This window comes from Haemaphysalis longicornis, unplaced genomic scaffold (assembly GCF_048455015.1).
Source record: "Haemaphysalis longicornis isolate Haplotype H1 unplaced genomic scaffold, Haemaphysalis longicornis Haplotype H1 scaffold_7, whole genome shotgun sequence".
Taxonomy (NCBI): Eukaryota; Metazoa; Arthropoda; class Arachnida; order Ixodida; family Ixodidae; genus Haemaphysalis; species Haemaphysalis longicornis.
This window is the reverse complement of record NW_027526422.1, coordinates 100,543,833-100,688,011: the sequence shown is the minus strand read 5'-3', so window position 1 is coordinate 100,688,011 and position 144,179 is coordinate 100,543,833. Positions and strand designations below refer to the sequence as shown.

At 48.0% G+C, this 144,179-nt stretch overlaps 1 protein-coding gene and 1 long non-coding RNA gene across 2 annotated transcripts; both read left to right on the top strand.

Moving 5' to 3' along the window:
• Window positions 1–32,430: 32,430 nt before the first annotated feature.
• On the top strand, window positions 32,431–90,570 carry LOC144146179 (uncharacterized). Its single transcript, XR_013317674.1, has 2 exons — window positions 32,431–32,617; window positions 89,503–90,570. It is a non-coding gene; the product is annotated as an uncharacterized LOC144146179 (long non-coding RNA).
• LOC144144763 (uncharacterized) lies at window positions 35,012–53,295 on the top strand. The gene is made up of 3 exons (XM_077676275.1): window positions 35,012–35,024; window positions 37,546–37,672; window positions 52,384–53,295. The coding sequence occupies exons 1-3, from the start codon at window positions 35,012–35,014 to the stop codon at window positions 53,192–53,194; spliced, it is 951 nt and encodes a 316-aa protein (XP_077532401.1). The 3' UTR covers window positions 53,195–53,295.
• Window positions 90,571–144,179: the final 53,609 nt, after the last annotated feature.

Sequence of the window (144,179 nt, the reverse complement as noted above, 5' to 3'; positions counted from 1 at the left end):
AAACCACTCAAGCACCGGCCAAGGATCTTGTTGCTCCAAGATGTGTGCAACCATTGAGTCTACTCAGCAATACATTGCACGTTTTTTTTTAAACAGCCGACGTGCATGACCCACCTACTCCTGCTTGGACGTGTTATTCTTTCTTGCGTGCCCCACACTGGACTCGTAATGATAATGTGGAAATGGAGAAATCCAGCATTTGCGGGCAAGATAGGAGAGCTTGAAAACAACCCACTGCACGCTATGAGTTTTGGAAGATCTCCACCAGCTGAAGGTACTGAAGTGAACTGTAAGCATTGCCTAGAAACCATACACATGAAGTTATATATAAAGCATAGTTTACGTTATGAGTTTTTCTGTCCCATTTACCTCTTTTTTAACGAAAAACGTGCCATGTAAATGTGACCTCTGCTTTCCTCCCGCTTTCTCATGCCTGATTGTTAAAGGGGCACTGACACAAAAATTTTGCATCTTGTTTTTTTTGTTGCGATAAGTAGCTAGTGACCTACTTATAACCTGTAGAAACCTCATTTGCTTCAGCGTGCGACGGTTGTTTAATTAGAGGCATTTTCAATGCGGCCAGTCGCAGTTTCGGTTTCAGCGAGTGCCGCGAAACGATGGATTTTGTGGATTTTGTGTGAACAAAGCTGACCACGTGACCGTCGGAGGGATATCACAGTTACAGAGCAGAGCCGCCGTAGCACTGTCGAATCCGCATCGACGGCAGTTTCTGCGAATGCCCCCCCGTACTGATCTCGTGAGGCGCCTAATTAAAAAGCGACCGTGGATGTGACGCAGGCGCTGCGAGTGCAAATGCTACCGCGGCTAACGAACGACGCGCGCCGCTCGAGACGGTGGGTGGCAAGACGCGCGCTGGGAGCAGCCGGCCGGTCTGCCTACAGGTCCGCCTACAGATGTGTTCGGCTTAGCACTGCGGCGGATATTCGAGTGCCGCTCTCGTAAGCGGTGCAGATGACAATTTTTAATGCAACCCGCCATGGCATCATTAACTCCTTTCTCATGTAAGCCACCATGGTCGGGGCTTGGGGACAATTTCGTGCAGCGGTAACAAGCTATCACTCGAGCTACCTGCGCCGGCGTGGGCCACTTCGCGGCCGTGGCCGCCGCCTGCACAGCGACCGTGCGGCTTGCTCAGTGGGCTTTTCGTGCCTCCGGCGCGTTTCCGCATCCAATGGTAATAAACAGTAATAGAAACAGAGTGCCTGGAATCGCTGTAGAACTTTGGTCGCAGCCAGCTGCCCGATGAGCTGACGAAATCACGGCGCCTCCGCCGCCAACGATCGGGTCGTTCGTTCTCGAGAGCAGAAGCTCCGCCCTCCGGCCCTCCGATTGGAGCGGCGAGCCGGCAGTGCGGAAGCGGCAAACACAAACTCGTGACGTGTTTGGATGTTGTTTATTTACACTTGCGCGTGGTCCTCTGCTGGCCGCTCGGTTGCGTTTCGCACACTTCAAAATTGATTTTAAATATGTTCTAGGCTGTATTCACCGCTGATATTTTGCAGATGATGTATATGTGTTCCCACCAATCTATCTCCGAAGTTATCTCGCCTTCAAAATTTTGTGTCAGTGCCCCTTTAAGTTTGTGGGAATAAACATAGCAGATTGCTCACGTATCTAACGTGTATGTGTGCTTTAGAAGTCAAGAGCTGGTGTTACAAATGAAGTGGGTGAAAATAGTTTGAACGTAGTTGTGGGTAGGTTACCTACAATCATTCTTTTCATTCCTAGAAAAGTAAAATTGCGGTAACCCTGCCAATTTTTCTGCATTGATACATTTTTTATGTTCGTAGGAATAGTGGAACCTGCAGGAGTTCAGCTGCTTGTTAAAAGTGAAATAAACAGTGGTAAAAAAAGAAGAAGAGCATCTTCTAAAAAAATATCTTCAAAATCGCAGGAAGCTAACGGTCCACCTACCAACGTGCGTCCTGCATTGTTTCTACTGGCTGAAGCATCGCGTGGAGTGTTTTCCTACTTCTCAAAGTTTCTGATCAAGCGCTACTGCAAGTCAAGGATGCCGCAGAGGAATCTTCAGTTTTAATGTCACAATTTGATGTGCTCAGCAGTCAATTTGCTCGAAAGGTGTTCTAAATATTCATCACCCTAGAGGGCATGTTACCTTCCTTTTAGGTGGAATGTGGCTGCAATCATGTTATTTAGAACGGGCACAAGTGGGCCACGTAATGAGAGTCATTAAGGTTTTGTTAAATGTTCCTCCTTCTGAAATGGCGTTTTTGTTCGGCTGAACATTTCCCACATAATACAACTTGTGAACAAAATATATAAAAGTGATGATTAGTCTTGGTACAGCGTGGGAACGAAATGCCAAGATACGTGTTAAGAGCCCCTGATATTACAGATCTTTGGCTGGTGAGCAGTAAACCAAAACTGAAAATTGCTTAAAGTAAAATCAAATACCTGTTGTCACCAGTGCATCACCTTAGTAAAATCTGTCTGGTCTCCTTATTTAGAACCACAAGAAATACCGAGAAGAAATAAGGAAATAAACAACTTGACAGCTTGCTACAATAAGCCTACTCAAAGAGTTCCTGAATAACTATAAAGTGATGATTAAGGCGGGTTAGGCGTCAGTGGGCTTACAAACCCAACTTGCGGGGAAGCACATGAGCTCTTAACAAATGAATTAGTGGAGATACGCAGTGTCTAAGCACTAGCCGTGGTTTTTATTAATTTACTTTGATGAATAGCATCTTCTATGGCAGCGTATTAGGTAGCTCACTCGGACTTGATTCCTTTACTTTTTTGGACTCTGTGGATTGTCTAATGATTTCTTCTATTTATGATTATCATCGCAACTGTAAATATCTGAGGAGTCCCGTAATGAATTGTTGACTGTAATAGTACGCTACTTTGTTCATCAAGGCAGCCTAAATAAGAAAATTGACTACCTTGATTAATGCAGTCTTTTCTTTGCTTAATGCACAACAACTTTGTTGTATTTTTCTGTTCCTTTTGTGATGTCACCATGAAGGAACAGGTGGTAACTCCCTGGCAATGGATAAAGCTGATGTCACCGCTTTCCATGCATTTTTCTTAGTCGTCGAAGAAAACAAGTATAATACTTTAACCAAGGGCTTCATCCTAAGCATTCGCAATGTTTCACAACCTACTTGGCTTGTTAATTAGGAGAGCCTTTGTTTGACCGAGAGCAGTAATGCTAAGAGCAAGTTTTTTTTTGTTCTGTAGTGGTTCGGTGGCCAGGGCACAATAGGGAGAAGGGCACCTAGGTATCTGTTAATGTTTCCCCTGCTTGCTTGGGTGTGCACGGAATCAAGGAGGACGCTTGATTAATTTGTTTCTCTTTGTCTATCACCTGTATGTTTCCGAAGTCAGTATGGCGATCTGATTTCTTGCAGTGTTAATCTTATGCACTTGTATGTCTGATTTCATACGTTGCTTTAGTACTGCCTATGCTTTTTTCGATAAGTTTCTGGTTTCACCAATTTAAATGATGAGGTAATAAACACAAGCAATTTTATAAATGATTTTTTGTGCTTTTTCTTATTATATGGACTCATTTTGGTCATAGCATCAGTCATCTTAGAGTTGACGTAGGTTTCTGGGTGTCCATAATACCTTTCGTTTTGAAAATACGTGGTATTGTCTGGCTTGTACCTTTACCGTACAGTAGACTGGTGCGAGTTGGTGGTTGGGTAAAGGAGGTTGGAGGGGAGGTGAAAGAGATTGGTGGAAATTTTTTTGTCCAGCAGCGTTGAAGGAATCAAATATTCTGGTTGTCACTACATCGGTGAAGACAGCTTCTGGCGCATTGAATCAACTTGGTTGTGTAGCCGTTTGTCTTGAGGTCAGCGGCATGTTTCCCTTTCTTCCTTACTCAAACGTTTTCGCCTGGGCATACACTTCTTGCCCTACGTGGAAGAACCCAAGCTACAGATTCCTAGTAGGAACTGGGTGGTACCAATTACTTGAAGGTAGAGTCCAGTCTTCGTTTGCTTCCTACACACAATAGGCTCAGTTAACTTTCTGGAGAACCTCAAGTAGGCTGAGCCAGCAATTCAGTTCATCATGATATGAAAGACAGGCAACGCCTTGCTGTTCCTAGTTTTATAAGTTCACGATGTTGTACAGAACAATAACCGACACCGGATTCTCCTTCAAGTTTAAATCGTACCACTCAATTTCGCACAAGGCTTCTGTAGTCCTGATCTTCTATACGCGGCAAGTACCCTATCCTCGACAAAATATGACAGGATGAAGACTTCTATCAGACCTAGAGGAGCATGGCTACACGAGCAGCTTTAAAAACTACATCAAATGCCGTATTGACTGATTGGGGGACAGCCAAGAAATTTTCGCTTCTTGAATGCTGCCAGTCAAGAACCCTGCTTCTGCCTTTATTGTTTCTCGTTTCACCTAATGACCCGCCTGCATCTGCCTATTTGTACTTGAGGGGCGAGCGAAATGATACCACGAATTCTCGTATACGAAAGCCTTCCTATTCCCCATATATTTGTTTGGTTGTGGCAAGACCCTTAATGTCTGTTGTTATGACCAAAAGAGCAACCTCCAAGAAAAAAGCACAAGTCATCTACAAATTTTCTTCTGCACAATGCGAGGTACGGAATACCTGATAGCTCTGAAAGGCGTGATCTTCAAGTTAGAGCAAACAATTACCTGCCTTTAGTGTCCATTTAAGTTATTATTAGGCTTTCTCTTTTTCTGTGCAGCTTTTCTGCGAATTTAATGGGCTGTGCAGTAGTGCCAACCTATTATTGCTTTGGAAGATGGGCCAAAGTTTGGATATACGTAGCTTTAGCATCTTATCGTACATAGGCCTTCTGTTTCGTGCAACATCACCATATTATTTATCCATGTTTCTGGATAGAACATTGTGCCAGGGTACACTGCTGTTCAGATGCTACTAACCAAGCACAAGTCAAGGGTTGTAATAGAGGCAAGTCTCATTCCTTCCGTGGTGAAGCGTAACTTCCAGCCATTACGTTCACGCTTGAAAAACAAAATAGATTTTGGTTGTTGTGCATTCTAAGAGTAAAATTTCAATAGTCATCGCTTCTGCTTGAGAAAAGAATGATGGGGTTAGTCTTACCACAATCCTTAGTGCATAGTTAACCATTACCGTCTTTAATTGCACCAAACCAGCAATTATTTCTGCAAATTTGAATAAATTTGAAGATGCTAGTTACACACAAAAACAAAATTTACATCTACCGTTCTAACCAGAGACTACATTTCCGCTGAATATTTTCTTAATACAATAATAATGTATTTTAAGGGAAGACCATCTTCCTTCACTGGCGGCTTTCACATTGCTACCGGTGTTAAAATTTAGTCCTCAAGTTTTTTTATGACCAGTCTTTGCACAGGAACCATACATGTGTATATGATGTCGCTATGTATTTCTGCAACTGTATCTAGACAGCAATACCTACTTGTTTTGGTCAGATTTTCTCATATAAATTATAGCTTTTTAAGACCATGGTATATTTTTGTGTGCCTAAAGGCTTCCCTTGTCGCGTGTTTGGCCTATGTAGCGTTGAAATCGGTTATTTTGCTTCAAAGTAGAATGTTGGGCTAGTATCATTGTCCTTCGGTATCTGCTCACTTTCATTCATGCCATTATTTCTTATATTATCTATTAAAATTATAAGCCAAACAATTTGCTGTCGTTTCAATTTTGTCACCTGCAATATACTTTATTTTTTCAACTTTCAGTATGGATTGACTATACATATTTTTATGAGTTTGTTGCACCATGTAATGCATTTGTTCAACAGTGATTAGTTTTAAGTGCTCAAGCAATATTTCGCTGCGAAGATTCTATGTAGCCTTTATACAGGGGCTTTCTGTTCTTTTTGAGCCAAGTAAGACTCCATTACCAACTTTTATGAGGTAGTCTTTTGAAACATCAAGTTTGAAGAAATATTTGTTTGCATTGCTTCACATCTCTTGAAAGAATTGCTTCCTTATTTTTAACCCTGTTTGAGAATCCTGCTTACGGCATTTTTCCCTGTTTTTATTTCTTTGTTCTTCCTAAAACAGCAGTATCCGTACTTCAAACGTGAACTCTGAACACACAGTAATTATCGCATGAAACATACTAACGGTATAAGCTGCTTTGTAGCGGTCATTGGACATGTCAAAGCTCTCGAAAGTGTAGCACAGTGATTGGTGTGGTGCACAATGTTTCTACAACAATACCCGGTGGGTGCTGTTTTAGAGAATAATTTTGTCGCTGTGCTGTTTTAGGGTATTTTAAAACGCACATCAAATACTATTACGAATATCTGTCTAAATTAGTGGGAATTTTTCTGGTGGAGGCAAAAAGTAAAAATAAGCATATGTAGCGATGTCAGTGCACATAACGTCCCTAAGTTGCCAAAGCTAATCCAGAGCCCTCCTCTGCAGTGCACTTCATATCCCATGTTTAGCTTCGAGTAAAAACGGCTAAAAATTTATGATCAATTTGAACCGTTTAATGTTTCCAAATGCAAATATTCTCAGTTTAAGGTGCGGTATTTATAGTAAATTATTTTCTGCCAATTCCATGGCTACCTTCCTAGAAAAAAATGGCATTAAGAAAACCAGAAGAAACCCAGATATGGAAAGTAGCAAACACGAAAGCTGCTGATAAAAAATGCTGAATGTTTTATAGAGAATCTTTTACTGATTTCAGTTCTAGTCTGCTCTAAAAAAAGCTATAGATGTAAAATGCTTGCCATGAAGCACCTCCTAATACTAGCCGAAGCTAATAGACACTGGCTGTTGGCTTTTCCTTTGCAGCATCGACAAATGACCCCACGTCCACTGCCATGGACATAATGCAAGGCATTATGTGCAGGCTAGCCTCATGATAAAATGATGCGTTAGAAACAATGCATCACATTAGAACCGTGGGCTTCAGCAGGGAACTCACATCTGTGATGTTTACAGTTCTTCGCATTCCTAAGTGTGGTCATTTGGTCTAAATGTTTATTTATTAAACTCGATAAACCAACAAACATCGCTAGTGCTGTACCTTATGAATATCTTTTCTTGAGGCAAAAATAATAATGCAAAAGACAGTGGGGAGCCAACTTTTATGAGTATATTAAAGCGGCAGCATGGAGGTAACTATATATCTTCCTTCTTATTGAGCTCTCCTACTAAGCTCAAGAATGACGCACTAAATATTGCGGGTAACCACCGCGACTGGAAGTTTTATGCCACAGTGAGAAGCCGATGTTTTAAGGCTCAACGAATTTTTGTGCGGCCTATGTGTTGCACACCTACTTGCTTTCACTGAATAACACGTTTATGCTGTGCAGTGAAGCTCGAACGATGCATACTGGAGTTCGGCAAAATGAACATATAATTGATTTTTACAAGGTTTTGAATAATCAACCACCTCTAATGTTATGACTTCTGTACTGAGATGTGGCTCTAGCGGACCGAGTGCTGTGTGTGTGCGCGAGTGCCCGCGGACCCGGTCCACATTATGTGGGGCTGCAACGAACATGGCGCCCGCGACGGAGGCGACCGCCTCCCGCCGGACATTCGCGAGTTGATCGGCTCCCCGGAGCACGGCAACCAGCTTAGGGCCGTCAAGCGGCTCGAGGCAGCTCTGGCGCTGCAACGGCGAAAGGAAAGCCAGCGCCCCTCGCCTCCCGGCCCCCGCGGGGGTCGAGCGGACGGCGACGGCGCGGGCGATCCGAGTAACCCGCGCGGCGGGCTGGGCACGACGCCTCGGGCTCCGCCCACTACCTAGCGCAGGTAGTTAGACGAGGTGCGGCGAAGGCCTGCGTGGCCTGACCCGCACCTTTCTCGCAGGACGAATTTATAAAGGTCATTTCTCTCTCTCTCTCTAATATTTGACTTTATAAATGGTCGTTTTAAAAATCAGTAACAAAAAAGTTCAAGACACTCATCAGCTGACGTTGAGGTTCAATGGAATGTCTCATGGAACCGAGCTTGGAAAGCACAAATGTTTCATAACATATTCGTGAGTCATATTGTGCAATCTGTCGCTGCACACCCGCTGCGCCATTTGCGAGCAGAGGATGGCGCACCCTTTTTGTGCCCATTTATTCGAGTGGTTTTCTAAACAAGTTCCCACATATTAAGTAGCACCCTAGGACACTTTTAGGCCGAAAAAGGTGCTATTAGGCACCCGTCTTCTGGGGTGCTTCAGAATCCAAGCACCCTAAAGAATGTAAAATGTTCAATTTTATGGCTGCTCCTGCGGCGACAAGCTGAACGCACCCTTTTGGACGTAAAAAAGGAGCGTTCGGGGCTCGAGGCATCACCATTTTCATCTTTGTTACAACAGCGCTCACCATTAGAAGGTCACTAATATACCGACCTCCTCCAACCCGCGTCTGCTTTATGGTTTTCAATAATGCTGTGCGGTGACCACGATAACCAGACTACACAGTTTAAGGAAAGCCACTGATTTAGTAGGACACACTAGCGGCGAGCAGTCATCGCATCAAACCCAGCCAGAGAGGCATCTCCGAGTATCATGCGCTTTATGTACCGCCTAAAATTGGTTTCACCCTTCGCGACCATACTGCACAGTTCTGTTGTTGTGGCTTAGGTTCCGTGTAGACCATGATTCGGAGTATATGGTTCCACAAACGTTTTTTCTATGTCGCTCATATTACTTAATTTACGCATCGTCAATTCAGGTTTCCCGTATACGGCTCTGGCCTCGCGACCTTCTTCTGTACTAAAACACAGCTGTAATAATTTACAGTTCACTGCAATAAAAGTTGAATTTAGGTTAAATGTGAACAAGTAAAAGCAAATAGGTTCGGGGTTAATTTTCGTCACCGTAATAGCGAATTAGCATGTTCTCGAAACAGCAACTTTCTAGCTGCGCTGCACAGGCTTTCGGACAACGATAACATTCGCATGCAGGTGACGACGTGACGCCGCCGTAGAATAACTCCAACAGGTTGACGTGGCGATTGCAAATTTTCATAGGATCGCAACGACTATAAAAGCATGTTGCGATATTTTTAACAACACTGGCCGAAAAAGAGGCGTAGTCCTCAAAGGAAACGCCACAAAAATAACCGCTTTCTATATGGCTGAAGGTGCAAAGTACTTATAAGTTCCTGTGGTTTTAGTGCTTTTAGGATCGCTATTTTGGCCTAATGACGTGCATGTTCTGGGCTACTTCATATTTCCTCTCCTGCGAAAAGTCATTTTAAGTTTTAAAGCACCTTTAGCACTTCCTAAAATACAACTTTGGTCTAAATGTAGACTGTTGCCATTCAGAGAACGTTTCCAGAGAGGGCCACAGTGACCTCTCATGTGCATAAAATTTTTAAAGAACGCCTAAAAAGCAACCAGTTTAGGACGCGCACTGGCAAACAAGAAATAATAGACCTAACATATGTTACCACATCTGGTGACATTTTCTTGAAATTCGTCAAGACGAAAGAAAACGTTTCGCCACGAGTTTCGATTGCTTATTTATAAATTACCTCAAGGCAAATGTTTACGGCTAATGCAATATCAAAAAATACTTCCCGATAGTTGCCTGCATGAGGCCCAACATCGCACGCACCGATGACTGGTTAGCGAGATGGCTCTCAATTTCAGAGCTCCCGAAACACTGTCCTTGATAAGCAACCTGTGCTCGAGCTGCGGCGTCTCATAATGCGCTTTTCGCCGGTGGTTGTTGAAAGGTACCTTGGTTGTCGCAAGCAGCTGGATCTAACATCTTTACCTTCCTTATTCATACTTTCAAGCACCGAATATTCTGCAGCATGACCAGTTCAATTAACTCGCACATATCTTCAAAACATCGATAATATTCATGTATTATATCTCGTATATAAATATAAAATGGCTGTGCCTTGGTTCAGACATCCCTGTATCTGCAAACCGATAGCTTGGTTTAGCCTAGTTAAGTGTTGGTTTCACTTGGTGAACCTTTCATTTACGTGTAATTATTATACTTAGGTATACACTCATCGTTAACCCAGGAATGACGGTTGTGCCCAGGTTATCGCCTAGACATGACTGTGATTACTTTTGGGTAGACACGCATCGTTAAGCAACGCCGGGTGGTCAGACGCCGCTTGCCGAGCGTGGCCCCAAGCCGTTCGGTCCAGTGCAACGCTCACAGAAGAAGGCCCCACATCGCATTCAATAATGGCGAACGCGGCGCTCCTCTTCGCAGAGCGCAAGACGAGACCCGAAACTCAAAAGGACCCAGCGCCGCATGCGTGTGCCACAAGCTACGGGGGTACTGGGCTGCCTATCAGCTGAGCGGCCGCTCCCGTCACAGCCGCCGCCGCTAAGTTGAGCAGAACTGACTGAAGATGCCACCTTGTGCGCAGCGCTGAAAGTGGGCCCGGCGAGCCACGTGATGCGCTGCAAGGGGTGTGTCGCAGCTTCAGTTCAATGAAGGTGAACTTGCACATACGCGGCGAAACCGCTGGGCAAGAGTAATAACGCTTTGCTTTAAAAATTTATAAGCCCTTCAACTCTATGACTAGCAGCGAAGCTGGTGTGTGTTTAATTCAGTACAGGCGTTTATGCAGAAAATGAAACAAGTTTATTTGCAGTTTTAATCCAGCAGTGTTTCTAGTAATTAGCTGAGTGGGCGTTGGAAAGACTACAGTATTTTTCTAGAGAACCAGCAAGGGGATGTCCGTCTCCCTCCCGAAGAAGTACATGAATTGACAGCAGACGGCAATCCAACGATATTCCCAACCTTACTGTGAACTAAGGGATTGGGACAAGTACATCAAACTCGGATTGATTGATGGATTCATTGATTGATTGATTGATTGGTTGATTTATTGATCGATTGATTGATTCGTTCAATAATTGTTTTATTGAGTGATTGTAGGGTTTAATGCGCCGAAGCTACACGTGGGCTGAGGCACGCCGTGGTGGAGGACTATGGATTTATTTTGACCACCTGGAGAATCTGACACGTGCCGAGAACAGGCGCTATCGTTTTTTGCCTCCGTCAGACAAGCAGGCACCGCGGCCGGCATTGAACTCACGTTCTGAGCACAGCAGCACAGGCCGCAACCCGTCCAAACGCCACCAGACGTTCGGGGCGCTGCTTCATAAGGCAGAAGAGACCGCCGGGTTTCAGCCTCTGATCGCGGGGGCGACTTTACCGCGGCAGAGGCAGCATAGGGTTACGGTTACAGAACGGCCAAGAGGAGAAAGCTTGCTCAAAAGGCGCAGAAGCTAGACTTCACACTCATCACACACCCCGCGCACCCGACGAGACTGGGCAACTCAGCCACAAGGGACGGGACCCCGTATCTGGAGTTCGTCAGAAATGCGAGGACGGCAAGCATCGCCTGGAGCAACACGACGGTCGACCTGGGAAGCGACCACGCAATCGCCAAGATACACGCCCGAACACAGGACAGAATGCAAGGACACCTTTACGTGGACGAATTCGGAGGGTTCAGAAAGCAACGCGACCGACAACTACACAAATCAGAAGAAATCACGGACATCGAAGCGTGGTCCCGCGCCTTGGTAGAGGACGCAAAAGCGTTGCCCAAGACAATCGAGACCGACGTCGACACCGACAAGATAGACAGCCGCCCGGCGCACCTCATAAAGTCGAAGAATCTGACCCTGGTCAGATGGAAGACACATATTCAACCGGAGACTCAGAAAGACGGTTGCGGAGCTGAACCGCAACATCGAGGAGCACTTCCGCTCGCTCAACCGCCATCATTAGATGAGTTGTGCAACGCGGCGGACGGCAAAACTAAATTGTACAACGGCAGAACGTGGAGCCTACTGAAGCATCTGCTTGACGAAACAAACACCAAGTTTCACCAGAGGGACCGCCTCGCACGCCTGCTATACAAGGAGCTCAGAGAATGTGGGAAACATGTGGTGGACGTCCGCCTGCGAGAACAGTACCGGACACAGACTCCAACTGTGCTGCATGGCCCGTACACGGTAGAGCCCAACAAAGAACTGGACAGACACTTCAGCGCGGAAGAGATCAGAACAGCACTGCATGAACTCAAAAGCAGGTCGGCGCCGTGCTCCGACCGGGTGTCGAATCGCGTCCCGAAGAATCTCGATTATCGCTCGGCGAAACAAATGACAGACTACATCAACGCCTGCTTGCGGCGAGGCAACCTCCCGCTCCAGTGGAATACCACGAATACGATCCTAATCCCGAATCTCGGCAAACCTTGTCGCTGACATGGTGCGTCGGCAATGTCATGGAACACGCACTGCTCAACCGATAGCAAGTGGGCTTGGAGCAGAGCGGGATCTAGCCGCCGTCCACCATAAACTTCGGCCAACATCTCGGGACGAAAGACGCCATGCTTCCGTTGAAACACCAAGTGCTGGAAAAGACCAAGAGAACAAGGGCGATCATCGGAATCGACCTAGAAAGGGCTTTCGACAGGGTCACGCACTCGGCGATCCTGCGACAAATTTCGTAACGAAACCTCAGCCTGTGCATTTACAACTACGAGAAAGACTTCCCAATGGACAGACGCGCCGTGCTTGTGGCAGGTAATCTCCAGCTGGAATAAAAAACGCTGGGCAGTGCCGGCACCTCACAGGGCTCACTCATCTCGCCCCCACTTTTCAACCTGGTCAAGATGGGGGGGCACAGAAGCTGCAAGACGTCGAAGACGTCCGGCACATCATACACGCTGACGACGTTACTCTGTGCCTGTACAGAGGCAGCAGCAGTAACATGGAGTCGACGCTTCAGTCTGCAGTCAACGCAATACAATTCTGTCTGCAAGGCGCGGGCCTGCGCGGCTCTCCCAAGGAATCAGTACTCCTTCTTACCGCACCACACGACGGGGCACACAACGGGGCAAGCCTGAAGGGGATGTGAGGATATCAGTCTATGTACGAGCGATGGCACAATCATCCCCATAGTCCCGAACATCGGAGTCCCCGGATTGATAATCGACGCCACGGGCCACAACGGAGGAGCCATCCCCAGACTAATGCATAAGACGTCCAACGCCGTGAGACTCCTCAAAAAATACCCTTTTACCTTAGGGGAAGCCTGAGTAGTATGCGAAGCAGCCATGGCGTCCATTGAAGTGCCCATTAGTGTTCAGTTCGTCGTTTCCGTTAGGTTGAGGTAAGTACCCAGCGTTATATTTACCGTTAGGTTTCCATGGTAGCTACACCATGTTTTACTTACCGGAACTACGAAATGGGAAATTGCGTTGACCCCATGGCTGCTCCGCATACTACTCAGGGTTCCCCTACGGGAAGATGGTGTGATTTTATTGGAGGGGGGATGTTAGAGTGGAGAGGCATTAAAGAGAGAGAGAGAGAGAGACGTTGTACGTGGTATGAGTTTCTCTTTATTTAGGCATTATCATCATCATGTTCAACGTAGGTGACACCGAGCTGTGGTCGGCGCTTCGCTTTGATTATGGCCGCCTTATGCCCTGTGAAATGTAAAGCCAAGGGCTGTTGTAGTGAATGAACCCTGAAGTTGCTGAATATGAGGTCGATGCACGTTCTCCGGATGGTTGTGGGCGGCTTGTAATAACGGCCCGTCGAGACTCGCCGACGCACGCCGCTGCCGACGACGATGAGATGTCGAAGGCGCGTGAAGCGTGCTTGTCTCGTGCCCGCCCAGGAAGACATCGGCAACACTGTCGCTCCAGGAGCCCTTAAAGCGGAAGCGTGCTCGTCTCGTACCGGCCCAGGAAGACACCGGCAACACGTCGCTCCAGGAGCCATTAAAGGGTAAGACACCACCGGGCATTCACCAAGCTGAGAATGCGCAGTGGGGCGTGGACGTCGCACCAACAACAACAAGGGAGGGACATATCCCCAACCATGAGATGCTTCGCATCTAAAAATCCCCAACAGAAGGAGCGGAATGAGGGAGGAGAAGTTCACGCGACTTATTCACTCGTTCGTCGTCTGCCACATCGCGTATGTCGCGGACTTTCAGAAATGGTACAGGCAAGAAGATGAGGCGATCAACATCCTTACACGCAGGGTTTACAAGATCGCCTGGGGCCTGCCGGATCCCACCAGCGCGGACCGCCTGCTCCAGCTGGGCATCCACAGCACTGGAGGAAATCGCACAGGCACGGCGCACCTCGCAACTGGAGAGGTTGTCCGGCACGAACTCTGAGCGCCACATCCTCAAGAACCTTGGCGTTGGATACCACACACAACACGGCCATAACGTCACCATCCCAGACACTGTCCGGCGCACACTTAGAGTCGATCCCACCCTCAGAAAAGTTCGTCAGTAGTACAACGGACACAGAAGAAAGGCCCGAGACAAGGCTCACCTCAACGACCATGGCAACCACCTGGGCACGCGATTTGTGGGCGCCGCCGAGAATGGGAGAGGCTCCCGATTTGCCGTGACGGTTGTCGGTTCAGACATGGCAACAAAGATATCAGCAACCGTGCCACACGAGCACGCAGAAGAAGCAGGGGCAGCAGTGGCCCTCGCCCTCTCGGACCCTGCGTGCAAAACAATCATCTGCGACTCCAGACAAGCGATCAGAAACTTCGCCAAAGGACGATTATCGCCACGAGCGGCCAAAATCTTAAGCCGACGCCACGTCCACAGAAAACTAGAACCACAAACCCGACTCCAGTGGTTCCCGCACACACGGGAGGAGTCCCCCAGAACAATCGTAACGTAACGAGGCCGCAGACGCTAGTGCGCGCGAGCAAACGAACCGCGCCGGCGACGACCGTTGTTGGTACAGCAACAAAGACCGAATGACGAACTTGGCTCGACGGACGTCCCCTTTGGCCAGCGACAAGCTGGACAGGTCAGAGGTGGTCACACTCAGACAATTGCAGACGCGCACGTACCCTACCACATCACAGTATCAGAGAATGTATCCCGATGCATACCCGACGAACACGTGTAAGGTCCACCGCAAAGATGTAGCAACCCTGACCCACATGCTCTGCGATTGTACCATGGATTATGGTAAATATTCCCGGCTGTGGCGGCCGCTTTTCTTATGGAGGCGAAAAGCAAAAACTCCCGTGTGTACGAGATTTTGGCGCACGTGAAAGATTACCAGGTGGTCAAAATTAATCCGGAGCTCTCCAATACCGCGCGCGTCATCGTCTGCGTAGCGTCGGTGCGTTAAACCCTACAATCAATCAAAGATCCGAACGGTGCTGACTACGGAACCCTCCCACCGCGGTTGTCCTTTGCCCAGTTCTGCCCCAGCCTCGACGATCAACTCTGGGCCGTCCAGCAGGCCTGTGAGGCGGTCAAGCGGCAGAACCTCAACTCCCCAAAACAGGAGAAGAGGGCCAGTGGCAACGCCCCCAGGCGGCTGATTTAGGCCTGGTCAGCGAAAGCTCTGCAGCCATCCAATAAATTTTTTACCAACCAACCAACCACAAGGCCTTATCCACTGAGCCATTGCTGCGGTTATAGTCGTCTAGCAGCTAATTGTATAGTTTTTGGGACTTGTAACAAACAAGAAATACAACCGTTGTTTTTTTTTGCAACCGCACTCGCTCCATAAACGGCCATAAATTGACAGCACACTGCAGTTCTGTAATGTTTACAACTTTACTGCGAACTCTTTGACATGTAAATGAAACTGCGCAATGTACGAATCGGTTTAGCCCCCAATGTCACCAAGACATTTTTTCATGGTACATATGCTATATTAGCTATACAGAGCATTACCGAGAATCTATAAACAAAAATTGGTTCGTACCGACGCGTTGCGTAAGCGAACGAACATCGAACGCCACGGGGAAGTATAGCTAAACATAACTTTGCTGCAAATCATTCCCATTTACTTGCTCGCAATTTCCCCTCTATACGCTGGTTCCTTACAGATTAAAAGTCATGAAACATGCTATTGGAAACCATCTCCGTCGCGCCTGGTCTCTGGACTGCCCGGGAACACGAGGAAACAATATTTCATTTCTCGTAAGAAAGCCCAAATAATGGAAATCAACACGGGGGTAAAAACGTTACAAAGTGCTAGTGGTACCTTCTAAACTCCAAGACGGCGTTATGTGTGCCACGAAACGTGGTAGAAGACGGGCCTACGTTTGTAACTACTCACATTGCTGCGGGCACGTTGAGAGTTAACACAGTAGTTGCCGGTAGGGTTGCCCATTTCACCAACACCTACAAGTGTCAAGCTTGTACTTGCAAAGATTTATTTAACATTTTGTACATATGCTTACAATGAAGTTTGAATTATCCTGTGCCCGTCTATTTCTTCACTAGAAACCTCCTTAAGAGGATACCAAGTAATCGTTTACATTTTCTCTTCTATGCTGTTAGCGGTCAGCGCGACTTGAACTTTATTGACTACGCGTTTTGTTCAACTTCAGAGCTATCATGCAGGCACGCCGTCAAGTGATCTCTGTCATAATTATTGCCGGTGCTTGGCATGTGTTTTCTCTTTATCTAACGTTTTTGTTTTCTTTGTTTAGTCGTCTTTTTGAAGTCATGACAAAAATTCTTGTAAGTAAAGTGAACTTTACTATGTAGCTGTGAGCATAAATACTTCCTGATTCAAAATTTAAAAAAAGTGATTTAGAGTAAAAAACCAGCTTTCAAGTTTATACAAATTTATATTTTAACAATTATCAGCTTTTGAGTTGAAATGGCACTCGCACTGCTGCCATCACTACGCGATAAAAGCACACTATACAACGAGCAAATTACCAAGTGCCCCAAAGTGGTCAAATTATATATGTCACGTGACGAAACGGACTCCAGATCGGCGTTTTGAATTAGCTGCCGTGGAGGTTGCTGTATAAAACCTACGGAAAAGCTACTTAGAAAAAATGTGGGTGATCCCTCTTTTATAGGAATCGGTAAAACACGAAAGTGAGATGTGCTTTCCCAGGATCATCATCTTGAACCGCACTGTATTTATCCAACATAGCTATGCCACCTGCGCGACAACGCTGGAACAGGAAGCATCCCGGTTTATATCAAGGTACTTCACCGACCTGGCGGAATCACTCGGGGATGAGCTTTGGAGCAAGGCCTTCGCGACGTTGCCGAGAAGAAGGCTTGTTCATGGGATCAGTTGAATGTTTATTCTGCATCGATATGAGCTTGCACATCACTATTTACATTTCGTCGGTATGCCACCGTCAGACATATTAGACACGGGATTGCAACCGCCGGAGCACTGCATAAACCCGAATGAAACCACACGCGCTCGCAAACCATGCGAACGAAACCGAACGGGTTGCTAGCGAATCGCTTGGTGCATTGACGGTCCGCTGCAGCGAAATAGCGTATTTTTCGGAGCTGTCTTCTGGCTGTGCGCGACAACCTGCTGTCGCGTCGCTTTCCGAAATGTGCGGCCACTCCGTCTTTACTCCGTCGAGTGTAGGGCAGACGCCTGCGTCGCGACGACTTCAGCTGGTACCAAATGTAGGCGCTGATTAGCATCGGGATGCACTACTTCGCTTCACCTCTCCTATATGGCAGCAAAATCGAAATAGAGGTGCTTATAAGAACGATATATGGCGCGTTCATGCGGCTTTCTACGCTTCAGCTCGTAGCGGAGTCAGTAAAGCGCCTGGCACCTCCCGTTGCGGCGACGGAGCACACGGCTGGACTTCTGGCGCAGCCGCGTCTTTCTGGCCATGTCATTTCCGTGACGGATATAACGTCAGTCAGATCTTGGTGGATCCCAGCATAAAACACTCTTGTGTTGAAAAATTGGGGCATCTCCCAGTTATGCGAGAATCTACATAAAGCGCCATTGGTATCAGTGTTCGGCAACAGCACAATAAATTTGAACTATCACCGTTTACAGCGGTTGTATCGGCGTCGTGCCGAAATTTGGTTGCGACGAAATCCAAGCCGCTTGCCGCATTTTAAGTACGGAGCACTCCAGGAGCTCGGCTTGTCGTCGTAGCTCGTCCACTAATATAGAGTTACACGGTATCATCATCATCATCATCATCATCATCATCATCATCATCACCAGCCTATCTACGCCCACTGCAGGGCAAAGGCCTTTCCCATTATTCTCAAATTACCCCGGCCCTGTGCTAACTGCGACCAATTTATTCCCGTAAACTTCTTCATCTCATTTGCCCATATTCATGGGAGGTGGTGGCCGTTACTACACCAGGGAAGCCAATCCTGCTCTGGTGAGGGATTGAAACCACCCAAACGGAGGCTTCTAGAAGGTATTCGCTTGCCCCTGGATACAGCTTTCCGGCCAAAAGTTATGTGGCCACTTAACAAAACGTTTTTATAGGCAGAACCAATCGACACTCTTGGAACCGCTGGGACCGGTCATACATGTTCCCATTATTTTTATAGTTATTATTATATATTAATAATAATTATTATTATATATTAACAATAATAATAATAATGTTATTTATTAATATTATTATTATTATTATTATTATTATTATTATTATTATTATTATTATTCAAGATGGCGCCTAGTGCGGATTTCTGTATTTTGTGCTCCCAGGCTTTCTTCGGTAAGCAAAAGTTTTTCCGGTGTGCCGCCTGTAAAAAACGTGTGCACGCGAAGTGTGTTGCGTGGCCGGACGCGGAGCTGCAACTTCTGAAGTCTGGTGCCCGGCCGTTCAAATGCAATCTGTGTGAGACGGCCGAGGCCGCGGCTAGGCCTAGCGTAGCCAACGACGACATCGGCCCGGCCGCAAGCAGGGCTCCTTCCCCCTCCCTTCGACGAGACTCACCGGCAGTCGTCAAGAAAGCCCCGCCGCCGCCGTCCCAACCGGTTGACCTTGGAGGGGAAGCGGCCGGTCTTCGCGCACTCCTCATCGACGCGCTGGACGGCATTTCTTTCCTCAGCGACCAAGTGGCCCGGCTGCGGGAGGACAACGACCTCCTACGCCGGGAAAACGCGCAGGCTTTCGACTGTCTCCGTCAGGGGAGGGAGGGTGACCGCGCCCATTATGCGCAGGTGGTTGCCTCCTTGCGAGCGGAGGTGTCCTCCTTGCGTGCCCAACTACTTCACCACCCCGCCGTGTTGCCGGAAGGAGTGCGTCACAGATCAGGGCAGCCTTCTTTTGCCCAAGCTGTAAACAAGGAAGTGTTGCCTTCGGCTACGTCTGCTCCGCTGCAGTCGATGTCTTCGGCTTCTCCTGCACTTCCTCCTACTCCGTCCCAACTTTCCCCGGTGCATTCTGCGCCTGTGCTTGACTGTCTCCCTCCTACTGTTGAGAAGAAGCGTCGAAGCCGGGCATGTGTAGGTGCATCGGACACATGTGGACTGGTAGTCGTTCCGCAGCCGAAGCGCCCCAAAGCAATGTTCGTTTCAAAGCTTTCCCCATCCACCACCTCTGCTAGCCTTAAAACCCATCTGTTAACCTTAGGTGTCTCGCCCTTGAACTGCCGACGACTGAAAACTAAATTTGAAACGTACGCATCCTTTTATATTTCCGTCAGTTAAGAGTTTTTCGAGCGCTTGATTGACCCCGCTGTTTGGCCGAAAGACTGCCTCTTTAAGGAGTTTCGAGGCATGTTTCGCGAAGGCATGCTTCACAGCTCTGAGCGCAACACATCAGAAAAAGAATAATGACTAGTTTAGATGTTTTTTATCAGAACGCGCGAGGTCTTCGAACTAAGGCGACTGAATTTTTTGGTAATGTTCTGGCTTCTTGCTTTCCGTTAATAGCTATATCTGAAACTTGGTTGTGCCCTGATATTCTATCCAATGACTATTTTCCTCAAAATTACCATGTATATCGTAATGATCGTGCCTTAACTGGATGCAAACAAAAGGGGGGCGGGGTACTTCTCGCAGTTAACAAATCTCTCCCGTGTGTGCTACGTAGCGATATTGAAAACGCAGGTGAGTCTTTATGGGTCGAAATTCATATCTCTAAAACTGAAAAACTTCTGGTTGGTGTTTTTTACGTTCCTCCTGATGTAGTTCCTGACGCGTTCAATAAGTTAGTCTCCTCCATTGAACAGGTGCTCACTACTCATTGCGACCTCAAGGTCCTCCTCCTTGGAGATTTTAATGCTCCTGGCGTTCAGTGGAGCCACCTCACCTGTTCCCACTACAACCACCACTTTCAACAGAAGGGTAATAGGTTACTAGATTTTTCGTCTTTCACTTCCATGGCACAGCGTAATCACATAAAAAACTGCAGTGGAAACATTCTGGACCTGTGCTTTTCAAACTTCGATGGCGTTAATGTGTCGCGCTCTGATTGTGCTTTAGTAATACCCGACAAATATCATCCTCCTCTTTCTATTTCCTGTTGCCTTCCTACAATGCTCCACCGTTCTGTAATTTCAAGCAATGCGCAACCTCGCTACGCTTTCGCCCGGGGAGATTACGTTGGGCTGTATGGCTACTTTTCTGCTGCCCCTTGGTCAACAGTCATTGACCACTCTGATGTCAATGAACAAGTTGACCGTTTTACTGAGATTGTGCTTTTGGGTATGAAGAAATACATCCCGCAATATTTACCAAAGAAGTTCAAGTTCCCACACTGGTTTTCTTCTGAATTGCGGGATGCCCTGAAACTCAAAGAACGCGCGCACAGAAAGATGAAGCGCTCTGATGCGAATCAGTTCGTTCAGGAGTTCCGGCGCCTACGTGCCCTATGCAAAATATTGCACAAACGTGATCATGCTTTGTACCTGGCGTCAGTTGAAGCTAAAGCAACTCATCAGCCGGGAGCCTTCTGGAAGTACATTCATTCTAGATCTAGTACAACGAAAGAATCTATTCGTCTACTGGATTCCAACGGCGATGAGGTTGCAGATGCGGCCGCCTGCTTTGCTCGACAGTTTTCTTCTTTGTTTGGGCTTAGCGGTGGTAGTGATGACGGCAGCGTTTCTTGTCACCAGGACGGTTACTCCGCTTGTTTCCAATTGGATGAGAACATCGTGCGGGCCAGGATCAAGCGGCTAAAGCCCTCGTTTTCTTCTGGGCCAGATGGTATTCCTGCTGCAATTCTAAAAACGTATGCAAATATATTTGTTCCTGTGTTCACCTCAATATTTAATAACTGTCTCCGGTCTGGCACGTACCCTCGATCATGGAAAATCTGTCGTGTATTCCCTGTTTTCAAGTCAGGCCCAAAAACCGACCCCATGAACTATAGGCCAGTGTCGCTTCTTTGTTCTGCCTCTAAAATATTCGAGTTATCTCTTCATAAGGTCTTGTCTTTCTCACTTAAACACGTCCTCATTCCTAATCAACATGGCTTCATGCGTGGTCGCTCAACTTCCACAAACCTCGCATGCTTCATGGAGCAGGCTGTCCCAGCAGTCATTGGTAGAAGCCAGCTTGATGCGGTCTACTGTGACATGAGCAAGGCCTTTGATGTAGTCAACCACTCGTTATTGCTTGCCAAGCTCATTCTGTTAGATGTTCACGCTTCCTTAGTGGGTCTTATACGTTGCTATCTCCAGGAGCGATATTGCTATGTAAGTGTTAATGATCAAACATCATTTAGGTACAAAGCAACCAGTGGTGTACCCCAGGGCTCCGTTCTGGGCCCCCTTCTTTTTTCCATTTTCATTAACGATGTTGCTTCTGCCATTAAAAATTCTTCTTTTTTGTTGTATGCTGATGATGTGAAAATCTTCAGAGAAGTGCGTAATGTTCAGGACTGTAATTCTCTTCAGGCTGATATCGTGTCATTCCATTGTTGGTGCACCAAAAACGACTTAATTTTGAACCCCTCAAAAACGAAAGTTGTTTCCTATAGTAGGAAAACTCAACAGCTGCAATACTCCTATAAAATAGCAAGCACTGCACTGCCGAGGGTGACCGAAATTCGGGACTTGGGAGTACTATTTGATTCTTCACTGACTTTCTCTTCCCACGTTACACAAATTACCGGACGCTCTCTTCGATGTCTGGGTGCTGTCTGCAGGTATTCTAGAGAGTTTAAAAGTCCTCTTCCTTTCTTAAAGTTGTATTCGGCTCTGTGCTTACCTCTTCTCGAATACGGTTCTGTTGTTTGGAATGGAACTTGCAAGTCCAATAGTGACCGCATCGAAAGGGTTCAAAATAAGCTCCTTTCTATCTTTAGGCACCGTTTCCGTCATGTACAAGAAGACGCAAACGGCAGCACGTCTTGTCTCAAAAGTATTCCTTCCCTTTGGTGTCGACGAATGAGAGCTGACATTATCTTTCTTTATAAACTTCTTCATGGTGATATTTTGTGTGATGACTTGGTTGCACTTATCAATGTCAACTTGCCGAACAAACTTTTCTGAAGATTTCGAACTTTCAGAACAGATGCTTTAAGTAAACGATGCTCGTCCCTCTGCAGAATACAATGTGCATATAATGAATATTCCGATCGTCTTGATATATTCCAGAGCTCTTTGTCTTTGTTCTCTAATGAATTGAAAACTGTTGTAACTTAAGTGCCTTTATGTCATTTATGTGCCGTATTTCTGTTCCGTATTTATTTTATGCAAATCATCATCTTGCTTGTTTGTTTTTCACTTTTCCTGATTTTGTGTTGCTTGAATTTCTGTCGGTTTAAGTGTCAGTGCTTGTAACGCTGAACTTCGTTTTTCCATTTTGAAACTTCCTGACATTTTGTTACAAAACCTTTGTTTTATGTGTATAATCTATCTCCGTCATGTGCATTGAGTATTTGCTTGTGTATTTTCAATTTTTCACGTGCCTTCAACGTTTTGCTGGCCGGGTGTCATGGCTTCTAACACTAGGCTTCCTTTTTTTTTTTGCTGTTTTGCTGTTTTGCTTTCTGGGATCTCTGTAACTATTTTTATCTTATTGTTTCTTTCATATATACGGTTTTCTGTGTTGTGTTGTCTTGATTTTAGTTTGTTTTTATGAATGCTTGTATATGGTGTACCAGTACCAAGACCCTAGGGTTGTTCCTGGGCACCAAAAATAAACGTTGATTGATTGATTGATTGATTGATTGATTATTATTATTATTATTATTATTATTATTATTTCTCATACATGTCCCCATTATTTGCGCACAGAAAGCTGCAGGTATATTTCAGGCTGGGGAAATATATGTATTTAACCGGTGGTCCCGTGTGCATTTTGTGTGTAATGGTCATGGGGTTGGTTTTTAATATAGTAAGCGAAAAAAGTCCGCGGAAGAAAAAAAAGCGACGCCTTCAAAATGGCTCCGAAAGGTTCCGAATGGTTCCGAAAGGGGCACGTGCGAGATTAAAGCAAGCACAAAAATGAACGAAGCTCACACTAACGCGCAGAACTTGAAGGTTGCGAAGCTGGACGCAACCTTCACGATCATCATACAGGTTTAAGTCCCCGATTGCAGCGGTTGTGATCATTCACTACCCCAGAAACCTTTACTCCACAATTTTTGCTATAAGTGTGAGCTTCTTCATTTTTTTGAAAGCGGTAATCATTGGACATAACCTTGAGGGGCGTGCGCTAGGACGCTTCTTTCTGGTTCTAAACAAGTGTTGCTAGGATTACGGTGAACGCTGGAGATTTTTTTGCCAATCTTAGACAATCTCCTCAAGTAGGTATGCTTGGCTTGAAACGTGCGCTGGAGACGCTGGGCAATCGCCGCAAAGCACGCACGCACGAACGCTCGGCATTTTATGGATTTTTTCAACTGCCGGGTGGTCGCCGCAATCTTCGTCAATTTCCCTAAGTGGTCATGCTTGGCTTGACAAAAGTGAGCAGGGGACGCTGGGCGGTCGTTTCGAGGCACGCACACACGTGTTAAGCATTTTCTTGGTCTTTTTAACTGCCGGGCGGTCGCGGCGAGGCCCTCACTCACGTGCGTGCGCTCGGCAATTACTTCGTATTCTTAACTGCGGACACGAAAAATTACGATTTGCTAAAGAGCTTCGCTCTTAAAAGAACAGAACTCCCTCTCAGTCTGTTACAAGCAGAACAAGAAACAAAAGATAAAGAAAAGGTTGATAGCTATCCCACAAGAAGGCGCGCGAGCACTGAGATTGCGGACAAATTCAACTGCATTGAACAGTTCAACGACAGAGGACTGAGACAGTGAGGGGAAGAGTGTAAGAAATGGTTAAAAAAGCGGAGAAGGGCGCCACAGCCCCTCTGTCGAAACACTGCTGCACACTTGACAGCTTTTACGTTGATGGGAACTGCTTTACGTTTTTTGTTCGCTCCTCGCTTGTGGGTGTGGGTGCTCACGACGATCACGTCTCTTATTGCCGCCACGTGCCGTGGCCTTGACTCGCGTAATCGATCGAGCCTACGATTCCTAGCGTACAATCGAAATCGGCGCCAGGTTTCGCCGTTATCCAAAACGTTTCTCTTCGGTGTAACACTACTTTCTTGCCTGAATGTTATGAACACTGAGGGAACGGTCTTGATTACGTTTCCTGATGCAGCTTAACGCGCTCTTCGGCCGCATCGGTGGCGGCGGCATTCCGGGATACCAGCGCGCAATCTGGCGTTTTTGTGAGTAACCCAGAATGCACCTTCTTGTCAATGGAGTGACCCTTGGAGGAAAGAAAAGCTCCATGGAGTAACCGCAGAGCAGTAGCAGCCGGGCACGGCCACGGAAGCAGCTGCCAGCAGCAGCCACTCGCAAGCCGCGAAAAAGGCTAATAAACCTTCGATTCAGAATCGAACTGCAAGAACTAAGTAGTAAACCACTGACTCCTTTTAGATGCAGAGCATCTCTTAGTCGACCCTCCGTCGTCCGGCGTCCGCACCTCTCCTCCTCTCAACAACAGCTGTGATAACGCGGCTCTCTTCCCGCTTCCTCTGCACATCACATGTGAGCTAGCGCGCGCTGCTCCTCCTCTCGCCTCTGCACAGCAGCTGTCCAATCATGCGCATGCGCGCTGCTCCTCCTCTCCACTCCCTCTGCTCTGCAAATAAACCCGTCCGCGCTCCGCTCAGTTGCTTCTTCGGTACTGCGCCGTCCGATGACTGCAAATGGACGCCAACGATTCCGTCAGCGAACTGGCTGGCACACCTTGAACTAGCGCCAGCCAGCACACTGTCAGAACCGCGAGCACCTCCGAAGACAAGGGTGCACAGAGGAGAGTTCGTGACGCCGAACGTAAACGGCAGCGTCGAGCAGCGGATTCCCCTCTTCGAGAACGAGAAGCCGTTTTGAAACGCCAGCGGCGAGTAGCTGATCCAGATGGCGTTCGTCAACGTGACAACGCTTCGAAACGCCAGCGTTCAACAGCGGATTCCTCGCTTCGAGAACGAGAAGCCGCAAAAACGTTCCCCACTACTCGATAAATAAAGAAGACATTTAATACGCTACTCCCCGCGTCTTTACTCTAACAACCAATTAACAGGCTACTACTCCACGGCTTTCCATCCCCTCAAGGTTCCCACGTGAGAAGATGATGTACTTTTTTTGTCCCTTTATTGTTCGCAAGTGACGTGAATGGGCGTATCGACACGGGAATGCATACTGCCTTATCTGCGGGAGTTATCTGCCTTCCATCTCCAATCATAATTTTCGTGGATTTATATCTGCTGAAATCACGCTGAAACAACCTTTGTGTCCCTACTCGGCACCTAAAGGGGTCCTAAATAGGCGTCTGAAGGTCGCCCTTTCAATCACGAAATCACTACAGTACCCCTTCACGACAATGTATACCAAATATTACACCTCTGTGCAAAACAGGGGCCGCAACAAACACGCAACAAAGATCCTTTCTTTCTTTCCTTGCCCACCTACCGCTTCCTTGCCGCCACATTGCCGCGCTCTGACGTGCGACACACTGCTTGTGACGCACGAAGCTCTGAACAGTACGGCTGCGCTATTGATGGGCCCCGTTAAATTCTGTAGCCAATCAGCGTTCCCGGCTCTGGAGGAAACGCGGTTGTGCGCGGCGGTCATGAACCGGCGGCACGGCGTCCGCACTCGTTTACAAGGTACGAATAACGCTGATATACACGGAGCATATTTGCGGGCACACGCTTCGACCGCGGCAAGCATCTGCCAGCAAGGTCGACAAGCAGCCCACTGTGCGGTGTATGCACGATACGGCATACACCGCAGCAGCTGAAACTTGTCCCCGCCCGCCAGAGCGGAACTATTGCTGAAAATCAGTTTGCAAATACTTGAAAGGGGGTGATAGTACAGTGAAAGATTGAGCGGAGGATCGTCGTCATCGCAGCCTCTCAAAGCAGTGTCTGGATAACTGCGGCGATGCTAAGCCTTTTACCCGAACCTCGGTGGGACCAGTTCACCGCGACAGCGCTCCATGCCGAAACGTTAGCGAGCCAGTGCAGTTGTCGGTGGCAACCTTCAATTATTGTCGTTAGCGAGCATGTTGGGTTTGGAAGCCCCCTACCTGGCCTTCAAACGCTAGTTTCCACTATTACAAAACTGACGTGCCGACGCGAGCACGGCCGACGCGAGGAGCCGTTCGATGCGGGCCAGACGACCGACCCCGCTGAGCGGTAGCGGAAGTAGTAGGCGCAGCTTGGCCGTTGTCTGGTAAAAAAAGAAACGTGACGTACCACCGAGCGGAGCCAATAGCTGCGCTCACCTCGAACCAAACTTGCTTCTCTGGGGCGTTTCGCGCCTGGTCGGTGACGTCACCGCTTCCACAGTGCTTTGGAGGTGCGGCGAATGAGGAAATGCGCCAGGCCTTGTTGCGGGCCCTTCTTATTGAACGATAACTCGGCTAATACTGAACGCTTTTAAACCATTTCTGCGGCAGGACGTTTTTTTTATTAGTACTCCAACGACTGCGCACGCAAACTCACAACCTGGGGAACCATGTTTAGGGCCCCTTTAACGTGTAGTATTGCGCGGGCAACAGGTGGATCCGAAGGGGGGGGGGGGGGCAAAATTTCTCCCATTGATCAGCCGACGCAGAGCGCCAGAAGAACAGAGAACAACAGGGCTCAGAAACGTAACAGCACGGGGACCTAGCTGTATTGATGCAGCACACAGCCGAGTTCCTCGGGAAGTGGCGGCAGCGGTGACTACTCGCCGAATTACTGGCCCTTCGGCATGTGTCTCAGCCCATAATGAATTGTGATGCGAGTGCGGACCGAGAATGCACAAATGGGGATGCAACTGGAGTAACAGCTAGGAAATGCCGATAAGCCTGAAGAACAAAAAGTGAGTGGCAGACTATTCCTGGAGCGGCAAAATGTGAAAACTGACAAATTTACAAACCAAAGCATGGCTGTCATGGGTCCGAGGGAGGTATGCGAGAAGCGCCGTGTGTTGGGCTTCTAAAGCCGCAGTGAACGTGCAATTCGGTCTGTGCCTGCAGTTTGCGCTGGAGCGGGACGAGATGTTCATGCTTGCTTAAAGATGCACCGCAGGCCTTGCAATATTTTAATACCAGAGCTGCTGTATAAGCAGCAAATTCGCCGTTGCAGGAATACAAAGAAAATACGAAGCGCTCGTCACAGCACGCCTCGCAGCCACCGCCAAACGTTCCCAGCTCGCGCGAGGGCTTTAAAAAACTGGAACAAAAATTGGGCCCATCTCCCCGCGAGGGGGACTCGAGTAAATGCGTCGCATAGGGGGTGGATGTATTGCGTTAACGTTTAGTGTTTGGGGAGTTGGTGGTAGTGAATGCGTTGTATCAGCAGCTTCTTGACGTAGTTTGAATGAGTCAAGGATATAAGGCGCGTTCGTAGCCTCTCATTCTGTGTCGGCTTTGTGGCGCAGTGGGTAGAGCACCATGTACATTGCGTTCCGCCCGCAGGGTCGAGGGATCGAAACCAGGTGCCGGATAGTATTTTTTTATATCGTGTAGGGGGAGGGGTGCGGACTACGACTACGGACGTCAACGCGGGTGACATCGTGAGTTACTTAAATGCTCTGCATTTAAAACAGGACGAGCGAGAATAGGCCGAGAGCTCCTAGCGCGTTCCTCACGGCGACCCCCGAGCCCCCGGATCGCGCAGTGGCTCTAGACAAAAAAAAACACACTCCAGCGCTGTCTTCAAGCGCTACCGCGCATGTAATGTTTGGCAGTGGGACACAACGATATCGATGCATATGACGATGACTACTACTAGCACACTGCAAACTAACCACGGAACATGTAACTAAACAATTTCAAAATTGTAGAAGTGCGTGCTGATACATTCTTCAGTGCTCACGTATAAAGAATTCCTGCAGCTTCGCTATGGTTGAACCCTTGGGCGACTTCGTGCATGCTTCGCCAGATTAGCTGGTGGAAGTCTACAATGCTGAAAATGACTTTGCGTCCACAACCTCCGCGACGAAGCCGACGACCTCTTCGATGCATATGACATGGATTACTAGCACCGCAACTGTGCAAATATACAATGATACTGAAATATAACTATGTGTCCGGCAATACTCACCCGCAACAGCTTCACCAGTCAAGTCTCGCGCGTGAGTGCAACCTTCCCTAAATTTTCATACTCGACATTGTCTTTTTTGACCTATTTAAACCAGAAATATTTTGCCTATTTGTCTGTCTGTCCCTCGAAGAAGGTCGCTGAGCTCAACAACCAGATAGAGACCCACTGCAGAGTGTTCTGCGCGCAGCAGCGGCACGCGGTCTGCAGCGAGGCCGACGGACAGATGCACAAGGGTAGGACTTGGAGCAAGCTATGGCATTTGCTGGACGAGACCAAGACGAAGGGCTCCTATCACAACAACCTCGCCAAGACTCTTCACAGGGCCATCCGAGACCTATGGGAGGAAGAGGTGTGCAGGCGTCTCGATGCCAAGTACTTGCCGACTACCCCTACGCAACCGCATCCGGAGTACGCAGGCGCTGACAGTGAGATACTGGACAGAGACAACGAGGTGTGGGAGGTCCGGGCAGCCTTGAAGACCCTCAACGGCTCATCAGCGGCAGGCCCTGACAAGGTGACCAACAAGGCTCTCAAGAATCTGAACGACGCGGCGTAAAAGCGCTGACGCGTTACTTCAACAGATGCTGGTGCGCGGGACAGCTCCCTCGGGAATGGAAGATGGCCAACACGATTTTCTCATTTCGAAGCCGGGCAAGCCGCCCAGCATAGAGCATCTCAGGCCAATTTCGCTTGCGTCATGCATGGGGAAGGTGCTCGAGCCCGTCCTCAGGAACAGATGGCAGCGACACTTGGAAGACTCTGGGCTTTACCCAAACTCCATCTTAAAATTCCGGGAGAAGCTCGGGAGGCAGGACGCCATGCTCTTGCTGAAACACGTGATTGTTGACGACGCAGTGGGTACTCGAGACAACAGAGCCGGGCTGGGTCTCAATCTCCAGAACGCCTTTGACAAAGTCCGTCACTCCGCCATCCTTGAACAAGTCTCTCGACTCAACATGGGCCGGTGGACGTACGCGTACATAAGGGACTTCCTCACGGGCCGGATCACAAAGATTTGCCTCGGCGACCTGCAGCTACCGAAGAAACAGCTCGGCAGCGTCGGCATCCGCCAAGGGTCGGTGATATCCCCGCTGCTATTCAAGTTGGTGATGCTTGGTGTGGCCAACCGTATCGAGGAAGTGTAGAATGTCCAGCACAGGATATACGCCGCCGACGTGACCCTGTGGGTAACAGAATGGTGGGAATATAGAGAGAACGCTCCAGGAGGCCGTGGATGCCATCGAGGACCAGCTACGAGGGACGGGGTTCATCTGCTCCTCGTCCAAGTCGGAGCTGCTCGTAATCCCGCCCAAGGGAAGAGGAAAGACGTACACGGAGACGGCGCGGATAACGGTCTGCACGGAAGGAGGCCAATTGATACCCGAAGGGGACAAGATTAGAATCCTGGGCCTGCTACTTGAACGCAACCGAGTCAACTGAGCGAAAGTCACCAAGTTGGCAACGAAAGCAGCGGCGGCAGTGCGCCTCAAATGTCGGATATCCAGGAGAATAGCAGGGATCAAGTAGGAGCGCCTCACCCGCTTCGTTCACTCCTTAGCAACCAGCCATATTGCGTACGTGGCCGCCTTCCCCAACTGGCGACACGGCCAGCGAGAAAAGATTGATGCGACTATCGGCAAGACGTACAAGACGGCGCTGGGGCTCCTCGGAAGCACGAGCACCGAAACGTTCATTGAGCTGGGTGTCCACAATACCCTGGACGAAATTGAAGAAGCACAATAGACGGCCCAGCTTGGAACGCCTCTCCAGAACGACGACGGGACGGCACATCTTGCAGCACCTAGGTGTAGTCCCCACGGCAAACCGATAAGAGTGCAATCTCGTTGCCGGATGCTGTCAGCCGCCGTCTTAACATATGTCCGGTGCCCAGAAACATGAACCTTGTGCACAATCAGGAACGCGACTAGCCAGAGCCAAGGCCATCATTGACCTCCACGCGAGTGTAGACTGTGCCGTGTAGGTGGACGCGGCAGAATGTGAAGGCAACCCTGGAGCCAACGTAGCTGCGGTGGTTGCGGCATCAACTGGGGAGACCAAGGCAGTGGAGAGCATTTATACTAAGAAGGTACATCAAGCAGAGGAGGTGGCCATCGCCCTGGCTATTACGGACCAGGCCTGTACGACGGTGCTGTGTGACTCCCGCACAGCAGTGGTGAACTATGCCAAGAACCGGATATGCAGGGCAGCAACGGACATCTTGCGCAAGATGGGAGACGACACGACAGCGCTATCAATCAAATTGTTACCGGCCTACATGGTCCGTCATGTCTCGAGCAGGGAGAACGATAACCACAACGAGACGGCCAATGCAGTCGTCCGAGGTCGCGCCAACCACGCGGCACCCAGCCAGGCCGACCCGGAGTGGAGAACGTTGGACATCAGCAAGAATACAATGACCAACTTCAACGATATCGTGAAGTGGTATCGACTGAATACGAGAACTATGCCACCCCCACACCCGGGACTCACACGCGTGGAGGCAGCGCTTTCCCGACAGCTGCAGACTGGATCCCTGATCACCCCGCTGCTTGCCAAGTACATTAGGCCCAGTGTGTATTAGAGTGTCGTGTGTAAATTGTGCGCGAAGGAGCCAGCTACGGCATCTCACATCCTGTGGAACTGTGACGGGAACCCCCGTGAGGCAAGGGAGGAGACAACGATCCCACCACAGCTGGAGGCTGTAACAAGGAGCTATGACTGCCGACTACAACTCAAGGCCGTCGCGGCGGCCCTCGAGAGGCAGCGACCGGGAGAAGCCGCGGGGGAGGGGGCCACAAGCCTCGCTGGACCCATGGGCGGAACCCGGGAGCGGCCCTCAGGACACAGTCGCGACGACGTCCTGGCCACGTCAGGGTGACGGACCCCCATGAAGGGGTACCCTAACCGCTCTGCAGGCGTTTCAATAAAGTTGTTCTCTCTCTCTCTCTCTCTTTTTCAAGGCCCTTCTAGAAAAGTCTAGCCTGCCGTCAACAGACCAGCGTTTTATTTTGCCACCCACATGATTCATTTGATATAATTTGCAAAACCAGCGTACAAAAGAAAGACATCTTAAAGCAGTTACAAGAAACTGGCGCATAGCTTAATCTCAGTTTTACGCTTTAGAAACTAAAAATTTAAGACTAGAAATTAAAGGCACTCCTGTATACAAGGCGTTGTTTGTTTTGCTAGCCCTACTGGCTGTTGTAATCCTATAATGTTTGTGTGAGTAACAACGATTTGTATTGTTTGCTTTCCAAACCAAACACAGAGCAACCTTGAGCGCCTTATTAAAGCGAAGTTTTGTATTGCTAGGGGAGAGCGAAACCCTGCGTCCGGTGTACGTCAAAATCTCCTCAGGCGCACCCTGATACACATGGGCGAAAAAGCGGGTAGGCGAGCACATAGAAGTCAGGGGTGATAGCGTGGCTGCGTAATCTTTCTCGCAGCCGAGACTGAGCGCGGCAAGCAACTGCGTGAAGCTCGGTACAAGGGAGAACGGCGGGAAGGGTCGGGAGCCGTACCAGTGGGGCGACCTCAACGTAGCAGTGCGAAACACCGCATGTTACTTCGAAATGGATACGCCACACTTAAATGTACTTTGGAGGACTGCGCAGCTTACAATCAGCGACGCCGAGCGCAAAAACGCGAAGGAAGAAAATACTAGCAACCAGCAAGATATGATGAAACAGACTTCGTTGAACCATAACGGGTAGCACACAGGTAATCACCGGCTGCCCGTTACAGCTTCGCTAATTAACCATCTGTACGGAGTGCATAGCCATATTTTTTTTATATTCGGCAGACGCCAAGGGCTGCTGCTACGTTCACAATAAGAAGCACTGACCATCATCGCAGCCTAAATACACGAAAATTTTGCGCATATTGACAGTGCTAATTCTTTAGTATTTCTAAAGCAAAGCAGCTTTTTTTCCTAGCGTTAAGCTTCCCTTTGGAAGCTACTGTACTTCGCTATGATGATCTTCAGTGGAAAAGTCATTTTACCTTACATCTATCCTTAAGTTTCGCATTTACAAACAAAACTGCCCGGCCACTTTTCATAGGGCACCATGTATGGGTCAAGCCGAAAAATACCAATCCTGGGGAGAAAAAGGCACTGACCATGTTCGTGACCAACTATGGGCAGGCGTCAAAAGGTTGCCATTTGTGCGCAGTGCTTCAGTCTTTGTACATCACCTTTGTTCAGCAGTTAATGCTGAAAACCACGAACGTCGCTCAACAGTGGCTAGCCATACACCACAAAGTCAGTCACCATCGCCGACTACAAGACAGCACTAAGACTGAAGAAAATCAAACACGATGTCCGGCTTCCACCTCGTTCTTGGGTTGCTCGCAGTAGCGGTCTGTATAAGGTGCTACTTTCATTCTATTTTGTCTTTTAGCATTTAAAAATATGCAATAAGTAGGTTGTCTCTGCACCAATAATTGATACATTTAAAAGATTATTGCGTTTATCTTGTTTCCGTAAGTGGCAGAAAGCATGTGAACTGCTTACAACTAATTTTTGTTCTAAGGAACACTATCAAGCGCTCTGGCTTACGTAATTATTGATAAGCGCGAATTAAAAGCGAACCTATCTGTAGTGGTCTGGTACTGTTGTCACAGCAACGATTTAAGCTTGTGAGCCAATCCCCTTTCTCTAAATGTTTCCAAGATCGTCACATCTGCTCTGGCTAGTGTACTTTCCGCATTTGATATATAAGTTTTGTTCCTAATAAGTACAGAACATGTTAGTTTAAACTAATTCGCAGACCTGTACATCATGGGAGCGACAACTAAGGCTACGCGCTCAAATATTGGAAAAATTAGCGCTCGTATTTCCGCCTTACCAGGGTTCCTAAATTGAAATTTCTCAAACCTGGAATAGCCATAGACAACCACTCATTCACACTCACTGCGCCACGAATTGCTTGAAGCAAACATTCTAGCGACACATTCGAGGCACAACAAGCGGTTCCATGAATAGTACGACGCCGCTTTTGGTGTCTAAAGGAAAATAAAATTTGATATTATACGCCGAATATTTGCATCTGCCTTTGATGGCATCCGTGTATTCGAGGCCTGAGAATTAACCCACAATCTCTCTTGAATGTCTTGAACATCTGACCGAAACAAGCTACATAGGAGTTTCGTTTGTTCCCATCCTTACCGGAAACAGTGTCTCTACGGCCTGAAATTTGTTCTGCACGCATTTTTGCCACGCTCGCCGGGAAAAACAGACTCATTTGAGTAAACACGTCTGCCCTCTTGAATACGGGACAAAAGAATTCTGACGCCATGCTGGGTGCCACCACGAATGCCTTTCTGAAAGTACTCAGAAATACACACTTCCATCAATAAATAAGTGAAACTAAGATTATTCATAAAATATATGCAAGTCAGTAACGGATTACTTTTAATTATTCGCAGTAAACTGTCATAAAAACTAAAAGATACACCCGTGCACTCCTACCGATCGTTAACCACCGAAGCTGTAACGGCGGCCGATGTTTACCCGTGGCCTTTCCTTTCGAAGTAACGTGCGGATGGTGTTGCCACTGGCACGTTGACGCTGCTTTGCTCGTCATTGTCGCTTGAGCTGTGTTTCATGCAGCAGATCGCTGTGCGTGCGCTCTTTAGCGGGAGACTCTCTTTCGTTGCTTCCGTTACACCATTCCCACATGCCAGTGCCAGTAGATGCGAGAATGTAGCTATGTCATCTGCAAGCGCAGCCAGTCTCTCCCCTTCTAACTCCTCTTCAACCTGGTTTTTCACGCATGCACATGGGATTGAACCGGAGGTGTTTCATACGTACACGGGACCACCGGATTTCCTTTTCGCCCAGCCATCTGAAGCTTCGACTTAAACGTCCCTATTTTTTATAACTTGGGCTTCAATAAGGCTTCAGAGCAAAGTACGGCGGTCGCATTCAGAGCGTGCCGCGTGATCACGGGCTCGCGTAAAATAGTCACCGCAATTGCATTGCTGCAAATCCTGCGCTAGTTCGAAATTTCAGTGAAATCATAACGTTGTGTATAGCACTCTATAAAAAGCAAACAACAAATGGTAGGTGCTTGATGGATTAGATCAATTCATCAATCATTTTCACAGCGTGTAATATCGAAAATTGAGCCAAAGAGCAGGTTATTTATTCATAATGTTTTTTTGCGAACTATCCACAAAAAGTATCACCTACTAATACCAGTATGAGCTATTATGCATGTATACAAAACAAACACTGAACCAGAAATCACAATCCGCGTACAACAGGATTTTTCACAGCGCGTTAATGGTCCAGAAAACGTTCCAACAACTCTTTTCGGGCACTATTTTCAAACCTCACACAGCTGCGTTTATGCCTATGAAGCAAAACAGGCATTGTGTATGCTGGCAGTTGCGTTAAATATTCAATGCGCCGAAGTGGCACGAACCAGGTATCACTAAATCAAGTTTTGGATGAGTAATAATTTAGGATAATTCAAACATCGAGTAAAGACAAGAGTTGAAGCTCTAATTTCAAAAAAGAATAAAGCAGACAAAACCCGCATGTTCCCGGAAGGGGTACTATCATCAGTATGAAACATATGAACACTGTAGAAATAGCGGTTTCGTTATGTGCACAATTTTTACACTATCAGTAGCACGCAGTGCTTTCTTTTTCAAACGGTGAATTAAGTTCATATTTACCTGTGAAGAATTGTGAACCAATTGGCATGCGAAGAGCATAAGGCACAGTAAATTTGCAGCTTAGCTTTTGTTGGGAAAACATGGCGACATCTGGTTAGCGGTGACAGGGCAGATGATAAATATTTCACGATAGGCCGCCCATGACTTCTCCACTTCATATTTGCACATGAAGTAACACCGACAATCTTACGCCTGCTAACAATTTCGATAAGAGTAGAGGCAAGTGTAGGCTGTTTATTTAGGTTTTTCGGCTTGTTCCGGGCTCTTAGCATTAGTGCTTTTGTCTTCTCCGTACTTATTTGTAAACCATTCGACTTAAACCATATGGTAGTGATAGCCTTGTTTTCCTGCTCCAGTAGCAGCTTCTTATCTGTGCTCATAGTGTCCCGCCATCAAATGCAAAGGAAAGCAGGAGCCTAATCAGAGGCAGGTCATCTGCGTCAAGTGTATGTCAGCATACTGTGAGCGCTTACTATGATCGCCTTTACACCACCGTTCGTGAAATAATAAGTAAACCATGTCGCAATAGGGGGCACCTAGACCGAAAGTACAGTTTCAAGCTGTAGTGTGTATGGTTTCCACACACTGAAAGACGTCGACGCGTTTAGGACATCATGTGTGTGCGTGTGTTTGTAAATAGGTGTGCGTGGGCTTGAGTCCGCGCCCGCGAGTGCGAACGCGCGTGAACGTGCGTGCATGCAGTGCTGTGTGTGCGCGTGTGCGAAAAAAACATGAACACGGAGGGCTTAACTAAGGTTGTTTGTTTGAAGGCGAAAAGATTGAAATGTTTTAATATTGAGGAACTCTACAAGAGAAAACATGCGCGAAAACTTTGGATTAGGTGCCCAATACCTTCAATATCAGTCACCGATGCGGCTGTATTGCCATTTCCTTTCAAGGTAATTCTTGCGCATTTAGGTGTATTTTACAGATAGCAGTTGTTCCAAGATCCATTAAGGAAGTTACGGGGAGGTGGCTTTTCTCCTGATTTCCCGCATCCATAACACCATGGCCCACAATGTGTGAAGAAAAGTGAACTTATGTTTCACCCTTGCTATGCTAAATGGGGGACTAAAATACCGCCAACATTGAGACCCTTTTTGTGCGAGTAGCTACTTATGGTTGGGAATGAAAAACTTAATGAATGAGTAGAGAAAGGAATTTCCGCAATATACAACGCCAGGGCGGGCACAGAAGTTGTGCTTCATTTTTGAATCAAGAGGGAAATTTTGAAATAAAGCTAAAAAAATACGTCCGAAAAAAAAGCGAAGGCAGTGTCAATTCCCATTTCCAAACACACATCGCTTTGATTCACAAATACGCCGACTTCAACGACAACAATTTTCGCTACCGTCGTCTTCAAAACAGTGCCCTTCACCACTATTATATATCAGGTAAGTGACATTAAAATATAACAACCGTTTAACACGCTTGCATGAAGTGCTTCTGGTGCGTGTTTATAAGGCGCCAATCATGCAGTAAAATTTATTTCATACAAATCGAACACTTCTTCAAGATACATGTAATGCCGGAACATTGATGTCCGTAGGTTTGTTTAGAACATCGTGTATTTACGTAGCACATTTTATGGAAGCGGACACTTATCCAAAAAGCAGGTAATGAGGTAGCAGAGATGTCCATGGGTTACAAATGCCATCGTTAGCTTAAACGTTGCAAGAAGTTGTAACCCAGAACATTTCATACTTCAAAACGTTTTCTTAACTAGCTATAAGTAGCTCGATTATCTGATTCCCATGGACTTGCGTTTTCCGTTATGCATTGCAGCAATCGCCGTGTTCAAAAAGCAGGTGGGCGAATGAGCAAAACAAAAATTGGTGGAGCTATTCACTCGCCAGGGGGACGAACTCATTTCTGGGTATCCTGGCATGCTTCCAAAAAGAAACATTTAGTGCAGACTTTTTCCACTAAAAATCGTCCTTCTCTGCCGAGGTTCAACAGTCAGTTCGCTATGCAAGAATCGCTACTTGCGTTGCAGCCGAAAAAGAGCACAAGCATGCATTTTAAAACACAAAGATACGCAAATATCCTGAAGACCTTCAATAAGCCAGAACGAAAGACGGAGTGGTCTATGTTTGCGTGCTAAATAACGTTTTTAAACTCAGTAGGTCATCGGTGCAGTGGTCACCCTGTGTTCCGCCATGGCCGAAATGCCTTCGCAGATGCCAGGCCGCAGCCTTTACATCGCTGCCTCGCAAAACGGTTGCCGGAATAAATTTGCCCTCCGTATCTTTAGTAGAGGTCAAACAAAATATCGCGCAAAACATCATTCGTAAGAAAGAATATTAAGCCTGTAACCTCTCTCCTCTTGAACAGTGTCGTATGCCCACAAACATTGAAAACCCCGGTCTTCACCGCCAAGTTAGCAAAAGCGTCAGCCTTACGTAAAGGTTTCTTAGAAAGCCACTTCAGAATTCGACATTTTTGGGATACACCAAAACGCTCTTTATTTGATATGCGTGCAAAAACCTTATCGTACAATTGAACGGTCTGCGAATGACGTTGCCCAGAACGTAAATGCCGTCGTTATTCGAACGCTGCCCACTTCCTCCGGCCCTATACGAGCAAACGTGGCCTCAACGCCAGCACTGATGAGGCGGTAAGCCGCATAGACCAAGCCGGCTCACTGGTTGCTGCTTCGACTCTGTGGAAGCTCGGAATACACTCTTGTCCTCTCCCCGCTACACCACCCGCAGTTCAGCTGGCTCCTTAGCAACGACACGGTAAGGGATATGGTGCCACATGAAGTGTGCTGGTGATAAAAACTTTTTTCCATTCATTCGATCCTATAAAAGAAGCTGTTTTAAGAGAGGTCCACAGCCCAGGGCTCCATTGGCACACGCTACCCGATGGGCCCACTCTACCAGCCATTAATGGTCTTGCGGGAGAGAGAGAAAGAGCATAAACTTTATAGTTCTCAAAAGGGTTTCAATTGGAGCTATTTTCGCTCAATAGGAGTGGTTCCTTGATCACAGGTTTTCAAATGATTCCCGAGCCTCGTGGCCCCTGTGGATCAGCCGTAGTTGGTCTTCTCTCGGCGGGGCTGGTCAGCAAGATCTCCCATCGCTCATCCTCTGTCCTGAAGGAGTCAACAATGATTAGAGGGACTTGACGTTTGTGCATTCTCCGATAATGTGTATCAGGGTGCCTGGTTTTTAACATAGGCGTCATTCTTTTGCGTATCTAATAGGGAACATGCGGTTGAAGACTAGCGGGTGTGGGAAAGAGGCTGCCTGTGTCAGTCGATAAATTTGTTGTTCTTCCCTGGATAGTTTAGGATGAAGGCGCGAAAGGCTTCATCAGTTCTCTACGTAATGTTTGATGATTTCCGTATATTTCATTATTGAGTGCATCTCTTGATTCGTTTCCTCTGTGGCCGGGAGGTTTACGTCTCGCAATTGTCGGTGGCCGAACTCGTTGCCCTCGATCGAAGGACGTGCAGGGATCCATGTGAGTTCAAATTCTTGTTTCGAAGGGTTTCCCGCTTGTCAGAATTTCGGCGGCACTTTCTGTGACCCATCCTGTTCTGTATTTGCTGTATGCTTTTGTCGAGCACGTGAGCATTGTGGCGGTACCAGGTTGCGTTAGCGGTGGTGCTATGGCAGCCTTTTCAGCTTCCTCTGGCTCTGTGGTGTACAATGATGCACAGCTTACTATTGCGTTCCTTGTGGTCGTTACTATCGCTGCTTTGTAGGAGAATTTTGGTAGGGCAGCCTCCGTGCAGGCAGAGCAGCCCCGCACGGGGAACGTGGGGAAGTGAGCCCATCGCAAGTATAAAAGGCAGCCAGTCTGGTAGTCGTGGGCGCTCCTAAACTAAATGGTATAGCGTGAGAGTTCAGCTACCAGAAGCCGGTGAGAAAGTAAGGTATTGGGGGAGAAAAAAGTGCCTGTCATGTAAGATTAGAAATTTGTGTGTTCGGAGCTGCCAGGACGGGGGCACAGGAAGTGTTTTTTTATTGGTTATGAGGTTTAACGCGCCGACGCTACACAGGCGATGAGGCGCGCCGCAGTGGAGCTCTCGAGATTACGTTTGACCGGCAGTGATTTCTTGAGTGACGTAGTAGGCTGGGGTTGGTTTATAATTAAGCGGTCCATCAAATACCGCAATAGAAGGTGACGACTCCTAGTCAACTTGGATAGATCCTTCCGCACCTCGCAGACGGAGCGGAGATTTTATACCCGCCATCGCATTAATTTCGCCTAAGTGCCTTTTGTGTACAATTTAGACTGGGACACCAAACGTTTCTGGTGATGTTGGGAATGCGAAAGCATTTTCTTGTTTTTATTGCTTCTGCCCGTTTTTCTGGGAAATAAATTTGCTCTTACACGACCAGTCACGATTCATTTCTTACAACCTTTCTCTGTGGTGAGTGCTGCGCCGCTAGGCGAAACGGCTCGAAGCAATGCGAGAGTGAATCTGCGTACCAGTAATTTATGTTTTATTTTTTTGAGACGCGCTATGGAACGTGTTATGACCAATTATAATTTATGTGTTGCATATATCGGACGGCGACTTTTTCTTCCAAGAAGCCCCTCATTACCGATACTTTCTAATGCTTCGCAGATTTTAGAAATTAATCATTTTAGCTATAGTACAGAAATTCGTAAAAGCAATCAATACTCAAGCAAACATCTCTCTCAAAGTTTGTAAATATTTTCTCTTGTACAACTATAATAAGTGTTTTTACATACACAATTTTCTGTTCGAGATACGTTCAACTGAACAGTATGAACCACCGTTGTCTAGCTCACATCAAAAATATGCAGCTCACTGATTTTAATTAGCACTGTCGAAACATACTTGCAATTAGAGTGAGAAATATTGCAAAAATGCGATTACGAAACAAATTTGGTATTGCTTAGACATAATAAATCCATACTAGCATATGTGCAAGTCCTTCTTCCTCTTTCGTTCGTGCATTTTTATTGACAGCTACTGTGTTTCTTTATGCTGAATTCCTCCAACGTGGCGTACATTTTGTAAATGTTGTCCTATTGTTATTTTTCCTTGTCTGATTCGCACTTGAGGAGCATAACAATATGGCAGAATTTGAATTATAGGCATAGAATGTCTTTACCAACAACCTGCTCATCTTGAAACATCTGTATGTGTGTGTGTGCCTGCGTGTGGGTGACTTTTTAGCAAACACGTGAGCTTCTAAATTCATCCGGCAGCTTGTATACGGTGTCGTAGCCCTCACTAGCCGCCAACACACGACACATATCCACGCAATGATCTTCAGTAATACAAGAGAGCTCCAGGCCCGCTGCTATCGAATCCAGCGGGCTTGTAAGCACCCACGCTGGCTTTGTTGCTTCAGAGGGTTACTCTTTTGAATGACAAATCTAGCATTCTTAAGCGAGACGTTGATTTTGTTGTACCCAGTTGAACTTGAAATGTTTGTGCACTTGTGTTTGTTGCGGCGCCTGCACACTTCAAAAAGGATGTGAAAAACGCCCTGGGCAGTCACTAAGTGTCATGCTGAAACCCAACGAGCTCTACATTAAAAAGCAGATATCAAAGGTCCAGTAAAACTCACCAGCCATATTTCTTCGCGGTGGTTTTGATGGGCGACAGCCAGTCACACGAACAAGAGCCTGTGACGTCATCACAAAATTTCTAGAAAGTGGATGGGGTGTGCCACACTGCTTTAAATCCTTTCACTAATATCTCCATTATTTTTTAAGTTTTCTATAAAATTAGAATCGTTGTTCTCGACACAAAGCAGATCAGTAAAACAAAATTTATATTTTGCCTTCATGGCCTGTTTCATCTCAAGATTTGTGTTCATATTCATGCACTAAACAAATTTATCGCCTACAAGTCTGTTGCAATCTGTTTACTTAAATTTATGTCCTTTAAGTAGCATCTAATGAACTACTTATTTGTAGCGACACACCCACCTCCCCTAGTGAGGTAGAGAGGGGCACTATGCCCAACGTAACTTGAAAGGCGGTGCTATAAGTGCTTTCAGAATTTTTTAGTCGCATCTGTTAAGACACCAACAGAAAGATCTAGAGGAGTGTAAAATCTTGCATCGAAGCAGGACTACTCAAATCTGTCACGTGCTGTAACAGTGCGATCCGTGCAGTCGCTTCAATTGCGCAGCGGACGATTCGCGTCATAGCAGCGGAGGCCGATTATTCCTGCGCCTGGACTCGTACGCCTTCATAGGACGATGTAGGTCACCTGTGTTCGGAAGGCAAGTGAAATTGTGAGCTATCCTCCAGCATTGGCCTTCTTAAAGTGCCGGCATTCAATTTCGTTTTCCAGTTTTTGAGAACAAGTGGGTTAAAAGCATCGCGAGTGATTTCTTTCGAGATATACGCCACTTTGCGTCTTGTTCCGTCAATAGACCGTGAGGCAAAGAGCCCACACGTCTTCAACCTACGTAACGTACAATTCAGTGTATGACTTTGCAAGGGACACGAGCTCCGCTTTGTCGGCTAGCGTTAGCACAACGGGCTTCTCGAACAAATCCTTCAACTTTTGCTTACATGTATATCAGCTCTAAACCTCCTTATCATGGGTTTGGAACCAAACCCATGCTGTTCTTTTCGGGTAAAAGATTATATTTGCCAGCATCAGCGTTGGATCCTACCTGTTGTGATTGCTGTCGCACTCCTCCATATTTAGCGAATCATGTACGCCCACGTCGTCCGTCCCACAAAAGACGCCAGGATGACTAAAACACGACAGGAAGAGAAGTAACATGGAGTTAGCCGAGTTCACCCCTCCCCGTCGGTAGTCATTGCTGCGGTTTGAGTGAAGCGACCGCTGCCAAGTTTCTTGTTGTCAGGGGTACGCTGCACCTTCATCAAAGATATGACGAAGGGACAGAGGAAACCCAGTTATAAGATGCGAAAAAAACACGGGAAGCTATCGGTATTTACACTGCGTACACAAAACTGAGAGCGAAGTGTACACCAGCGTTGGAGCAATTAAAACAAGGAGATCACGATTTCTTATGCAGCCGCACTACAACCTCTTTTTTCTCGTCACCAGGCATCCAGCAGCATTGTGAGAATATTCATTTTTGCGATGACCTGGCAAGTTTCCGTGCGGTCGTATTTTTGGGTTTTCAATCAATAGTATATTTGGATCATAACGTGAACAATTTCGCATTCATAGTCCACGCTGGTGGCGAATTCCTCGTCAAAGTGGTCGATGTCGATGAACTGTTCCATTTCGTCGTTTAACAATTTCAATTTAACTTCGATTTTTCGCAGCTCCCGGAGACAAATCTTCAACGTGTTGCACACATCAGATTACGGGCAGCTTTATTGCTGCTTTTGCGTCTATTCACAGTGGTCGAATGATGACCCTCTCTTGTTATCTTTTGCTCTTCAGTTCATGAGGGTGCATCATAGACAGAATGGTACTGTGTTAGTGCCGAAAAGGTACCACGTCTTTCGTTGCGCGATGTTCTGCGACATTCCACTCAACCTTTATGGAATCTCTTCCTGGACCAATTGGGCAATAGTCAGAGCTGAGGGTGCGTCGTCGTCTGTCGTCCCATCCTGTCGTTCGGCTTTGGTTAGCACCGCCGTCGTTCTGTACACCACAACGGTACGTCGTTGGCATCAAGGGGTCCTCCTTCTAATAGGCCAAATTTCGGATGACTCCGAATGACACAGGGCCTTCTTCTCGGGTTTATCGGCACCATATAAAATAAGAAGAAAGACCGCGACGTTCCGGTGATGCGATGGTGCTTCTGTTTACAAAGATGGCGATTAGACGAAGCAGCTAGTGCTACAGCTGCTCACGCGAACACGGGCACCGATGATGATGATCTCATCGATGCAGCGATGACACTATAAAGTTTCTAAACTCTTAATTATCGTTTTTTTTTCATAATTTTGCCCATGCAGTTTAGTAAGGCGATGGGCCAGAATGAGTAATCTTTTTGGTTTCTTCCCAGGTTATAGGATTGGAGTAATTTTAATGATTTTCCATTCTGTAGGAACCCTACCAGAGATCAAGGTTGAGTTTTATTCTAGAAGGCGTTGGCGGGAATGGCGAGACAGATGGGTATGTCATTATGACCTGGACAAGAACGTTTCTTGACATCTGGAATGGCGGTGTCGAGCTCTTGAATAGAAAGCGGAAGGCCCATTGCGGCTGGTGGCGCTACGTCGGGGACACATTGACGGGATATTTGAGGCATAGATACTGTAGATATAAGCCGACAATTCTCCTTGATATGCCTACGTGTAGCGACAGCGCCCTGAAAGGATACAGTTGCTGGTTATCGTTGCGCATACCTTTTATAATGCGCCATATCATTGATAGTAGTTTATGGACATCTAATCACGTGCAGAAATCACGCCACCGTTACCGGTTTTACCGGTTTAACTTTTCTATATAACGCCTCACGTGTCTTTGCGCTTTGCGAGCCTACCGCAAGTTTTTAGTACGTCGTGCCTTACGCTCAGCGCCTCTACGGATGGCGCACAACCTTTCATCGGTATTAATATCTAGAGCGATTCTTCACGACGATCGATGAAACCTGTCAGACAATTAACCATAGTTGATATTATGTCATTGTCAGGGGTTTCTGAAGTTATTCCCACTTCAGTGCAGTTTTGGAAGGCTTCCCAATCTGTGGGCTTAAAATTTCTATGCCGTCGACACAGCTGCATCTGCGTAATATATTAAAATCGGAAAGTGATCGCTGCCTCTCGTTTCCAAGTCGGTACGCCAAGTAAATTTTTGGATGAAGCTGTTTGACGCGAAGGAAAAATCAATACGGCTGCTGATTGTTGCATTTTTGATGCTGCCGTGGTTGAGAGGTTCGACCGCGATTAATAAATATATCAGCAAGCCTTGTTCCACGGGAATTGGTATGTGCGCTTCCCCATATTTCATTGTGTCCGTTGAAATCACCGCATATGATGTGAGGTGGGCGTGGGCCTACAATTATATTTTCAAGTCTACGGGCATCAAATGCAGTTTCTGGTGCCAAGTAGGCAGCAATAATTATAAATCGCTGAGTCCCGATCATAGTGGTAGCACACACGTATTCCTGAGTGTCCTGATGTTGGACGGGTACGCCTGCAGCTTGTAGACCTTTCCGAAAACCAATGAACAACCGACTAACTCCCTTAAGCTGGTATGAGTGAAGGAAATAATAATTTCTTAGCCGAAAGTAATCTTCAATGCGGGATTCCGAGATTATGAGCAATGGAAACTGGGAAGTCTGCAGAAGTTGACGACACTCTGCTATTTTTCAGCGCAGACCGCGGGAATTCCATTGAAAAATTGTGCAGTCCTTTAGGTTTGCGTTTAATGACTTTTTCGGGGAGGCGATTAGAAACTTGGTTGTCATTTCTGTACTCCGAAACCCCGCTGCAGCACCTTGAAGGCAGACGTCACTAGGGGCTCCAAGGCCAAGACACCCTCGACTTCAGGGAGACATTTAGAGGCGGGTTTAGAGTGCAGTAAAGCCTTGAGAGCTGGAAAAAGCATGAAGATGAGGAAACTCACAACTTCTGGCTGTCTGAATTGATGTGCCGTCTCGTCGTGGTTCTTATGATGCCGTCGCTGTGAAGACCAGGTTGTGTCCTTAGTAGCACCTGACAGTTCAGCAGACTTGGGCGGTGTTCGCTCTTGGAGTTCTCCGGCATATGACTTCTTCTCTGGTGGGCCTTGAAGCGGTGCGCCGTTCAATGTGAAAAAATCCCGCCATCTCCACGAAGTGAATGATGATGAGAAAGGCGAAGCTAAAATGCTTATCGCTAAACCCGTAAAACGTTCGCCCCCACATCATATAAAAATTCGACACGTCAAGCTTACCACCCGTTGACGACGTCGATGTTTGTGGTGATTATGTGGGGCTTCTTTGGGACGATGAGAATCTTCATGGCTAAGTTGGCGAATTCGGTGTGTGACATTTTAGCCACCTTGGCCGTCACCTTCTGCAGACCGTCTTGTGGCGCGTACCCCAGGTGCGTGTCTTGAGCTCGCAGGCGACGAACGACAACCTCTTCTTCTTCCTCTCCTCCTTGTTGGGTAGCAACGGACGCGTTGAACGTTTTGACCTCTTCGGCCAATCTTTGGTTGGCCAATGCCTAGGGGGATCCTGCCACAATCATCATAAATGTGCCGGATACAGCAGCAATGAGGGACAGGACAGGGCCAGAGCAAGAAGAGCTTCGCCCCTAAAACAACCTCTGAATCAGTGGAGGTTCATGTCGATTGATGGTTTTGCCCTGGATTTGCTCGACACTGCGAGCAAGAGTAGCAGCCTTTTTCTTTGGGCAAGCTCCATACGACGCGTGACGTGGTCCCCGGTAAATCGCACATTGTGTTGAGTCCGGGAAGTGCAGTTCTTGGGTGAGTGAGCACCGGAGCATATTTTACAATGCACTGGTCCTCTGCAGTTTTTGCGGATAGGACCATGTCTATGGCATTTAAAACATAGCTTCGCTGCCCCCATATATTCTGTCACCGGAAAACTGCAGAAAACAAGGAACATACGTTACGGCAGGGGTGAACCTCATTTGAACTCCATAATCACATATTTTCGACGAGCTTGAGTAACGACACCGTCATCATTAGGCCAGTAGGAAACACAGAAGCCGAGCGGCAAGCAGCATGAATAGATATGACATTTATACGAGATGAAAAAACATGGTTCTTGGCTGAAACACATACGTTTCCAGCTGTTAACCTACAAAATTTTGCAGATTAAGTTACGAATTATTATTTCCTTTATAATTTCCTTTACACATTTCTAATAGGTTGCCTCAGCAATACCCAGCTGATGAGGTTGTTACACAACTTTTTTTCTTTTAATAACCTTGGCCACGTTGGCAGTGTGGCCATTATCGTCAAGCTATTGCAGGCAAAATACTTCATCCAAATAAACATTTCGCGAGGGACTTAGGTCGTAACTCTCTGTGGCAGGATGTCTCGTGCGTGGCATAAGTTGTTTTCTCGCGTAAGTTGTTTCTCGCAAGGGGGCGCTGTGAAGGCATGTTCGGTCGTCGTGAATGTGTAATGCCTGGCAGTAACCTTACTTATGGTAAGCAATCTGGAAAGCCTGTTGGCGGCCACTCCCAGAGATTTTTTAGTCGATCAGAAGAGAGTTTTCCCGCTGCCTGTGACACAATGTAGCAACAACAAATCTACCCCTTCATAAGTTGTTTCTCGCAACGGCCGGCTTGCTTTCTTGCGCTCCTATGTTGCACCAATGTAGCATTTTGTATACTTTTTTCTGCACAATTTAGGCCCCAGCGGCCTTATGCTTTTTTTCATCGTATAAAATTCGGTTCTTCCTCATCGGTACAGACGGCTTTGGTGCAGGTTGGCGTCGCTTGTGTGACATATAAAAATAACAACTAAATTGATATCACGAACAATTTCAGAGCGGAGCAACCAACCTGTTGAACCAACTATCTCCATTTACGCTATTATAACGACTATAAGTGGAACATTCGCGAAATCTGCATTATTGCGGAAATGCAGTGCGGTATACGGTTTGCCATTTAAATTACTTCATACTTTTCCTTATTTGTTAGTTTTTCAAAGTTTTTTCGACCAATTATCTCCATTTAGGCTGTTGTAACGATTACATTCGCGGAATCTGTATTATTGCGAAAATTTCAGGCGTTACACAGTTCACCATTTTCGTAATTATTTTATATTGTTATTACTTTTTCGTTTTTCAAACTTCAGTTGGACTTCCGTCTTCAAACTTCAAACTTCCGTCTCCATTTACGTTCTTATAACGATTACAGGTGAAACTTTCGCGAAATCTGCAATGTTGTAGAAATGCCATGCATTATACTTTTTGCCATTTTTCGTTATTTCTTAATATTTTCCTTTTTTTCTAGTTTTTCAAAATTTTGTCGGACAGATTATTTCCATTTACATCATTATAATGACTAGATTAAGTACTTTCCCCAAAACCTGCGTTAATGTGGAAATCAACGGCGTTACACGGTTCGCCCGTTTTCGCAATTATTTTATATTTCTCCTGTTCATTTATTTTTCCAAAATATCGTTGGAACAATTATCTTTATTTACGCTATTATTGCGATTACAGGTGAAACTTCCGTGAAATCTGCCTTAGTGTGATGATGCCATGCGTTATACCTTTGCTGTTTTCCGTAATTTTTTTTTAATTTTTCTTCTTTTTTAGTTTTTCAGAATTTCGTCCGACCAATTATCAACATGTACGTTATTATAATGATTGCATTTGGAACTTTCCCGAAAGCCGCATTATAGTGTGAATGCAGGGCGTTACACGGTTCGCCAATTTCCGTAATTATTTGATGTTTTTCTTATTTTTTAGTTTTTCGAAATTTCCTTCGACCAATCACCCCCATTTGCGGTATTATAAAGATTACAGGTGAAACTTTCGCGAAATATACATTATTGTGGAAATGCCATGCGTTATACGTTTTGCCGTTTTCCGTGCGTTTTTTGTTATCCCACTTATTTTTTAGTTTTCCTAATTTACCCCAACCAATTATCTCCATTTGCGTTATTATGGCGATTACGTTTGGAGCTTTCCCAAAACCTTCATTATTGTTGGAATGCAGGGCGTTACGCGGTTCACCATTTTCAGTAGTTATTTTGTATTTTTCTTATTTTATTAGTTTTTCAAAATTTTGTTCGACGATTATCTCCATTTACGCTATTATAACGTTTACAGGAGAACTTTCGCGAAATCTGCATTATTGTGGAAATTCAGGGCGTTACACGTTTGACCATTTTCCGTATTTTTAATGTGTTTCTTATTTTTTCGTCGTTGAAAATTTCGTGCGACCAGTTATCTTCATTTACGCTGTTATAGCGATTATTGGAGGAATTGCCGCGATATCTGCATTTTTGGGGAAATGCATGGTGTTACACCGTCCTGGCTCTGGGGGTACTCGGCAAAGAATGCTACGGATTAAAACAGACAGCAACAGAGCAGGTCTAGGAAGGCGGGACATAGGGCGAAGCCTTGAGCGGACGCTGCATTGGCTGCACTAGCGTTATGCTGTCTGTCACGTGAAGGGATGGTAAGGTTGCCTTGACCAGCTCAGAGAGATGGACGCAAGAAAGCCCTTGATATGTTTGACAAAACGCACATTTAATGCGCATCCGGAAAACCCTAAAGGAAATCACTCAATAAGTACTACCTTCAAACGTAACCACTCACACCTCTAACAATCCCAAAATACAATTCAAATTTAAACTCAAAAGTATGTACAAAACGTTCTACACGATTAGTTCAAATCGACTCATTCTATTACCCTCTAGGTGATCTCTCTAAACCACAACTCCCTAGTTGTGTCCTACTACTGTGTCCCTAATGGACTGGCCTACCCCGCTGGCGTCGGCGTTGACGTGTCGCACCCGCTGCGTGACCGCGACTCGGCGGTAGCCGTCCTCGTCTCGCTTCGGTGCCGACGTTCGAAGCGCGCGGTCACTCCTTGGACAGCGTGGGCTCCGCGCGTCCCGAGTGGTTCCCTTGATGGCTACCCCCTGGTAGCCGCTGACGCTGGAGGTCCTTGATGCCAGCGCTCGACGCGCGCGGTCGTTCCTTGGGCGGTGTGCTTCCTCGGTGGCTACCCCTGGTAGCCGCTCCCGCTGAAGGTGCCATGTAGGTCTTGGCACGACCGTAGCCTTTCGGGGCCGTGGAGACGCAGGTCAATGGAGCGTGGACGTTGGCCGCAGGTGCCCGACCGACGCCGCTGGGACCACGAAGACACAGTTTCGTGGTGCGCCTAGGATGCCGCAGCCGATGCGAAGTCGGCCCGCTCCTGCCCAGGCTTGGTAGGCATAGTCGGTGGCCTGACCGCGTCCCCCTGGCTCGTTCCTTGAATCTCACGTGTTCCAACCGCCTCCTGGTTTCTGGCCTCTCGGTTTCTTGCCTCCCGTTTCTCTTTGTGCGCCCCGCTTTTAACCCCGCTGGGCTCTCCCGTGGCGCACTCTCATTGGCTCCTTGCCTTTGCCGTGTCCATATATGGTCATCAAGCCACTGGTCTCCTGCGCGGCGTTCTCTGATTGGCCGACCAGCGCGCTGCCATATTTGACCATGATGCCTCGGGGTTTAGGCGTTGGCGTTCCCTCATTGGTGCGCTCCTGGCGCGCCGTTAAAATTGTTGTTTATTTGTTCTTTTTTCTCTTTTTCTTGGTTTTGATGCATCCCGTCAAATGGGGTGCCCTTGACACATGACACTGTCATCCCTGCATCTGCCACAGCTCCTGTCCTGTCCTGTCCTGTCCTGTCACCGCTGTCAAGTGTTCTAAAATAAATTGTGATGGGTGCAGGACTGAGTAGGCAGCCAAATAGGATGGAAGGAGATTGGCTACAACTCAATGCCGATATTTATGCACCACAAAACGACCGACAAGCAGCCACAATGGCTGCTAGCGGGAGCAAACGGGACCTCTCGGCTGCAACGTTAGGCATGGTTGCATAGGTTTTCAGGGGCGTGAAAGAAACTCCGTGATGCTAGTTTCGAGAGCCGGTGCACAGCGTGCACATCGGGCCTACCCCCGTGTTAGCGAGGGGAAAGAATTAGGTGATCGAGTATCCTGCATGGACCACCAATGGATCTTTCAGTATATTTTTCTGTGTCCAGCCTTCTCTACACGCGATGTACCTGCGATGTACCTGCAACTTCGCGATTTACCTGCCTTGTAAAACCTTCGTCATTTTTCTTAGCAAGTGTATCACAACGGTGTTACGATGGTACTTAAGCCTCAGAAAATTGTGTGAATAATCAGTGCACTCTTGGTACTTTGCTTTTAGTCGCCGTCGTATTTTAAGAGAATGCAAAAAATGTTTGCAACGATGTGAAGGCTACTTTTAATATGCCACCTACTTCACTGCGTAATGCACACCTACAACATGACACCAAACAGTCATTTATTCCATTTCTGCACAAAATAACAAAACTGTGCTGCCTGCACCCTTTTCCCTGCAGTATGCTACGCAACATTGCTGAGGTTTTATATTTTATCCTTCTCTTACCTCTACCAAAACAAAGCCCTTACCAGTCATTCAAAACAATCCTGACATTGTCATACACCACACAAACCAAGTCATCGAGCCCTGGTACAGACTCCAAAATATCATCGCCACCAGAAATGCAACTCCTAGAGGAAGACGGAGTGGTCACATGAATCAAGGCAAAAAAGCAGAAAGGAAATATTCCAACAATACCACTCGGAACTTATTACACCGGCCAGCGACTTCCACAACGCAAGTTAAAAGAAGGCAGATAGAAAATCTTTTTGTATTAACACAGGCAGGGAACACACCGAGAGCCCTAAACTGCCCAAGGAGAGCTTGAGAGGCATCTCATTTTTCCCCAATGTAAACCAGAACTTCAAAATACATGGGGCACATTCGGATTAAAAGGAATCAGGAACCATTACAAAACGGCACTGTGACAAAACAATACCTGCGGCAGCTCCTAATTGGGTAAAGATAGTTAAAGGGACACATTTTGTGTGTGCAATTCGTCAGCTACTGATCCAGAAACTAGTGAAGGAAATGAGAACGCTCCGACTGACAGCGCAATGTTACAAGCTTCCCCGACGGAGAATGATTCGTACACAAGTAGAAATCAATCCACAAGGCATTCATGAGGATAAAGTAGCTACAACTGCGTCGACAAGAAATCCCGGCAAGAATGTCGCAAGCTCAAGATCCCTGATAATAAATAGTGGTGGCGTAGACATAAATTTTGTGATGATAAGATGGGTGGAAGCACCGAAATAAATTAGTCGGGAAAACAAACATTTTGTTGACTTGCCACGTTCAGTGTTATCAGCACCGAGACGGTTTTTTCTTGCAAAAATCTTCAACAAGATTTCTATGGGTTTGTTACGTGTGGTTTTCACCTTGAGTAACCCTCAGCTGCAGATAACCATTACAAGACCTCGTCGATTACTGATCCTACATTCCGAACGCTAACTCTGTCCCTGAAACGCGGGTGATTCTTTTCTGTATATCCTTCTTTTGTTCACAAGAACACCATTCTACATTCTTCTGCATCCCAACAGTTTGAAGATTTCAATCCAGGCAAGAAAAGAACTAAACATCATTAATGGTAACTCACTCACTCCTTGGAGGAAGACGTTGTGTGGAACGAATTCCAACTGCAGTTGCGTAATAAGGCACACTGCCTCGAGTGGACGGAATGATTCAACTAACCTGAAACCTGAAGAACTGCCTAAGTCTAGTGCCGAAAATTTCTGTTACTACTGTCACAAGTTCCACATTCATTCACCAAAAACAGCCTGCATCGTTATCTCACTACTGCGGGTTTGAAATGCACACTGGAGATGCTGAGAATTCACCCTTTCTTGCCAAAGAAAAAATTTTCTGAGGATGTCTTTTCTTGATTTTGAAAAACCAGTTAAAATTACCAAAGACTTTGGAGTGCCCCACCTTCGTGCCTATTTTATATAAACCATTACAATGGAGTCACCACTGAAGCTCTACAGGGCGTAATGTGTAGACTGATGTTTTGATTACACTCGGTCTGTAATAAAAATGTTGTGCTGGGAAAAAGCAATAAATAACTAGCATCTCTTCGCGTTATTATTCCGTGCCGAGGCCTTCAGACTTATAACACGAAGTTCGGCCTTTAATAAAAACGGTGCGCCAGATTTGTTATGGGCATGAATAATTCATAGCACAACTGAAAGCTCGGCGGGTGTAGAAAGCAATTAATAGCACGCCTCTGAGCATACAGCCTGAATAGAAACAACGCCCAACTAACACCTATGCGTCAAAGCTACGTATCACTTAGGAACTCGTTAATAACTGCAGCAGTGGGAAAGTACAACTGGAGCATCTACGCCCACTCCACTTTCACAACGACAACGCCACCAATGTTTCAATCATCCTGTAAAAATGTTATACAAGTGCGTAAAAATATTCAAGAATAAGCATGAGTACAATAAATGTCGGCACTAGCTTGGCAATTTGGCGTTAAATGTTTCGCATAAAGATAGAAAAACAACACAGCAAAAACATTTACCTGCTTAATAAGCATACGCTTCTGATCTTTGCTTGTTCAAAAACATGCGACTCCTTTGTTTAAATAACGGCACGCCTTCTAATATTTATCATTCAGATTGGCAAATATTTTGTGATGCACGGACGAAAACAATTGCTTCTGGATGCGGTGCAGTTACTAAATAACGAACTATGAAAATTGTAAATGTAAAGCGATTTTATTGCCTTTACTTTAGAGCAGCATGGCTCGTTGAGAACATATATACGCTTGTGCCACCGCAAAGAAATCGTAATATTCCCCACATTTTCTTCCAAATTCTCACAGCGCCAGCAACAAACACAGTACGCGACTATGCTGTAAAATGAATTGTCAGCAACGAGTCAAACAGATATTGCTGTTTACGTGTCTCTGTCTACCTGATGACGTATGCTATGCTGATATTTTTGTATAATTTTTGCAGCTGGGCAGAAGGAGCACCATTTTCAGCTGTTCTAAGAGATGACGTAACCGTGCACAGACTGCTTAACCCACATCCCCACCTATCTGCATTAACTCAAAAAGATGCCGGCCCGCTGCCAAGTGGATTGCGGAACAAGGACAATAAGATTGCGAACCGAGACGACAGCGATTACAAACAAGTCATTCCCAAGAGAAATTACGAACTGAACAGCGAAATTTCTAGCTTCGCAAATATAAATGATTTGAGAAGCGAAGCTAGGGATGCGGATCTTACGAATGCAAAGGCAAGAAAAAGTATCAGCGGAAGCGTTGGTGAAGATGCTGCGGGTGACGCTAGAGTTTTGAGCAAGAACGATTCGTTCGATGTTTTCCAAAGAAGTTCAGGCAGTTTTGCAGAAAGCGACAACGTAAATTTGAAATCAGCTATCAGTAGCCTTCTTCCACGTTCCCAGACGGAAGAGGACTGTGAGGAGGAGGAAGAAAACGATGGCGAACACACAGTCGCAACCAGCCCTACACCAAGTGACGACATTGGTTCCACAGACCCAGATGAAGATTGTGATACTGAAGAACCCACTGAGGGCTACACCTTGAAGCCGGAGCCTACTGATTCGCCCTCAGAAAGTGACTCAAACCAAACTGAGGACGAAGTGTACAGGCCCTCCACAAGAACCACCCAGCGTCCCAGAAAACCGCGTGATCCCAACCGAAGTTCGGGTTCATTTCACGACATCAGTGTCAGCGAGGGCGTGGACTTTAGTGACAGTGTTAGTAAGGAAAGCTATGGCCGAAGCACGGAATTCACCTTTTAATTCACCAACTAAGTGATGGGGGATAATTCCACAACCCCATGTGAGGAGAATGGTGCAGATGTTGGCAATAAGTGAAAAGTGCAACTATTAAATAATAAAATCACGCTTGTACCTTCGCAGCGTTTTTTATTCATGATGAATATTTTCTTTCCAACACCTGCTATAACAACGCTCATGTCGCGTAGACATTGTGTGACTAACCCTACGAAGGACTATAACCATATAATATACGCCGGTACTTCCACCCATCACCAATCGTGAAAAAATCGCGAGTTTTTATAGTTTGAAGTATATTATTCTACCATTAAAACACACATCACAAACTTCAGAACCCCCAAGCTCTCCCTTTGTAATCCCTGTAAAGAACATAATGCGATTATACAAAACAGTGAGGAAAGACTAAACATTAATGTATTATTTAGGGGTGTGCGAATATCAAATTTTTTGAATACGAATCGAATACGAATATCTAGCATCGAATATCGAATCAAATATCAAAAAATTAGGGGAAGATGTGGCTTTCGAAATCAACTTTTTGGTTTTTTGTGAATTTTGAGGAAAACTAGCACACCAACTGGAAATACTTCTGTGATAACACGTTAAAAAATTCAATGTAATATTTTAGGAACTTTTTATCTATAAATTTTCTTCCTGTCGAGCCTATACCGAGTTTAGCGGTCCATAAAAAAGCATTATAGAAAACTTGTTCAAACTGATCTGCATTCTCAAATGAATGGGCGAGGTCGTGACCTTCTTAGAATTTTTTATTAGAACACAATTTCTTTAGTTTTCAGTTTTTTAAAGGTGAATGTACAACAGGCATGTAGACAATGAATGACTATTTGAGTAAAATAATTCAGAGAAAGTAAACCTGAAAAACTAAGACTGTCACAACCTGAACTGTTCATCAAGGAATGTAACGCAAAAAACGAAATCAAAAGTAGACCTTCAGGTAGCGAAGAAATCACTGGAACAAGGGACGTAGGTGGCAAAAAATTGTTTTGAGAAAACGGCTTCCGAATTTGCAAAATAGATTTCATTAATGAAAAGTCACTGGGGTTGTAGCCTTTCGTGTTCTTTTGAATGCGGGGCTTCTGGAATGCCTTGCCTTGAAATTGGAGTGCCTTTTGCAGCCTTTTTTTTACATAAAACATAATTTTCATCTCCTCTGTGAAAAGTACATAGCCCAGTTTACGGAACAAACTGGGGGAAGATGGGTTTCAATGGAACGTTGGTTAGCTGGTTGCTTGTATTGTACTGGACAACTTCCCTCTTCAGTGTTGCGACCATGGCAACAAGTGACGCACTCTTTTTATTTACTTAAATTTGAAAACTGAGTTTTGACTCTTTTATGCTTTATAACCTTGCCAGGAGCCGAAGCTTACGTGCAGGCATTCATTTCCAAAAGGCAAGGATACCAATGAGTTACTTTGAAGCTTGGTGTAATATTCTGCATAACTCCATCTTCAATACATGCACATTTTTTGGTACTCTTAAAATTCAGGGCATTCAATATTCCTCGCAGCACCGCCAATATGCACTAAACTATAGATATATGCATTGGCATTATTAATTTTCCTAAAAAATCAATTTGTTAAATTCAACGACAGTAAGGTACATTTTTAACGCTGTCAAAATGTTTTACTCCGAACTCAGACCTGTTTGCTTGATTACCCGAAGTGCACGGGAGTCGTTGCGCAAGAAAGCGATATGGCTCGCCGGCATCGCTGCGCTCGTATGCCACAACATGTCATACTTTGTTTATCCCTGACATGGCCCGTCAGGTCGCTCCTAAGATTAAATCAAAAGTCACGGGCATTAATTACAACTACTGGCGTTCAATTGTACCAGGTTGCGCAGTTCGGCGATGCTCCAACACGCAGCGGCTATGCAATGCGCGCCGAAGCTCTTGACGCGCCGGCCGTTTCTTTCCTAAGGCTAGCGAGCCTACTGTAAAGCTTACCAATAACTAAGCGCGTAAAGATCGCGAATAAGACTAAAAGTTCACTGCGCCGACTGCTATCACAAGCGTGCACACCGCCTTTTACCCTCAGGGTAAGGTCACGCGCACCAAGAAGCGTTGAAGACCTCCGGCTTTCGAGTCACGCAACTTCGCGTTATATGGCTTGTGAGCTCAGGAATTCCCCGCGATAATGTACGTGTTGAATACCACTGCAGATAAAAAGATTGAACAGAAACCTCGCTGAGCGAAGCAGTGCAAATGACCTCAGAAACGCGCACTACGCAGTTCAGGCGGACGCCATCTTGCATTGCCAAAGCGACACCCAATCAAGAGGGCCGTTTCAACGCGCGCCGACAGGAAGGCCAACCGCGCTTCAGTATGTTTCTGGCTTCGTTTGTGCACCTTTTTTTGTGCCATTCGTGCATTTGTGAATGAACGAAGACAAAAGAGACGGTAAGGGCCGGAAAGAGGATCGCTCGGCCGATCAAATGGTACCAAAATGGCCGCGCCCGGTGGCACCGTTGCGGATGTGCAGCTCTCCAAAAATTGCCGTCTTTTCGCCAATTTGCGCTGACATATTGCCATCACGGCTGGCAAAGTATTCTTTATACCACTTGCGACAGTTTCCGGCGGAAAAACTTCGCAAACGCACAGGACAGAAAACATAGAAGCCGAATATGTGGCTTTCAAAAAAACGATGTTATGGTCATTTTTCGAAGTTGGAAGACGCGTCCCCCCTTGAACTAATCAATCCAAATATTCGATAATTGCCGATTATTCGAACCCGCTCGAATATACGAAATGTTTCGAACACATATTTTTTGAAGCGAATACAAATATAACATATGTGATATTCGAGCAACATTCGTAATTTTCGAATATTCGCACACCCCTAGTATTATTTTGTGATTACTACCGCAATTTGGAAGCCTTTTTAGTGACACAACCGTTGAAATCGCCGCCTCAGCCATGAGACCGTAAAAAGGTGACTGCGTGTATTCAGCTTCATATTCAGAGTATTTTAACAAATATTTCTACAGCAACTGCGCCTAACACATGTGGCATTTTAGGTACGCGTGTAAACAAATGCAAATAAAAGGCGCTAGGCTGAAATCTGTTGCCGCTTTGCGGAACATGCTTCTGTGGCTGACGCCAATCTATGCCGCATCCATGGACAGTTCCAACAGGATGGTACTACCGTCAGTGACCGCCCCGTGAGTCGACCATATCGCCATCCAAAATTCCATCGGTGGGCCCTGGCTGTGTCCACAGCCTTATTAGATCATTTTACGTAAGTTTGCGATACAGCCCGCCTGGAACATACGGACTGCTTTTCTATCAATAACTACCAGCCTCAAGTTCCAGTACTTGGGCACCACCAGATTCATTAAGTGGGGCACGTTGCCAAACTCCTATATTGATCTTCGAGAGCCAAGCTTACTCGCGCGCGTGTATTAAGTAGATGTTCGCTGCGTCGATGGACCACTCCGATAATCGCCGTTTTCACACAGCCAAGACAGCCTAGATGCGGGGACGGTATATGCGAAAACCTGTGCCTCTGAATGCGTACATTATGGCGAGCCTACCATTGGTTCTGTGTTGTCTGAAGCATGCTGCCACTTCTCTACCGTCGCAGAAGTATCAAAACAAAATTTGGGATTCTTCTTTAGAGTAACCTGGCAACAACGCAGAAATATTTCACGAATATCTTGATAGCTTCATCAACCAGGGGTATATTCGGGGTGCGGCTTCGGAAGGGGGCGGGGGACGTTTTTGCAGTAATCATTAGTGTACTACGCTAGATGATATTAATGACATACGTCCGAACAACAAAAATACTAAATGTTGTTTTAACGCATTTACTCACTAACTGATATTAGATTATTAATATTTCTATTATAACTGTAACGGGAAAAATATGAAACAAACATTGGTGGATCTGTTTAGGAAAACTACGTGAAAATTGCTCCATGCCCACTGCTTTTGTCGGTCACACGTGGAGCAGAAGGGCAAAAGTTATACAAACTATGGATCAATTCACGCTCGCGTGCATACAAGCACAACCGGAACAATGATAGTCAAATGGCACACATTCAAAACTCGCATAGCTAGATATTTGGTAAATAAAATTTTCACGCACTATATCATGCCATGTCCTGTACAAGAACTACACCCAACAAAACATAATCAGAAGCATTGAACACTTGCCACTGCAAACACAACGAAACCGAAGCGCAAACGAAACGTGTCGTCTGCTGGCAAAAGACAGAAAAGATGTTTACCGTCTGAGTTCCATACTCTATAGATGCCGGCAGTGGTGTGAAAAATAAATAGAAGCGTCCTTTCTGTTTGCTTTTAGAGCAAATTTTTAAAGCAAACGTTTTCTTAGTGGCACCAATAACGCCATGTCTAAAAACGTCCATTTCTCCATAGACCGGTTGGTCGACTGAAAAGCTCTGATAAGATCTCTGAACACACGGCGCGTGCTTGCAACCGAGCTTATTGTGTCAAAACGGCGTCTTGAAAATCGCGATAAAGGAACGGTTCTAGGTAAGACAACACACGAATCTGTCCTTGAGAAGGAGCACTATAGTATACCGTTATCTCATAAACAACGTATGGTGTATATTTAGATCATCCGTAGATGCGTTTACTTGGTGCGCGAAAAATCGTCCAATGGGTTCGTTATTGGTTTGCCATTTGGGTCCTTTAAGGTTTGCCAGTCGATTTGGCGCACTTTCAGAGAAGGTTGGACGCAGTTTTACCCTTCGGGTTTCCCTCAACTGTATTTAGAAAGGAAAGGTAACATTTTTGAGACCTACGCGCTTTCAATGAAAGTGCAAAATTGATTGGACTCGTGCGTATTGTTTCGGTTATGCCCTTTGAAGGATGAACAAACGCAGCACCGTTCGCATTTATTTCTCTGGCTTGCGGGTAGCCATGACCCACCTGACTACACTGTAGAGGCGCCGGGATCAGGTCGCACTTCTTGACACGCAACGCAGGTTTTACTACGGCGTGCGAGCCGCCGTAGTGGGTAGGGTTCCTAGGTGCCCAGTGGATGGCGGTGCGCTCTTCCCACCTTTCAGTGCGTCGATGCACCATCGAAAGCTGCACCTACCACTGTTACACGATTGGTATCGCATGATTATTTGTTTATTTTCGTGGTTTCGTAAGCGATCTCGAAAATACAGGGCATTTTCGCACTTAAGTGAGCAAAAATGCACACATGAACCGCAATTCACACCTATTTTAGGTATAAGAAGGAGGAGGAAGGGCGGCTTCGACAACTTCTTTAAAATCCGCCGCTGTGATCAATATGCAACCTTATGCAAATGCACTCGCCACAATTCTGCCCTCAGTTACGCGGGACTTTCACTTCTGAAAAGAAATATCATCATACCGCTACGTATTGGGCTGAACATATGACTTTCTTTTTCGGACAGGTTCTGGCACAGGCCGAAAAACCAACACGGCCTCATTTTACTATGCCATACTCTCATCCATCCCCGTTTTTGATTATGATCGGGATTGCGCTACCTGTTCTTGCGTTTTCCCCTCGATACTACGTAGCCAAATTACTGTCATGGCCTTATCTATCCGCAGAGGTATATTTATGCTAATTTGGAGGCATAGTGAATTAAAGGAGCACAGATAAAAATTAGATTAGTTGGCGTATCCTCAGTTATATGACCACTCCGCAGACGTAATGATAAGGACCATGTCTTAGAATTGTGATGACCACAAGTGGAGAGCGAAGTACGCTCGTTGCCAGGTTGGCATACATCCCATATAAAACAACATCCCTGCCCTCATGAACGCCATACAAAAAGCATACGTTAAATTCGCCTCACATTCGCACAAAAACCAAACTCCTAAACACTTCTGAGATCAAAGGGTTGAGTCATGAACAAAGGAAATGCGAACACAAAAATAGGATCCAGAACACGCAAAATTGAACAAGACTGTTCGTGGAGATCCGCTAAGGGTGCGCTGTTGGTGTATTTGCCAAGCCACATTTCGAAACTTTGTTGCTTTGATTAAGCCCCGCAGTAGTTTGACATGCACTGAAAGTAAACGCTCTATTTATGGGGCCTCGTTCATATATTTGTGATCGCGTTTTAGTTGCCCATGACAGTATATCGAACGAAATAAAATGGCCGCGTATCTGCTCGCTTGGCTGCAAACGTCGCAAAGATCTTTTTGGCTGTCTCTGCCCCTAAACGCCCCCCTTCTCCCCCGCTCACTTCTCAGGCTCTTCTCTCTCCCGTTTCGGGCTTCCCCCATGAAAGAAAAACTTTGCTGGAATCAGTTCAATTTTCGCGCGTTTCACTCCTCGCGTGCCATCTGATGAAACGTTTGATTACTGTTGAACTTGGAACACCGTCACGAAATCCCATCTCATCGCATGCTCGCTTTGTATTTGTGGGTGAAAATTTTTTTCAGTTCGTATTTTTTTTTATTTTCTATCGCAAAAATCAATCAGCCACGTATTTTTAGCTCACAAAACAATGAAGATAGTGTTGAAACTTCCGAGGGCGACGAAGTTGAGACGAAGACGACTAGACGAGGTGACGAGATGGTTGCATAAAAGACGCTTCCCTGTACATAGTGTAAATATATCGGCTTTCTATAGACAACGGCCCCCTCCGTTGCCTCCTTGGACGTTCTTCTGCATGGTGCTGAAACCTGGTACGTTAAGCGACTCGACGAGGTGAGCCATGGAGCAGAATTGAATTCTTCGACCGCATTGCTCACCCCGAAGCGAGGAGGAGGCGTCGAAGCAGATTAACCAGTTGAAACTTGTTCAAAAACGCCTTGTCGAATTCAATCAGACGCTTATCGCCGAAATAACGCCCATTTAGGAGAAACCAAAGACGTCGAGGCCGCTCATTCATTAGCCATGCTGCAGCACAGCGCCCACCAACTTGATAGAACCAACGACGAGCTGGAAGCAATGGCTCATGAATTCAAACTTGGCGGCCAACAAGACGACGCTGTAGAGTCGATGAGAAATGGGACTTCAGGAAAGAAAGGATAACGCACCACACAAGACAGTTGTGAGAATAGAGAAATACCGACCAGAACGTAGATCAGTTAGTCCCAGCGTCAGTAATCAACCTGGAGAAGAGTACTGGCACCTATCGCGAACTACCTACTACAACTTCATCGATGGGTGTTACAGTAATAGATCATCGGCCCCAAGAATTTTCAACCATGGCTATTTCAAGAGCTCGAACAACAACATGCACGTTTATGAACGGACACTCAAATGAGAAGGCTTTTCGTGATACTACTGTGCACATCTCGCTCGGATCTGGAGACGCCATGATGCCGGAAGCACCAGAGCAGGAAAGGAACGCAGGTCATTTAATAGTCCCTAAATTTATGACAACCACATCAGCACCAGAAGATAACATCGTGTACGACGCACCGGCTTCGCAAGGTGTTATGAGCGATGCCTACGCCCTGGAAGTCTTTGAGAGCTGGCCAGCGTCCCCAAGGCATCGTACAGAAAGTATGAGAAAGCAACGTGATGAGGGGTCATATGTCACGCTTCATGAAGATGGGCCAAGCGATACAGTCAAGATAAGTTCTACTAACGACAATCGGGGTTCGCCACTAGGAGGCAAGCCTGTTCATGTTACCGAGATGTGGGGCTGTGTCGGAAGTGCGTATGGCACAAGACGTAAATACAGCCTACTCACCAGTTCACGCACCAAGTTTTTCAAGATAATAAAGCAAACTACTATCAAGCCCCAAGATGTCGTTTCATCAAAGATAGAGACGGAAAAAGTGCATCAGCATCGCCTCTACGAAAGAAAGGCGGCTAAAAACGAACAGGCTAATAAGACTGCTCTGCATTCACTGGGGGACAGTACGGGCGATTGTGTAACGAATTTTATTATTAACGGCGTCGTTAAATGGCTCACCTGCCATTCGAAAATGATCACACAACTTCACATTGCCTGAAAACCTACTGTAAAATCCGTCACATCGTCAAGAAAGTGGTCAAAGAACAATGCTGGCATGATCATGATGAAGTCGACAATTAACCAGGTCACTGAACAGGTTCGGAAATCAAGAAGACACGCAAGAATAATAGGTGCGACGGCCGTTTTCACTGCACACAAATTGAATATTGATGTTTTGAAACTAGTTGTAAGGTGCAAACACCAGGCCTCGATGAAGCAATCTCCGCAGACTACGCGCACGAAGAACTATACAGGAAAATATGCCTGTAATTCATCGCCTGGCCTGATGATCATGAAGAAACGTAGGCCGAAAGTACAAAACGCGAAGTCCAGAAGAAAGAGAAGGCCAAAAATAAGAATGAAAAGGATAAAATTTGGACACCGGCTAGACAGGAACGGGAATCCGACAAAGACGACAAGACATCATCACCGCTCACACGAACTGTTGTCGGGCGGGAAAATTTTGAAACCTTCGAGGACAACGAAACTGAGCAGCAACATACCTCAGCAGACGCACACGCAGAAGAAGACGAAGACGACTAGGTGAGGCGACGAGATGGCTGCGTTGAAGGCGGTTCCCTATACACAGTGTAAATACATCTGCTTTCGATCGACGACGGCCTCCTTCCTTGCCTCATTGGACGTTCTTCCACAGATAGCAATAATATATTGATGTTTTGTTTCAATTATGCCTAATGTTTCTTCTTTGCTGAACAATGTCGGCAAGTATATTTTGGATTTCTAGATCTTGTGGTTTGAAATTTTTATCGTATATAAACTCCTCCTTCGGCATTCCATGTTAACTTTTTCCGGATGTATGAATCAAGGGACAGACAGACATGCAGTTTTTGGCATTTAACCAGCTCACGAAAGTTGTCTTTCATACTTCCTGGTAAGAGGACTCGTTTAGAGCACGGGAATTTTCCTGTAGGCCTAGATGCCGAAAGGATGCCGCGCGCGACCAACTGTTTTTTCTGCCCCACCATCCACCTTATGCAATGAAAATGTTTTTTTACCGTTCACATCAATATTATGTACAGAATGTCCGAGTCTTGCAGCATTCCTTCTTATAGTCTGATGTCACTCGGGCTTTCCTGCCCTTAATAATCGTCACTTAAAGTCACCAGTCAACCTCCCCTGCCATGTTCGACATGTTACACGTTACACATGTTACACGACATGAATATACCTTGCGCGAAAGTGCCGCCATCTACTAGAAGACAAAACGAGCATGCGATGCCCTGTTGTAGAATCGCGGTTACGAGATTGATTGCTTGGTGCGGGCTGTGTGAGTGCATTTCAAGTTTGGTGCTCCTTTTATTTTGATATACAGAGCAAGCATATGACAGTTGAGTGGTCTGCGGGCATTCTTGAGTTTTCCGCACTTCCAAGCGACTTCGTAGATATGTATTGTGCGTGAAACTCGCAGAAGCTGGGCACCGATAGCTAAGGTTTTGGCGGCTTTCACGTTTTATTATGCTTTGAGACCGGACACAATGACGGTACGGCCAGGCCTGTTACACTTGCGACCACTGGCGGGTCATCTTCTCCGAAGTGCTTCCAGCAGATGTGTCGTTGCTGCGCTGAGGTTGAACGACGGGTCCGCCTTCATAGCTATTATCAACGTTTCACGCGCTTCGGGCTCCTCTGGGATGTAGCAAAAATGCATCTGGAAAGCGGAAACGCATCATAAAATGAACTGCGTACCTGGAAGTGTTTTTTGCATATGAATCAATGCACGCTCTCGCACTTTTTGTTTTTTCTGGAACTTACAAGCACACTTTGTAGTTACTGTCTTACAACTCATTGAAGCACTGCTCATTGAAGATCAGTGAAAACTCATTGAAGTTCATGTTCCAGGCTCCAATAACGTTAATTTTCGCAGAGCAACACTTCTCGGAGCATCAAAGATATTATCAACTTTTCTCACGTTTTCGTACAGTTTAATACGTCTTCTGATTGCAGCCTGGTCATATTTCTGATCTTCCTCGCACTAGTATGCTGAACGGTAGAAGGTGTTCCGCCGTGTGACTTTCCAACAATACCTGCTAATGCTTCAATGTGGGTGCGCAACATATTTCGGAAAATTCCGCTCCGAAAGTACAATCTCGGGAAATTCCGCAAAAATCGAGGAGCAGTGAGGACCAGCGGGAAACGAGAAACTGGCGTTCCTTGGCAGAATCGAGGGCAATTGAGAACTGACATTTACGCTACGTTAAAGAGGTAACTCTTTTGAGTCACCTCACCTGTGGAACCTAGCATATGAAAGAATGCGTAGGGCTTGCATAAAACAACACCGAACGTAAAGAACAAAACCGGTGCGTGAATGCAAAGTGCCGATTCAAACCTAACACCGCATGGCAAAGCGCTAACTGGCCAATGAAGTGCGTAGCAGCTATTAGCAGGCAGCTGTGGGCCTCGGCAAGTACAGGACAAGCAAACAGCTACCTCTGGTATCTTTTCAGTCCTGCACATGTTCTTTGTTTTGTGATATTGTGGGCGATGTCATTTTTACCCCACAAAAAAAGTACTCGACGCATTTAGGCGGTTTCCCGCCGGCCTCCCCTCGTGCTCCCAATGTACAATAAAAAACGTGTACGAAGCTATCCCCTTTGCTTTTTCTTTCGATATTCTTGAATATGTTGAGCATAGATTTGGGCATCTTGGACGAGGGTAAAGGCCGGTGTATACTGTGACAGGGGGAGGTTTGGAAACCCCTTAAAATGGCGGAAACGCTCGCAGTCGCGACAGCGAGGCGCAAATTTCAGCATAAGGCCTATAGTAAGAGTGCACTAGAGTGAAAAGCATTTCTCGGGGAACTTCAGTCTCCTAACCAGCTTTCAAGGCGACAGCCGTATGGAATCTTTTGTTTATTATTATCATATACTTTTTAACATCGGGAACTGAAATCTCAGTGGGTCAATCCTGAGGTGGCAACCGAAAAGAAAAAGAGACCTCAGGTGGTGCCATATTGCCACAGAGTGGCTCAAAACCTTAAGCAGGTGGCTATAAAGTATCGTGTGCTCATTGCACTTTCCGCACCATAAAAGTTAGATGTTGCGTCAAGCCCAATTTGCGCCAAAAGGAAGCCTAATCAAAACGATAAGAAGCACGCCGAAAATACGTGGGTGCAATGTGGGTATTGTCTACCAGATACCGCTTACATGCGACAAAATGCACATTGGGCAAAGTGGTCATTGGATAAAAGATCGCCTCCGGGAACTTGATTTATCACTCAATATTGGCACTGTCTATCATTTGCCCCTTCACTGTCGTGACTGCGATTGTACCCCGCACATCGAAGAAAGCATAATCATCATCATCATTTATTTTTCCCTTAAAGGCCCCTTTCGGTGTATTACATAAGAGGGGGCAAGATCAGTAAGGAAGGTATAAACATGGTTATAAACCACACGATTGACACACAGAAGCACAAAAGGCACATTTATTTTTACATTTTAGGCGGTATTGGACATAAAACACACGTGATTGACACACAGAAGCACAAAAGACACATTTTGTACATTGTAGGCGGTATTGACACATCAGCATACAAAGGGAATATTTCCACTTGTTAAGCGGGAATTGCTATACAAAGAAAGTTTGGAGATAAACATTGCAGTGAATTAGGTACGTAGTGTTGGTTCTATAAGCGATTGCGGAACGAGAAAAGAGAATAAGTCTGATTAAGTGCGAAAAAATTGGGTAATTGCTGCCGAAATTTCTGCGAATCGCGCTCATTTACAATTCCATCGGGTAGGGCATTCCAAGCCTCAACTGCAGCTTTTAAAAAAGATTTGTTAAAAGAATTAGTGGTGCTATGTAAGCGCTGAAGGCTGTGGGTGTTTAAAAGGCGCCGCGACGAACGGGTTGGAGGTATCAGGAGTGGGGAGGTCTGGGGAATTGAAGAAAAGCGAATGGAAGAGACAAAGTCGAGCGATCTTGCGGCGGAGTATCAGTGCGGGGATTCCAAGGGGTGCTTTGATGTTGCTGATGCTGTGGTGGTGGCTATATTTAGAAGCGATAAAGCGAGTGGCGTGGTTCTGCACAGTTTCGAGGGAGTTCATTAAGTACGCTTGGTGAGGATTCCAGATGGATGATGTATATTCTAGCTTGCTCCTGACGAACGTTTCATAGGTGAGTTTCCTGGTATATGAAGGACATGAGGCAAGAGATCTTCTGATGACGCCAAGGGATTTAGATGCATCAGCAGCAAGTTTTTTTTATGTGTTCGGACTATGATAAGTTTTTTGTGATGAGAACTGCCAGATAACGGTATGATTCTTGAAGAGAGCGTGAGAGAGCTTAACGTATATGCAGTGGTTATACTGGAGCATTTTCGTGTTATTTGCATGAGTTTGCACTTATCAATGTATAACTTCATTAACTTTTTTGAGCACCACCTTTCTAGTTCATTAAGGTCATGTTGAAGTAGTTCTGCATCGGTGTTGCATTCTATCCGGCGGTATAAAACGCAGTCGTCTGCGAAGAGGCGAGTGGACGATGGAATTCTGTTAGGCAGGTTCTATCATTGACAGAGGCCCTGGAACTGTGGCGCGTGTGATTCCGGACACTTTCTCGAACGCCATTTCGTCGAATGCCGGCCCGTAGAAGCCGTTTCATCAAACGCCGTTTTATAGAATAGTGCCTCGCAAGAAGCTGTTTCATCGAAGGCGTTTCATCGAACGCCCTTTCATCGAATATTTATTCTGTCTCATAAAAGAGAGCTATAACAGCGCAGTGGAAGCGTTTGAGCAAGCTTGCAGCCAGCGAAGTGGAAACGCTTAATAGTTAAGGCTCTACAACACTCGTGTAGGGTGCTCCCAAACATGCCCGTTGTCCCGATGTGCGCATGCTTGTCTCGAGTAATTGTATTTGTTGCAACGAGGGGCGTTTCGCTGATATCATGTGATTTGTCAGCTTTGCACGTGTTTGGTGCCATATATAGCAAATATTTTTTCTGAAACGATGGCATACGCGCAATGGAGTTCAGTACGACAATCCGTGGAAAACCGAAGCTCTGGTTTGATGGCGACGCCAACGTTTGCGACAAGAAAGTTCTGCACAACTTTTACTAGAAGTGCGAGCATTACAGACCCTGCAGGGGACGCGTGGTAACTCTGTACGGCGTGGATCGAAGAAGGCACGATCTGAAAGTCTTCGAAGACCAAAGCCATATTCCAGATAGCACTAGGGTTGAAGTGCTCCAGGCTAATCAAGAAATAAAGCGGATGACTTCCCCCGGCGGCTTCGCAGAGCTCTACTTTCGTGGTTTGACAAGAATTACATCGTGGGCGAAGCACGTCAACTGGCGGGCGGCGTTGTGATTCGGACGCCGCCACGATTTTCTCTACAGTTGCGCTCTGCTCAGCCTTTGATAGCTACAAGGGAGCCACTGGAAATAATGTCTTGGAGAGGTGGCACAGCCGCTTCCTCAAAGTTGTGGGCATATCGCACCCCGGTTTCAGCCTTTTCCTCAGTGCCTTCGCAAGAACATCAAGGGGCTGAAGACAAAATAGAATTCTTGCTACGAAGCCAAAAGCCGCCAAAGCAAAAAAGAGCAGTCAGTGCACGAGAAGAAAGCATCATGCGCATTTGCCTTAATCGCCGACAAATGCCAATGAAAGATTTCGAAACAGCGACAGCTCATAACCTGTAATATTGACTGCTTCAAAGCTTGGCTGAAAGGTTGAATGCTTGAGTATTTCACCTGTTCATTTTTCGCCCATCCTGCGCCATTTCTTAACCACTCATTTCGTTTTAATAAGCCAAATTTATTTTACGCTTCGGTGTCATCTTCATTTGTTGGCTGTGCGAAATCGTGTTGGCAGGACACCACGTTCAATATTGAGGACCCATTGGCAAAATTCTTCGAACTGGGGATGGTAGACAAGCAATGGCGTACGCAGAATGTTGTTTCGAAGGTAGCCGGAACCCTGAAAAAAAATTTAAAAGGAACACAACGCAGAAAGACAGGTAAAAATCAATAAAAAATCTCTGCATTCACTGGAAGTGCAGTACAGGCGATTGTGTAACAACTTTTTATTCTTCACGGCATCGCTAAATGGCTGGCCGGGTTGAGAGCAGACGTCCAATTTCCGCAAGTTGGTTGGGTTGGCGTTTTCGAAGGAAAATAGTTTTTAGTTGCCTTAATTGGAGAATAAGCCGAGTCAGTTCCATTGTCACATTTTTCTCCTCTTGCGAACCCAGAAATTTCGCAGGGGCTGCGGCCCTTTCGGTCCCTCCTTGGGTACGCCAGTGGTGGCGAGGGATGAAGCCATCATATGGTCTCAAAGAATCTGCTAATAGTCGCAAAACAAATGTCAAAATGTTTGATGCACCAAAGGCAGGTGCCTGCGTTTTGATGAAACGGGCCTCGCCGATTCGATAAAACGGCACTCTGCGTAACGGCTTCTATGAAACGGGCATTCCTTTGATTAAATGACCGTTCGATAAAACGGCGTTCGATGAACTGTCCCGTACCCGTGGCGCATAACCTTACTGAAGTGTACTTCATTCACAAAAATTGATAATCGTGCATCAGTAAACAGTCATTGAAACTGTTTAGCAATGAATTCTGTTTTTTTTTAGCCCGTATGCGGTAGGTGGGCTCTGAGTTTAGTGATGTTCATCGCTTTTACTACCGGCCGTTATGTTTTATGAGTATATAGAGGCCTGTATAAGGCCAATAAATAGCTGTGAGTAGCGCATTCGTTTGTCTCCCTTCCATACAGCGTGTTCAGTTTTAGTGCAATATTCTGTGACAAGCTACACACCAAGCAGCCCAAGCGCACATATTACTGCATGGGTGGCCGAAATTTCCCGATATGAAATTCAAATGGGTGGACTACAGTCGCTTTCCAGGAAAATGACAAATAATGACTTCTCGATTCAGAACGCCAGACCGGCTCGGGACAGATATGTCTGGATGGTGAGAATATTACTGGCAGACGCTTGTGTTGGTTCCTGGTCAACAAAATCTAGATGTCATCAGCTAGTGCACGCACAAGTGTGCTGGTCGTCTTATTCCTTTAAAAGCTCCAAATTTATTGCAGTCGTGCCTAGAATGAAAAGTATTTAAGACAGAGCACTACCTTAGGTAGACTGACACTTCCTTAGAGGCGCTTTTTTCCTTGCTCAGTACCCTCTCTAGCAGAACTTCCTAACACTACTCCTATGTACATGTCCGTGATGAAGTCGTTGTGGAACAGATGCAGGTTTCCTCATGCCCCCAACCAGTACACTCTGTCTACAATCGGCCTTCTAAATGAGGACGCTGTCGTAAGCCTTAAACGTCAAAAACATGGCAAAAGTGGACAGTCTATGGGTTTGGTTCTGCCCGACAGAGCTGATAAAATCCGGAACTCTATCCTGGGCACTTCAGCGTATCCGAAAACCAGCTATGCACGACAGTAAGTGTCTGTAATGCTCCAGCGACCAGGTTCACCTCGTACAAACAAGCTGCCCCATCAGCTTTGCCACAAAGAATGCTAAGAAATCAGGCCGGCATGAATAACGCCGGTCTCCAAAACGGGGTCGCAGTAGCTGCGGAGCCCTGCTTTGCGTTCCGACAGCAAGTTGTAGATAATTTGACCACTGACTCCGTCAGGGTTTGGTGCACACCACCTCCATACGCCGCTTAGCGCGGTCTCGAGCTATTGAGGTGTGAATGCGACATCCAGCGCAGAAGCAGACGAAGGTTACTAGAGAAGAGAGGCCCGTGCATGTCAGTCAATTTTTCACGTACGTAGACGACTCACGATTTCACAGATGAGTTCGTAAGTTCAGAACGCAAAGGGTCGCAGTAAGTCTTACGGACGTACTTGAGATTCGTATTTTTACGTTGCGGTCTTCACGTAGCTTTCGTACGTAGATTTAACCAACATGGCGGATCCCTCCCCGCCGCTTCACAGCGTTAACAGCTTCGTCTCTAATCCCTGGGAGCGCAATCGTGTTCTACGCTGTTGCTTTCGCTATCAGTTTGCCCATTCCGACCCTCTCCCGAAGTTTTAATTGAAGAAGAGCTTTTGTTTTTGAGATACAAGGGTGATTTATCAGCTATAAAGCCTGATGAAGTAGCGTTTGTCGTCGTCATAGCAAGTGGCTCGCGGGATCGCGAGTGGCTACAGCAGTACCTGTGTCTGTTAGTAGATGGCGCTAGGAGTATGCCCGGGTTTGGGCGGAGAGCGTGTGTATCCAGCCACCTTACTCGCGGCGTACGTGTAACAAATATAAGTGCTTCAAACTATATGCGCGTGGGCAACGAATACTTTTCAGGTTACATACGTGAACTATGTACGCACGTGAAACTACACCTATCTATTGTTGCAGCTTGTGGGTCCGCAAATTCATCGGCCAACTGGGGGGTAGGCCTAAACAGCCTTGTCGGGAGTGAGTTATCAGACGCCAAGTTGATGATGCCCCTAATTCAATGTACTCGTTTGAAAGCAGAACTCAGCACATTGGGAGTGCCATAACTGGTTTGTGCGGAGCCGTATAGTGGTCTTGAGTATGTGGAAGGCAATCTTGAGTGTCGAACCACGGACAAGCTGCCGCACGCTTTTTCCACTGGTGATATGCAGGTTTTTGAACTTTAGGCTCGCTGCTTGGAAACGGACCGGTAGCTTCAATATCATGATTGTCTTCGCGTTACTGTCTGACAATCGCTTGCACAGATTATGTCTTCGCGTTACTGTCTGACGTTCGCTTGCACAGATTACCATGTGCGACATTCAGACCCTCTTTATATTGGTCACAATTGACCCCATAGGCAGTTTTCCCCTCCCTGCTGTATAAGCCTGCAGCATTAACGACGATAAAGAACTGGTCGCTGCCCATGCGGCCTTTTACTGCGCAACATTATCTCCACATCACTGGTAGGAACAGTGAGACCAATCGTGTTTGCTGTCGCTGGGGGCGGCAATAAACTCAAGACCAGGCCATTCGCGACACACAGGTTCAAACTATCGATGGCGTAGGTAGGATACTTTCCCTCGCAATCTATCTTTCTGCCAACGCAAAGAGAATGGTGGGACTAAATTCAGCACAGATATTTCAAATGACTGGACAACAATTACAAAGCTGTTCCAAAAGCGCTTTCATGTCGATTGTTCTTCGTTGAGAAAAGTCAACTCATGAGATGCTGAGCTTGTGGTTCTAAAATTGAAGGTTCACCACCATCTTCACCGTTACGTACTATCAAAGATGCCTGAGCGGCCAAAACTATGACCTACCTCACCCCGGATGTGTAACGTCGCATTGCCACTTGGAAATGCTTGCAGACCCCGATTTTTAAGAGCCACATAGCCTCACCTCATAGCCCCATACTTCATCTCTAGCTAGCAGCCAAGCTTCGGACAAAGCCAGCATACAGTTTGGAGGGGGTTCACAAATAGCTTAATTTCAGTAAGGCTCCAAGATATGATATCATTGCTCCCTTGTATGATAAGGGACGCATTTTCGTAAGAGTTCTTCACACTTAGAGCACGAGACAGTCGGTTTGTAGCGGACGAAAATGCACTAACAGTCTTAGAATACCCATTTCTAATCCAGGCACTGCCTAAAATTATTTTGGTAGTGCCAAAAGCCATCGAACCAAGATGCGATCGGAAGGCTGCAATGGAAGCGCTTATAATTTCCCTAGTTTCCAAAATCTTCCTTCTTTTCATGTCGATAATGCTGAACTTCCATAGTTCGGGGTATTTTTCTCATCTGTGTTTTCTTCCTTCTAGATCCCGAGGTGGATTTTGTTATTAACAGGGTTATTTACAAAAATTAGTAGCACAACAGTGTTGTCTTAGCAATGTTGTCTGACAACAATGTTGCCAGCTACTGGCTAGATATTCTATCTTAGCGATCGACTGTTGCGCAGCTGCGCCATCGACACACTATGCTTTTACGTGAATATTGCACAAGGGCTCGCTGGATTGAGTAGCTATTGTCAAGTATGGCGCTGACCGTCTTGCACGCGAATTTATCGCTTTAAGCCGATTGCGTGCAGCGCAGCAGATTTTATTTGCAGTTTCGACCTTTAAAATAAACATAAAGCCTGTATAAGCTATACAAACCTATATTGGCCTCGAGGACATACCGTGGCGCCACCTACGAGTGACGTCACTTGTAGGACGCGGAATCTGGTTTTGTCTGCTACAGCACATTTCCCGTGCCTATGCGGAAGCGTGTTTTTTTTTTGTTGTGGCCACCGTCTCGCCCGCTCCTGTAGATTTGATGCAAATTACCAAAAAAGTTGTCTGTAAACCAAATAATTCCGGCAAGCAATCAGCGACTAGCTTGTTCCCGGCGACACCGCCGCGTTTAGGTAGTTGCTACCATCGCGACCCACAGCTCTTACATGCGCATCCAGCTAACGCCATGGGCGATCCAACTGATGCCGAGAAAATTACGTTGTAAATTCATTATGCAATACTTGTGACGGGACATGTGTGTGCAAGCAAACACCTTGTAACAGCGACAGAAACGCGTCGCTCACTTATGATCTCACCGCGCGAACTGCTCGTATTGTCTGGTAAATGAATGACGCGAGAACGGTGATCGGATTGCTTCGCCGCACATGCTTAAAAGTATTGTGGTCGGCAGTTTGGCTTATTCAGTGCCTATTTCCCCTACGATCTTTTTATAGACATGCCCAGATTTGAATAACGATCACTTCCGTAGCCTGTACTCTGCACGGCTGATGTATACTTTTCGCGACTTGTCCTCAATGTATGAACGGTATGAACGCGAGTTTTTAACGCCTTCGAGCAGGTTCGGACAAGACTATATTTAGTTTTCATTAGGTGTTCGGCACGGTAATTTATAATTGCAGCATGTTTTGTATGTTTATGTTTACAGTAAGCCGAACTTTCTCAAGCATCAATTTCGAAACTCACGACTTTTCTCGCAGAAGGCGAGGCTGCGTACGAGGCGAAACACGTCGTTGATGATTACGGATAATGGGGATATTTAGAATAGGAGAACCGAGCGTTGGGGGCCCCCAAGAGGTTAGAGGAATCCAAACGCAACACGCGCGTGCGCGACGGGAGGGCCTTCGCCAACAGCTCGCAGCCGGCTTCGCATGCACGCAATCGGATGTTGGGAACTTTAGGCTTGGCGTCGCAGCAGATATTTCATCGCCGTTAGAGTTGCGAGTGACAGTCCATAACAGAACATTTCACCGCGCTGGGAATTCTGTAAGCGCGGTGATTACCGTTCAAGGGATCGACGATCAAGATACCTGCACGGCCTCGGCCGATTCTTGCGCGCAAGCATAGCCATCCTTCGGCGGCTGGCTGCACCGTGCGTGAACGGGCCGGCGCTGCCGGGACCGACCTCGGCGGCCGCGGCAGATATTTCGCGGCAGATAATCGCGACACATATTTGAGCATCGCTTTGAAAACCACAGCTGATGACACTACCTATCAGAATTTTTCATCACACTAACATCCACTTTCACCAATCTAAAACTTCTTTTCCACGACTTGTGTGACTTTAAAGGAGCCATGAAGAGAAAATGCAAGTTGGTTTTATTCGAAAGATTTCGTGTTTTATAGTGCCCCCAGCGCTTGTCTGGATACAAACGGTGCTTTATTCGCTGAGAAATTAAACAATTTAGGTTAAAATTTTGATTTTCGCGCTCAATCGTGCGTTTTCGTGGTCCCAAATGACATCACAGGAACCGACCACTCTGCAGCCTAGAGTACCTTCATTCACGCCTCCGCCGTACAGGGTAGAGACACGTATACGCTGGCGCCGCCATTTTCGGTTGCTCGCTCGCCGCCGAAGCAAGTCATTGTGTCAAAACCGCACTAAAATTATCGCCGCAACGCGGTTTACTGAAGAAGTTTGAATCGTATTGTCTGTTTCGCGTTGCTAGGTCTCGTGGGAAACGAAAAGAATAACGCGTTGAGCCCGTTGGCCCAATTGCGGCGGCACGGGACCGTTCAAAGGTTGTCTCCACCCTGTACAGCGGTGTTGGTTTGTTCCCGCGTTTCTTTACGTTCCGTAACCTAGATGGCGCCACCATACCGTGGCAAGCGTTTGGTTTGTTTTTGCCCGCATATAAACCTGGCTTGTTTTTGTTCTGGGAGAAAATATTCGTTCCCTGAAACAGTGCTCCCTTGACAAATGGGGTCACGTAAGACACCGTTGCTTGCGTCAATCGGCCAGTGTCGTCTGAGACAACCCCAAGCCCCGTAGTGCTGTGCAGCTAAACCAAGCATGCTGTGCGTGTGACAAGTGTGTGGCGCCCCCCATCCCTGATATTCGTTGGCCGCTAAGTTGGCCGCCAGGCTCGGTGGGCAACCTTGTGTGTGGCCGGGCAATAAACACCGCCGAGCACGGCTGCTCGGGGGTCAGTCTGGGTCAGTCACCGTCACCACCAGCACGCTGCATGTTGTCTCTCGGCAGGAGGGTACCCCTACCTTCCAAGGTTCACGAACGCGGGACTAGATCGTGACACTGGCGACGAGGATGGGATACGTCGCCACTGAAGCCACTCGTCGCCACTGACACTGGCGACGAGGGAAGAAGCCCGCGGAGCGGCCGAAGCCACCGTGAACGCCGCCACCGAGAACGCCGAGACACCGCCCCCTCAAGCCAGCTGCCATTACGCCATGCCGCTGTACGGGAGGCTCGAGCCGTTCGAGGGTGAAGGGTTCGCCTGGCCGGTCTACGAGGAACAAGTCGGCGTGTTTTTCCGGGCTAACGACACACCCGAGGCAAAACAGCGCGACATCTTCCTGGCCAGCTGCGGGACCCGCGTCTTCGCTCTCCTGCTCGACCTGCTCAAGCCGGCCACGCCGCACGAGAAGTCGCTGGGTGAGCTGCTCGCGACGCTACGCTCGCACTACAGCCCGGCTCCGTCGACGCTAATGGAGCGTTTTCGCTTCAATAACCGGAGCCGCCAAGACGGAGAGACGCTCGGACAGTTCGTCGCAGCGCTGCGAGGGTTGGCGAGCGGCTGCGCCTTCAGGGAGCAGCTCGACTCGCTGCTCCGGGACCGTTTCGTCTGCGGCATCAACGACCCCGCCATGCAGACGCGACTCCTGGAGCTTCCCGACCCCTCGCTGGACGACGCCGTGAAGGCAGCGCTGGCGATGGAGGCTGCGGCCAAGGACGCGGGCGAGATGGCGCGTGCGGCCGGCTCACCGTCGGCGGAGGCGGCGGTGAACAAGATGGCGGCACGGCATGGCAGGTGCGTTCGCTGCGGTGGTGACCACCCCCCCTCCCAGTGCCAGTTCGTGCAAGCGGAGTGCTTTGCGTGCGGAAGAACTGGGCACATTGCTCGGGCGTGCCGAGGGGGGACGACGGCGGATGGACGGGAGCAGCCGCCGGCGTCGAGCACAGGTTCCGCGCCAGCCCACGGCCAAGAGAGTCGGCGCAAGGGTAGGCGGCGGGGGCGTGCGGCAGCAGCTTCGGGTGCAGCGGCTAGGCTTCACGTCGTGGCCGAAGACCCGCAGATGTTCGACATGTGGCACGCGGCCACAGTGCAGCCGCCGGTGCCACCATACTGGCTGACCGTCGAAGTCTGCGGGCGCCCCATCTCCATGGAGCTGGACACAGGGGCCAGTGTGTCCGTCATGGCCGGGAAAGTATTCAGACGCACCTTCCCTGGCGTGGCCGTCGAGGCGTCGGGCGTCATGCTGCGCAGCTACTCCGGACAGCTCGCCCAAGTCGAGGGTAAAGCCCAGGTCAGCGTCCGCCTTGGCGACAAGGAGGCCACCCTTCCCCTGTACCGGACCAAGGGGCCGTCACCGACGCTGCTGGGCCGGAACTGGATCCAGGCGTTGGGCGTGAGGCTGCCGGAGTACCAGGAAGCAGTGCATGCAGTGGCAGACGTCCCCGGCCTCCTGACCAAGTTCGAGGCCCTGTTCCAGCCCGAGGTGGGGACATTCACCGGCACGGCGGCTAGCGTTGAGGTGCCAGAGGGAGCACTGCCCCGTCCAGCCCGACTGCATGGACGGCGTCATCGAGCAGCTGCTGCACCGGCGAGAGGCCGGCACCAACGGCGGCGGGGTGCTGGGCACCAACGGCCGCCTGCTGCACCTGGTGGTGCTGGGTGCCAGGGCCAGCACCCAGCAGGTGGCGCAGGCTATGCGGCAGGTGCTCCCGCAGGGTTTCCGGCTCGACGACAAGGCCCGGTACGCGCTGGATTGCAGGATCATCGACGGCGACGTGCGCCTGCCGCACAACTCGTTCCGCACGGAGCCCCTGCCCCGGGGCTGCCTGTGCGTGTACGCCAGCCAGCCGGGGCTGGAGTACATCCGCGAGAGCCTCGAGAAGACCCTGCTAGCCAACCTGGAGCAGGAGGACCGGCTGCCCTTCCACGGCCTGCCCCTAGTCATGGTGTTTGCGGGCCAGGGGGACTTCCTGCGCGAGGACGGCATCAACCGGGCTAAGAGCCTGCAGTGCCCCTTCGTGGACGGCGGCGGCAGCGGCCTGGACCCCGTGCGGCTGGAGCAGGCGCTGTGCGCGCTGGTGGAGAGCATCTAGCAGCGGCCGGGCCGGCTGCACATCTACCAGGCGCTGCCCGCGGTCGCGGGGCCCCGGCCGGACCTGCGGCTGATGCTGTGCGGGGACCCGTACGCGCCCGAGCAGGTGCTGGCGCCCCTGCTGGTGCAGCCGGACTGCCTGGCCACGGGCCCGCTGCACTGCCTCAGCCTGGACTCCTTCAAGGGGAGCCAGCTTCACCGACCGCTGCCAGCACAGCACCAGGGGCTGGTGCTACTCGCGCCACTGTGGCGCCACGCACAAGTCCTTCGACACCGGGAAGGCTGACAGCTGGTGCGAGAATGACACAGGCTGCACCTAATGCTGCCACAACAGCATCGACACCTGTGCTCCGGCGGAGTGAGAGACTGCGGAGACCTCCGGACCGGTACTCGCCGGGGGGACAGGTGTTTTGTGTTTGTGTAGGACAAACAAACTTGGGGGTGAGGGGTGTGACAAGTGTGTGGCGCCCCCCATCCCTGATATTCGTTGGCCGCTAAGTTCAGTGGCCCCACCAGGCTCGGTGGGCAACCTTGTGTGTGGCCGGGCAATAAACACCGCCGAGCACGGCTGCTCGGGGGTCAGTCTGGGTCAGTCACCGTCACCACCAGCACGCTGCATGTAGTCTCTCGGCAGGAGGGTACCCCTACCCTCCAAGGTTCACGAACGCGGGACTAAATCGTGACAGTGCGCAGTACGAACAGCAGAACACATCAGTACTTCTATGTTTACATGTGCTTTCGTAACTTCCACTGTTTGTTCCAACATTCTTATTGCTTTGTAAAGAATGTGCCCTAAATTTAAGCGCAAATCGCTCGTTCGTCTAGTTTGTAAGCTCTACGTAATTTGCGTCTGCTTCTGCCAGCCTCCGCCAATCGCAGAGATTAGCTCATGTGACATCATAGGTTCTGTTGCGGGAAATGAGCTGGTGGGTCGCGTGACCATTCCCGTTTTTCCTAATTATGTAGCTTATTTGAGCGAAGTTTACGTTAAAAGTGGTGTCAGTATGATTCTAACGAGACAATCTTTTGAATGAACCAAACTTGTGTTTTCTCTTCATGACTCCTTTAAAAAGCGGCGACAAGTTGTTGCTGCCGCGACCTGCGTCGGTTCGAGCCGCACCGTCGGCTGTGCGGGCAAGCGCGGCGGGTGCGTGTGCTTCTGCGAGCAGTTAACGCATCACGATTTCCTGCTTTATACATTTCTTGCAAACAAGGGAAATCTAGAAACTTCACTCGGCGATCGTCGTAGTCCACATTGTTGATCGGGGAAACAAGCCGCTGCTTACGCTTCGGTTGCATGCGTAATACACCACCACGCTCATGGTGTTTGCGGATAATCTACCACAGTTGATACGATTATACAGTCACCATTAGGTCGAACTGCGCTTGACCCACTGAGAATGAACTTCAAACGAAGGAAATTAGCACGAAAATACTTTTAGAGCACGCTTAGACAACTATAGACTACTGTAGACTACACAACCTAGACTAAGACTACACAACTACACAACTACACAACTACACAACCTAGACTACAGTAGACTAAGCTACTGTAGACTACACAACCGTTATCTGCTTGCTAGGCCCACAACCTTGAAATTCTTACTAATGTGATCTTCTGGCCTAGTTGCTTTGAACACAAAGTTCTGGTAAAACAGCCCGAAGTACTTGAAAGCCTCCTGATCTATGTGGGCAATCTGCGCACACTTTGCCGGTGCAGATATTCTGTTCGGACATACGTACGAGCCCCGCACATTCAGTGCGGGGCAGAAAGTTAGATAAACGCATTGATATTCCCCCTTGTCGCCAAACCGGCCTAAAAGATGCCCAGCCATGCTTATTTGCAAAAAGAACTCGCAGGATTGAGCCAAGATACCATTTTACAGCTAAATAAAAAACCACGCGAATTGCAAAGACATAAAGAAACCTCACCAGGCATCAAGGAAGGTGTAAAAATGGCCACCGGTGGGCACCGGAGCATGCGCTCCCAAACTTTGTGCGGCACGATCACCGATAATTCATCGTACCTATTTCTATTCCACACGGAACCGACTGTCGTTAAACCAGACGGTGGATATTATGTCCAGAAACAGGCCTTTGCAATGCGTTTTCCCTAATTACGCGCGTCGCAACTTTTTTTAGCGTGCTGTGACTGACATGTGGCCGCCTGTCTTACCAACTGCGAGGCTGTGCCCGCTTTCACATATGTGGGCGATTCTTTTTTTTTCTTGGCGTCACAGAGCAAGTACGAAAATTGTGGACAGAGATTTTTCTGCGCATTTCCTGCCTCCATTCATTAATTAACTACCAATGACTAACTCATGCCTGACAATAAAATTAGGTTTCTTACCACTAACTATTTTTATCCCTTTCCCGGTATTTATGTTTGCAATACGCACCCCGCCCTCAGAAGAACTTGCCCCGCTTTTCATACGCTCACTCGAAGATTTTCCAACGCCGCACTGCCTTATCTACTATGAGCAACTACCCTCCACGATGTTGTAAACAGCTGGTGCAGCTACGTTTTACAAACCAACTACACATACTCAAAGGACCTGCCTATTTTGCTGCCGCACCGGGGCGGATAGATAATGACTGAAACCATGTGGAAGTAACAGGAACCAATCTGGCCATGCATAGAACCGCGTGCAGGTGCTCTCCTTTGCTTCAAGACGCGAATGTACTAAAGAAATATTGGGGACGCTGCACGTGCTAAATTCATTGGCGATTTATGATTACGCAAAAATGAACTTAATCCTCAAAACCAATTTATTGAAAGGAAAGCAAAGCCACAAATGGAACCAAAAAAAATCAGGGTCTCTCGCGCCGAATCAAGCCATGGCCACAAGTTAGTGACGTAATATGTGAGGCGGCGAAAAAATACATCACTCTCGCAGCGGTTCCAGAGTTTTTACGAAGGGCCACGCTGGCAGCGGTCGAAAGGCCACCTTCGCCGCCGTGCCACCGATGACGCGGTGAGAGAAAAGCCTGTTCGCGCCATGTTATGTAACTGTCGCCGTCGGGCGAAACGGAAGCCCGGGAAGCAGAATGGGCCCGCAGCGACAACGAGCGCCAGAGACGGCTTCGAGACGACGAAAGCGCTGGCACCAGAAAAAAAAACCTAAAATATCATTTATATTTTAGAACCGTTGAAACCATCATGTCGGCATTACACATTTGCTTGTCAACCACCTTCATTGGCTAGAATAGCCGATAAATCGAACATTTAAACTTTTATTTGTCAAAATATCACATTTCCCATGTCGTCGGCTGTCACCCCTTGCATTTGTTCTGGATGTTTTCATCTTTATTTATTTATTTTTAAATAAATCTCCCAGTTTGCAGTCAGTGTACCCCGTTATGTGACCTTTGCTTCGTCCGGTAAAAAGCGCCGTTTTTTATCAACTACCCCACGTACGTTCCTTAGTTGATAAATGTCCTTCTGATGGCACTGCAGGTAGGCTATTACCCCAAGCAAGGGGTCCGCCTTGAAGGTTTTAATAGTTATGCGATATGATGCTCGCATGTACGTACAGCCTCCAAAATTTTTAATAAAAAAATCCCGCCATCTCCACGAAGTGAATGATGATGAGAGGGGCGAAGCTGAAATGCTTATCGGTAAAACGGTGAAACATTTGCCCACACATCATATAAAGAGTCGACACGTTGTTATAGGTCTTCTTGACGGCGTGAACCATCTGAATGAGTCAAGGACATAGGGCGCGTACGTAGGCATGCTGGCGTCTCGGTTTGTAGCGCAGTGGGAAGAGCGCCACGTACCTCCCGTCGCAGCCAGAGAGTCGTGGGATCGAAAATGGGTGCCGCCGCGTCGATGACACTCGACACGTTGTTATAGCTCTTCTTGAAGGCGCGCACCATCTTAATGAGTGAAGGACATAGGGCGCGTACGTAGGCATGCTGGCGTCTCGGTTTGTAGCGCAGTGGGAAGAGCGCCACGTACCTCCCGTCGCGGCCAGAGAGTCGTGGGATCGAAAATGGGTGCCGCCGCGTCGATGACACTCGACACGTTGTTATAGGTCTTCTTGAAGGCGCGCACCATCTTAGTGAGTGAAGGACATAGGGTGCGTACGTAGGCATGCTGGCGTCTCGGTTTGTAGCGCAGTGGGAAGAGCGCCACGTACCTCCCGTCGCGGCCAGAGAGTCGTGGGATCGAAAATGGGTGCCGCCACGTCGATGACACTCGACACGTTGTTATAGGTCTTCTTGAAGGCGCGCACCATCTTAATGAGTGAAGGACATAGGGCGCGTACGTAGGCATGCTGGCGTCTCGGTTTGTAGCGCAGTGGGAAGAGCACCACGTACCTCCCGTCGCGGCCAGAGAGTCGTGGGATCGAAAATGGGTGCCGCCGCGTCGATGACACTCGACACGTTGTTATAGGTCTTCTTGAAGGCGCGCACCATCTTAATGAGTGAAGGACATAGGGCGCGTACGTAGGCATGCTGGCGTCTCGGTTTGTAGCGCAGTGGGAAGAGCGCCACGTACCTCCCGTCACGGCCAGAGAGTCGTGGGATCGAAAATGGGTGCCGCCGCGTCGATGACACTCGACACGTTGTTATAGGTCTTCTTGAAGGCGCGCACCATCTTAATGAGTGAAGGACATAGGGCGCGTACGTAGGCATGCTGGCGTCTCGGTTTGTAGCGCAGTGGGAAGAGCGCCACGTACCTCCCGTCGCGGCCAGAGAGTCGTGGGATCGAAAATGGGTGCCGCCACGTCGATGACACTCGACACGTTGTTATAGGTCTTCTTGAAGGCGCGCACCATCTTAATGAGTGAAGGACATAGGGCGCGTACGTAGGCATGCTGACGTCTCGGTTTGTAGCGCAGTGGGAAGAGCGCCACGTACCTCCCGTCGCGGCCAGAGAGTCGTGGGATCGAAAATGGGTGCCGCCGCGTCGATGACACTCGACACGTTGTTATAGGTCTTCTTGAAGGCGCGCACCATCTTAATGAGTGAAGGACATAGGGCGCGTACGTAGGCATGCTGGCGTCTCGGTTTGTAGCGCAGTGGGAAGAGCGCCACGTACCTCCCGTCACGGCCAGAGAGTCGTGGGATCGAAAATGGGTGCCGCCGCGTCGATGACACTCGACACGTTGTTATAGGTCTTCTTGAAGGCGCGCACCATCTTAATGAGTGAAGGACATAGGGCGCGTACGTAGGCATGCTGACGTCTCGGTTTGTAGCGCAGTGGGAAGAGCGCCACGTACCTCCCGTCGCGGCCAGAGAGTCGTGGGATCGAAAATGGGTGCCGCCGCGTCGATGACACTCGACACGTTGTTATAGGTCTTCTTGAAGGCGCGCACCATCTTAATGAGTGAAGGACATAGGGCGCGTACGTAGGCATGCTGGCGTCTCGGTTTGTAGCGCAGTGGGAAGAGCGCCACGTACCTCCCGTCGCGGCCAGAGAGTCGTGGGATCGAAACCGGGCGCCACCTGGTCAAGACCACCACTCCTTGCTCGCAAAGCTTGAGGCTTCCCACCACTCCGTTGACAAGCCCGTCGACGACGTCGATGTTTGTGGTGATCTTGTAGGGCTTCTTTGGGACGATGAGAATCCCCATGGGTAAGTGGGAAAATTCGGTGTTAGACATTTTAGCCACCTTGGCCGTCGCCTTCTGCAGAGCGTCTTGTGTCGCGTAACCCCGGTACGTGTCTTGAGCTCGCAGACGACGAACGACAACCTCTTCTTTTTCCTTTCTTCCTTGTTGGGTAGCAACGAACGCGTTGAACGTTTTGACCTCTTCGTCCAATCTTTGGTTGGCCAATCCCTAGGGGCATCCTGCCACAATCATCATCAGCGGTACGTACACGGCAGCAACGAGGGATGCGACAGAGCCCGAGCAAGAGGAGCTTCGCCCCTAATATAGCGGGAGTGACGACCGATCGGCATGTCAGCGCCTTATCACGGTGTTCACCGGCGAAATAGGCGAGAGTACGCGCACGCGCATAGAACTACCTGCTGTGTGAAGCGTCGTGTGCTCCGCTGTTCTCCTATGGGCAACACAGCGCCCGTGTTTCTTATCTTGCAAGGCCATTTCGCTACCGCCATAGGCAGCTAAGCAGAGTGAGGGAAAAGCTTTTATTTTTATCAGATTTTTTATTTATCGCATTACATTGCGCCGCGACATAAGACCATTCCGACCAAAAACCCCGCCCTGTTCTACTTTTATTTCTTTCCGAGGGCATTCCTCACGTTTTGTGGGGCACGTGATCCGAAAGAAAAATCAAACGCGTATTTGATATGGGCATGCGCTTAAATAACCACGGTTTCTCGTGAACAAAGTCATTCTGTTACAGTGGCAGGGGTTGCACCGCTATCAAGGAAACAGCGTAGCAGACGACGCTTGTACAGCAGATAGCCCTGTGCGCGTGCGCGTATTCTCGCCTATTTCGCTGCTGGACACCATGATTAGGCGCTGGTATGCCGATCGGTCGTCGCTCCCGCTATATTGTTAATAATTTGGGAGGCTGTACATATACGTACCACTGCGTACGGAAGTTGCAGGCATCCTTACCTTTGTAGCGCCCTCTGGTTGGCGCTCTTAGCCGGCGCCTTGGCGCCGGCTAGAAAAGACGAGAATAAAGAGACGAGCGGCGCGTGCTTGGTGCGCCAGCACGGCACGGGCAGTTGGATTCCGAAAGCCTGCCACGCTGGTACTTTCTCTCTTGCGCTGCGCTGCGACCCCGCGGTTCCCGACAGTGGTGACTCCGGACTAAAACATGACCGACCCCAGCAACCTCGCGCCCTCGGGCCCTCTTTTGCCTGACGTTTCCTCGCGGCCGCCGGACGTCGCAGTCATACAGCTCCGTCTGCCCACCTTCGTGCGCAAGAACCCACACGTCTGGTTCGCCCAGGTCGAAGCCGTCTTCGATCTGCACCGCGTCACCTCGGAGACTACTCGGTTTCGCCACTTGCTTTGCAACCTGCCTCCGGAGGTGGCTGATGAAGTGGCAGACGTCATCGGTGCACCTTTGAACGATGCTCCGTACCAGCGGCTCAAGCAGAGTATTCTGGACCGAACCACGGCGTCTGAGAGCGCGCGCCTCCGGCACCTGCTCACCCACGAAGAGCTTGGAGATCGCCGCCCTTCCTAGCTGCTCAACACCATGCGACAGCTTGTGGGCGCGAGCAACGTGGACTCCAACGGTGCACTTTTAAAAGAACTCTTTCTGCAGCGCTTGCCACAGTCCACTCGCATCGTTTTAGCTGCTGCAGGGGACTTGACCCTCGACCGCGCCGCCGAGCTTGCTGATAAAGTTCACGACGCGACTTCTCCCTCAGTCACCCCCCTCGCTTCGACAGCGGAGTCATCGGCCGTTTCCCGCTTAGATACTCGGATCGATCAACTCGCCGCTTCCATTGAAGCGCTTCGGACGTCCTCTGATGGCCGATGGGGCTCCTCCCCACGTCCTAGCCACCGTTCGTCTTCCCCGGGTGGTTCTTGTTCGCGCAGCCCTCGAAGCTCGGCTATCTGCTGGTACCATCGCACTTTCCAGCACCGCGCCCGTCACTGCACTTCCCCATGCAGCTGGTCGGGAAACGCGCCGCGAGATCACTAATGGCGGCAAGTGACCTCGCCTTACAACCTGGCCGCCTTTTCCTGGTCATGGATCGCATTTCTGGTTTGCGCTTCCTGGTAGACACGGGTGCTGAAGTCACTGTACTACCGGCCACCAAGGATGAGCGTACTTCTAAGTCACCTGGACCTACACTTCGTGCAGCGAACTCTACCTCTATCGCCACGTATGGTCTGCGGTCCCTCACCCTCGACCTTGGTTTGCGACGCGCCTTCCGGTGGGTCTTCGTAGTAGCCGACGTCAATCAGCCCATCCTCGGCTCCGATTTCCTCACCCACTTTGACCTAGATGTCAGCATGCGTCACCATCGCCTGATTGACAGCAAGACGCGCCTTTCCATCCTGGGCATACTGTCTACTGTCGCTCCAACTGGCATCCGCACGCTGCTTCCCTCATGCCCGTACGCCCCTGAGGTCACGAGACCCTGCAACTTAAAGCAGCCGCCCAAGCATAGCGTTACCCACCACATCGTCACGCGTGGTCCACCAGTCGCAGCTCGGCCGCGCCGCCTCTTCGGTGAGCGTCTGGCGACTGCTAAACGTGAATTCGAGCACATGCTGGAACTCGGTATTATCCGTCCATCGTCCAGCAACCACGCGTCTCCACTGCATATGGTTCCTAAGAAAAGTGGGGACTGGCGTCCGTGCGGTGATTACCGAGCGCTCAACGCTCAGACTGTCCACGACAGCTATCCCCTACCCCATATCCAGGATTTCACAAGCCACTTGGAAGGGTGCACAATCTTTAGCAAAGTGGACCTTGTCAAAGCGTATCACCAAATCCCCGTCGAGCCTGCCGATATCCCGAAGACGGCCATCACTACACCCGTCGGCTTGTTTGAGTATGTGCGCATGCCCTTTGGGCTACGCAACGCAGCTCAAACATTTCAAAGGTTCATTGCCGAGGTGACGCGCGGCCTTCCGGCTGTATTTGCATACATCGACGACATCCTAGTCGCGAGTCCTACTCCACAAGATCACAAGCGTCACCTCCGAGAACTCTTTGAACGCCTTCAACAATTTGGCCTGGTTGTCAACGCCCAGAAATGCGTCTTCGGGACGTCCGAGCTCGAGTTCCTGGGCCATCACATCTCGGCGCAGGGAATACGTCCTTTACCCTCTCACGTTCAAGCCGTGAAGGACTTCCCCGAACCTACCAGCCTCCGCCAGCTTCGTGAATTCCTGGGCCTGGTGAATTTCTCGCGACGCTTTATACCCCACTGCGCCGAGCTTCTGCATCCACTGACTGAGCTTCTTCGCACAACCAAGAGCTCCTCATCCGCGATTTCCTGGTCTCCCGAAGCTCAAGCCGCTTTCAACGCTGCTAAACAAGCCGTCGCCGACTCGGTGCTTCTCATCCACCCGAGAACGGACGCGCCCACTCGCATCATGGTAGATGCAGCCAGCGTTGCAATAGGCGCTGTTCTCCAGCAGAGAATCGACTCCGAGTGGCACCCGCTGGGTTTCTTCTCTCGGAAGCTCCAACCTGCCGAGACGCGCTACAGCGTTTTTGGTCGTGAGCTGCTCGCCATTTACGCCACCATCCAGCACTTCAGGCACTTTTTGGAGGGCCAGTCCTTTCACGTTCTTACGGACCATAAGCCTCTGGCGTACGTTTTCCGTACGAACTCCTCCAAGTACGTTGCACGGGAACTCCGTCAGCTCGCCTATATATCGGAATTCACGACGGACATTCGGCACATCAAAGGCACCGACAACGAGGCGGCTGACGCGCTTTCACGCATGACCTCCATCGGCAGTGCTGCATCTGCTGTGGACTGGGAACGCCTAGCTCAGGCGCAGATTCAAGACCATGAGCTGCAAGCACTGCGGCACCACCCGGGTTCCCTTCGTCTACAACTTGTGCCTCATCCGTTCGTGCCTGGCTCACTGTGGTGTGACATGTCAGCGGCGGCGCCTCGACCCTTCGTTCCGGCTGCCTTTCGTCGTGCTGTGTTTCACTCGCTCCACGACATCTGCCACCCCAGCATCCGAGCCACGCAGCGCCTCATCACACAGCGGTACGTCTGGCCGAGCATCAAGCTGATGTCCGCCAGTGGGCCCGTTCGTGCCTCGCTTGTCAGACAGCCAAGGTGACCCGCCACACGAAGACCCCAACGCAGCCTTTTTTGCCACCTAGCTGTCGCTTTGACCACGTCCATCTTGATTTGGTCGGACCATTTCCTCCCTCCCGTGACTGCCGGTACATTCTCACAATGATTGACCGCTTCACCCGTTGGCCCGAAGCCGTACCAATTCCGGACATCACGGCAGAAACGGTCGCAAAAGCCTTCGTTTCGACATGGGTTTGCCGTTTCGGCTGCCCCGGCATTGTTACCACGGACTGAGGCAGGCAGTTTGAATGCACCCTGTTCACTTCCCTCAGCCGCTTGCTTGGCACTAAACACTGCCGCACCACAGCATACCATCCCTGTGCCAACGGCATCGTTGAGCGGCTCCATCGCCAGCTAAAAAGTGCTCTCACTGCGCGCTTGGATAGAGAGCACTGGGTTGATCACCTGCCTGTAGTGCTTCTTGGCCTGCGTGCCGTCCTTCGTCGCGACCTCGGCTGTTCAACTGCTGAACTTGTCTACGGCGCACCCCTGAGGCTTCCTGGCGATTTGTTCGTCCCTACGGCCTCCTCGCCCCAGCCGCTTGAGTACCTCCAATGCCTGCAGGACTGCATGCAGCACCTGCGACCGGTCCCACCTCGGTCTTCAGACCACCGCATCTTTGTGCATCCCGACCTGGCGTCTTCGACACACGTTTTCCTCAGGCGGGACGCTGTAAAGGCGCCTCTTACCCCCTCCTACGATGGGCCGTACCGTGTCCTTAACAAGACCCACAAGTCCGCCACCATCCTCTTGAATGGCCGCGAAGAAGTCGTCTCGTTGGACCGCCTCAAACCGGCCTACCTCGAGACGCCACCCAACGAACTCCGCGCAGACATCGCAGGCCTAAACACTCCACTGCTCGCCCCCAAAACCAACGCCCGCCAGCCTCGCCGTCGCATCACGTTCGACATTCCGTCTGGGCGGGGGGCCCTGTAGCGCCCTCTGGTTGGCGCTCTTAGCCGGCGCCTTGGCGCCGGCTAGAAAAGACGAGAATAAAGAGACGAGCGGCCCGTGCTTGGTGCGCCAGCACGGCACGGGCAGTTGGATTCCGAAAGCCTGCCACGCTGGTACTTTCTCTCTTGCGCTGCGCTGCGACCCCGCGGTTCCCGACACCTTCTTGAAAACTGCATCCATCACACCTTAGGCGCAATCTATGATAAATATCAGCCCAGCACATGCGATGTGCTTTTTAAGTGCGAATGCACTTCTTAAGCGAGCCTGAATCGTCCCCCGCCGTCGTCCGCATAGCAACAGCTGCGGGTGCGCGCGCTCCTCGTCTTCCTCCTCGTCTTCCCTAGCAACGGGGGGAGATGGGCGCGCGCTACTCTCCTCCTCCTCTCTCCGCTCAGGGACTGCGGGTGTTGGGCGCCTCCTCTCCACTTCGCACTTACACACTCTCCCCCTCGGGGAAGTGCGAGGGAATTTTTTTCTGCTTTTCCTGCCTGTGTTTTGTTCCCTTCCTTCACCTTAGCTTTAATGCAGGTGGTGTCGTACCCATCATCTTCGAGCTTGCCAACTTAGCCCAAATAACAGACCACCGTCCACAATAGATGTTTATTTCCGACGCAAAACTTCTGGTCAGGGGCACGCTCCCAAAGCGTGCGGTGTGCGGGGCAGGTTTGTATGACGGCTGTTAGCTCTCCATGGCTGCGGAATGTCTGTGCAGCAATCAGCCAATAACAGTACCGCGATGTAACATGGGGGCCCGCTGATTATCACTTGAGAAAAATTCAATATAGCAAAATATCGAAAGTGTTTTAAATTAGCGTAGTGATATGGAGCCTGCATAGAAGTCAGCCGCTTCAAAATTTGTTTGTGGGAACGCCAGGCTTGCTTCCATTGAAACTTCCCACTGAGGTCATCTGTTATATTGTTTTTAACACCAGCCACAATCATTTACTGCAATTTTGCAACTAAAGGAAACGTTTTTGCCTGCCAGCATCCGCAAACCATTTCACAGATGTAGGCTGGCACCGCTGGTGTGATATTTAAACAAAATATACGCTGGCATGTTGATTGATTGACTGTAGGGTTTAAGGCATCGACGCAACGCAGGCGATGAGGAGCACCGTAGTGGAGGTCTCCGGATTAAGTTTGAACACCTGGGGATATTTAACGTGCGCCGAAATCTCGTACACACGGGTGTTTTTGCTTTCCGCCTCCATCAGAAAAGCGGCCGCACCGGCCGGTACCCTGGAATGTCATCTTCATGCAAAATGCTAGGGCAAAGAAACACGCGCGTTCCACCAGAAAACTGTAATTGGCTCATTTATTCTTGCAATGCGGTGTACGGTGGAAAGCCCTCTATAGTGTTAAAGGAATTCCGATTTCATAAAGTGGGTACTGGCTGGAATTTTGTTGTAAATCTTGGAAGCGGCGTTTAAAATACTGAAAAATGCTTTTAATTGCTCAAACGTGCAGTGGCGGGTTGGCCTCACCTTCTTTACAATCCTGCTTCCAAGTTTTTACGCAACACTTAATAAAGAATAAGCGGGATTATACAATATCAACCCCAGACCGATAAAGTTTAGGCCGTGGCATTTTGCCGGCTGCCGGCAGATTAGCCCGGGACAAAAATTGCCGGCGGTTCCTTCCCATTGGTTGGCCCAGACCACGTGATTATTCTGCCGGTACATTTTCGCGGCTGCTATCTTGCCGGCAGCTGGCAGATTAGCTCTAGAGAAAAGAAATGCTACCGCAGCGGAATGTGTCCATGTGAACGTTGGGAACAAGAATTCGAGCTTTGCTGTGCTTGAGAAGATTGATCGATACTGTTCAGCGAATTACGTTAAGATATGGAAAATGGACGCGCAGACCATCGAAGCAGACCATGCAAGATTGCGGCGGGCATTTCCAACTTTGACACTTCACTAAAAAACGAATAAAGTGCTCCGTCGGTTATATTCCCACTTTCAAACTCAAGGCATGTCATCCGATCTCGTTCCCTCAACCCCCTGCGGATTTGATAGGTTGAAAGCTGTGTTCCAAATCTACATTCTAACAAAATTATTTACTCTAACAGACAGTGAACGTTCCTTGCTGTTTCTTTTGCAGAATTTGATTTATTGATTGATTGTGGGGTTTAACGCACCGACGATGGGGATGAGGCGTGCAGTAGTGGAGGGCTCCGGATTAATTTTGATCACCTGGGTATCTTAACCTACGCCGAAATCTTGTACACACTGGTGTTTTTTTCTGTTCGCCCACATCAGAAAAGCGGCCGCCGCTGCGGGAATCGAAACGCATCCTTGTGCTCAGCAGCACAACGCCTTAGCCACTGGGCCACCGCGGCGGGTCTTTGCAGAATTTCAAGCCAAGTAGCAAATTAGAAAAAAAATGATCAGCCAAAAAATCTATTCCACGGCTACAATTCACGATTGTTTTTTCAATGCTACGAAATTTCAAACACCAACTTAAGTAAAAAACAAGTGTGCATGCAGTATGAACGTTGACATCACCGGCTGCGGGAGCATTGCCAGAAAACTGCCGGCACTTTTCTCTCACGCTGCTCTGCCGGCTGCCGGCAAAATGGCCCAGAGAAATTGTGCCGGTATAATAATCATGTGGTCTGGGCCAGCCAATACGAAAAAACTGCCGGCAACGTTTTCTCTCGGCTAATCTGCCGGCTGCCGGCATAATAGCCACTGCCTAAAGGGCATTCTGGAAAATTGATATGTTAATAACCGATCTTTCACAATTATGTAGTGTTGTCACTGAACTCCGAAGATATACCCAAGCAAGGCAATTATTTGCTTTCGTGCTCAAAATTAGGAACTTAGTATTATCTGCTGTATGATCATATATTTAATTTGGTGATGCGTTATCCTTCTGAACTCGTGTTCCCTTTCTTGACAAGGGAGAGTGCCACAGCCAGGTTATGCTGCTTGTTGAAATCAAAGAAACTAATTCCAAAAGTAAGATGCAGTCTTTGTGGCGTACCTTATGACGCCGTGCTTTTAAGTAAAATCAGCAGATTTATTGCAAAGAACTGGATGTTAAAATCTTTATAACTCCTGCAGCACATCGAAATGCATACGTACAGAATGAAACCGCGTAAATAAACATAGCAGTCCAGTGCATGAAAACAAGACGCTGGTACATACACATTTGTAAATTCCGTCTGCTGGTACAGCACCGCTGATATTTGGGGTTTTTATTTCTTCCCCTAGCTTGACCAGAACCTCGCCCATTCCATTCGCACAAAGGGATTCCTATGGCGCCATGGAACCACACAAACCAAGCCAGCTAGGATTTGTACTGGCGGCAAAAGACGATCGCCGACAGGAAATCGACTCCTACACGAAGGGCAAGCGGTTAAGTTTGCATGTAGGCGAAGAAAGCCAGGCCTCAAATATTGCCAGTGACAAAAACTCAGAATTTATTAACAAGGCCAACGGCTTCAACCAACCAATTTATTCAGAAAGAAAAAGTGAGGACGCGTTTTTTGTCAAAATTACCGGCAAAGACAGTGGAGGCAGAAATGTTGACAAGGGCAATGCGGGAGGTAATTCATTTCTCCTCAGAAAGCAAGGACCAAAGGAACTAAACTCTCTGTACAGTCAGGACAGTCTGAGTGACCGAGGTCTGGAACAATCGAATAACGGCAAACAAACAAATGGCTACCTGACCTTGGACATGAATCACGATAGTAAGACGGAAGTAAGTGAAAGAATTTCAGCATCAGAAGACGAGTGTGAGGATGAACAAGAAGCGGAAACCGAACATAGCCCCACAACAGACTCTGAAGGGAAAAGTGAGGAGAGTAAAGGCAGCCAGGAATCTGACTGTGACACGGATGGCTCTGTAACCGATCAAGAAGATACTACTCCTTCGACTGACGGCACCGTAACAGCCCCTACAAGGGACAATGATTCTCACGTGTCAACTACAAGTGATTCTGGTAATGATCATGGTGGGAATGGTGGTTCAAACACCAGCGAGGCCGCAAGTTCGAGCGAGGAGTGTGAAGAAAGTGACGAAAGCAGCCAACATGGAAGTCATAAGGACCAAATCACTACAACCACGTCGACAAAAAGACCCGACAATGGGGACGCGAGTTCAGGCTCTATAGGTGAAGACAGTGGACCGGAAGACTTTAATTTTAGTGATGAAGCGAAAGTTGATAGCAACGACATAACTTGGTAGGAAAAACTGAAGAATTTTAGCTATATGCTGCTTTCAGTGCTTGTATGCGCTAAGACGGATGATTCCCTGAAATAAAACTTCATCCTCACCTCTATGGTTCTCCACGTGTTGGCATTTGGCTTCACCTTCGTTAACACCCACATGTAGCGAATAGTAATCGTATTCGTTGCGGTGAATAAAAAATTGCGTGTTTTGCGAGGGTGGCTCGCACTAACATCAGGCTGGATTTTGCCTGTTTATGCGTACTCATGTAGTAACCAAGCAACTAATTCATTTTAATGTGGATGCTGCCTTACCAAGCGCATTAAACGCAATTCGTCAATTTCGAACGCCCTATATTCTGAAAATTAACGCTCCCCGTCAGCGCTTCCACGCATGACCAAGCATGCAGTCTCTTCTATTGTTCTCAAGGCAGCCGCTGTACGTTAATCGGCAGAGTAGGTTTTAAGAAAGATAATCACTGTCTTTTTGTACTTAGATTCAGCCATAGGGCAAAAAGTTATTATAACTCGTAAAGGAGGAGTTTGAATCCGCAAAACCTTTCCAAACCACCTAATTTGGTGCTGTCATTCATTCTTGTCAACATTGTGGAGAAAAAGAAAGCATTTGGCACAACTGAGGCAAAACGTCAACACAAAACTGGTATTAGCAGAGTTCTTGTTATTAGAAAAAGATGTCTGGTTAGTTTTTTTAATCAGAAAAATACGCGTTGAAAACAATATTTTGACCCAAAAATACAAAAAAAAGTGCGTGCCCGAGCCTAGACCTTATGGCGGCATTTCAAGAAAAGAAAGGTGCCAATAGATGGTGTGGGAGCTGTGGAACACGGGAAATTTAAATTGAGTCGTGCAAACCTCCACCGTGTTTATATTGGGGGAGCGAGACCGCGAGACTGTTATGGGTTGGCGGGGTAGAGGAGACAGACATTAACGTGGTAGGGACGGCACAGCACTACCGTCTTTTGATATTTTCAGCGCAGTGAGCAGACACGCGGCCAATTTTTCAGATTTCAATACAGGCACAGAAAATACCATTATTTTTTATGAATCACTGACTCACCCGACGAAAAAATTATGTGGAGCAAAATCTTGGGAAAACCGCCGGTACGTAACACAATCTCCAGTCACGAAATATTGTAGTCGTTTACCACACTTAAGTTCTACGATATTGCTCGATAGACTTAAATCAGGAGCGTTTCGCTTGTACGGTGTGAACACTGTGTGAACACTGTGAACACTGGATGTGAACACTGAGCTTCAAAAATCGATTTCGCTTGATGGCTGCCTTACTCATAAAAAAGGCAAGATTTCGGCAATTTCATTTGGTGACGGTGTCGGTTTTCAATGAATTCTAGTGCAGCCGAATTTCGAGAAATACAAAAAACAATTTACTTCATCGAGTTTCTAAGGGAAAACATAAAGCAATATATAAAGTCCAATACTTTCATTTACGCTGCAGTGTCGCTAGTACAAAAAAAATGCAGATTCCAAAGTTTCAAGTTCAGGCATAAAGCGTCTACGGCACTTGGGCTATGAAGCACGCCGTGGGCGAGTGGTTCACACTAATTTAACCAACCTTAGAAACAAAAATGTGGCGACATCTCGCGCACACAGGCATTTTCATATAACGCTTCTGTCACATGTACGTCATTCACGGGAAAGATCCTGTAAACTCGTGGATGGCCACAGAAGGCTATGTTAGTCAGCCCTCCGCCGTCGGTCAGCAATGAAAGTTGAAGGTCGCCGAGGAAGGGCAATTTATGGCAAGCCGAAATGTTCCCTGGTAGATTCTTCTTGATTGAGTATGAAGCACCGAAACACCGCCAGTTTCAATTCTTAGTGAACATTTTGCTCAAGATCTTTAACAGGACTGTTTAATTGTGCCACGCAAGGCACAAGGTTTGACTGATCCATTTAATTATAAAAACGTGGTTCAAACACGTAATCATCAAAGCAAGAACAACCCACGTAGGGAACATTCAGCTCCGTCCACCATCCAATTATTCTTGCTTTATTGTTGAACTATTCATTGTTGCTGAAAGTGGTCGCCCCTGGTTGTAGTTTGGGATGGAAGGAGGCGAAAAAGTACTGTGTTTCTTTACATGCATGATTGCACCTAGGAAGATGAGGAGTATTCACTAATTTCGACTTCTTGAAAAAATGGGGTATAAGACTTCAACACAAGAAACAACGTGCGCTTGGGTACGAATACGCGCTTGAACAGAAAGCTGAACTCAATATCTAGCATAATTAAAAAATAACTTCCGCGCCTCTGAGCATACACAAGAAATATTAAAATGCCCATCATATGACAGAGCTACGTTTTTTTTCTTACGCTTAGACATGGTGACTGTTGTGGTCGTATTCCTGGTCATTTTATAAGTTCCTGGGTTGGGGTTGCTCTACTCTTTTTCAATTAATGTTGTGTATGATTACCTTTTCAGTAGAAGCTGTACATAGCTACCGTCCGGCGCTGATCGATGTCATTCCGTCTAGGCGTCCGCTCGACACGAAAGTTCGTCTCTAGTTTCTCACCCATGCTTTCTAGCTATCACTCTAATGGATATACCTGGGGAAGACATTATACTGAAACTGGTTATATCATTACGCCGATTTGCATTTATTTGCCATATTTAGTTAGTTTACACTGAAGTTGTAAACCTTACGGAAATACCCATCTGCTGTCAGCTCTGGGCTGTCTATGGAGGGAGTATGGTTACAGAAAATGTCTGTAGCTATTGTTCATCAAACCTATAATGAAATAAATAACACTTAGACGCGAAGACTACTCTAACATTCCGCTGAGTTTCATGTCATTTTCATTATTACACAGTTCAATGTGAAATTGTCAATAGTGAAATTCCCGTCCGCTCTGAATACCACTGGAGGAAAACAGGCAACCCGCAGTCTGGCCGCTAGAATTAAACTCTAGTCCGTGCAAGTTTTGTTCAGCAAATTGAACTAGGAATCATGCTCCATCAAAATTAAAAACAAACGTGCTTTGTTTCGTGCTCTCCTTGGACTGCGCCCAGGTTAGCGCAAGTCATCGGTCGAGCTTTGCTGCTCGTTTTTCTTTAGGAGGTGCAAGGTCTGATGGTTATTTTGTGATTGTAACCTTGCGTTCTTATTTATTTTTATTTCTACCAAATCACGTAACGCTATGTCTAATTGGCTACGTATGTATTTGCAATACACAAATAAGTGAACTACATTCCCAAACTCATTCATTGCTATAATGGCGAGAAGAAAAGGGCAAAAGTTTGAACCCTACGTAGCCGCTACGTTAAGTTCATATTTCCAACAAATTGTCCCAATGTATCACAACACTTTTATACATTTCATACTAGCGAATCAGAACATTCAAGACGACGGAATCAAAAGGCAGTGTAGAACGGTCAACGTTGGTTGGCAGTTTCAAGCGCAATTGTGTGCCTAAAATCTCAAAAAGGTGCGCGGAAGAATAGAATAGCAAAATACTCTTGCGTGCGTTGCTAATTTCGTTATATATGCAACACTCGTGTGCAAACTGAACGTCTGCGCAGTACTTATTGAGTTAAGCTGTATCATCGCTTGGTACGTATTTGGCATACATTGCCGTCGAGGTTGATTTAACAAATTTCTGTCGCCATAAAAGAACAAATAATACAGGACAAAGCTAAAATGACTGTCTTGAGCCTCGAATCAGCGTTTCTTGCAAAAATAAAATCTGTATGCGCCACGTCTATTTTCCTCTTCTGCTCACTTCCTTCGCGCAGTTCTTATTGTCGTAATGTACCAACTAGCTTAAGTTTGTATTCATCTATATGCTTGTTACGCAATAACGCAATAACAATACTTTTTCTCTATTGTTATCTCCCGCGCACGAGCAAAACAAATACAGTCGACTCCCGATAATTCAAAGTCCCCTAAAATAGGTTCTCGGAATGGAAGTCGGACTTAATTTAAACTGGAAGTTAAGTGAGGGTCCCGTCAGATATGAATGCAATCCTATACAAAAAAATGCATAGTAATAGGTAGCTAATGGTCTAAACTATCGGTTAATTAGAAGTTCTGTTTCCACGCAAATCCTCGAGAAGATCGGAACGTTCGACAAATCTGCTATTTTTAAAGTGCAAAGACCGGTTTGCGGGCCGCACTAGTGGTGTTGGTGCAATCGCAGTTTCCCACAACATCACAGTTCATAAAGCGACGGGGGTAAGCATTCAAGCCCGGCGCACTACTCGCAAGCAGCACGCTAATATCTTTTTCTCCGTATCTTTTGTACAGCGTGTTTTTTTTTTTTTTCTGCACGCGTCTACAGTCCGCAGAATTGGCTTTCCGCTGCAAGATTCTGCAAGGAAAAGCAGAAGGGGACAACCGATCTTTTTTAATATATAGAAAGGTGTCAAAATACTTAAAAGCCTATTTTCGTACTTTGTGTAGTTAATACGAAGTTTGTTTATTTCAGAGTTTTTCGCGGTCCCCTTAACTTCGTATTAGCGGGAGTTGACTGTAAAAGGCTGTTTAACCTGCAACCTAACGGCTGTGTGCTTTACACCATGTGACGCTTTCCTGATAGTTTTATTCCATTTTTTTCAGCCATTCAGAAGGAGCTCCACTATCAGCCATTCAATATGATGATATGCCCGAACGAAAACTTCATAACGCAGAGCTCCGCACTGCAATACGAACTGCATCTGGTGATAGCCCGCTGGAAAGAGCCCTGTATAACAACGAGGAAGATATAGCAAAACGAGATGGCAGCCAGGACACAAACGTCATGGAAGATCGAAGTTTGAAGAATAATAACCAGCATGCTGGCTTCTCGAAAGCGAAAAATTTGAGAAACAGAGACACGGATGCAGTTCTCACCAAAGCTAAATCTCCAGAAAGTGGCAGCGGGGAACTCGATCAAGATACTCTAGAAAACGACGGCGTCTTGACCCGCTCGCAGCAGAGCGAATCTTATGAACGTTCTAGAGACTCTGAGTCAAGCGATTCGGGAGTTTCTAATGAAAGCGATGGGTCAGGTCTTGGCAACGGGATTTCAAACTCGGAATCTGAACAGGAGTGTGACGAAGAAGACAACAACGGCGCCACTGATGGAAAAGCCACCGTCCTACCCAGACCAACAACAACACCGAATAACAAGGATAAGACTCCAAAAGTCACCGATGAAGAGGCAGTCCCGCCCAGTCCGACAAAAACACCAGGCGACAATAATGAAGGATGTGAGGACAGTGAACTAACCACTGAAAGCAGCACCCCAGGATCATCTGTATCAGAACCAACAAGTCAAGGAAGCCAACAAAGCTCAGCAAGCGAAGAAAGCAATGAGAGCCAAGAAAGCCAAGGAGGCCATGGTAGCCAAGAAGATGAAGGTTGTGATGACGGCGAGCCCACGACCACCACAAAATCCACTCAGAAACCACAAACCTCAACAGCCAGACCTACGAAAAAACCACGAAATTCCAACGAAAGCGGTGGTTCATTTAACGACAGTGACCCCAATGGAGTAAACTTTAGTGACAGCAACAGCTTGGAAAGCGACGGCTCAAGCACGGATTTAACCGATAAATGAAACAAGAGCTGTGGCCTGATGTCCACATAGCCGTTCGACGCTAGCGATGCAAGTGGTCCTAAGTGAAATATTAAAAAAAAATAAAAAGGCGCGGTTATTTTTGCTTCATTTGTATCCCTGACGAGAATTTCCTTTCAAACGCTTGCTTTGGCAACGCTGATGTCACGTGAACATAGTGAAACCATTCCCAAATCCGTGAAGCATCAAGACAAATCGTACGTGGCTCCTCAAACTGAACGAGAACCACTAGACAGAATACTTCGCAAGCCCTGACCCAGCTCCCTCACTACGAGAACTATGCCCCGTAGTGGAGATACCGCATTGCCCAGGTGTAATGCGCTGCCCCTATGAATACTAATCCAGGAACCTTTGCGTAGTTGGTAGTTTTGTTATAATTTCTTCGCTCTCTCTGTCTCTCTACCTCCTTCCTACCACTACCAGTACAGAAAAAAGTGCATGTTTAGAAGTCTTTTGCAGAGTGATCCTCCTCTAAAATACGTATCTCACACATCATAACATACACTCCCTCTCAGCGTAAGCGCTGAGGAGATGTGGTGCCGTGGCACAAAACAGCCAAAATAGAATAAACGCAATTAGGTTCAGAATAATTTGGGTACTTCCGCACTGTAGGAACATTTTAGATGATGGACGGGTTACAGTGGTGGTATGAAAGCTCACCCGAGGCGTCAGTCTGTATGAACCCCACCCCCTAAACCCACGGAACCGGTGCGTGTCCACGGCCTTGGTTATCATGGAGGTACCAACGTCCGTTGTGCAACAGTTATTTTTGGGAAGGTCGCTATGACTGACAGCTCTTTGGTCACTCTAACTTTGTTTTTATATCCCATATGCTGATAGATAAACTCCACTGGATAAACTTCTGTGCGAAAGAGACACTGATGCTTTAAAGCGCTGCGCAGCGGCGCGAAAAGCGTTCAAGTAATAGCGTATGTGGTATGTTTGCGAAAGCTAGGCTGTTACACGGGGCAAACGGGTTTCCATTCGATGATGCTTGGCTATTTGCATGCACCCGTAGCTATAAGAGGTGCTCCGAGTGGGAGCTGCTTAAGTGGCTTTTGTGCGCTTTATATTAGACATTTAGGTTGACGTTTTCCTTATTGTCCACTCTTCTCAGTAAGGTAGCATAAATACGTTTTCTGCTTTTACGACATCCACGACATTTCGAACTCTTAAATTCGCTTCTATCGTCACGAACTTCAAGATCATCCAGCTTATCCGCCTGCCGAATCAACCGAAGCTAGGGAAACGGAAGTTTACTTATCAGCTGGACGTTCGAAGACCGACAAAACGCCTAATCTTCACTCTCACGTAGCAATATGAATTTTTTAACTAAAGCCATGCCCGCAGATCGAGTAGGAAGTATTTCAAGGCGAATGCTTCCGATGCCTCATCAAGCCCAAACAGTGACCGTAGACATAGCGGTCGTTGCCCGTCAACACGAATGGCAACAAAAAGCCGGTGTTGTAAAAAAAAATCACTGCCCTTCCGTTCTGTGAACAAGAGCAACCAGTGGAGCTGGGCGCAGTTCAAAAAGTTCACGAAACAAAACACGTTTTTTCGTAATCAGCGCCTGAGCGTATACTTCCTAGCCAATTAGCTGAATGAAGCTTGCAAGGTCATATCCAATGGGGAAATACTGGGCTGTCCATTTCACTCCCGCGCAGTGGGCATCTAAGTGTCTGGGTAACACGCCAAACCAAACAGCTCGACAAAGGGAGGACACCAGCCGGGTCTTATTGAACGGGGAGACGTTCGCGTTTAAATCTCGTACGAGCAGACTGGGTATGTACACAGTGAGTGCGTGAGGACTGCTTGCGTTTCCACGCAACCCCCCCCCCCCTCCCTTTCCGCCCTGTGCACGCATAAACCGAAAACTGTTGATGTACGCCTCCTCAGACGGGAAAAGCATCGGCACAAATGTCGCTCCGAAAGTCCTTCAAGGTGAACAAGTATTGCTGCCTAACCTTAGTGTTTCAAGTGGAGAAAAAAGTTGCCCTTCATCTGGGAGGAATTCACTGCTACTCGACGAGGGGGAAATTCACGCGGTATCGGCTGCAGGTTCCACTCCAGATGCTTTCCGTTGTTTTCGCTCCGATTCGTGCTTGTGTGCGCAGACGCTACTTCAGTGCTCGCCTTGTTCCTCCTAGTGAACGACACACATCCATCTCATAGCGAGCTACAAGTGCAATAGCGCCGTTATCATCCGATTGCACAACTTGTCAAAGAGGCATCGTGCGGTGGAGATGAGAAGCGGAGAAGCAGTGCGGAGTAAAGCAGCTTCACCGGAATGAAAACTGAAAGGGGGGTAGCCATGTACAGCTTCGCTGCAAAAAATGTGCCGCGAATCTACTGGCATCGCTCGAAATGTCGCCGAAAGACGGTAGTCTTCTGCCGCCCCTACCATGTAACTGCCTCTCCTCTGTCTCCCGCCCACCCCTCACGTTGTTCTCCTCCCGCTTCGCAACAAAGGCTTTGCTTAATGCAATGCACTAATGCGTTCGCTTTGCTCAGGCACGAGTTTTGGGGGCCTTATGATCCTGCGCCTAAAGCTTGGGTCACCTGCGCCTCAAGCTGGGGCGGCAGCCCTTTCTGTGTTTTGTAGGTGAAATATTTTTCTTCACGAGTTTTGTCAATTGCTATCACATAAATCAAGCCCACGTCCATTAAAAGTGATAGACTTTATTGGGCTACTTAAAAGCGATCTGTCTGTCCGTCTGTCTGTCTGTCTATCTGTCTGTCCGTTCATCTGTTCAGCCAACAGGCAAAAAGGTACAATTCTTAAAGTGTAAAAATAGCTACAGCGCGCATCAAAACAAGGACACAGAAAGACCCCAGAAAGACGACGAAACAAGGGCAGAGAAAGACAGCGCTCGTCCCGTCGTTTTTCGATGCCCTTGTTTCGATTCGCGCTGTAGCTCTCTTTACAATGAACTACCAACTCGCCAAACAGTGCACTTTACTCTTGAACGATACGTTATATATGTTGCGGGACTAAGGTGGGCATTGCCTCGCAACGCCTTGACCGAAGAACATTACGACGACGACGACGTTGCTGGCACACATCTTGCGCGAGGTCGGTGTCATGGCCGCTATGTATATTATGTAAATAGATCGCTTTACCCCACCCCATCGTTCGTCTCATCTGTGTCCTGCCGCCACGCAACATTTTGGTAGTGGTGCGGGGCATCAGGGAATACTCCTCGCTGCCGACAACAAATCCCGAAAGGGGCTCTCCCGGCTGTGTCGCTGAGCGCCGCGTGAGAAGCCGCTGCTTGCGGAGCTCGTCGAAGCTCTGGCGCCAGTTGATGACGTCGCCGACACTCTGAGGGTCCTTACTCAGCAACATATGAAAGGCGTCGTCGTCTATCCCCTTAAGGAGATGCTTCATCTTGTCAGCCTCACTCATTGAAGGGTCTGCCCGCTTGCACAGGCCGATAACGTCTTCTATGTAACTCGTGAATGTTTCGCATATGTTCTGCGCCCACTCTCGCAAGCGTTGTTCGGCACGAAGTTTCCGCATGGCTGGGCGGCCAAATACTCTCAGAAAATCGGTCTTAAAAACTGACCAAGACAGCAAGTCGGCTCCGTGGTTCAGGTACCACGTCTCAGCGAGTCGCTTGAGGGAGAATGGGACATTGTTCAGCTTCATCTTGTCATCCCATCTGTTATTTGCGATCACCCTTAAATACGATGACAGCCAATCCTCGACGTCCTGGTCGTCATCGCCATTGAACATGGCTGGGTCTCGTTCCCGGAATGCACGAGGCCGTTCACGAGGCCGGTGCTATCTCCTCGTCCGCTTCACAGCCCCCATTCACTACATACTCATTATTGCCCATGGCCACCGTATCAGAGCATACCCACACGGGGCATAGTGCGTCCTTCGCAGTGTCTGATAGCATACTCTGCATGGGCGAATCTTTTTCTTTGGCAGTACAATTTAAATATATATATATATATATATATATATATATATATATATATATATATATATATATATATATATATATATATATATATATATTTATATATATATATAGATCGCACCAGACCGGTATTCTGGAGGTCGTGGGTTCGGATCCCACCTGGCGGGCATTTTTCTTTCTTTCTTTCCAAATTCTTTGTCCGTTTCAAGGACCTACCAAAACCTCCCCTTTGCTTTCCGAGGTTTTCTTGACTGCCAACCCTTATTTCTGTGTTATTTCTACGAGCCCCTCATTTCCTATTCTGATTCGCCATATATATATATATATATATATATATATATATATATATATATAAAAGAAAATATTTCCAAACCACAAAATCTTATAGCATACTTCATACTTGTCAACATTGTTCAGTGAAAAAATATTAATATTTGGGGCAAAACGTAAATATAAACCTGAAACACGCCATGCTCTTTCCATTCAAAATAGATTAGGGGTGTCTTTTTTCGATAGCCTTTAAGGAAATACGTTCAGAAAATTGTTTTACTCAAAAAGTAGGAAAATAGGAAAATGATGTGCGCCCGAGTTTCAGGCGCAAGCGATCCAGGCCCTACAGTAAGAACAGATCCCGAAAGATGACGTTCGATCAGAGCGAATGCGACAGAATGGAATAGAACCGAACAATCATTTGTTTTGTTTATCTAGAGGTTAGCCAGACAGAAAGCGAAGAGTGTGTGATCGGGGCAGGGGAGAAACAGTTACGTGACAGGTGTGCTGGACAACTATCTTCTATTGACGATATTTGCAGCAAAGCGAGCAGATACGCGCCATTTTAGGGTCAAAGCAGCTTAGGAGCTTAACTGGAGCTTAACCGTAACTGGGCTGACGGCGTCTCTTGTCGCCGTCACCATCGTCTCCTGTGGTCACGGTAGATCAAATTTTCAAACGATGGTCAAAAAACAAGTGTATAAAGGGAATACCCAATCAAAATGAACTGAAATGATTAAGGCTAATTAGAAATACCAGATTAACCAGGATTTATTGCATTAATTTGTTAAATTCCGTCTCGAAACCGGCTTCGAACGGCAGATTTCCTCCTATAAACCATATTTCTTAGTATGCAGTGGCGTGTGATAAGAACAGCATTTACGGCAAGTCTGTGTCTCATTTAATTGATTAAATCCGGTTCAACGCAACAGAGGGTGCCACCACCTCAGCAAGCGCGTGAATGCTCCTTCCTCTGGCGCTTCTCCGGCGCCCAATCAGCGCACGCCGTGTGGCAAGACAGAGATTTACAATGTTTGAATACACTTATACACTGGATGCTTCGACCCTCCCGAGCTTTCATGCAGGTGGAAATGCCCCGGATTTTTTTATGCAACCCTGTAAGTATAAACTCTATAATTGCGGTTACCCTAGTTATGCCTAATATTATCTGTTTACTGAACAACGTTGACAAGGAAGAAACATGATAGCAGATTGCGGTGTTCGGACAAGTTGGGCCCACTGAGCAAGAATTACTGAGGCGCCACAGCACTTGCTCCGGCGGCGCGATAAAGTCACGGCACCGGGCACGGCACTGACACGCCCTCTGTCGCGAGGCGCCCAAGGGAACAGGCTCGCCGGGTCAAGGTCAGTCACTGCGTAGCCGGATGCTGTCATGGCAGATGATGCCGACGAATTCCTCGCGAAACTGGACTTTCGTTGGAGTCGGTTTGTGGCGGAAGAAATCTTCGCGTTTCAAACATCATTGTCGTTAGACAATGGGACTTTGATTTTGTTCGAACGTGAAACCTAAAAATAAAAAAACATGTGGTTGAGAATCTAGGTATGATTAGTTCCAGTAAATGATGGTTCTTATCCTGTATTGCATTAGTTCATATTTATACTGTCGTAACTTCTCCGCCCTGCCTGTGCAACATGAAAAATACGCGCGAATCTGGTAAGTCCGCAAGAGGCACGAGTGAACCACTTGTGCCGAGAACGCGGCGTGGACAGACGTCGTCTCCTCCGGAATTCCTTCTAGTGCTCCGTTTCATACGCGGTGCGGCTTCTAACTAGGGCAGTATTTATTAGTAACTGCTGCTAAAATGTCCAGCACTTCTATTTATTCATTTTAGAGAATTAAATCTGGCAATTTGCACAATATATTCGATGAAAATACGATTTTTGTGTGTCGCGTTCGTACAAGGACATGTAAACTATGGTAACGAGCTTCACGCGTTATCTGTTATACTGCTCCGGAATCTACATTTCCTCCTTGGCAGACAGTGATATTAACGCACCGCCCGCCCGCGCTGTCCCAGCCCAGCGGATTCGCCTCCTCAAATGCTTCTTTATCCCTGGTTGTGCCTATATAAACGTCAAGTTTTAGAATTTCAACTTTTGTTCGGCTAGCCGATTCGAGACAGAACGAAATTTTTGCTTTCGGTAGCCCATGAAAGTTTTTTTTAAAAACTCATTGAGGTTCGCGTGGGATTTGAACCTGCATCCCAAGAACAGCAGGAAAGGGCGATAACCACTGCGCTAACTCGGCACTCTCATCGAACGAAACCGATGGAGCGAGGACAGAGCACAATGTAGAAGCAAGGAGACCTAATAATTGGTAGGCTTCCAACTTCAAATCACTTAAGCAGACTGACGCTATGGAAGAATTTATTTAAAGACGATAGTCTGTCTTGGGCTACAAAAAAGCAGAAATTTTGGTCTGTCTGTCTGTCTGTGACTTGGTTCAGCCACACGGATAAAGTGAAATAAAATTTGCGCAATAGTCGTATACCCTCACAGCCAAATCTAAGCGTCTAAGTCCGGTGTCAGTGTTCATACTTGCAACATTGTTGAGCAAGTACAAGACATTATGGAAATATAATGCAGAAAATCAATACATAAGGGATATTTGCATTGTTCTTTTAAATAGAAATTTATGGATGAATGGTTTTCGCGATAGCAAATTAAATACAACATCAACGGTAGAAAACTGTCGCCTGCTGTTACCAAGGCTACCTCCAGGCGGCATTTCAGATATCAAACGGCAATAGCAACGAAATGTTCCACTGAATAGGATCTACGTTCCGCTTGGAACGCTGGTAGATTAGGGCATTGTGGTTTTATAAATGTTGTAGTAGAGTGCCTCAATTCACGCGCGTCTCCGCCGTACAGCAGCGCTGGCATCGAGACACCCGACTTGGAGCAGTATTACGCGGTAAATTTAAATTGACTTGACCAAACCTCTAACGTGTCATCTTGAGAGGAACGAGACGGGAAACGAGCAGTTGGAGAGGTCAGCGGGACAGAGAAGGGAGGCCTTTCCTTCGAAGGGGCGCTAGTCCACTATCGTCCTTCGGCGACATTTGCAATTAAAGGAGCAGGTATGCGGTCATTTCTTTCTCTGAAAGCTGTTGACAGCGAACACAAGGTTTCTAGTGAGGCACGTGAACAATATTGGCGGAGCCCACGCATATGTGAAAATCGACGTAACGCTAAGAGTTCGATTATGCTTACATTGTAATTATATCGGTGTTCAGAACTGCTTGAACTGTACAATGGAGCTGAAGTGTCAGCCTTGAAAAAGACTGCACAGGTGTCCTGACATTACTCCGGTTAGGCAAAATTCTTCATCATCATCATCACCAGCCTATCTACGCCCACTGCAGGGCAAAGGCCTCTACTATTAATCTCCAATTACACCGGTCCTGTGCTAACAAAGACCAATTTATCCCCGCAAACTTCTTGATCTCATCTGCCCATCTAATTTTCTGCCACCCCCAGCAAGGCTTGCCTTCTCTAGGGATCCACTATGTTACCCTTAATGACCAACGGTTATCTTGCCTTCGCATTACACGCCCTGCCAACGTCCATTTCTTCTTCTTAATTTCTATGTCCTTAATATGAGTTTGTTCCCTGACCCACTCCGCTCTCTTCTTGTCCCTTGATGTTACACCTATCATCTTCCCTTCCATTGCCCGCTGAGGCGTTCTCCGTTTAAGATGAACCCTCTTAGTGAACCCCCACGCTTCTGCAACATAGTTGAGTACCAGCAAGATGCAGCTGTCATACACTTTCTTTTTCAGGGACAATGGTAGGCTTGTATTCATATTCTGAGAATGTCCACCGTATGTACTCCACCCCATTCTTATCCTTCTAATTATCTCTGCCTCATGGTTAGGATCTGGGGTCACAACGTAGCCTAAGTAGATATATTCGCTTACCACTTCCACTGCCTCGCTACCTATCTCAAACCACTGCGCTGTCCCGAGGTTATCGATCATTACTTTGGCTTTCTGCATAATATTTTTAGGCCCACGGTTCTACTCTGTTTGTCCAGTGAGGAAAGCATGCTTTGCAAATCGTCCCCCGAGTTACTTAGCAAGGCAACGTCATCAGCAAATCTGATGTTACTGAGGTATTCTCCATTAACCCTTACTCCCACACTGTTCCCATTCCCTTGTTCTGTATACTACATGTAAACATGCTGTGAATAACATCGGAGATTTTGTGTATCCTTGTCTGACGCCCTTCCTTATAGGTAGTTTACTGCTCCCCTTATGAAGTATGATGGTAGCTGTGAACCCATTGTAGGTATCCTCTAGTATACTTACATAATGCTCATCTACGCCCTGGTTCCGTAATGCCTAAATGACTGCCGAGGATTCAACAGAGTGAAATGCTTTCTCACAATCTCTAAAGGCAATATATAAGAGTTCAGTATACTCAACGCACTTCTCTATCACGTGATCGATCGTGTGAATGAGGTCCATTATTGAATAGCCTTTACAGAACCCTGCTTGTTCTTTAGGTTGACTGGAATCTAAGGTTGCAAAAATTCTGATAGCGATTAGCTTGGTAAGTACCTTGTAGACGACTGACAGTAAGCTGATCGGCATGTAATTTTTCAAGTCATTCATGCCACCTTTCTGATGGATTAGGATGATGTTCGCGTTCTTCCACGATTCCGGTACACTTGCGGTCATTAGGCATTGCGTATACAGGTTTGCAAGTTTTTCAAGTACAATTTCTCCGCCATACTTCAAGAGGTCTGCTGTTATCTGATCTTCACCAGGTGTTTTGCCCCCTTTCATTAATTTCAAAGCCTACCTTACTTCTTCTGTCGTTACTGGTGGGATGTCTAACTCCTCTGAACTATTTTCTCGTTTGGCATTATCCTGGATGTCCCGGCTACTGTACAGATCCGTATAGAACTCCTCGGCTAGTGTGGCTACTTTATCTCTTTTTGTGATGACATTGCCTTGCTTGTCTTTAAGTGCATACATCTGATTTTCTCCACGCCAAGACACCTCTTCACTGCTTTCAGGCTACCTCCGTTCTTTACAGCGTATTCGACCCTTCCATATTATACTTCCTTATGTCAGCTGTCTTGCGCTTATTGATTAATTTAGAAAGCTCCGTTAGTTATATTCTGTCAGCTGGGGTGGAGATTCTCATGGTTTGCCGTTTTCTAATTAGAGTTTTTGTCTCCTGGGAAAGCTTACCAGTATCCTGTCTAGCCATCGTGCCCCCGACTTCTACTGCCCACTCCTTGATAATGCGTGTAAGGTTGTCGCTGGCTTCCTGTGCCGTAAGCTCTGCTGTCTCGGTGAGAACTGAATATATCGGTTCTTCAGCGCGATCTAGGAATTAAAGAGCAATAAATGGGATGTCATAGGGCTTAGTGAGGTTAGGAGGGCAGGTGAAGCCTTTACGGTGCTGATAAATGGACACGTCTTATGTTACCGTGGTCTAGTGGACAGAAGAGAACTGGGACTGGGATTTCTAGACACTAAAAAAATAAGTGGTAACATAGAAGAATACTATAGCATTAACCGAAGGGTAGCAGGTCTTGTAATGAGGCTCAATAGGTGCAAACTCAAGGTGGTACATGGCTACGCGCCCACATCCAGCCACGACGACCAGGTAGTGGAATGCTTCTATGAAGATGTGGAGTCGGCAATGGCTAAAGTAAAAACACAGTATACTGTAGTTATGGGAGACCTCAATGCCACACTGGGCTTAGGGGTAACGAGGTGGCACACACGACAGCCCGAGCACTCACCTCCCGGGCGTGCGCTATCTCCGTAGCCTGTCCCGGAGCCAGATCAGCCAGAGATAGCCTATTGAGCTACAACAAAATAACTACTCATTACCGCCTCTCTCGCCTCAAATACGCACCGGCCCACCCCTCACTGACATACACAAAAGAAGGACTATGGAGGCTCGCACAGACAGAATCCCTTCCCAATAGGGCCCTCCTCCATTACATATATCACTCAGTTTATCCCTCTAACTTTGCCCACTATGCGGAGACAAGGCCACGGTGCAACATCCCATGTGGGCCTGTCCATATGATCCCCTCGCTTAAATAAATTTCTCGGAGCTCTGGGGGAAAGCGCTGAGCTGTTCTTAACCGGAGAGACAGAAGATCATCATAGCCCGGGCTACGAAGGTCCCCGCACAGCTCCGGCTGCCGGCCACCTCCCTCGCTTAGAGGTCTTCTTTAATAAAGTGTTTCTCTTTCTTTCTCAATGCTAAAGTAGGCAAGAATCAGGCTGGAGACAAGGCGGTTGGGAACTATGGTCTGGGCTGTAGAAATAGCAGGGGGGACCTACTAGTCGAGTTCGCAGAACGGAATAACCTACGCATCATGAATACCTTCTGCAAACTGGAGAGCCGGAAGTGGACCTGGAGCAGTCCTAATGGGGAGCATAAAAATGAAACAGATTTCATATTATGCTATAACCCTGGCATCATGCCCGATGTGGAAGTGCTCGGAAGGGTAAGGTGTAGTGGCCACCGTATGGTAAGATCTCGAATTAGGCTAGATTTGAGTAGGGACCGTAACAACCTAGTTCGAAAGAATCCGATTAATGAGCTAACAGTAAGATGTAAAGTAGAAGAATTTAGGCAAAATTGATTGGGGCATTTTTTGTCAGCTTGCCACATCTTGGCGTCGTGCTCACGATGCTCTTCGTCGTCATTGCCGCCACGCGTCGCTGCCTTGACTCATGCCCTGGAGTAAATGATACAGAACGTACCGTAAACTGGTGCACTCCACCACGTTTTGATGCGTAGCGAGGAGTCTCCTGTTCTGCGTGATACTTCTTCCGGCTATGGATGTCCTGGACGCAGAGGGAGCACTTTCGAACACCAGCTGCTTCAACATGCGGGACCATTAGGCTCTTTGAACGTCCAAGCACACACAAACGTACACAAAACGATGAACACAGAATGGCCAAGCACACAGAAACATACAAACTGTGAACGGATACACGGTGGCAGCGCCCTATATTTGCGGACACGAGTGCCATCTGGGGGTTTGAAAGAGAGACAGCGGTAGAATGCCCGGATGCTCCTTCTCGACATCGGAGCGGGAGCGAGGAGGTGCCACCAGAAAAACACCCAGCAGTGCAACCTGCCGAAAAACTGCAGCAGCAGAAACAGCGGCAATGACACTAGAGGCGAAGCAAAAATAATGCGCCCCTCCGTCTAATGACGACGATGGTTGAACGCGAAGCTTTCTCGCGATGGGTTCTTTGTTGGCCAATCCCACACTGTGAGTATGTATTACTCTGGAGGTTCACACCAGTTCTCTGGAGGTGCGCACCGCCTCACTTCCTTAAAAAGCGGATGTTTTACATATCCAACCTCTCTTACCTGGCCCCGGGCAACTGAGAAATGTGCTGGAATGTCCTTGACCCTGCACGTCCACTTCAAAACCATTAAACGCCCTTGCTTTGTTTCTTTCTGTGGTGTGCTGTGCGATGGATGCAGCACCGGGAGATAGGCCAACAAGGTTGCTGTGCAGACTTCATGCAGGGTCCCCTTTTGATTTGTCGTTGCGTGGCACTTGCGTACTCAGCACGCAAGACACTCCCGCGGTTTTCTGGTTCTCAGTACTCTGTTCCCAAACAGGGCATTGAAGCGTCCATGCGAGCGGGGTCTTCATAGCTACTAAGCCTTACACTTGATCGCTGCGAATGAAGTCCTCTGCCATTATTTTCCACAGCTGGTGAGGTTCTAGGAGCAGGTCGATGCCTTGGTCCTTACATTTTTGGGGCACGGTACCTTCGTCATCAAGTCTGTAGCCAAACTTCCGTAGATGTCTCACGAAAGCACCGTTCATTTCTGTATTTAGGGCGTTCGGGCAAATCGTTGGTACAGCAATTGCACGGACGACATGCTCGGCGTCATCGAACTGGCTCGTAGTCTTAGCTCCACAATTTTGTGCCGTCTTTCTTTCGAAGGAACAGCCGACGCAAATGAGTTTACCGCTAGGTTCGTCACCCCCCCCCCAACCTTCCGTCCCCGCTTCTCCACAAGGTCTTCCTCGAGAAATGTTCGCTGGCTGCCACCGTCCAAAATGCCTGGATTGTAACCGATGACCCCCGACCGGAAGGTCTGGAGGTGGACTCCTTTGCCCAGTTGGCAGCTAGTGAGGGCAGTGGATTCCGACTTGACGTCCTGCGTCTGCACCGGTACTTTGCAGGCGGGGTCAGTGTGCGCCTATTCTGTCTTCCCTTTGCATGCATACTCTGGGTCGCACATTACAGTTGCATGCCTTCCCTGGCATGATGTGCACGTTATATTGTTACGTGGCGGCAGGACACGAACAATGAAGGATAATTGTCTATTTAGACTATTTACAATCCGCCATGGCAGAGTCTGATCTGTCTGCACGCCCGGTTTTTCCTCTTTGTCTTCGACACCGGGCTATGGCGCCATGGGGCATTGTCCACCCGTCCCGTGACACTACCCCCTCGGGCAAAGACGACCATCCCGGTCGTGCCCACAGTGCTATACGTCGAAGGCCAAGTTGTCGATTTCCTTCGCTGTGAAAGTATGGGATCCGCAGCTCTGCCTTGTCATAGCAGCGCTCGAGTGCAAACAGCAGTGGTTCACGCGGCTGCTGATGGATGGGGTGGACGCGATTGCAGAATACGGGTGCTGTACGGCTGGAGGTGCCTGTGTTACGTCCAGCTTGGTAACTGGGGCCCCTTTAATCGGGCATCTCCAGGGAGCTCCTGGTCCACACGATGTTACACCAGTGCCTCCATTTCTTCACGGCAAAGCCTTTTCTTTCACGCAGAATCCATCGGAAGAAATGAGCAGCGAGCTCGATGATGTCGACGCACAGCCGGAAAGTTTTGACGTCGACCGCTGCAGTGAGGATGATATGCGATGAGTATAAACAGTGAAGCCCGTGCCTCCACTGATGACGGTGATGTTCTTGATGATGCCTGGCCCCACAACAGCGATGTCTTGAAGGCAGAAGCCAACCATCTGAGGAACTCAAACCACGTCGGACGAGAGGACTAGGGACGCGGCATCTTCTGTTTGTCTGGTCTCGGCTGATAACGTCAGGTTTTGATCGGCTGCTCATTGGCTGGGGACACGGGGCGGGGACGTGGTCGAGCACTGGTCGCTGTGATCTGGGCCTGCCCGACATGGCCAACGATTCCTCGACGCTTGCGCCCAGGCCGAAAAGATGCGATGCGGAGGCCAGGATGAGGATGACCCCGCACACTCCACCTAAATGTTACGTGGCGGCAGGACACGAACAATGAACGATAATGGTCTATTTACACTATTTACAATCCGCCATGTGCCATGTCAGAGTCCGCTCTGTTTGCACACCCGGTTTTTCCTCTTCGTCTTCGACGCCGGGCTATGGCGCCACAGGGCATTGTCCACCCGTCTCGTGACAATATTTTTTCGGCACTCCTTTGGTCGGTGGCCCACCATCGTGCATCTATAGCATCTCCTCTGCTTTGCAAGCCGCTTCTTTTTGTCCTTGATGCTCAACGAAGCCTTGCATGCCTGAGTGTTCTACTTCGCCGATTTGCAAAAGAAGCACTCGTTACGTCGAGGCATCGATGCTTGAGAGGCGTGCAGAAACGACGTTGACTGAGGTTACGTTGGAGGGGGTCACTCGGTAGGGTAGAAGTCTCCACTGGAGCGCATCTCCCTCTCGCCTCGAGCTCGATGCCATGTACCACAAAAGCTCTTCAGTTGGTGGCATGTCGAATTTTCTTCCCCAGAAGAAGAAGATGCCGTGGAGAGCACTTTCTCCTCCAGACGAACGTGTCGACGAAAAGCTACGACGATCTCTTTTGGCATCGCCGAGAAGCTTCTCGTTGGGACGTCCAGAACTTTGAGGCAGCGGACATTGAGCTGGACGCAGTCAACGTCTGCGCAGCTCTTTCGTTTCCGATGAAGATATCACGTGCTGCAGCTCGCGGAGCAACCATAAATACTGCTTTATGATCCAGCTCTTGTCCCCAAACCTCTCCTTAAGAAAATTGGATAGCACTCTCGTAGCACGCCCCTGTCGTTAGAAATCCGGCAATGGCAGCTGCTGCGTCACCTTGCAGGTAGCTGCAGAGGTAGTGGAACTTGACACTTGTGCTGAGGTTCGGGTTCGTGCGGACTGCGCCGTTAAACTGCTCCCAGAACGACGTCCATTGACACACGTCCCCATAAAAAGGCTTGAGGTCAACCTTGGGAGACGAGGTCCGAACATCTGGTACGGAGCCGTCGTTGAGGCAAGTGTCGTATTTATCGCCGCCGAGTGGACAGACTGCGCAGTGCTGCCGACGCTGAGGTCTTCAAGCCCACCATTACGGCGAGACAGAGCTTCGAGCGTCTGGTGGTCATACTGCGCGGTCGACTCGTATTCTCTTTCCAGGTCCTCGACTGGAATCGCGTCCTCGACCTGGGCGTCGATCTTTCGAAGCTCCTCGTGGGTTGCTACGAGCTTGTCTATCACTTGCCTAATCGACGACTCTCGATGAGCGTCTTCACCTCCGTCACGCTTTTTGTAGCTTGGACTCGCATAGCAGCACGTTTGGCTTTCAGTCGGCTCATAACTGCGTTGGAATTTCCGGCTACTTGCTCGGCAGGCAGTCAGGTCCGCGCGTTGTCTCCCTGGGCACGGTTCTGAGGAGAACGAGTTGCTTTTGTGACCGTTTCCAGAATAAACTCGTCGTCGGCGTCGCTTGTTGTCCACGTCATCGGGAGCCGCTCGTTTTCCCGATTTGCGGCACCAAATGTTGGGGATCGACCACCTCGTTGCGGTCTAGCTACCATTGAACGAAGCCGTGGGGCCCCTGATGGAATACTTTAGGCTGTGTCTAGAGTGCCGTCCAACGGTATTATAAGCGTTCTACTATATCGACGTCCACCGGCGTTTTATAACAGCTTCGCCGCGTCTGGCACTACATCGCTCTATATAACGTAAAGCTAGGCAACCTAACTTAAACGTACCATAACATGACCTATCTCACACAAAGAAATCATTTAAAACACCAACACTAACGTAAAACGTAAAAATTATAGTATAATTTAAAAAAGATAAAAAAAAACAAAGCAAAAGTCGGTCTTGAAGCACCGTCTTTGGGATCGAGAAGCTAAGACGGATCCTCTACACTACAACGACAGACGCGTTGGCTGGAGCTAGCCAAGTCTTAAATATTCTGTCATCGGACGGCATTCTAGCCATGCCTGCAGCGATCAGCTAGAGTGCCTTCGAACGGCACTCTAGACACGGCGAATGCTTTATTGGTGATGACTGACTAATCTACAATGATGATGATACTGGTGATGTAAGTTGCAGGAGCCTCATCTTCTTTCTGTACAATTCGCAACAGACCCTCTATTCGGCAAACAACAGCCCGAACCCAAGAAGGGACCCCGAACAAGGATTATGATCATAAAGCGTCCCGCGTCCAAACCGTCGCGCAACATCGCCCTACGAGCTACGCCGCTGCTATACGTCAGAAAGCGCCAACAATGCCGACTTCACCATCCCCGCTCCGTGATATGCTGATAATGAACGGGTGAGGTAAAAAGACGACAAAGATGCACTGATGGCCAATAAGTGGAGTAGAAAATATGAAGAAAGCTCGGCGCATAAAGTTAGTCACTGGCGCTTACACATATTGCCCGCGCACAGAAAAACGGCCAACCTGGCCGCAGGTTAAGTCTGGGGTGGGTGCTGAATGCATTTCTGCAGGCGTAAGACATGAACGATTTCAATCCCACGGCACCAACGGTCAGCAACTGTGCGGGAAGGGATCAAGCGCTAACTAACATTGTGATGTCTGTTTTAGCATGGTGTACGGGCCAATAAAGCGAGATGGGTATTTGGCGCACAATCCAGGGGGAAGGCAGGGGTCCAGAGTACAACTTCGTCCCATGGCGCAAACAATACACCCCGGTCAGTGAAATCGTAGTGATGCTTGCGGACTTGTTGGCTGGCCTCAGTGTTCTCGCGAGCCAGTCGTCGGCAATCTGCAACCCTGGACAGAACTTGTTCAGGAACGCTGTTTGAAAAATCAGCGACTGCCGAAAAGAAAGACTGCTCCATGATGGAGACAGGCTGGCGGCCGTACACAAGGTAAAATGGTAAAACCCTAGTTGTGTGCTGTGCCACTCTGTTATATACGAAGGTTACAAATTAAAGGACCCTGTTCTACTTGCGGTTACCGGGGTAAATTACGTCGAAATCATACCCGAAAGTGTACGGTTAAAAGGCTCTGTCAAGCCGTTAGTCTGTGGATGGAAGCTTGACGTGGTTTTGTGGGGAGTGTCGACTGCGCGAATAACTTCCGCAATGGCTGCTGCGAGAAAAGTTTGGCCGCAATCGCTGATAACACCACGGCGGGGTACATGCCGCAAAACAATTCCATATCAGAAACATTCTGTCACTTCTAAAGCACAACCGCTTCGGAGAGGAGCGCTTTGGCATATATGGTCAAATGGTCGACCATCGGTAAGAGAGAGAGAGAGAGAGAATCGACTTTTACTGACCACAATAAAGGTATTGGCTGCTGCACGCAGGCACCGGATGGGGTGGAACCCTCTTCTGGGGTCCCATATGCGTCTAGCAGCTCCTGGCCCCTGGCTGCCAGCGCGAGCTGGATCGTCAGGTCGGGGCTAGACAAAAAGGTCTCCCATTGCTCTAGGGGGTCGGCTGTGGGAACAGGGGTGGAGGGTAGGCGGATCTAAAAAGTCTCGCACTCGTCAAGGACGTGTGCCAGAGTGCCTCGTCTGTCCTTGCAGAACGGGCAAGTACTCTCGTATCTGTTCGGGTACATCTTGTTTCAAAGTGTGAGATGCGCTAGCGACCCCGCTTGTATTCTTCAGATAATGGTCTGCTGTTTGCAGCTCAATTGCAGGTGAGGCCTGGTGAATCTGCATCTGTGCTCTCGGTTTATTTCAGTTATTTCTCTGTAGCTCGTGACGGGGCGCAGCGGCGCCGGCCCGTTGTCGGCCCGGACGGACACCTCTCGGGCGTGGTGGTCGGCGAGTTCGTCTGCTTCCACCTTCGAGTGAGCCGGCACCCATACGATCCCTAAGCCTCGCCTCGGGGGCCTTCGCTTGGACAATACCGCATGTGCCACGGGGGACACCCTCACTTTTCGGAAGCTGCGTACGCCTTCTTAGAGTCCATGACTATAGTCCTCCATGACTAACTTCATCCGCTTCGATCGATTGGCACATGCGGACCGACGCGCAGGTCACCAGAGTGTCTATGGTAGTGACCGCTGCCGTAGCCTTGGTTCTGTACTTGGGAATCGCCGCGTCCACGTAGAGGACGTCGGGATCCTCTTCGAGCTGGCGGGCCAGCGCCCTCGCCCTTGTGGACCGCCTCCCTTCGTTTTTCCCGGGCTGCATCGTCCTGGGAAGGGGCTTTGTCTTTACGACGTTGCTCCTCTCGGGAGGGAACGTCTCGGTGTCGGGCTGCGGTTCGATGCTCCATCACACTTTGTGCAGGATGGCTCGTCCATATTCGATCTGGCTTAGTCTGATCCTTTGTTTAGAGAGGTCAGCCTCCACCATTTCGTCCACCGTGTCGTCCCTGCCCATGCCCAGCAGTTTCTGCGTAGACGAGTGACGGGCACTCCCACGGCGAGCTTGGTCGTCTTTCTTACCACCTTGTCCAGGGGCTCACGGTCTGGCTTTGTCAGCTGGAGGTGCGGGACGGAGTAAGTGATGTGGGACCCGATGAACGCCTGTACCAATTTCAGGGCACCGTCTTTCTTGGTTCCTCGGTTCCTGTTGGTGACTCTCCTGATCTTGCTCGAGATCTGCTCGGAGACGGTCTTGATCTCGTGCGTGACCGCGGTGGCCTAGCCGTCGTCCCGCAGCCAGAGGCCCAGGATGCGGACCTGCTGTGTGGGCTCGATCTTCGTCCCGTCGATCGTGGCGATCACGCTCGGCGGCGGTTCCTTCTTGGGCCTACCTGGCTGCACCATCAACAGCTCCAACTTCTATGGGGCACAGCTCAGCTCACAGGTCTTGGCGTACTCCTGGATGGTCGTCGCCGCCTTCTTTATGGTTTCCTCCACCCAGGCTTCGGAACCCGCTCGGGACGTCCACACTGTAATGTCGTCGGCGTATAACGTGTGGTCCACGCCTTCGAGCTCTTGGAGTAACTTGGGCAGTGGCAGGAGGGCCAGGTTGAAGAGCAGCGGCTACAAGACCGACCCTTGCGGAGTGCCCCTGTCTCCGAGCTTGATCGGGTCGGACGGCGGTAATAATGCACCGATAACCATCTGGAGTCTCAAGGCAATCGTACGTATAGATCAACCTGAAACGGGGCCGCAGGGCATGGCAAATGTTGCAGTTCTCCGGCAGGTGGTGACGTACGCCGTTTGCTGTGTTGGGAAGATATGCAGGAAGCGCCATATCTTGCTGCGCTGGTGGTAAACACCGGCCATAAGAAATGGCTCCTGATGCGATTGTAGGTCACGTGGTATCCTAGATGTCCTGCGGTGGCGTCTTCACGAAAAACTTTCAAGATGTTATCCCGCAGAGATGGCGGAATAACCGCACCCCATTTATCGCCAGATGGATGGTAGTTATAACGATACAGGGCTCTATACAAAAGCCGGAATTTGTTCATTGGATGGCGGCAACGGCTATTTGGCGGTTGCAGCAATTTTGCCAGTTGGTCCATTAGGTTCCTGCGGATTGGTCTTCACGTTGACGCACAACTAAGCCCGAGAGGTATTGAAGTTGAATGCCCCCGTGGGTACGGGTGCAAGTGCAGTTGGAGAAGGACCGTCGCCGCAGGACAACGAGAGAGGGCGTCACCGTCCATATGTTTTTCCCGACTGGTAAATCACAGTAAAACCCTACTCCTGCATCTTGACGATCCAGCAGCCAAGACTTCCAGATAGATTTTTAAGTTACGATAGCCAGCACCAAGCATGGGGGTCAGTAACGTTGGTAAAGTGACGTCCGTACAGGTATGACCAAAATATTTTTACGGCCCAAACCACCGCAAGACACTACCGTTCAGTTATTGAATAATTAGGCTCAGCGGCTGTCAAAGCTCCGCTTGCGTAAGAAACAAAGTTGCCCAGCGGCGAGGCACAGCATTGTAATAGCACAGCACCTATTCCTTTCCCACTGGCGTCTGCGTGCAGGATACTCGAAGTGGTGCCGTTTAAGTGGCTGAGGACGGGATCTGAATTGAGGGCTCGCTTGAGTGTTCGGAACGCCGCCTTACAGTCGTCGGACCAGTGGGATGAAGAACCGGCGACCAATAGGTTGTGAAGAGTGGAATTAATCGTGACGATGTTGGGAATAAAACGATAAAATTAGGAGGCCAATCCAAAAAAGTTGCGCAAATCTTTTAAGAATGTTGGTCGCGAACAATTGAGGACCGCACGGACTTAATCAGGATCAGGCCGTATTTCATCCTTGCTGACAATATGTCCTAGTACTTTAAATAATTTGCTTGCAAATTGACACTTTTTTGCACTGAGATGAAAACTGCCATATTCAAGACATGTTAATACTCGGTCAAGGCATCTTATATGCCCTGCAAAAGTAACGGAAAAAACAACCATATTGTCAAGGTAACATAGACAGGTTTTCCATTTCAGACCACAAAGGACACTATCAATCATTCTTTCGAAGGCTGCGGGAGCGTTGCACAAGCTAAACGGCATCACATTAATTCATAGAGGTCGTCAGGCGTGGCGAATGCTGTTTTTTTCTGTATCTGCTTCGTTCATATTAATTTTCCAGTATCCGGATCGCACAATCTCGAAAAGTATTCTGCACCTTGCAATGTTTCCAGGGCGTCATCGATGCGTGGTATGGGGTAAACATCTTTTCTGGTGAGTTTGATAAGGGCCCTGTAATCCAAGCATAATTGCATGGAACCGTTCTTTTTTCAACAAGAACAACGGGCAAAGACCACGAGCTCGATGATGGATGAACGATGCCCCAGTTTAGCATGTTAACATTGCCGTGTATGACAATGCGCTACGCGGTACACGCGGCGATGAACAATGCATTACCCATCCGTTTTTATTTGGTGAGTCCCTGCTGCTGCCTGTCCCAGGACCACAGATAGGGAGCCAAATGTTACCTTCTATCTGGCCAAGAGACCTTTCATAGCTTCCCTCTGATCTGACGTGAGTTCTGCGCTGCGCAGGGTGTCCAAGGCTGACACTGAATTTTCTAATTGGCAGATAAGTGCATCTTAAAAATGGGGCAAATAGATTGAGCACCAAAAATGTCATCCTGGTGGTCAAAAGCGATAGTGGCTCCTTGTGGCAGTAGAACTGGTTCCAGGATAGTATTCCGTATGGCTAGCATGGCCGAGCCACGCGAAAATCGCACTAAGCACGCAGGCATCTCCCCTTTAGATGCGAAATTTCCAGTTGGTACAATAACACGTCTCCGTCTATGATGTTCCTTGATGCAGTGGAAATAATACATGCCTGACCAGGCGGCAGAACAAAATCAGTAGTTGTCACAAACTGTGGCTCGGCCGCTTCCGCTAACATGGCAATGTCGGTGTCAGTCACTTGATTAGAAGGCTGGCGACCATGAATTCCAGCAGAAGCAGGAGATACAGTCCCATCCCAGAATTACGTGATGCGCACATGATTGTAATGCAGCAAACTGGATATGATATCAGATTCCGCCGATGAAAACGGGTGCTGTACAATATCCACCAGATTTTATCGTCCCACCATTAGCACAGCCGAGAACGTGACCACTATAAGGTGTTGTGACCCTACGCAACTGGCAGCACAAGTCAGAATGAAAAATGGAAAAGCTAGCACCGGTGTCGAATAGCGCTGCTACACTGATCCCTTCAATGAACACAGGTAATGTATTTGATGGTTTCAATAGAAGACTTCTTGAATTTCCCAAAAACGCAGTTTTACCTCCAAAAGCTGTTCCTTTTAGTGTTCCGGGCTTCGGTCGAAGGCTTGAGTGCCGGGGCGAAGAAGAGAGGAGGAGCGACGGAAAGCTGACGAAGACGACGCCTCGGCTGACGTGACTTTGGCGGGAAAACCGTGGGTGTCAGGGGCGGGAAGAAGCAGAAGACTGCTGATGGTAGTTGCAAGGTGGGAGGATATTACGGCCTCGGTAGGTGGCATAAGCTTGTTTCTCATCTTGCTGACGTCTCCTGCAGAACCGAGAGACATGGCCGCGGATACCACAATACCAGCAGGTGGGTCGTGACGGGCGCCAACGGGAGTAATAGGGATTGGGAGTGGTCATTGGTGACAGGGTAACCATAAGCGCCTGAGCGGGTTGAAGAGGCTCTCAATATAAAGCTGGGACACGAGCGCGTGGGACAGGGTGGAGCACAGAAACTTGGGCGGGTAAGCAAAGTGACCGGAATGTCTGCTTTGGTTGAGGAGGCACACGTAACTGAAGCGAGCTCTTCCTTAATATTGCCTCGTAAGTCGGGAATAAAGCTTTGCTTCTTATTACCTAAAAATGTCCCCTCCGGCTACGCTTAAAGCTTCTTCCTTGTGAAGCGGATTGTGGCGCGCAGGTCGCTATTAGTAAGTGCAGCCGAGTTGTGCACGTAGCAGATGGCAAGCGGTGAGACTGAAGGGTGTCTCAGCGCTGGACGTTCCATATGATGTCATTAACACTTGTGGGGTTTTGCGGGCCGAGAACATGAAAAGCAAAGTTCGAAATGCTCTTGACGATGTGACGCTCCCGCTCAACCTGTCATACTGGCGTAGACACGTCTGCAAAGGGCCAAGACATTCTTTATGTATGATGTGTACGTTTCGCCAAGATGTTGAACCCGCACATCCAGCATTTACTTGGCGGCCTCTGAGCGTGTTGCAGATGTCCCAAAAATCTTGCGCAGTTCGGTTGTAAAGGCGGACTCGCTAGTGCGTTTCTCTTCGTAGATTAAAAATCACGTCTTCACTACTTCATTTAGGTACCATCTGATGTTGAGCAGTTTGAGAGAGTCATCCCACATGCTGAAAGCGGTGACACGGTGTAAGTGTTCAACCAGCCTCCCACGTAATCGCCGCAGAGTCCGGCAAAGATATTTGGGTCACGCTGTCGGCCGCTGATCGTCCAGTATGACGTAGGTGGGCTGGCAAGGTTACTGCCATCGACAGGGTTGACTCTTTTGGCCTGCATGTCGGCATCCGGCCGAAATATTCGCCGACCCGATTGGAGCTCCAGGGGAAACGTTGTAGACCACGTCGCGAAGTCGAACTGCACGTTCACAACCTGAGAAGCTTAGGCGAGAAGGCTTGGTTGAAGGCAAGAAGGCTCATTATTCAGAAAAGTCGAGAAGAAACGTCGAACAGCGATGATGATTATAGAGCATCGCGCGTACAAACGATGATGTCCTCATGAAGAACGGGTGAGTAAAGGAGATGAAGAAGACGCACTGATGGCAAATAAATAGGAAAAAATTATTAAGAAAGCTCGGCGCCTAGTTATTCACTGGCGCTTACAATATTCCTTTGCTCAGCTTCTTCCCCATTATCGTCGACATTTTTTGCAGCCATCAACGTCAACCCCTCTCAGAAACTCTAACCGATAGCCGTACCTTGCCCCAACTCGGACGCCCGCCCCTCCATCCCGACCCCTTTAGCGGACGCCCACTACTTCGTCAGTCGGCCTTGCACCTCCCTAGATGAAGCCGAACTTCTTGCCGTCCTTTTGCCGCTACTAACAACACTTCCCTCGTCCGCAGCACCGATCCAAATGAATCCAAAGTCACCATGCCACCTCGCTTGGAGACTTCCCTTCCCCTCCGCACTATGCCTCCTCAAAAATGTTAAGGGGAATGACAACGTACACTGTATGCCTGGTCACGCAAGTTTTTCAGGGCATAAATTCAACCTCTTCAGCTTTCCGGCGAAACTATCGTCCCCACTCCTGACGACGTGCTTTGCATAATTATATGTCCCTCAACCCTTCCCACCATAGCTAACCTCCTAAGCACCTGTCGATGTACCCTCCTCTACACGTTAGGCTTACTTGCCGCGAGCAATTACCGTATTTACTCGCGTAATGATCGCGCTTTTTTTTTCAAAAATATGATGCAAATTTAGGGGTGCGTTCATTACGCGAGGTAAATTTTTCGCGAAAAAAGTTTCAGTGGAGAAAACGCAAGCAAGTTACAGATCAGACTTTTTACGATGGTTATTATGAACACAATATCCATAATAAATAAAAACATAATAAAAACTCCGGCTGCCGACGCAGCAAGCTGAGCGCGTTTTTTTCTTTGTCTTGTGAGTACATTATGTGCATTTAGTGAAAGTTTCTTCCGCACCAGTAATGAACTCATGCTTCCAAAAAAGTGCTAATATCGGCAAGTCTGAGACAATAGCATAGCCATGTCCGCTTTGAAGGAGGAGGAAACATAGTTAAAGAAGCCATGAAGAGAAAACAAAAGTTTGTTTTATTCGAAAGATTAGGTGTTTCATAGTACCCCAAGCACTTTCCCAGAAGCAAATGGCGCTTTATTCACTGAGAAATAAGGCAATTTAAGCCAAAATTTTAAATCTCCCGCTAGATTGCAAATTTTGTGACGTGAACAATGGCGTCATTCGAGCCGGTTCATAAAACAGATACTTAGTATGTCGACTCCATATAGCACCCACGCGCGGGAGTCAGACAGGAACCGGAACTTATGCCAAAACCGAGACGGCGGCCATTTTAAAAATACTAGTAAAACCTAGTGCACCCGCAGCCCTAGTCATGGAATCACCTGATCCGGAGGACAAAGCTCTCGCCGAGGAGCTCGGGCTTGCATTTAACAACCTCACACCAATTGAACGCTCAATGCTTCTAAGTGCACGAGCGGCAGGAGTTGTGGGATACGCGGATGGACCGGAAAGGGACCATTCTGCTATAGCCACAACAGACGAACGCCCAGCCGTCGGCACCGCTGCCTCGTCAGCCCCGTCGCGACGGACGAATACAGGCTGGTACGTATGTGCCGTATTTTTATTACGGTTAATAATAGTTCAATTTCCGCAGCAGTATCGCTTATGCAAGTTGGCCGGTGCCGTGTATGGAAAGCCGTTCGCGCGAGCTCTCTGCTCCGACCAGAAAGATACGAGCGTCAATGCGCGGTGTGTACAGTATTTTTTTTCCAAGCTCAGAGCGCTTTGACGAAGTCGGCGACGAGCGCAAGCATGTCCCAGGAGTGAGCTAACGTAAGGGTCCCTGCCGTAATCACTTCGTCAGAAATGAAGCGAGCACACTCGTACGTCCTTTAGCTCCCTTTCTTCTCCGTTTTCAAAGTTCACAAAACGTAGCCACTTGCTTCGCCGAGGTTCGTCGTTGGGCAGCACATGAAGGAGATCTCCTCACCGGCGGGGATGTCGCACTCCCTCGACGATTTGTCCGTACTACATGGGCATTTCACAACGCAGCAACAAAATTTCATTGTAAAATACTCGAACAAACTGAGGTTTTCAGAGGTTGTAAACTGGAAACGAGCTCGTAACGACAGCAGCAAGCCAACACCATTCCGAAACTTCTGCGACGACTGGCACTATCTCGTCGCTGCTTACTCCCCTCGTTTCTATTTTTACCTTTGCTCGTTGGCGATATGACGGCCAACCTCCTGTCAAGAGATTAAGATACCAAGCAAGGTGGCGGCTGTACGTGCTGGTTCGGTTCGTTGGCTTCGAAGAGCCTCGAACCCGAAAATTCGTCTGCGCGACGGCGAGATGTCGAGATCGGCCGGCGGCAGTTTCGTACGCATTGGCGTAGACGTTTGCGTGCTTGTTCGAAACTTCAACCGTTTACTCCACCGTTCTTAGTGTCATAAAAGGAATATGCAGTATTTTTAACGGGCATATAGCTCACTATGCAAACTGGTAAGCCCTGCCTAACTGCGTTTGCTTTTGCCGGCCTCCGCCAATCGCAGAGCATTCTCGTGTGACATCATAGGTTCTGTTGCGGGAAATGAGCTGGTGGGTCGCATGGTCATTCCCTTTTTTCCTAATTATGTAGCTTAATTTAGGGATGTTAGTGTTAAAAGTGGTGTCAGTATGGTTCTAACGAGGCAATCTTTCTAATGAACCAAACTTGTGTTTTCTCTTCATGGCTCCTTTAAGGACGACCATCGTCAGCCAGACTTGGCACACACGGCATATGGCTGGGGCAAGTTCAGGGTGCGATCACTGCGCGAGAATTAAAAGAAGTCGTATTTTGACGACAAACTTCAGGGGTGCGATCATTACGCGAGTGCGATCATTAGGCGAGTAAATACGGTACTCATTCCACCGGCGCAAACATAGTAAAGACCCTGTGGGCTCCATTTATTCCAGCGCACGCCATACACCCCTGTCCTGCTGTGTCTCTACTGCATTCCTCCATCTACCGACGCCCACCTTCCATCTGTGGGACTTTCCCCATAACAATACACTAGTACACAATTACACGACACAGTAGCTGGCTGGTGCGGAAAGTCCCCAAAAAACTAAGGGAACTGGCGGCCAACATTACGAGCCCTCAGCGGCTGCCTGGAATGAGGTGACCGATTTGTCCCCACCATCCCGTGGCCAATAAAGTTTCGGTCTATCTATCCCGTAATAGGTGTACACCCCTGAAATATGAAAATTCACGTCCCAGCACTGGTCTCTGGTAACAGTCGCAGAAGTCGCTGTAAAACGGGTAAGAGTCTTACCCGCTTTCACTTCTTCAGTTGCATGATTTCTAACATCCCGCTCACCCCTTTACACTTTTAGTAGGAACAAATTTGACTTCAACTCACCCTTGAGATATTTCTATCGGTAACTATAGCTAAGGAAAAAAATTTGACATACAAACTGGCTCAACGCATATTGACGGATCCGCAATGACAGCGACTTTACCCCAAATCTTGAATCCACAAACAAAGGGCTGTTTAGGAGCAAGCTAACGCTATAAAAAAACTGGTAGGCATTCGCATGGCTTACGAATATCAGCAATCTTGACTCCGGTATGAGACCCGGCTTGCAAATCGATGATAAATTCAAAAAGAGTTATTTTACCCATTGCCACTCTCTCGGGGCTGTAATTATTAAATTTTTCATTCCTATTGAACTCCAACAGTATGATAAGATTATACACCCCATATTAAAAGCGTTGAGGAAAGGCAGTTCGGATGGGCTGGGTATTGATATCGCCTGTTCAGCTCTTTTACTCTGCTATGTGTGTAATCTCCAGATATTCCTAGCTCTTTTGGACGTGTCTGAGACTAAAATATTACACTAAAAGACCAGAGGGCACTGCGCACGCAAGATGGCAGAGCCCTTGTTGGAGCGTCCTATACTCGAGGATGCGGAGGGGAAGGAGGGAATACTTTTATTGAGAATTCTTAACGGTCCAGGGGCGGCCCAAAAGAGTGGTTCCTTCTTCACTGGAGCCCATATGCAGTCCGCATCGCCTGTGCTATGTCCACCAGCTGAAGCTGGGTATAGGCAGAGATGGGCTGGACAGCAAATCTCCCATTGCACTTGTTGGGTAGTCGACGAAAAGGGAGGAGGCTGCTCAGGGCTAAAGTCGCACACAACGATTATGTGGCGGAGTGTTCCCACTACTGAGCAAAATTTACATTCAGCGTAGTAGCGATTCTGGTGCATTAAGCGAAGACTAGTCTGGTGTGGGAAGGATGCGGATTGTGTACTCCGGATAACTCAGGGTGGGGCGGGAGTATGGTCTGCCTCTGAAGGCGATAATGTTGGGTCATGTCCCTGAACGTGACAAGTGGGTGGGTGTCCTCGTGCAGCTCCATAACCTGAGGGATAAAAGCACAGGCTTGTTGGTGGGCGTATTTGTTGCCCTCCGTGGAAGCGTGAGAGGTCGTCCAGATGAGCTAATGGAGCTGGTTGGGGAGCAGTTTTTTAACAAACGCCGGGCAGCTCGGGATACCCACCTTATTGGCAATTCCGTCCGGCTTGTTGGAAATCGGTGACTACCTTCCGAACCCCTGGTTTAGTGAGAGCCAACGTGATGGCTGCCTCTTCTGCTGCCGTCATGTCTTGGTTCTTGAGTGAGGCACACGCAAGGAGGTTGGTTCTGGTGGTCTCCACGATGATGGCGTACTGCTGCCCTCGATGTTGGGAAGCGTCTGTGTAGATAACTGCATGATGCCCGCCGAGGGTGGTGCTGAGCGCTTGAGCACGTGCTTGTCGGTGACACTCGTGGTGTAAGGGGTTCATATTTCGAAGTAAAGGGAGCATAATTAGTTCTTTTCGCCAAGAGTCTGGGAGTACACCACGCGGAGTGACATATTGTGCTGCCCAGCCAATCTAGTGGAGGATGCGCCCACCCACTGCAGTTCTGCTCAGTCAGAGTTTTTGGTTTGAAAGTAGGCCCTTTATGAGCTCTTCAACCGGGTTGTGGAGTTAAGCAGCCTCTCCGTGGACGAACCCATGACCAATTACATGATTAACCGTCTTTATAATCAAGCATCCTAATGTCATTCTGGCCAAGAAAAAGATAAGGAAGGACGTAACGGATTTTCGAGCGAACAAAAGTTTGAATTAATCGAAGAGTATCGGCTTCCTTGAGGCTTTGCTTCTGGTGACAACCCGTCTGGTCATGTATATAAGTAATTTGATTGATGCAGTGTTGGAGGTGCTGCAAGGATACGTCACTCTTGGTGTTGGCCTGTAGATGTAGGTCCAGAATCTTGGTGCTGAGGCTTGGAGTGAGGGCCTGACTGTCATAGAGTATTGGAATTTTAATTGATATGTCGTTTCGCATAAGGGCGGACAAGGAGCTCTGATTTTTCAGATGAACAATGGAGGCCCCAGGCTTGGCGTTCTATATCCCTGGCTTGTTGGAGCGTGTCTTGGATCTCTGCGAGGGACCCTGTCCCCGTCCAAAGGGTAATATCCTCGGCGTACAGGACGTAGCCGAGATTTGCTATATCCGCCAGTCTTTTAGGTAGGTTCAGTAGGGCCAGGTTGAACCGAAACGGAGAACGCATGGACTCCTGAGGGGTGCCGCGGACATCAAGCCGGATGGGATTCGATGTTACTGTGCCAATCTTGAATAACGCCATGGGAGTGGATAGGAAGTCTCTTGTGTATGAATAAGTTCATTCCCCGCGATCAGTGGCAATAAGTGCAGCTATTACCTTGTCATATGTAACGTAGTCGAAGGCCTCTTTCAGGACGATGGCCAAAACTGCTCGAGGGGAATTTCGGGTGGCCTGCCTTAGTACCCATTTCTTCACTTGAATGAGTATATCCTGAATTCCGGGGTTTTGCCTGAAGCCAATCATGGACGTGGTGATCAGCTCGTTGTCATCGATGTGCTTCTGTATCCGACTGAGGACGATCCTTTCCATCACATTTCCCACCTTCACCTTTCAATGAGGTCGCCATGTTTTTTTTTCGGAAACAAAACTATGCGACGGCCGCCACCAAGAATATCCGAAAATCTAAAAAATAATGCTCCCTGTTTCATATATTCCAGCTAGTAATTTAGTGGCATCATCAGTGCAAGGCTAAAGCATAAGAACTATATATTTTTGAATTACTTAGGTTACAGCCAACCAATTATTTTTGTTGAACTACTTCCATCTGAGCAGCGAAATGGCATGGTTCGGCTCTGTAGCCGTGACTACGTTGCCCCAGAAAGTTGTCCGCGAGTATAGGTACAGCTGTGTTTCTACACAGCCAATAATAAAACAGTGGAGCTCAAGCATGTGAACTGCCACCACACTCAGCTGAAAGGTAGCCGCCGACCACGAGGCAAGTTGCCTAGGTCAAGAGTTTCTGTCAGCACAGCTTAAATATCTCATTCCAATAACCCCGGGACTTTAATAAGGCCAGTTAAGTACTATAAAGGTTTAAAGAATAAGGCTATTGTGTAGGTTTCTTGTGAATCCTAATTCTGTCAGTGTTATACATGCTTTAGGGAGAGCATTTTATCATTATTACCACACTCTGTGGTAGGTCCAAATCTGTGAAGCAAACATTACCACAGTTTTCTTTTTAGAATAGGTGTTTACTGGCCATACACAATATTGAGCGCAACCTGAGCAAACAACACCATGAGACCAATTCACTTTCGGCGATGGTTTCCCATTCACCAGCGTCTTTGGGACCAAAGGAGCGGGATGCTAGGCAACGCAAGGCCATCCCGGCTGTCACGCGAAAAGCGGAAAATGTGGCGCTGGCTATAGCTGCCGCTAGGCGACCACTGGCCGCGACGCATTTTAAGCACGTACCACCACGCGGGATTACCCAGCGGCGCCGCAGTCACCAAACAGCCAGGCAGCTCTGCACTGTTGTATAATACTCAACAATATTGTCCAATATTTCAGTTCTGCAGCTGATATTCTAACAAATAAACGAAAAAATAACCGGCACCAATTAACAACCATACTCGAAAACACAGTCGCCGGCGAAACTCTAGGACAGAACAGTACGCGCAAAACTAGAGAGCAGCCAATGCAAGTCTAATATACTTTAATGCTTTCGCATTCCCAAATTATACAAAATGCTCACGTGTCCTTGGACTTTTTCAAACGATCGGCTCGCCTTCACTCACACAAGAGGCTCTTTGGTTCTCGTTATTTATCTCTTCGTGAGCTCAGGACCTTGCTGTAACATGCCACCGTTAGCGTTCGGCCTTCGGCTATGACTTCATTCGATTAGTCTGCTGCACATAAATGCATGGCGTAACTCAAACTGCCTGTCAGTTTGTAGTTTTTTTATGCTTCAATACAGCACCGGTTATACTATAATCAGTGAACCTAAGTACCATTTGTAACACTTGCAGCTGTTTTGGTTTGTGTATTTATTTACTACGCATTTTCTCCCTCTTCAACCGGACTTGATAAATTAAAACAGGCGGATCCAATAAACAGCCTCGCATACGCTAGGCTGTTCAGATGCCCCATCTAACAAAAACAATATAAGAACTTGTAATCACTAGGCAAGCACACGTGTAGAAAATTGGTGTTGTACTCTAGTCAGAGTAGTATGCTGAAGACCTCTGCTCAACCCGTTAGTACACCCCTTGATTCAGATGGTCTCCAGAATTGCTTTTGTCTGAGGCCACTCTGGGGCAGAAATTCTTGCACTGGCAGCGTGAGAAATTTAATTCGGCACAATGGTGTCATTTTGGGATAACTGTGTAATGAAATTTTCGGGCATTTGTACGAGTAACCTTAGAAAAGAAGCTAATTACAGCACGTTTTGCGTCTAGCGTATCTATAAAAAAACACATTCTCGTTTTATGTCTTTCGTAGTGAAGTTAGAAAACTAAATGCTCTCATTTCGGGGCAGGACCACGTTAACAAATTTTGAACTCTACATCCAGCCGTTTGGGCTGTGGTAGGCTCCCCAGAAACTGGTGTGATTCGTTAAACCTTGTAGAATTTTGAAGAAATCTTGGCGTGCGTTGCAAATTCTTTTCTACTAGCTGACCACAAATTATACAGAACATATATAAGATAACGTTGAGCTCTAAATGGTCCTGGAGGAAAGCTACCAACGCGTTTAACTTTGCTCTTGTTAAGAACGCAATCTCAAAAACTTTGCAGCTTCCTAAATACTTGCCTGAGTAATTTTTCTGAGCAAAGAAAGAAGTTTGGTAGCTTTCGATAATTGAAATATGGAATAGAACGATTTACTTTAGTGAATAGGGAATTTCGAAACTGTCCTGAACAATGTTAATACGCCTACGTATTACTAATTGTTGGGAACATACAAATTCGATAACTTGATATGCCTTCGAAATTCCTGAAATCACTATTACTCGTTTCATTTTTGGTTAGTACCGATATTTTTAGAAATATTGAAAGCTACTTTTATTCTTTCGCATGGGTATTTTACACCCAACAAAGTGAATATGCATACACTAGTGGCTAAGATATTCAGAGAATTTTATGGAATATTTTAACCCTCTTTTATTCACTTAATCGGCCCACAGATGTACTTTTTATGACGCCATGTTATTGTCATTCGTATGCGTTATCTTCAAATGATAAAGCAATACTCTCACTTACGTATCTATAAGATACTGTGGGAACACTGGAAACATCTTTAACCCAGCTTCTGCTCCTCGAATCTCGTCATAAGGCGAATTTTTAGGGGTCGAAAAAATGTTTACAAAGTTTGCGTGAGCAATCTTTTCACCTGAAATCAATTGTGATAACTTCCTAAGACTAAGAAGCAACGAGGAATTCTTAAAGAGCATTTAGGTTTGTGATGCCTTAACGCAGTGGTTCTCAAATGGTAATCCGTGGACAGTAGGAGGCCGTGAAGCCATTTCTGGCGTCCCCGAACACCTCACCCACAAAAAAATTACTAGGGGCGAACCCCCTAAGGGGCTCGGGCTGTCGGCGTCTCCTGTCGTTGTCGTCGTTTTATGTAGTCACCGTAGTAGAGCACCGGGACACTCGCTTTCCCACACCTCGTGGTAGAACGCTTCGTGCTTTAAAGACATAAGACTAGACTCTTACAGCAAAGCTGTGTACCTCACCCCCAACGGTTTCATCACCGTGGGCAAAAACGCCAAGGCGCCGATAATCATTTATACACAGCATGTTTCGCCCCTCCCCAGGTTTCACGTTAGTGGAGATGACCTGGTTTCTTTTTCCTTTGGAAGTTTTCAGGCATTCGGCACCCACCTAACCATAACACATAACTTTAACGGACAGCACTCAGCACAATACCGTTTCGGTCTACCACTTTCTCTCTTCCAACACAACCAGGGAGAGGCTTTAGTAAAAATCTTTAAGGTTGGTTTCATCGGATAAGCAGGGATGACTATTCTTCTTGCAGACTGCTCAGCCATCTTGTAGGCTGTGGGTTAGCATTTACGAGCGACAGAGCCGCAAACAGCGCATCTGAGCACACAAAGTAACCACACCAAGGAAAACTTCCCATAATCTGCTGAAGACACGTGGCCGGGGGCTCATTTCGAAGTTATCGTAAACTACTTTGCACATGAACGTATTGAAGCTGAAAATAGGCTGATGGAGCTCCACCAAAACGCATTGATTAAGGAAAATTTTGTCCCTGTGAGCCTTGGGTAATATTGTTTGGAACTGCAGAAATGTTGTCCCTTCTTTTCCGCATAACTGTAAAGCTTCTGTTGCAGTTTTTTACATTGTGGGTGTGCGGGCATACTTTTGCTAGGATTGTATACTTGAAAACCAAGCACCGGGATAGGCTGAATGTGTCCTCATACATGCAACTCTAATGCAGTGCAACCGTGTCACGTATTGGTGAATTTACTAGAGCAAATTGCTGGGGCAGTTTTGTAAATTAAAGCGTACTGTTTCGCGTTCTAGTGCTGTTAGTTAGCATATATATTATCCATTATGCCTCCCCCTCCCCTGCGGCAAGGGGTCCCTTATGACTGCCACCAATCAACAAGGGGTCCCCGGCACACCCATGGCTGAGAACCACTGCCTTAACGGTTAAATTTTTTATTAACCTTATAACGCTGTACGTAAAAAAAAATTGGGCCCATCTCCCCGCGAGGGGGACTCGAGTAAATGCGTCGCATATGGGGTGGGTGTATTGCGTTAACGTTTAGTGTTTGGGGAGTTGGTGGTAGTGAATGCATTGTATCAGCAGCTTGTTGACGTAGTTTGAATTAGTCAAGGATATAAGGCGCGTTCGTAGCCTCCCATTCTGTGTCGGCTTTGTGGCGCAGTGGGTAGAGCACCATGTACATTGCGTTCCGCCCGCAGGGTCGAGGGATCGAAACCAGGCACCGGGTAGTATTTCTTTTTATATAGTGTAGGGGGAGGGGTGCGGACTACGACTACGGACGTCAACGCGGGTGACATCGGGAGTTACTGAAATGTTCTGCATTTAAAAGGTACTTACTTTCCCAATTTCCGGTATCTAGGCCAAAAGGTCAGGGGTGGGCAATTCGAATGAGTCAGTTACTTGCTCAGTCACAAAAGCCACATCTGCCCCCGCCCCCCCCCCCCCCGCGCAACCAACAACACGTTAAGTCCACGCATTGAAGTGGCCTTAATATCCTCTAAAATGTGAAACCGCGACGTCGAAGTTCCAAAAGGATTTCTTTTAATGACTCACTTTAAATCATGCTTTACTTTTAGCGAATACATAATTTGGACAACTCGGCTCAACATACAGTTATCCCTCGTTACAACGAAGTGAGCGGGACGGCAAAAAATTTCGTTATAAGCGGTATTTTGGTATAAGCGACCACACGAGAAAAGCTAAAGTAGGTCAATTGTGCCAGAAGTGCGAAGAATAAAAACCCAATGTATTCAGTGAAGCAAAACATTACTTACGTGCAAAAACGGCAGTGAGCTTTGGCTGTTTCATGTTTTTGCCGGGCGCGAGCAACCCCTGCTCCAATTGGGCCAAGCAGTGACTGGTACTCGAACGCCTCTGCTAAGCGAATGAGGAGGGGAAGGCAGCGGCCATTTTTATAGGGGGCAGGTGCGGGCGTCACGGAACGCTATAGAAGTTTCGCGCTGGAAAGCGCCGCAAATGCCGTGGCTGGAGTCAGAGGTTGTGTGTGTTGAGGTCAAAAAACGATTAACGGCTCATTGTGGGTACACAACGCAATCATGAAAACTGACCGGTTTGCACTAGGGGCCTTGAATAATCACTGGGCAATTTTTTCCCGAGGTGTTCAGCTGTGAAGTTTGCAAAACAAGAGGTTTTCCTCGCCCTTCTGTCGACGGCACTGCTCATTCTGCGCTTCGAGTGTCATGGTTCGCGCGCCGTTGCGTCCACGCTATTGACAAATGTGTAGGAACAAAATTCAATCACGCTACCACGCTTTTGGACCATTTGTATGAAGTCGGATGGCGCTAATGGAGCATGACCGGCTCGAGAAAATCGCCCGGGAAACACCCGCTTATTACCCCACCATGTTGACCACCTGACTCACCCCTGGGTCGACGCCGCTCGGCGACGCCTCCGCTCGCCACTTAGCTCTAACCGGGTCCAGCTCTTCGTGCGCTTCGAGTAATGAGGTCTAAAATGCATGAGTTTGGGTTAGGACCACAAGAAATTTGGAATAAAGCGATATTTTGAGTAAAGCGAGTTCGTTATAACGAGGGATTACTTTACTCCTAAATGAATGCGTGGAAAGCCAAAGATTACCGAGATACAAATATGAAAAAGTCGTAGAAGCCCCAGATGTTTAAGCAAACAACGTTAATGCGCTGTGGCAATGGTAGGCTGGAGCCGAAAATTGTAGAAGCCTATTTTGTCAGAAGGCGGGTAATAACTGTGTCGCTGACCCGACTCTTGCGCTATTAGGAACAGCAGCTCTTTGGAATGTAGAACACTGTTGGCCGCTTGACGTCATTAGTTAAGGTGGCAAATGCAGCTTTTTATGGGAAATAAATCTCAATTACAGGTGCCGCCTTGCCTGCTGAACTTGTTTCTTCTCCCTTCATTTTTTGCTCCTCTACCTCATCTTTTATTTATTTTAATAACGGCTTCTATAGCCTATGCTGACCATTGCTAACATCGTAAAAATATCATTGACAACGTAGCGCTCCGATGGGAGTGCACGCATACTGAATAATGGCTGAGGGTCCACCGCGGTGGCTGACGGGTTAAGATGGTGTGCTGCTGAGTCCCAACGCGCGGGATCAATTCCGGCTACGGCAGCCATTTTCTGATGGTGTTGAAATAGAAAGAAGGTCCATGTGTGGGCATTTCTTCACACCTTAAAACAGCCAGGCGACCGACATTCCTTTACATCCCTCAACTACAGTGCCCGTAGTATCCCTTCTATCAGAACACGTAAAATCAAAAAATTGAATTTCAGCTTGGCTGATTGCTTAGACTGACTAGATTAGTTGCATGCCTGGCCTATACTAATACTTGTCACCAATCTTTACTTCTTTCAGCTTCGCCAAAGGAGCAGCGTTTTCTTTCATCCTCAACGATCAATCACGTGCCGACAACCTTTATGAATCAAATACGGACAGACCCATAACTGACAAACAGCGCAATGTTGTGCAATCAAGGAGTTTCAAGGAGAGTAGCACGCACAAAATTGTGAGGGAAGGTAAAGACCATCAGAACGAAGACATCCCTATTGCAGAAAACACCGCGTATAACAACAGGGCTGCCGGCTTCGGCGAAATGAATTTTCCGAGAACAGGGGACGTGAATTCCTTACGCCGTGAAGTTGTCGCTGCAGATAGCAGAAGCGGAAACATTGAGGATAGAAGCACTGGACGCAGTGAACTTGTGAATAGTGTCGAAATAAAATATGACAGCGGCAGCGGCTCAGCCGAAGAAGCCGATTCGGACAGCGGTGACTCCTCATCGAACGACGCCAGCTTAGGTTTCCAGGCTTCCGGATCACAAGAGAACTGTGAAGATGATGGGGGAACCGGGTCGAGTAAGCCTAATGAGGAAACGGGTATCCCAAGTTCTTCCACTCCGTTGAGCACAGCACACGCCAATAGAAACCAAGACGCTAGCCCGAACACATCAGAAGACGACTGCGATGATCAGGACACCGGAGAGGGTAACTCTCCGGACAGTACCTCCGCTACAGCAACACCAAGGACACCGAACACAAATACAGACCAAAACACAAGACCGAGTACAGCTCAAGAAGACTCCGAAGAGGACTGCGCTGACAGCGAGGCCACCAGCGAAGGCAGCAGCTCAGAGACCAACAGCCAGAGTCCCGAAGACAAAGAACCTCAAAGCGAAGAATGTGAAGAAACTGGGGAGCCCGAAAAGATTACAACATCTACTACAACGACGAAAACACCAAAGAAACCAGTCGACAGTGATGGAAGCTGGAGTTCTAATTCACAAACGGACGAAAATCCACAGGACTTCAGCGGTGGTAGTGATGAAAGCCCAGACGAGAGCGCGAGTTTTTCTTGGTAAAAACAATAGGACCGCTGAAGTGATGAGCCCTGAGTAACATCGCTATACTAAAGCGTGGCGTTTTGCGCCATAAAGTAATGAAGGAATTTTCCTATTAAAATGCAAACTAATGTTACCTGTGCTTCTTTCAATCTTCGCGATCTATTTAACATCGACTTCTTAAGCACCCGATTGTCGCTAAAGCAGGATTAAAAGGCTATCTACAAGCCAACGTACGCCTACTTTCGTGTTCAATGAACCACGCGCAACAAGCAAACATCTTTTAGCGCGCAAGATCAGATTATACAAACGATCATCAGGTGACTTCAAAAATAATTGCAAGATGATCAAATGTATCGTGCTAACGTACCCCAATCTCATTGGAAAACATGAGGCATCCCCCCTTGCCTTTCACCTTTTGGCGCGCAATGTCAGCGGCAGAACGCCGATACTGCTCTCTACACGGCATGACACGTGAATCAACGCGGTCTACGCATAAAAATACATGCTGCTTTTAAAGACAAGCGTCTTTCGTTGGCTACTAAAACGCGAATTTTTGTCGTCAGCATGTATATACCGTGTTAACTCGATTCTAAGCACCCCTTTTTCCGCAATCGCAATGTTCAAAGTGAGAGGGGGGCTTAGATTCGGAAACCCTAAATTACCCACCCCACCGCCACTTTTTTTCGCGCAAGTGTCTCGACGAGATAGGCGCAAGGAACACTGTTTTATTTGGAAAAGATTCAAAAGACAAATAGGTACAGACAGTGAACCCACCGCTTACGTGATAGTCAGTCATTCTCACTACCGTTCCAGTTCTTTGAGCCGCTTGGGTCGCCGGTCTCAGTATCCCCCAGCACGTCGCCTTCTCTTCAGTTGAAGGGATTTGTAACTGAAAACCTAATAAATTACTTGTCTTCAACGTCTACTCGGGCCCTCTTCCGTGCGTCTTAAGTCCACCTGGCAATGGTTACATAGATAGGGGGTGCTTTGATTCGCGTGCAAACGTTCTTTTCCCATTTCTTCCCAAAAAGTATTGGAGGCTGCTTAGAATAGCAAAACGACGGTACGTATGTATGCATGTATATGTATGTATGTATGTATGTATGTATGTATGTATGTATGTATGTGTGTGTATGTATGTATGCATGTATATATGTATGTATGTGTGTATGTATGTATGTATGCATGTATGTATTTATGTATGTATGTATGCATGTATGTGTGTGTATGTATTTATGTATGTATGTATGTACCATCGTCCTCCATAAGGAGAGCAATAAAATACCTATAAAGAAGGGCGTCAGACAAGGAGACACAATCTCTCCAATGTTATTCATAGCATCTTTACAAGAAATATTCAGAACATTGGATTGGGAACAGGTGGGAGTAAAGGTTAATGGAGAATACCTCAGCAACCTCAGATTTGCTGATAACGTTGCCTTGCTAATTAACTCGGGGGGACGAATTTCAAAGCATGCTTACCGCACTCGACAAACACAGTAGAACCGTGGGCCTGAAAATTAATATGCAGAAAACTAAAGTAACGATCAATAACCACGGGACCGCACAGCCGTTGCAGATAGGTGGCGATAGGTGGCGAGGCAGTGCAAGTGATAAGGGAATATATCTACTTAGGCCAAGTTGTGACCCCAGATCCCAACCATGAGGCAGAAATAATTCGAAAGATAAGAATGGGCTGGAGTGCATTCGGCAGGCATTCTCAGATAATGAATGGCAGTCTATTATTGTCCCTGAAGAAAAAAGTGTATGACAGCTGCATCTTACCTGTACTCACGCACGGGGCAGAAACTTGGAGGCTCACTAAGAGTGTTCAAACCAAATTGAGGACGACTCAGCGCACAATGGAACGGAAGATGATAGGTGTAACATTAAGGGACAAAAAGATAGCGGAGTGAGTCAGAGATTAAACGCGTGTTAAGGACCTAGTAGAAGAAATTAAGAAAACCTGGACGTGGGCAGGGCGTGTAATGCGGAGGCAAGATAACCGTTGGTCATTGGTCATTAAAGGCAACAGAGTGGATCCCTGGAGGAGGCAAGCGTGGCAGTGGGCGGCAGAAAGTTAGATGGGCAGATGAGATCAAGTATTTTGCGGGGATCAATTGGTCGCCGATAACGCAGGAGCGGGATAATTGGAAATTAATGGGAGAGGCCTTTGCTTGGCGGTGGGCGTAGATAGGATGATGGTGATGATGATGATGATGATGATAATGATGATGATGATGATGGTGGTGGTGGTGGTGATGGTGGTGGTGGTGGTGGTGGTGGTGGTGGTGGTGGAGGTGGTGGTGATGGAGATGGTGATGGTGGTGGTGGTGGGGGTGGTGGGGGTGATGTATGAAAGAATGTATATATGTATCTATGTATGTATGCATGTATGTATGCATGTCAATAGATTCAGCCGCCCGCCCAAACGTTGGAACTCCTCGTGAACGAGGCTTTTTTGCAAAACATTTTTAGTCTAATAAATCTAGAAAGGTGTTTCCTATTTGTCAAGATTCTTCCGCAAAGCGGTAATAGCAGGATTACTTTAGTAAGAACGTCAATACATATCTTGTGCTTGTAGTGTTCTTTAATGAAATGTAGATGTCTGTTAATTTTTGCGACTAAAGTAAATTTTAAAAATTGCCGCAGCTTGCATTAATGATGCAACGCTAAAGAAACAACAGAGGCTGCGGCCCCACCTAGCTCATTCCTCGTTCGGCTAAGTTTATGCGTGGTTATACCTGGAGACTCGGTCACGTTTTCTGCGTGGCATCGTCGTTAGCAATGAGCACCCGACCATTAACATATATACAGTGTACATAAGCTCCGGATCTTCTACAACTTGCTGAAGTTTTGCCGCCGCTTCACCACCGTGAAATTCGGCATTGGACTAAGGTAATCGCATCCGTTTTCGAATAGCGGTTCGGCGCCCTTTGAGCCACGGTTCCTCCTCTTCGAGAGTGATGCTGCTCTATCGCCGCATCTCTTTCTTCATCGGACACCCCGCTGTTTCACCGAACTTGCTGCTGGAAGTTCTCCGTGACTGGCAGGCTAGTATCGTTTTGTCCAAAGACTTTCACATCTCTCCCAAAGCCAGCCGCATTAGCGCGAGCTGGAACCGCCGGCAACCGGCTACGCGAACTCGGCGTCCGTAGCGCGAGCTGTTCTGTGCCTCCCTGTTCAGGCGCGAACGCAGGTGAACTGACTCGGAGAACACCACGCTCCACGAAGGCTGGGCAGCGTTATGGAAGCTTAAATGGTGCCGGCGCACGCGATGACATCATATCTACGCGAGCGGCAGCGGTAGCTCAGTGGCTAAGGCTAAAATCAAGAACGCCCGTGTGTTCGAGATTTCGGCGCATTTAGACCACCCAGGTTGCAAAATTATTCCGGACCCTCTACCACGGCGTGCCTCATCACCTGCCAATTTTCGGCGGGTTAAAGGCACCCGGCAACACTTTTTTCAACTTTTTTTATAAATGGGTAATGCTTACAAAACTTAGTCACCCAACACACCCAGTACTTAGATGGGGGGTCGCAAAGTACCTTAGCCTAAAATTACTGCTCTATGCCCATCAGATAACTTGTAAACTCTCTCAAAAGATTTTTCTCTCTTTCCCGCACTTCAGGTTCTTTGACGGCTCGAATTACGTCACTAAGGCTATGTACCGGTTGTTGGCAGGTTTCGAGAGAAACTTAAAAAAGCCACAAAACAAACCAAAAATGGAAGGTGTATTTCGTGCGAAGAGTAAATCACGCAGTGCCGCTCCATGCTGGCAATAACTGGTTGCGCAGTGGTTCCAGATGCGAAGGAAAGAGTGAAAGCGCTTATCGAAAGGGTTTCAGAGTCCCTTTAAGCCCCATAATCGGCATCATGATATCTAGGCGATGCTCCGCTCCGACGACACAGCTGCGTGAGGATGCCGTCGACGCCGGACAGTTTTCCAATTCTAGCACTACTAATGCTCCGGCATTGACGATAAAACGCCCCTGAAACTACAGTTAGAGCTGCCATCATAAGTAATTGGAACAAGGTTTCGTCGATATCATAAAATATTTGATGTGTTTTTTTTTTTGTTTTTTTCGAATGAGCCAAATCCACCTAAAGGCCAGAATACATCGAACGAATATGCGAAGAAAAGACGACGAACAACGCCCGGCGGCGCGGGCCCGAAGCGCGGCGGGGGAAAAAACGTCGTCAACCACCGATCTAGCAGGGTCAAAAAAGTTCTGCAATCTACTCTACCGTGCAAGCTGCGCGCCTTTTTCTCGGCTCTCTTGCATCCCCAGTGGCCAAAGCTGTCGTGACGATCCTTGACTTCGTTTCGCCTCTACTAGTACAAGAGCAGTAGTGGCAACATCCTGTACACGTTCTCCCACTGTGCAGCAAATTCAGGAAAAAGCAACCATTTTCCAATGGAACGCATGTGGACTTGGTCAGCGGCTTCCAGACTTCCGCAGATTTGTGCAAAAACACCAGTTCCCGTTGTTGCCAGTCCGGAGTCCCGCCTTTTTACAGATATACGGCTATCCGGGTACGCAGTCCTGCGTTCATCAACTGGTGTGGCAAGACGAGAGTCCTGCTATGCGGAAGAAACGACCTCACATTCATGCAACACAATCTGCTGCCTAACGCGTTGATCGAATTCGCGACTATTACCATGCGACACGCAGGCGTTTCCTTTACTGTCATCGCTGCGTATTTTCCGCCGCACGCATCGCTGAACACTCAGCGCCTGGAGGACATAATACGTCGTACACCACCTCCACATATCCTCACGGGGGACTTCAATGCTTATCATCCGTCACGGGGAAGCAAGAAAACGACGGCCAAAGGACGTCGCCTGTCGGACATTGCAGACCGCTTCAGTTTGGGTGTTATTAACACTGGGCAACCAACGTTTTATCGTGGACGGATATCAAGTGCCATCGACGTCACGTTGGTTTCCTCAGCATTGTCAACAACCACAAGCTGGTATGTAGACATTGAGTCTCATGGAAGCGACCATGTGCCAACTTACATTATTGTCGACGGTTTGCCAGCTGGACGCCGTAAATCTGCCGTTCAGTTTGTCAACTGGTGTAACTTCACAACGGCAGTCGAGGCAAGCGCTGGTGATTTCTCGTCATACGACGACGCTATTAACAGCATGCAAATACCCGAAGGTTGTGCAGCAAAACCGCGAGCCTGCCAAAGGAGTATACAGTGGCTGACGTCGAGTGTGAAAATCTCAGGGCGATTTGTAGAAGGGCAGAAAGGCGCGCGGTGAAGACTTCCGCAGTGCAGGATGTACGAGCAGTCAGACGCACGCAAAAGTTCATTTAAAGATATCGGAAGAGGCTTTCCAAACGTGAATGGGCGTCCTTTTGTTCGAAGCTAGACCCTCGGGAGCCGCTCACAAGGATATGGAGTTTAGTGCGTGGTATCCGTGCACCACGAATTCAGTTGTACCCTTGAACTCCATTTCTCTGAGAATGAAGGTAAGCGACTTAGATGTCGCTGAAGCCTTCTGTGCTAAAATTACCAGGGTCTTCATCAACGACCATTTCCAGGGCTGCGAACCCGTCACCGAACACACCCTACATGGGCAAACTATTCTCTATGGCAGAACTTGAAGTTGCTCTGTGCTCACTTAACAAAGCATCTTCTCAGGGCCCAGACGGGATAAGTTGTGCGGTTTTATGACATCTAGGCGGCAATGCAAAGCGGTGGCTCTTGTCAATTTTCAACCGCTCCTGGCAGACCGGCCGCCTCAAGCCTGGGTGGAAGCGAGCTCGTATCGTGCCAGTTCTGAAACCTGCCAAAGACCCCACGGATATTGGTTCGTATCGGCCTATTGCGCTTCTAAGCTGCATTGGGAAGCTCATGGAGAAGATGGTACCGCTTCACCTAGACTGGGATCTGAATTACAGAAGCGTTTATCTGTCGCAGATGTCGGGCTTCCGCAAGGGCCGGAGCAGCATTGACAACGTCATTGCCCTTGCAACACATGTGAAGCTCGCAAAGATCGGACGGTAAATTACCATTGCAGTCTTCATTGACATAAATCGGCATACGACTGTGTTCTCCGTGAAGCTGTCCGGACAGCAATGAGGTCTGTAGGCATCGCGGGACGAATTTACGACTGGATGTCTGATTACCTCTCTGATAGGACCATCTACATGTCTGTAGCGGGTGGTGCGACATCCCTCCATAGCATGACCCATGGTGTCCCTCAGGGTGGGGTAGTTATCCCGACTCGTTTTAATATTTCAATGATTAGCCTTGAGAGATTTCTGCCGAAATCGGTTGAAATCTCTATGTACGCCGATGATATCTGCATCTTGTGCTCGGGTCGCAACAGGCGTGTGCTCCAATCGAGACTTCAGCGTGCAGTAAGCCCGATTTAAAAGTTTCTCGCGACACGTAGCCTTGCGATATCCCCGGTCAAGTGCGCCGCCATGGCCTTTACAAAGCGTGACGTCTCAAACTACCAGTTAACAGCCGTAGGAGTACCGATACCGTATATCACCCATCACAGGTTTTTGGGTGTTACCTTCGACCGCCATCTGACATGGACGCCGCACATCGGAAGCCTAAAAGAGAAGTTAACGTCATTCGCGCACATCTTCTGCATGCTTTCCAACAACATTGATGGATGTAGCGTCAGCTCTCTTTTGCGGCTATACGACGCCCTCTGCGAAGGATTACTTCGCTATAGCCTCCCAGCCCTGACTTTCCAAAGGGAATTCTAAAATACTACAGAGGTTTCAGGCCCGAATACTGAGGATACGTCTTGGTGTCCCGAAAACCACCTCCACAATGGGAACCATGACAGAGAGCAGACGGCTTCCGCCCACTGCATTGCAGGCAATGGAACAACTTCACACGCGCCTGCGCGTTGTGGCAAGGCAACATGGGCATCCTCTTGCTGCCGCCTGGGCCTCTGAAGTGCAGCACGCTATGCCCTCCCAGTGTCAGCCTTCAGCCTCTTCCCCTTACCCTCCGTGGCTATTCCCTCCAATGAAAATTGCCACCACGGTACCTGGATTTAAGCGAAAGGCGGATATACCAGCCCCGGCTCTGAAGTTCTTTGCCTTGGAGCATATTGAGGCCAGACTGATGTGTACACTGATGGCTCCGTGACGCCTACATAGTCGACGATAGGGATCTCGATTCCTTCGTCACTCACTACCATCTGCGCCCTATTGAGCCACAAGTTCTCGACGGCAGCAACTGAGCTGGCAGGACTGCGCGCTACTTTTCACAATATTGTAAACCAGCCAGCATATTCAGACTCCACGTCAGCACTCCAGAGCTTAAAGTCGCTTACAGAATAACAGTTGGCTTGGTAAATCAATCTTTTGCCCTTAGAAGCCAACAAAGGGGACACACCCCAGGTCTGCGGTGGCTGCCTGCCCACTACGGAGATGCCGGCAGGGACGCAGCTGACAAAGTCGCCTCATCTGCCCACAGTCTCTGCACTCAAGGTCTCCCGATCCCATTTAGGAGAAAGGATGCGGTAATACTCGCCTCATCAACCGCATGGAAAGCGCAGATGTCTATCTCGACTGATGCAAGACAGCAATATCACCTCTTCATGCGATTCATCCCACGAGCACCTTCAAAATGCCACCTGGACTTAACAGGCGCGAGGAAGCAATTCTCCATAGGCTGCGCTTGAATGTGGCCTACACGGGACATTACGTGTACAAAATCCAGCAGGCATCTTCACCTTTTTGTTCCAGGCGTTACTCACGAAAAACATTCATCACGTTACATGCGTGGGTCCAAAGTACACCGTGCACAGACAGAAACTCATATTATCTTTGTGCAGGCAGCTTGGTGCGGGACTTGAACTGAGTGCTGTTTTGGGTCCTTGGTGGGGTCCCAGTCAGGCTGCACGTTCAATCAAAGCGCTCTTGGAGTTTCTTCGGAGCACAGAACTGGACAGAGTTTTGTGATGGAAAATTTTGGGCGCATCAAATGACATCTTTTCGTTTTCAAAGTTTTTATCTTTCTTTTTCTTTTTGGTTTTCTTCTCTCATCTAGCGTAGCAAGCCAGGCCGACAGCTCGGCTGACATCGCTGCTCTTCATTAAAGTCATTCTTCCTCTCTCTTTCTCTCAGAAAAGTTCGTCGGCGGCGAAGCAGCGGCGGGTGGCAAACCGAAGGAAGCAATCAGGTCTTCCGGTTTCCCATCTCCATGGCGTACGGCGTCAACAGGCCGCTCCAGGCGGCCGCTTTGGAAGAGTTTGACAGGCGTACGCTTGTACCGCGCCTACTCGAGCTAAAAAAACGGATTGTAAATATGAAATCGATTGAGAAAAACGGTGTTGCAAGAAGTGAAATCCGCGCTTTTTTGATAGCTCAAGCCACAAGTGCAGCACGGTCCCGACCCAACTACTGTAGTTTGCGTATCCTAGAAAGGATGTACGATAACTTTTTTTAGGCTAAACAAGGTCGATCCGGCTACATAACGTGTATTACAGCAATACGGGGCCTGTCCGAAAGAGCGGCGTGTGAGAAGCAGGCGATATCACTGCGAGGGCCTCTGAAATAGATGAAAAAACCCGGCTCTGAATACATACCAAAGCACCAACTGTCGAGATGGAATGGCGGTAGAGTGTCATTTCATGTTCAGGAAGTCACTGGTTCGAATTTCGCCGGGGCCATCCGTTTATTTTCATTTTTTACTGCCTAACTGAAAACGCATATTTAAGGAGAAGAAACTCCACCGAGTCACGCACAATCGTCAAACGACGTACAGCCCAAGCGGGAAGGTACTTCAATGGGTCTGTTTACTGAACGCCGCCATTGATTCTTGGCATGGAGGTTCAGTTAGCCACACTGGGAGAAACCCAACGGCAGCGCGGCGGCGGACGCCGTGTCTTCGCTCCATGTAGTTCAGCCAAACGAACACACGGCGTGCTGCCACGGCGAATTTTCTGTCGCGCGATCTTAGTCGTGAAAGTTCGTTCCCTCTATTTGTGCCATAAAGCGAAGTTGAGAAAAAGGCGAATGTTTGTGACCTAACCCAAATTCAACGCTGTCAAAGCTAACCTATGATATGTTTGACATGTCAGCCAGGGGAATTTATGGCCACAAGTAACAAAAAATACGCGGTGATTTCCAGAAATATCAGCATAAAAAGTTCGAATTTGGCTTATGCTGAATTCAAACATTGAACTGAAGCATCAAAACTTTATTTCAAGTGGCTTTCAAGTATAGTACGATGGATTTTTCCCGCAAAAGGCATTAAGCATATGCAACAGGGATTCAAAAATAGTACAACTTTACATGGAGAGCAGGTGAGTCCTCTTGGCAGCATTAGCAGCTCTTTCCAAATTCTTTCGTAGAATAATTTTCCTGGTCATGCCGAAAGACGCTCGCAAAGTACGCAAATTCTATATTACCTTGCCATAAATTTGCAAAGCGCTTCACGAGAACGCTGGTCATATCTTCTTCACCCTAATGAAGTGGTTCGTACACCCCGGAGGAGATTTGTGAGGGCTAGTGAGCGACGGCTAATTCGTTGAGTACTAAAATGGTAAATACGCGAACAAAAATAATAATATCTTTGTTTACTCCATAGGGACGGCAAATACAAGATGAAATGATTGTTTCACATCTCTCAGTTTTAGTTTTTTTAATTGCGACAGTATGCTCTTTGGCATAAGGTCCTACAGGTACAAGTTTGCACCCGTTTCCCGGAGGAAGTCCAGAAGACAGCGGTGGTAGGGCCCCCACAGCCATCGCTGAAGATCGGGGGGTTTCCCCGGATTCAGGCCTGTGTCGCGAAGGTTTCGGGATCTCGCTGCACTTAGGGAAGGGCACGTCCATAGCAGGTGGTTGGTGTCGGCGTCTTCGGCAGGAGCCGTACAGAAGGGGCAGGTCGTGGAAAATGGGGCATAGTATCGCGGTGGCCACGCCCGGGTTACCGCAGGAGAGAGGGCCACCCCAACTCGTAGTCTACGCAACAGGACCTGCTCCCAGCGAGCGAGCCCACTGGGAAGGTCTGTTCCACGCGGTCGGATGAGAGCACGTGTGGCGCAACGCAGATCTTTCTTTAGGTGGACAAATTGGTCATGTCGGTCAGTTGTCAGCAAGGGCAGGGGCTGTGGAACCGACGTTACGTGACAGAAATTATCCGCCACAATATGAGCGGTGATAGTATTACGCCGCATCCACGACAGTCGGATAGGGCAGGGGCACGTGTCCAGCAGGTCATGAATGTCTCTTGAGAGAGGCGAGTTGAAGGCTAAACGTCGCCAATCCCGTATGGCCGCCGTTGAGTCCGTGAACATTTCTGCTGTAAAACTTCCAGGAGCTTCAAGAAGTGCTGGTAGTAGAGCTTGCAGTCCGTCCCGGATGGCTGTAAGCTCCGCCAGCATAGAAGGCCAGGTGCTGAGGGTTTCATAAGTACAGTTTTGGTTTGCTTCTGGATGAGAGTGGCATACAATTGCTGTAGTTAAAACACCGTCTTGGGCCCCAGCGTCCACAAATACCTCTACAACCTGGGGCAGGTTCGCAGTCGCTAGTAATGGCACGCCCGCGGATTGCTCATCTGCGTTTCCCATCGACTGACTGTGGAGTCGAATGACAGGCCGGCTGTCGGTCACTTGATGGTACAGCCAGGGCGGCCTAGCTACAGGGTGGGCTGGTAAGGCGGGTAGAGAACGGCCCATGTAGATCGCCTACGCCGCTGCCTGCGGAACAAAATTTAGTTTGTTTTGGCGTGCGGAGCGGCGTTGATGTACAAGCTCATCCAGGGTGTTAAGTTGAGCTTCGGCCTGAAGAGTTCGTATAGGCGTTATTTGAGGGAGGCAGGTGATCGTCCGCGTTGCAGCTCTATTAATTGCTTCAAGTCGGGCCCACTCTACTTGGGTCACATGCTGGAAATGAGACTGATATACTAATCGACGCTGAAGTATTGACCGCACCAAAAGTCGGGTCATTTTGGAGCAGGAGCCTCCAGACTTTTGTGAAATGCGTCGGATAAGGTGTAGCATTTGACTTGCTTGTTGGCGGGCAGATCAAAGCCACAACGCAGCTGACCCTGACGATGAAATCTCCAATTCCAGCACGAGAAGAGGGGTGGCAGTGCGCACAGGCTGGTCGAAGAGTTGTAGCGAAATCGGTGACATCTCCAGTCTACGACGGCCCCAAGCATTGGCCACGGACAGAATGGCTGTCTTTACGACTGAAAGCGAGAGAACAGCGTATTCACACCCTTTCTGTATGTCCGTTAAAGCTTTTTGCAGGCTGGAGACAGGTCTTGGTGGACAGTTCATACTGTAATATCGTCCGCGTACACCAGAAGGTGTAGGTCTGATATTGAGCCAAGATTCCAGCCAAGCGGCAGCATAACTACATTAAAGAGGAAGGGTGAAATCACCGACCCCTGAGGCACTCCACGGACGGCCGTAAAATGGCCATAACTAGTTCCACCAATCCGTACGGAAAATGATATTTTAGTCAAGAAGGTCCGGATGAAAGAGCGGACCTTTTTCGGGACAAGTAGGCTTTGGAGAACTTCCAGGATAGCGCTGTGGCTGACGTTGTCATATGCCTCGTGAATCTCCATGGCAAGCAACGTCCGCACTTTGTGAGATCGGTCGCCAAGTAGCACCATTAATGATAAGTGCTCAAGTCCATCCTCTGTCCCGAGACGAGGTCTGAACCCAATTTGTGCCGGGTGGTACCACTGGTAAGTGTCCATCCGCCACTGAAGTCGCGTAGCCAGCATTCGCTCCAACAGTTTCCACAAGGTGCAGAATAATGCGATTTGGCGCAAATTGGGAAGATGCTCGTATGGTTTGCCTGGCTTCGGTATAGGGACGATATCTTCCCGGAGCCACTACTCTGGTATTTGGCCCGAGAGCCACACCTCATTTATGGAGTCGAGGAGATGGCTCAGGGCCGGATCGTCCAGGTTTTTATAAATTTGGTACGTAACGCCGTCTGGGCCGGGAGGTGACGGAAGTTTCGCCTGGTCTATCGCAGCCTGGAACTCTGACATGGGGAAAGCTGATTGTATTCCACGGACAGCATCATCAGACGGAGAGGCACCGACGTGGCGCGGAAGAGGAAACGGGCACGGGTTGCTAGCCG

Excerpts from the sequence above, each read along its gene's own strand:
- LOC144144763 (XM_077676275.1), top strand. Across the intron at positions 37,673-52,383 it reads GGCTCCTTAGCAACGACACG|CTGGGCAGAAGGAGCACCAT; the intron begins GTAAGGGATATG and ends TAATTTTTGCAG.